Below are 144,179 nucleotides of genomic sequence, written 5' to 3' on the forward strand. Positions count from 1 at the left end.
TTTAAAAAGAAAGTGGGAAAAAAAGTACGAAAAAAATGAGGCATAATCTATGGGCAAGTCGTTCGAAGGTGCTTGGTAATCTTGTTGCTGGAAGGGGGTGGGGTTGGGGACATGGTTGGAGGTCAATGGGTCTGATTGCTGTGTATGCTCGGGGTGGAGAGGCTTTGATGGCAGTGGTGCAAAAAAATCGGGGAGACTGGTCCCGGAGGAACTGAGGCTTGTACAATCAATGACATCTGAGTCTTGTACGATGCGAACTCACTCCTCAGGCCAGCGACTTCATGCGTCAAAGCCGTAACCTCACTCTTCGACTGTGAGGATGAAGAGGCTCCACTCTCCCACCGCCTGGCATTTCCCATCCCCCGACAATATGTCATTGGCCTTCAACCGAAAGTCTGGTTCAACGTCTCTATAAGGATGTGAAACCCCACATCCTCAAGGGGATCCACATACTCTATTGGCATGTCCAGGGGAAGCTGGGAGGCGAACTCTTGAACGACCAATTGACCCTTCTCCACCATAGTCGCCTGTTAAATAAAACATGGAATATTAATAGCAAACAATTTGAAATAATTAGTATAAATCTTTAATGCATAAGAAATTAATTACATGAAAGGACTCAATCAACTCATCCCTGGGCCGAACATAAACGTCAGCAAAGATGTCGATCTCCCGGAATTTTAAACACCCCTGAAATAGAAAAAGAAAAGGAATATGTTAGTACGGAAACAAACAAAAAATAATTATTAGTGACATTTTTAAATTGGAAATGAAAGATTTAATATATACCTTCCGCAGCGCCTCCATCCTATATGGGAAAGGCCTCAAACCCGAATGGTGGAGAAGAGTTTTCTTCTCCTGATTGATATTGTTTGCCTTCACCTTCTTCTGTTATACACAAAATAAACGTATTAGTTGTAATATTTAAAGAAAATTAAAAAAAAAAAGTAATAACATTAGTAAAAATTTTAAAAAGTAAAATGAAAGAAGTCCTATTTAAAAACGCACCACATAGCCCGACTCGTGAAAACAACTGCAGAGCCAAACCCAACTATCTTCTCGGTCCTCGAACTCCTTCAGGCAACCCTCATTGAGAGCGACCTGCGGATCATCAAACATCAGGAAATATTGGTGCAGATCACTCTTCCACTGCTTGTAACGTTCAGAGAAGAGCTGATTGAGGTATGCCAACATGTCCTCGTTGATGTTATCGAAATTTTAGTTTGTCTGCAATGTAACAAATATTACGAAAGTATTAGTAATAAAAGACATTAATAAATATAAATATATAAATTTTACATGAAAAGCATTAAAAATGCAACGATACTTACCGACAAATGATTACGCATCGTGTTCTTCACCTCCTCCAGCATCGCCTTCCAAGACTTCCACCCAATGTCGTGGACCAATGCACTATGCTGCTCCAACATTGGTGCTGCCCGATGTCACTCATCGTATCCGATTGTGATACGATCGTCGGTCACCCGGGTGACCAACGCCGTCTTCAATTGCCGACAAGGTCTCTGGGTGTTTTTCTTGGCTGCAAAGAAATGAAAAATTAACGTTAACCTAAAACTAATAACAAATCCTACCAAAATTTCGGCAAAACCTCCCTATAATTAAAACATTTCCCAAAACCCTGAAAATAACATAAACAATATATGTATCACAATGATCACAACTGTTTAATAATGGGTTCGGAACGATGACAACAATAAACAATCCATACATACATACATATATATATATATATATATATATAATAACTTTTTAATCCTTAAATAACATAACTTAATAAACTGAACCTAAATAACAAAGCTAAGTTAACATGGGAATGAGGGAGTAAATTAGGATAGTATACCTGGTTGTGGACCCGAGGCATCGGTTGTGGATCCTGATGGCGACATTTGCTCTGGAGTGCGGGGGCACCGGTGAGCATGTCAGGCACTAACAGGTAGCGCCACCGAAGAAGTCAAATACGTCTGCGCCTGTGGGATTGGAGGACCAACTGGATCAATCGGATTCATCGGCCTATGATCCATCTCTGCCGGAGCAGTTGCGGCAATAGTAGGTGCAGTCGTTGGATGAGGTGTAGTTGTCGAACGAGGTGAAGTCGTCATCGCCTTTCGGCTTCTAATGAGCTGTGACATCTACAAAATTGGAAATAAATTTGTTAGATTACAAAGATAAAAATTATCGAACATATGCATAATAATTTCTACTTAAATTTAAAACGAATAAACCATTACAACCCTAAATCCAACTCATTGTCCTAATTCTAAACCCAAATTTTAAAACCATAATTCTAACTCCTAATTCAAAATCAACTAACCCCTAACTTAAGAACCTTAAATCTAACCCTGTAAATTAAGCACCCTAAATCTAACCCCCTGGCCCTAATTCTAACCCTTTACTTGAAATGAAAAAACCCCAAATTTAAGAACCCTTATTCTAACCCCTAATTGAAGAATCCTAACTCTAACCCAGTACCCTAATTCTAACCCCAAATTTAAGAACCCTAATTGTAACCCCTAATTTAAAATAAACTAACCCCTAACTTAAGCACCCTAAACTTAACCCCACTACCCTAATTCTAACCCCCTAACTTAAAATTAAAAAACCTCCAAATTTAAGAACCCTAATGCTAACCCCTAATTTAAGATCCCTAATCCAATCGGACATTTTTTCAGTGTTAAGAAAGAAAGGTCGACCACATGTTGAACATGACTACATAGCATTATAACAACAATTAAACATGCACAAACACTGACCCACGCTTTCAATTCAAATACCAGTAATTTAAGAACCCTAATTCTAACCCCAAATTTAAGAACCCTAATTGTAAGCCCTAATTTAAATTCAACTAACCCCACTACTCTAATTCTAACCCCTAACTTAAAATTAAAAAAACCCCAAATTTAAGAAACCTAATTCTAACCATTCATTTAAGGACCCTAATTGCAATCCACTGTCCCAATTCTAACCCCTAATTTAAAATCAATAACCCTAATTTAAGAACCCTAATCTAACCCCCAGTGAAGCACCCTAAATCTAACCCCCAATTTAAGAAAAACTAATCTAACCTCACTGCCAAAAATTGTTCCCCTAATTTAAGACCTAAATCTAACCCCAATTAAGAATCCTAAAAACTCTCATTTAAGAACCTAAATGTAACCCCCAATTTACGAACCCTAAATCTAACCACATTGCCCTAATTCTAACTCCCAATTTGAAAAATAAAAAATACAAAATAAAAACCCTTAATCTATAAACCCTAATTAACATGGTAAATAAAGAAAATTGAAAAAAAAAATTAAGAGGAAATTACCGCTTGGAGATGAAGACGTGAAGGCCGAAGAGAGGGACGGAGATACGAGGTGAGCGACGGAGAGTGGTAGTGAGAGGGTATGAGGGTGAAAGAGGGTGTCGAGGAAGAACAACTAATGGTGAGAGAGAGGCTGCAATGACATTGGGAGAGAAGAGGAAGGAGAGAGAGGGTATCGGGAAAAGAAAAAGGAATAAGAGAGAAGTGAGGGGAGGAAGACGATACACGGGAATAAATACATAGAAGCTTACACGACAGAGGCTTTGTCATGCAAGGTTAAAAACTTCGTTGCGATGTTTTTTAAAGGTTCTGTGAAAAAAAAGGCCTTAATTTTTAGACACTTGCACGATGAATACCTAGATTTCATCGAGCAAGTGTCTAAAAATAAAATCTACCCGCATAAAATTAAAACACTTGCGCGACGAAAAAGTGTTGTGCGTTGCACAATTATGTTTAGAAATGGTTTTTTTTTTTGTAGAATTTTGATTAAAATTTATTATAAAATACTAATTAAAAAATTTATTTACAAAGTAATTCACATATAAAATAAAATGCATTAACCCTTTAATGTGTTTTACAACAAAAATTACAAATAAATTGCATTAATCTTCATCCAAACTATAATAACTTTCGCTTTCGTTGCTATCATCATTTTTAGTGTCCCATTCCTCATCATCGATGGGTACGTCACCATCGTCGTTTGTATGCACTGGACCATCGTATCACAGAAGATTACCATGGTCAATTGTGATTGATTGAATCGGTATTTCGATCGAAGATACTCCTTCTATCTGAAATGGCTCTTAGATAAGATTAGTATCTCGGAGTGTTTCAGCACCAATTTTCATCTAAGATTCTAGACGTTGGTCAGCGAAATTATCAATGTTGTCGTCAATAGGGTCTTGTTTCGATATAGCATACACGTTCCTATGATCCATCTTCTGAACAACTTTCCAACCCCTCCCAGCTTTAGGGTTATCTAGATACAAAATTTGTTTTGCCATGTTTGATAAGATGTAAGGGTCGTCATCGTACCAAGTTTTGGTAGTGTTCACTGATAGTAAACCATGATCTCTTTTAACACTTCTCTTCCTGTTTGGGTTTATATCAAACCATCGACACTTAAATAGGATCACTTGGCATCGGTCTTTGTAAAACAATTGCACAACACTTGTTAGTTTGCCAAAGAATTCAATGTTTGTACTTTCGCCTCCACCTAGGACATGAACACCGTTGTTTTGCGTACACAACTTGTCATCTCGTGCAACCCTTAAGAACTTGACACCGTTAACATGGCAACTCGAGAACAATTCAACGCGAATCGGTCTAAACGCCAAGTTATATAACTCTTCATTGTATGCTGAGGAATTCGATGCTTTCAATTGATTCACCTAATATTACACAAACACTTAAATTTGTTAGTTTCACCATAATAATTGGTACAATTTATATGTTCAATACAAAACACTTCAAACTTACATATTTGAGAAACCACCACAGAAACAATTTACGGTGTTTCTTGGCATTCAAATGTGAAGGATGTGCCTGCTTCATCATATCTTCATGCTCGTCTAGGTATGATAGTGTCTCATCACAATTGTTGAGTACGAACCAATGTGCTACCTCCATGTCCTTTTTGGAAAATGACTCGCATTGTATCGGATCTCCGAAGGGTCGAGCGATTTGGGCAAAAATTGAAAGTTTCTCCTTTCTCACACCCCCGTCATTATTGCGAGGGGGACGATTGAAAGTTGTCTCCACGTCCTTTAAATACATTCCACAAAATGTAAACACCTCATATGCCACCCAAGCTTGTATAATTAATCCTTCGGGCTTTGCTTTGTTTCGTACACTTTTCTTCAAGTCTCCAAGAAGCCTGCCAAAATAAAACGATACGATACAAATTTTACTAATCGTAAGATATTGATTAATAAAAATGACGAGGATTATATACCTTTCTATTAGATACATCCATCGAAAGTTGACTGGTCCAGCAAGCAATGCCTCATCCGATAAGTGAACCATCACGTGGATCATACTTATGAAAAAAGCTGGAGGAAATATCATCTCAAACTTGCATAGAACTTGCACAATGTCATGGCGCAACTGATTAACGTCCGTATTTCCCAACGATCTTGACGTTAATTGTGAAAAAATACTGGACAACATGATTGGTTTCACTACATTGGCTGGCAAGAGATGTCGAATACCAACAGGAAGTAGGCGTTGCAGAACCACATGGCAATGATGACTCTTTAGTCTAGCTAATTTACCCCCGTCAATGTTCACGCAACGTGCGATATTTGAAGCATACCCATCGGAAAACTTTACAGATGATAAAAACTTTAAAATTTCTTTTTTGTCATTCGGTTTCATGGAAAAAAACTCAATATCCCTTCTGGCTTTATCACTGTTGATGCGATTTATATAAGCACACAAATTAAACCCTCTTTTGACAATTGTAGCAAAGTATGTAAGTAGGGATCGTTCTAAACCGGGGATTAGGAGGGCTTGCTAAAACCTCTAAACTGACTCAAAAACAAAAAGAAACAAAGTTAAAAATGTAAACAAAAGATTTTAAAACAAGAAAGTAAAAGGGGGATTTGAGTTTGGTGAAGTTGAAAGTAAAAACGAATAAACTAAAAACTTAAATAGATTTTAAACAAATTTGGGTTGAATGGATAATGGAAGGCTAGCTAAGGGGTTCTTCTCCACACATGTCTTGCTTGCATACAAAATGATTTCCAATTGCATTTCAATAACTTATTAATTCTCAACGCCCCAAATTAACCATGAATTGCATAAATTAATTCTCAGATTTCCCTAGGCTCATTGAATTGAATGGAATACGCATTACAACCAAATTATTCTTATCAAGGACCCTAACTATGGAATACGCATGATAGAGACACATATCAAAGATCATTAAGTTCAATGGAAATCATAAGCATTGACGAGACATTCATAACTATGGAATACGCATGTTACTCTTGCCAAGGATTTACGTAACACAATCGTGACTAGCGACTTTTACTACTTATGAATATAAGTTCATAACGATTAGGTGAAATTCCCTTATACTCTAGCATCATATTTATGCATGCAAACTAAGTATGCATCCCTAATCAACATACATAAACATGTTATCAATCAAATAGATAAGTAAATCGAATTCATAACTTATGAAACGCAATTAAAAGTAATCAAATCATATTGCAAGCATTAACATGGTTTCGAATCCCCCCTAGCCAAGGGGGGGGGGTTTAGTTCCTCATTATTACAAAACAAAGATAAACAATTTTAACCATTGAAAAACAAAGGGAAGAAAGCACCTAAACGTTCCAACGATCCATGTTGGATAGCAAGCGCGTCCAAGGACTTTTCTCCTTCTCCTTGCCGCAACAACAAGGTTGGAATGATGTTGAAAGGTTGGTTATTTGGAGGAATGGATGGGAAGGAGTTTAGATATGTAGGAGAGGCAAGGAAAGGCTTGGAGAATGGATAATTTATGGATGAATTGAATGAGGTTGCTGCATGGTATTTATAGGGAGAGGATGGACTTGTTTAAGCACAAATTTCTGGTGGAATGGGTAGGTAAACTCACGGCAATGGTGGAGAACTGTTGTTGGGGTAGGTTTTGAGTCATCCATTCACATGTCATGGTGAGCTAAGCATTGCATCATCCACTCACATGTCATGGTGAGTTAAGCATTGCATCATCCACTCACATGTCATGGTGAGTTAAGCATTGCATCATCCACTCAAATTTCTGGTTGCTTTGAAGTAAAAGCCACGGCATTGAGGTTTTTGAGTGAAGTTTTGGCCAATCCTTCTAGAAACCTATCCCTTCTTGCACTTTGTATTTGTTTCACCACATTTTTAGCATGTTCCTAGCCTCATTTGACTTCAAATTCGTCCATCCTCATGTCTCCATGTTTGCACCATCCAATCTTGGCCCAAAAATGCTCCAAAATGCATCATCTTGCATCCTTGGCCCATAGAACCTACAAACACCCAAAAATGGCTTAAACTACTAACATAACTAAGAACTAAGAACATAAATGCACGAAAACAAACATACTAAGTCGCATAAATATGCTCCTATCAACTGTCCCTAGTCATCCATAAACCATGTCGTATTCCCATTCGTTCCAATCAAGACGAGCTTTGATCGTGTCCTTTGTCTTGCCTCGATATCTAAAATTGTGTCGACTAATGTGTCAAATACATTTTTCTCAACATGCATAACATCGAGGTTGTGTCTCAATTTTAGTTTCGACCAATACGATAGCTCAAAAAACATAGACTTGTGCGTCCAGTTCATATGTGTAGAAGGTCTAGTCCTACTGACATTTTTCTCAAACTGAGTATAATCCAAACGGTTAAGCTGTTCCAAAATCTAATGACCGGACCATTCTCTGGGTCTGAGGTGAGGCTTTTTTTCCCCATCGAACTTTTTATCCTTCTCTCGCCACTTGTGGTCCCATGGCAACCATCTCCGATGACCAAGATAACAAACTTTTTCAGCGTGCCAACTAGATGTTACGTCTTCCTTGCATACAGGGCATGCCATATAACCCTTAGTGCTCCACCCGGAAACCATTGCATATGTGGGGAAATTTTTCACAGTCCACATCACTGCTGCCGCAAAGTGAACATCTTACTAGTACACTTATCATATGTGCGCACACCGTGTGTCCATAAATCTTTTAGCTCATCCATCAACGACCATAAGTATACATCGATTGACCTACTAGGATCCTCAGTTATCAATAGAGTCATCATCATGTATTCTTTTTTCATACATTTCCATGGCGGCAAATTATACAGAAATACGAAAATTAGCCAAGTACTGTGGTGTTGGTTTAAAATCCTGAACAGATTGAATCCGTCAGTGGCAAGTCCCAATCTAATGTTCTGAGGATTAGCAGAAAAATCAAGGAACATTTGATCGAACTCTTTCCATGCCTCCCCATCTGTATGATGCCTCAGGACATCATCATCTACCCGCTTTTCCATATGCCATCTCATGTCGGTTGTAGTATGCATTGACATATACAATCGTTGCAACCTAGACTTCAAAGGCAAATAATGCATGAATTTTTGTGGGATCTTCGTCGATCTATTCTGAGATGTCATTTTGAACCTCAACTCATTGCATACAGGGCATTTATCCAACGCTTTATTCTCCTTATAGAACATTACACTATTGTTTTTGCAAGCGTGAATTTTTTCATAACCCAATCCTAGACCATTCAACACCTTTTGAGCGTTTCTATGGTCTTTCGACAAACAACTGTCCTTTGGTAGTATTCTCTTGAAAACCTCCAAAACATAATCAAAACACTGGTTCGACATACGATACTTTATTTTCTTGTGCATTAGTTCCACAACAACTATGAGAATCGAAAATCCCTCACATCACGGGTATAACTCTTGGTTGGCATTTTTTAATAGTTTTTCATATTGTGTGTACGTGCAAAGTCAATAAAATCCTCGATTCCATTCAAGTATTCGTTGGCGCATCTGTTCGGGTTCTGCATCCACGCTCTGTCCATCATTCCTGCAACCACAATAACAGTACAACAATCACAACAACTTCAACATGATCTTGTCACCTTATGCCTTCGGTAAGGGCCCTATCCCATTCGGGAATGCAAAATTATGTCACGTAATTTACGGCTAGTTCAAATTAGATTTCGATGTGGAGAAATTTCAGCAACATCTTTGTACAGTTCTTTAAGTGCATGACATAGATATGAAATACTTATGTGCCACCCAAATAATGTACAAAGATGACACCGAAATCCCCATGACTGAAACCTAATCCTTTAATCGTAAACTACACGTCATAACTTTGCATTCTCAAACTGTCCAAATAATGGGAAAATTCAAGAATTAATTGGACCGCAGTCATGCTTTCGCATCCATTTGCAACATCCAACTAATCTTCAAACGGGAAACTAAGTTTTACTAAAAAAAACAAATACGAAGTTAATTACAATTAACTTCTTACATCACAACACAAATTTTTACGTTACGTACAAATTTGTACATAAACAATTCAACGTTGTACACAATTACAACATAAAAAAATGTGTAATAAATATAATTTAACAACTTAATATAAACATAACAACATAATTTCAATATAATTTAACTAATTTATATTTTTGAAAAATAAAACGAAGAAAATACCTTCCAAATCGTTATCCACCGAGGGCTAGTCACACACAATATCCCTACACACAACGAATCTTACAGTGTTAGTATGAATTGACATTGATACTTTTAAATGAAAATAACAAAAACCTTACCAAACACACCGAAATAGCTCAATCAACCTATAGAAGATAGAGATTTAGATGGACGAAGTATTAGAGGAAGAAATTGAGAGAAAATGGGAACGACAGATCCCGAATTGAAGAAAAACGAAGGGAAAGAAGGTGCAGAGGCGAAATCTACAGTTTTCTACCTCTGTAGCTAAAGTCATGTTATAAAGATTACTTTTGGAAGAATCACTTTGTGCGACGAAGTTAGAATTCGTCGCGCAAGTTACTTTTGCGCGACGAAATATAACTTCGTAGCGCAAGTGTCAATTTTTTTTTTGCAAAATTCTCTTTTTTGTTTTCTTTATAATTTAATAATGTAAACTATTTGCACAACGAACATTACATTCGTCGCGCAAGTTGCATTATTTTTTTTCTTTTTTTTTTCCGTTATCTTTCTAACTAATGTAAATTTTTTTTTATCCAATTAAAATTATCAAACCAAATTATATATTACTAAAATTTTTATTAAAATTAATTTATTATCAAAAATATATATTATAACTAATGTAAACTTTTAGCAGTCCATGTAACATAAATTTTTTTTACAAAAAGTCCAACATAACGTTCAAATAAATCTTATTTCATAAACAAAAAAAAAGAAAAAAAAAACAAATTAAGTTCACTCTTCCTCTTGGTCATCAGCAGGGGCATCGGCAACAGCAGCAGTAACCCGCAGTACATCAAACTTCCACTGCCAGAACTACATCTTGAAAAGGTCATCCACATACTTCCGCTACTTCTCATAGGTTTTATCAATATCCCAAACAACCTATAATGGCAATAAAATTAAATTAGTTATTGCAAAAATATTATTTTTAAACAAAAACAATTACACATTTTTAATAAAACTTATCGATAACTCCTACATCATGGAGTTCTTCAAGTACACAGGCACCATTTTCCAAGACTCGGTAGAACACTGCTTCCGCACCAATCCCCCTATATCAAACCTAAGTTCGACGAACGCTTTAGCCGAACTTTTGTCATCAAACGAGGGCAAACGCTTACGTCGGTACCTTTCTATTGTCAACACAGCTTTCCTAATTTTTTTTCCTACCACAAAAATTTAAAACGTAATAGCCTATTAAAACAATAATTTCAACCATATCAAATGTAAAACAATTAATTCAACAATATTTTTTTTTTTACCTTTCCCTTCACGAGAGCCTTCTCCCTCCTAACTTTTCGTTGAATCTAAAACATCAGCCATCGTTTGAAACAAAACCTTTGCAAAATAGGGTTCTGAAACAATGTTTATGTAAAACCCGACACACTTTGTGTGATGAATGCGCACTATAAATAGGAGCGTTTAATGTGCGGCTGACTGTTTTTAGCAACACTTTGCGAATGAATATGTAGAAAAAACTCGTCACGTAAACTTTTGGCGCCAAATTTTATTTACCTGCCTTTTCTTGCGCGACGAACACTAGTAGTTGCCGCGTGAAGTCCTGCGTGAAGTCCTCTTGTGCGATGAAATTGTTCGTCAGCAACCCTTAGTGTAAAAATATCGATGTACAAAAAAAAAATTGCTGCATTTTGAATCGAGGGAAATAAATCCCTTATGAGGTACCTAAATCCAACTAGGGGTTAGATCACTAAATGAATGACCATCACGTAAGTACATACGATCTGGACCGGCCATAACATCCAAGGCCAATTCTGAGGGTAGTCCATGTAGGTGCCTGTCTAGGGCTCCCACTTCGGGAGGGGGGCCCAAAAAATTTATATATCTTGTAAATAACATGAAAATACAGAAAAAGTAGGAAATATCATAATTCCTTTGATATTAACTTTTAATGATATTAGATGTAGAAATAGAATATTTTATCTATTTAGCGAAAAAAATTTATACATATCAATGTACAAAGAACCGGAGGTCAAAAAACTTTAGGGCCCTACTTCAAAAGCTCGCCTAAGGCCCCAAAATTCTCAGGACCGGCCCTAATAACATTCCTAACGGTTGCTGATCAAACATGACATCCATGGTAAGTAATTATGGAATATTCTCTACTAATTATATGCATTGAAGTTGGCCATTTTGCACAGTGGAGGGACAGTGAGGAATCTCTTGTATAAACATGAGGACGACAGAGGGCCGGCATTTTTAGACTTTTTATCCTTTTCCTTCTTTTATTTATTTATTTATTTTATTTTTATTTTGATTTTTTTAGCATACAAGATACTTATTCCTTAAAAAGAGAGAAAAATAAAATTTGCACCTTCATCCTTTTTTAAGCTATAAAAAGTCCCTCTCTTCTACAAAAAAAAAACCCAAGAGAGAGTGAAAAATGGAAGAAGGAGAAGAGATTAATGCAGCAGAAGAAGAAAGAGAGAATATCAGTCTCAAGGACCTCTCTAAGAAGCTTGAGGAATTTGCCAAGGCTAGAGATTGGGAGAAATACCACAGTCCCAGAAACCTACTCCTGGCTATGGTAATTAAATCTTTTCCCATTACAATTCTACGATCATCATTTGTTTTGGTAACCATGACACTGTATATGTTTCTATGTATGATGCATGTCTAACAAGTTCATTGGTCTCTCTCTGCCTAACCACGCATTTCTGTGTTACTTTTCTCTGTCATTAGTTTTTACGCTTGGGTCATGCAATCTTCTTTGCTTTTGGAAAATGGTTTGAGGACATAAGATGCTTATATTTTCGTATTGTGAGGTTCGATTATATTAATTATGATGGTTATTTTTTTATTGTGTGGTTCAAGTTCACAGATTGAAGAATATAAGTATATATACATATACGTACATACATGTTGGAAGATGTTGTTCCTTTGCCACATACATACATACATCTCTTTGTAGATGCAAACATATATTTCCTAAACACGTGCATGACCTGTCCATTTCATTGATTTGTTGGTATTTCTTTATTTGATAATTACAAACTATTAATTTACGGGAATGAGAATTCAAACTAGGGTTTAAATGGACGTGCTCTGGTCAACTGCCCCAATTTATATCTGCTATTTTTTTTTTTTTAACATAAGCTATCTTTCATGAATGGCCAACGCCAGTAAACCTTATTCATTCAAATATGAGTGGGGTTAGCAGTTTCTGAAATATGAAATCCCTACTCCAATTTTGCATTCATAATGCATGCAATACTCTTTTGCAAACATTTGGGGTGGGATACCATAGACAGATCGTACTTTTTGAAGTTTATCTTTCAACTTTGCCCACTTGAACACTTCCTTCAGAAAGATTGGGATGAATTCTGATTAGGGAAGCTGGCACGCACTGGGGACAACTAACAACGTGTAGTGCCTGTAACACTCTCTTTGACTCACATCAGGACCCCTTCCTGCATATCCATACAAGACCCAAGTAGGCGGGTCGATGGGGTGTAGGCTAAGGCGGCATATTGGGTGTTGCAAATTTCATACCCTAATATGTGGAAAGCTTTCATTTAGCTTCTTTTTTTTTACCAAGTGTACATTTTTAGAAAACTTTGATTGCAAAAAGATAAGTTAAGCCATTCATGCATGAGTGGTTGAAAATATATAGAAATGGAATTTGAAAACAAATAAATAATTTTCATGGTTGCTATAACATACACGATGGATGCTGCATGTGTAGGTGGGAGAGGTAGGAGAACTATCAGAAATCTTCCAGTGGAGGGGAGAGGTGGACAGAGGGTTGCCAAATTGGAAGGAATCAGATAAAGAGCATCTGGGAGAAGAGCTTTCTGATGTGCTTCTTTACCTCATCAGGTTGGCGGATATATGCGGCATTGATCTTGCTGATGCTGCCTCAAAAAAGATTGTCAAGAATGCCATCAAATACCCTCCCAAATTCTTCTAAATTAATTACCTTAATTATTAGAACACATGATAATTTCTGTATTTCTCAAATTTGTTTTTTTATTAAGATGATCACTATGCCACAACACTGCATCTACCACGGCTAATTGACCATGGATGTATAAAGTCCGTTATAAAAGGTCAAATTTAACCACGGACATGTGAAGTTCGTGGTAAATAATTATTATAACAACGGGTATAAACAAACCCGTGGTTGAAATGGTTAAAGTATCAACGCGCGTTTAAAGCCTGTTATAATTTAGCTAAATATTACCATGAGGAAAGCCCGTGGTTGCAAAAAGTTTTAACAAAATCACCTTTTTAATTTATGACAGACTGTAATTGTTATCTTTGTAATTTAAATTTTTTATTTTTTAATCAACTAGTATCTCTAATCTCTAATATTAGAAAGCCAGAAGTCAAGTTTGATGTCTCAAGGCTTTACCAAAAATTATTGGACCAAAATAACCCTGAAACAAAAAAACGCATTAACTGAAAAGAAATTATTACTAAGGGTAGTTTTGTAAGAAAAAAATTACAATTAAAAGAGATAAACAAAAGAAGAAGAAAAGGAAGAAAAAAAACCTAATCGTGGAGGACTCGAACTAAACTGCCACAAACTGAGATAAAATAGAAACAAAAGAGAAAAGAAATTGAATGTGCAAAAAGGAAACCTAATCGTGGAGGACTCGAGAGTAAACTACCGCAAACTGACTAAGAAGATGAATAAACTCCCAAGAACTCACAAATCCACATTAAGTAATTTACAAATCCAACATTAGAGAAGGAGGGAAGAAGCTTCATTGTTCCTGCTACTTCGAATGGTTTGAGGAAATTTTGTTTTCAATTTCATTCTATGATGCTACCAACAGTTACTAGACTCCAGCAAAAACACAAATAGTGCATTGTGAAGCTCGTTGTTCCTCTTCTATTTTTGAGTCGGTCATGATTTAAGACCGATGGATTGTTTTTATTCTACTTTGTTTAGTTTTTGTATTTCTATGTTTTGCATCTATATACATATTGATTGGATTCTATCAAGCACTTTTGTTACATTTGTGCTTCGCCTACTTTTTCATGATGTTCATGGTTACATTCTGCAATCTACATGGAGCACATCCTGGTATTGCAACTCTCATTTCTGCTTAATTATACATACACAGAGAGGCTCTTTTGTAGAAGTTTTAATCTACAAACATGATAAACCTCGATATGTAGACGTGTAAACGAAGGAGGGAAAATGTGAACGTGTGAGAAAGCTGTTTCGTGGAAGCGGAGAAATAAAATCGATTGCTCCATTGTGAAATTCGAAATCAAGCTCTTCTCCACTGATACCCAAAGGTTTTTATGTCAGTTTTAGTTTTGCTTAAGTTTGGTTTACTTAACCATTCTCCTTTGCTTATATTACTTGCTTATCCCTTCAGGCATTTCTCACATAGGAGTGGTCTTCTATCCTTTTGACTATTATTTTTCATGTCACAATCCTCTTCTAGTAAGAAACTCAATCTATGGCCTGGTGGTTCAAAATAAAAAAGGAGAGCCTTGAATTATAGCGATCAATTTTTTTTACAGGCATCATGTATTCACTTGCATCAAGATTGCTTGCTTTTTGTGTAATTGACTTTGAGGATTTGAATTTTTCAATATATGGGCCCTAAGTGATGAGTTTTGATTTCTAAGCTTTATATTTTTCCTTGTTTGTCTCATAGGTGGTTGGTGGTTCTAATTCATGAGGGTTTATAATTCAAATATCAACTACATTTATAGCCATCTGCAAATTTAAAGTGCGATTGGCTTTAGGAGATGTGTGTCTTCTTGAAAAAAACGATTGCAGAGAAGACGAATATCATTGGAGGACCAAGGTTGGAACTAGGACTTGAGTTTTGTTTTAGAGTGTGAAGCAAAGTCTCTACATATTTTGGTGATTTGGTATATTTCTTAATATAACTACTCATTTTGTTGTTAATTTTAGTGTAATATTTGAATATATGAATTTTAATAAAGTTAAATTTTCAATTTTGTATATAAATATCTTATATATATATATTATTAAATCATTTTTAATTTTTTTTACTTTTGGAAATTTTTTTACAACGAGCATTAGTCGTGATCAATTTGTAATCCACAATAGCCATAACATGTGGTGTTAGATCTCAATCTACTACGGGCACAATTCGTGATTACATTGCATTTGACAACGTGCATAGTCCGTGGTAAAAACAAAGACTTTCTATCACATCCAGAATACTAACGGACACAATGCCCGTGGTAGATTGCAATTTATCACGGGCATCCATCGTGGTAGATGAGCTTTTTTCTTCTAGTGGATGAGCTTTGAAACTTAAGAGTTTTCAATAAAATGTTTAAATGAATTTAGAGTGGAATGTCTAATTAATTTAATTTCTCCTTATTTTCTTATTGGCTGATGGAGATCATGTATAATTCAACAAGTTTGTCAATACAGACACTTAATACCACAGTTCAGTGATATTCATTTTACTTGTATGTTAAAGGTCAAAAATTCAAATTTTATGCATAACGAGTTTGATACCATTTTTTTCTCTCATTGTTGAAGAAAAACAGGTATGTCAATAATTTTTTGGAAATACCACAAAATGCGACATTTTCTTAATCTTGAGACAAAAATATGATTTTTTTTTAATATGTATAGAACATGCACACATGCACATTCGCTGGACAAAAATAAGATTCTCCTACACCTTGAAATGACCTAATTGCCCTTGTATATAAATGGGTTATTTCCTCCCATTTTCTTATTTCTCTCTCTACTCTCTCTACTCTTTCTCTCTCTCTCTCTGGCGAAGAACCCTAACAATGCAATCACCCTTTAATAACCCACCTCAGCGGCAGCAACCCTTTCTCTCTCATCGATGATCTTTTCATCAGTCCCCTCTGTCCTCTGTTTTTTAATTGGTGACCCAAGATTCAGATCGCATCTAACTTTTAGGTGGCAATACAATTCCCAACTCACAATCCCAAAAGCTTGGTGTGTAATGGAAAGTAATTCATCCACCAAAGCTCTCATGAAGGTCATAGGTGGGATTGGATGAATCACCATGAGTCAAAGCCCAGTACGAGTGATGTTGGTTTCTTTACGATATTTGGGTAATAAAGTTTTTAATTTTTTAAAGGTTTGTTTATGGGTTTTGATTTCAAAGTGCAATATTTATGAGTTTTAATTTCTGGGTTCGTATGTTTTATGGCTACTGGGTTTCTTGGCTTTACCTGTATTTTGTGAGTTCGTGGGTTCTATGGCTGGGGTCAAATATTTCTTAGGGCTTCAATTTTTCCATAAAACTATACACTGTATGCACACGAGAGGCATAAAGGAGGTCAAATTTGGGTTTGTGCTCAATTATTGTAGTCTAATTTTGACGTAATGTAGTGAACAAGGACACAGAATCATATCCTATAAGATTTGAACCTATGACATCGGGCTTTGGAGACTTAAGCATGCTTTGTTCATGCTTTGTGATGTGCATCTTTTCATTTAAGAAAGCAAACATTGTTAATGATACCAAAATAACTTCTCCCTTTTCCATTTACTAACAAAAATTACATGACAACTAAATCTGAAGAAAAGTAAAGGAAAAGAAACAAATTTAGTCCCTATTAAAGCCATTTAACATATCACAAAAATAATGTTCATTTCCTGATGCCATCTACAAGAATTGCAGCTACAAATTTTTCCTGATGAGTGCATACGACGTGCATAAGGTGTGCATGTCTTGTGTGCATGGCATATTATGTGCATTTAATGTGCATTCTGTGTGCATGGTATGTGTGCATGTTATGTACATATAACAATGATACATTGTACGCATGTTTATTATCATAAAATACTTAGCTAATACATTGAACAACAATAAAATGTCATATAATTCCATTATGGTTGACGCGGTTCATTTCCCTTCACTAGTCGACGAGAATCCTCAAAGCCCTTGTTGCGTTCCTCCTCTATTTCAACATTTCCATCCTGAGAACGCTCGTACGAATCTATATGGCCCCGATGCTTTTGGAACAATTCAAAATTTAGGAATGTGATCATTTCTCCAGACATGTCAGCCTTTGTTTTCTGCTTGTTTACACAGTAGAGCACTTCGTTGGCTTCACCGTTGAGGTCCACAAGCTTTTTTTTTGCCTTCATTAGCTTGTGGTTCTAATACTCGGCGATGCCCATCTCATAGTTGAGTCTTTTGCGACCTGATCTATACTTTTCAGCAGCATCACCGAGTCCACAGAGCTAAACGATGACGTAGGATTTGCCTTCAACAACCCCGGAAGTGGAGGAGGTTTCATGTTGTACCAGCCATGGAACTCCGCGTTATATCCCTTAGTTTCATGTGGGAACTTGGACATGTTTGTGTTCTCAATTGTTTTGGCTATACACAAGTCTATGTGTGAGAAACATATTTATACACAAGTCTACCATAATGAGGATGAAATCAGTGGTGTAAAAGAGGGAATGTGTTGAAGGTGTTTATGTGGTGAGGATATGATGCATGTGACCTTCAAAAGTTGTAAGAACCCCACCATTATCTTTTTGTCCCCCAACTTGAAAAATGCTTCCAAATGTTGTTACTTCATTTCCAACATAAAGGCTAGTGTGTTATCAAATCTCACACCTCCTACATCATGTTGTGCATGGGTTGGTCCAGGCATTTCTAACTATTTTGTAATGGTGGGGACTATATATTCATAGTTTCAACAAGACATGGGTTCGAAACGTGGAGGTTTTTACATTTTTTTTGTTTTTGTTTTTAAACCCATTGTTATTGTTTTAACTCATCATCTGAATGACCTTTTGAAACTCACAATCCAACATCTTGTATATACTAATACCAATATACAAGCATAGGGCAAATCATATGGAGATGACAAATGTGCATATTGTGTACAATTTCTTTCATATTGAACTAAGACTTGTAATTCACAAACATTTTTAGACAAAAAACCATTCCATATCGAATTCACAAAAATTTGCAAGTTCATAACAAAATTAACAAATATTGAGCCTTCTGTAACAAGCACACAAAGTCAAATCCACAAACACAACTCCATGAATCTTCAATACCCTAAACAAAAATTAAATGCAAAACTCTTATGATTGAAACCCATAAATCTAAAGTAACAAAACCCATAAACACATAAAGATTTCCAGAACACATTTAAGGCCCTCTTTTCCCCATCCCTCTTTTGTTTGACTTCCCATCTCTGCAAATCCAAAATACTTAATTGAACAAACAAGTAATTAGTTGCAAAAATGGAGACAATGACTGAGTTAGAGAGAGAAAGAGATGAGAGAGAGAGAGAGACAAACCTGATGGCAGTGGAAATATGGTTGCCGAAGCTTCACTGGCTAGAAAGAATGGAACTTTCCAGCCAAAACGCAAAATTTGGTACAAAAATCATGTCTTTAAGGATGGAACATTGATGCAAATGAGAAACCCTCACTTTGAAGCTTCACTCTCGACTTCTCTCTCTTGGAAATCGGAGCTCAAAAATTTGAGCTCAACCTAGAAACCCAGAGCTCACATAGCTCTCTCTGCATCCTCTCTTCCAAATGACAAAAATGATGAAATGAGCTAAGGGTTTTTGTATTTATATGTGGGCTTTTAGTAATTTCTGTTTTGTGCATGATATGCATGGCCCGTTTGTCCTATTCATGTCCCAAGATTAAGAAAATGTCCCATTTTGGGGTATTTCCCATAATTTTTTAACTTTTGGAAAGAAAAAATTATCTTATTTTTGGGTGTGCCTTTCAAAATGAAATAAATAAATAAACAAGCTCGTTTCCATAAAAATAAATAAAAATAAACAAAAGCCTATTAAAGATGGCACAAACCTGGGCTTGCCACTCACCATTGCCAGCCTTCTCATGCTTATGAATAGAGTGCCCTACACTAGTAATGGCATCAACAAGAAAATTCGCCTCCCAAAAGACATAAGTCCAAGAAATAGAAGAAAATGATCCTGCAAGTAATATGATGACCTCTATAATAGTTTTCAATCACCAAGGTGTTCTGCACTTGTTTACAAGAAACTTTACTAAAAATTAAACAATCATTTGCAAAAACCAAGTTAGAAATTTTGAACCCTAAAGGAGAAAAAAGAATACCAACTTTATTTTAATAATTACAAGCTAACAAATTTAGTTGTCTAATCAATGGCTCCATTCATAAAATCAAGGTGTAAGGGGATAAAGGATCGCCCTGCCAGATTCCCGGTGAAGGATAAAAAGAACCCTTTGCTTCTCCATTAATCAAGATAGAGAAGGAGGTTGAAGTGACGCACTCCATGACTTTAATCCAATTATAGTGGAAACCAAAATTACTAAGCACCATACGAATATAGTCCCAACTTAGCATATTGTAGGCTTTCTCAAGGTCCAACTTAATGGCCCACATGACACGATCAATTCGACTCAAGGACCGATGCTAATAGAAGTTTGCTAACTCTCCTAGCAACGAAGGGCAGTACTTTTTTCGTAGTAATAGTGGGCGGGTCTCATGAGATCTTTTAAAGGATTCCTTATCACACCGGAACCCAACCTGCCTTTTTTATTCTTAAATCCAAAAAGAATTTCATGAGCAATAAGAATGTTAGTGATAGTTTTGTTAGTAATGATTTTCCTGGGGCAAAAGCCCCTTGATTTTCAGAAGTACACTATGCAAGCAGAGGCTTGAGCCTAGAAATGATGATTTTAGTGATAATTTTGTAAATAACACTGCATAAGCTAATAGGCCTATAATGATTAATAGTCTCAAGGCTCTCAACTTTTGGAATTAGGACGATATTAGTAGGATTAATCAGTTTAAGACATGAGCAATTATCAAAGAAATCTCTAACCAATTTAATAACATAATGCTTAACAGTGGACCGACAATGTTGAAAAAATGGGACTTGGATTGTCTGCCCTCCCATTTCGGTGCCCTCCCCGTGCCCTCTTGTTTTGTATGGTCACGGTTAAGCCACGTCAACATTTTATATTGTTTTTTTTTTATAAAAATAATAAAACAAAAAGAAATAGTAATATAAAATGTTGACGTGGCTTAACCGTGACCATACAAACAGGAGGGCACGAGGAGGGCACCGAAATGGGAGGGCAGACAATCCAAGTCTGAAAAAATGTAGCATGCAACCCATATGGTCTCGGAGCGTCAAGTTTCCAATGTTGCTTCAGCCATCCAAATTTCATTTTCAGAGACTTCCTTTAGTAAATCGATATTTTGTGAATCAGTTATACACAAATTGATAATTGATGCGAAATAGATAAGCACACAAATTAAACCCTCTTTTGACAATCGTAGTAAAGTATGTAAGTAGGGATCGTTCTGGACCGGGGATTAGGAGGGATTGCTAAACACTTGGAAACTGACTTAAAAACTCAAAAACAAAGTTTAAAACACTAAACTAGACTCAAAGAATGCAAAACTAAAGTTTAAAACACTTAAACAAACATAAAACTCAAAACAGCAACCTAATGACTCCAAACTGCCTAAAAACCACTTTCTGGGCAGTTTGAGAACCTAACAAGAACTTGGACGAATTTGGGTGAAAACTTGAATCAAAACACTTAGAAACACAAATCAAACACCTACTAACTAATCTAAGACTTCAAAATAAAGGGAGATTTGTTTTGGACGAAAATTGAAAACAAAACAGAAACTTTAAAACAAACAGATTGTAAAAACGTTTTTTGATGAAAATGATGGATAAAAGGCTAGTTAGGAGGTTCTTCTCCACACATGACACACTTGCAAACAAAACGATTTTCAGTTGTTCTTCCAATAAATTATGAATACTCAACGCCCCAAATTAACCGTGAATTGCACTAATTAACCCTCAGTTTTTCCACAAGTTATTGAGTTGGATGATTGCATACGACAACCCAAAACATTCCCTACAAGTTCCCTACATGAATTGCATAATAGAGATACAAGCACGAATCATTACGTTCTATGAAAAACATAAGCATTGAGGAAGCATTTGTTACTATGAATTGCATGAAACTTATGCTAAGAATTCATTCAACGCGATCGTTTTCAAGCGACCTTCACTACTTGTGATTATAAGATTGTAACTATTAGGTGAAACTCCCTCATAATCTAGCATCATATTCATGCATGAAAACTAAGCGTGCACTCTCAATCAACATACACAAATAAATTATCAATCAAATAGATGAACGAATTGAATCCACAACTTATGAAATAACAACTGAATGTAATCAAATCATATTGCAAGCATGTACATGGTTTCGAATTACCCCCCAACTAAGGGGGTTTAGTTTCTCATACTCACAACACAAAATTTATTGAATTGAAACATCGAAGACATAAGAAAGATTACACCTAAAACGCCCAACAATTCCACTTTGAATTTCTGACTTCAAGCTCCTCTTTCTTCTTCTCCTTGCTGCGGCAGAGAGGGTTTAGGGTATTTTTGGATGTGATTTTGGTTTTAGAAGGGAGTTAGGATGGTATGGTGGTGCGGCAAGGGGTATGGATGGTGTATGGAGGTGTAGAATGGTGGCTGGAGGTGTAGACTGGTTGCGGCAAGGAGTAGGGAGTGGCTGGTTTGGATGGAGGAGTGGCGGCTAGGGGTTCTAAGGATGATGGTGGCTGCGGCAAGGTGGGGAAATAAGGTTGGAATAATTTCTGAATTGTGTGTAGAGATGCTATGTGCGGCTAGGTGTAGAAATATATATATAGGCACTTAAAAACCCTAACAAATCAGATTAGGGTTTCTAGAAACCCAAATCCACCAGAAAAATAGGTTAAACAATCAGAAATTTGATGAGAAAAGGGCCTAGGGTGCGGCAATTAAGTGGGCTAGGGTTAGGGCTTCTAGAAAGCCTTGCAAGGCAAGGAAATAGGTGTTCTAGAAGGGGGAAGGTGCGGCCCAAACCCTAGGGGAGATAGATTAAGGTTTAACTTGGCAGAAATTAAATGATTAGGCCCTAGGGTGCGGCATAGGCTTAGGATCCACAAGGAATTAGGGTTTAGGTCATCTCAAAGCCCAAAGCCAAGAATAGAAACTCACGAAAATGGAAACCTCCAAGAATAGGAACTTCCAACTTTAGAAACTTTGGTTGCCAATTCCGACTTCTTTGTTCTTCACTTTTATTTATTCATTTCTTAAGCTCCTTTGACCTTCAAACTCGTCCATTCCTCGTGCTCCATTAGCATACACAACATTCCGGCTCAATTTTGCTCCAAAAAGCTCCAAATTGCATCATTTCATGTAATATGTCCTTTAAACCTGAAAACACATGAAAGTAGCTTAAAAGACTACTTTAACGAAGAGAACATAACGAAAATGCATAAAAACTAGCTAACTAAGGCGCATAAATATGCTCCTATCAAATTCCCCCACACTTAGCTTTTGCTAGTCCTCGAGCAAAACAAAGAAACAAAAGAAAAACAAAATGAAACAAAACAAACAAAACACAACCTAAACCTTCCAACGTTTGCCTCAGAGATTTCCAATGCACATGACGTATTAAAGATTGTTATCCCCACAGATTTGAGTCATCTTTACACAAGCACATACTTAATTAAAGCCACTACTCACTAGTTCACAAGTAATCAATTAAAACAATGCTTTGAATGTAGTAACATGCCTTAGAGAATTCCCTCAATTCCTTACAAGATATACACTCTATTTTCACTCAGATTTTCTAACTCCACACCCTACACTAGTCATATGTGAGAAGATTGATGCAGATATGAAAACGAATGCTCACATATATGTTTCACAAAGAATGCAATTTCTAGAGTTAAGAAGCATGTTTAGATATGATCTCATGAATGGAATGCTACTACTTAGATGCGAGAACCAGTGACACCATATGCTCATACCAACTTCAAACTCCACAAATTGAAACACATAACACTCAAGATAGAATTTAAAGGTTGTAACGGGGCTTGGGGTGTTGGTTAACAAGGAAAGGATAGGGAAAACAAACGTTCTTCAAGCAATAGTAAGCAAAGCACTGAAATTGAGACTTAGAATTCACTTAGATTGCAGAAATTAACTTTAAAACACAAGGGGAAGACTTAAACAACTCCTTAGGGCCGAATTCATTGTTTTGGACCCTTACTTCAACAAACAATACTTTGGAACTCTTTTTCTCAACTTTTCAACTCTTTTTTTCAAACTTTTCATATTTTTTTCTTCAATTTTTCTTTTTCCACGAATTTTTTTTTTCTTTTCTTTGCCGTGCCTATGGCACACAATTCCTCATGAAAAACACTTCCCCCACACTTATTTTCTGCTAACATGGATCAAAAGGAATTCAATTCGAATCATGCTTTACTATGCTTTAAGAACAAGGGTATGGATAGTCCTAATCTAGGCTAGGTGAGGGTAATGTGGGTTAACAAAGAAAAGGCTAAACAAGGCTCAACGGGGTTAAACTTAAACATATAATGGAGTAGGGCACACGGCTTTTTGGCTAAGGTGGTGGTCACTACACAACTTCATCTTGAATATGTGTTATGCAATTCAATGACATGCTTTGAATGAAATGGGCATGAGTTCTAGCATTTGGAACTAAATGATGAAACGCCTTTTAAGTAGTAACCAAGCAAAGAATAATGAGATCATGCAACGACTTAGAAAACAAAGAATGCACAGATTTTAACTCTCCAAATAAACATTTAGGCTCAAGTCTCACAAGGTTGTAGCGTTAGTTTGAGTTCCTTCCTTCAAGCATGTTACAAAAACTGATTTTTTTCTTTTATGATTGCATGTGAATTCATAAGTTATACCCACAACCAAGCATAAACAAAGAGTAAATCAAACTTTCATCCATGTTAATCACTCTTCTTTAACAGCCATGTAATTACAAACCGAATCCTCATCATTGTGTTGGAAGGTACCCTAAGACACAAGCAAACACACAAAAACAACTCCTTTTGGGTTTTTAAAACAAATTTTTCAAATTTTTATGTGATTTTCGGATTTTTGCATCAAAACACACTAAAACACACCAAAACTGCTCAAAAACACTTGGAAACTGACTTAAAAACTCAAAAACAAAGTTTAAAACACTAAACTAGACTCAAAGAATGCAAAACTAAAGTTTAAAACACTTAAACAAACATAAAACTCAAAACAGCAACCTAATGACTCCAAACTGCCTAAAAACCACTTTCTGGGCAGTTTGAGAACCTAACAAGAACTTGGACGAATTTGGGTGAAAACTTGCATCAAAACACACTAAAACACACCAAAACTGCTCAAAAACACTTAAAAACAGCAAGGAACAAGTCTCCAAGTAAAGGGTGATAAAATCCCACGAATTTGCATCTAAAACACTTAGTTACCACAAGTCTCCAAGTAAAGGGTGATAAAATCCCACGAATTTGCATCTAAAACACTTAGTTACCCCCCCCCCACACTTAAATCAAACATTGTCCTCAATGTTTCAAGCATAAAACCACACTAACAAAAAGAAACACACAAACAGCAACTAAAACAACTAAATAGGCAGATTCGAAATAAATAACAAAGTGAAGAGTTTAGGAACGCAAATCTGGAATTGGAGTAATTCCTTGGTCTTCCTTTGTTGTATTGCATGGGTTGCCTCCCAAGTAGCGCTTTCTTTAACGTCGTACAGTCGGACGAAAAGCCCATTCACTCCTCAATGGAGCCCACGGCACCCAAAGAAATATCATCCACGGTTTGTTTAACAAAGTTCTCATAATATGGCTTCAAACGGTGTCCGTTCACTTGGAATTCATGACCTGTTTTGAGACTTTGAATCTGGATGGCACCATAAGAAGATATGTTTGTAATAACAAACGGTCCAATCCACTTAGAACGTAACTTACCGGGAAACAAACGTAAACGGGAATTGAACAATAGCACTTTCTGCCCAATTGAGAATGATTTCCCACGGATCATGTTGTCATGGAAAGCTTTGGTCTTTTGCTTGTAAATGCTTGCATTATCGTACGCCTCGCGCCGTACCTCATCAAGCTCATTCAATTGCAATCTCCTTTGACTTCCTGCTTCCTCGAGGTTCATGTTAAACTTCTTGATGGCCCAAAGTGCTTTGTGCTCCAATTCAACAGGAAGATGGCACGCCTTGCCATAGACAAGTCGGAAGGGGGACATCCCAATGGGTGTTTTGTACGCCGTACAATACGCCCAAAGTGCGTCATCAAGTCGTAGACTCCAATCCTTCCTCGTTGGCCCAACGGTCTTCTCTAGGATTTGCTTGATCTCACGGTTGGAAACCTCGGCTTGCCCATTAGTTTGAGGATGGTAAGGTGTAGAAACCTTATGGGTGACACTGTATTTCCTCAATAACGCTTCAATGGTCCGATTGCAAAAGTGTGACCCTCCGTCACTAATGATCACTCGTGGCATTCCGAACCTTGCAAAAATGTTAGTTCTAATAAAATCTGCAACCACTTTAGAATCATTAGTTCGGGTGGCCTTTGCTTTCACCCACTTCGACACATAATCAACCGCAAGCAAAATATATGTAAAACCATACGAAGAAGGAAAAGGACCCATAAAATCAATACCCCAAACATCAAAAATTTCAACATTTAGGATAGAAACCTGCGGCATTTGATCCCTAGCACTAATACCACCCATTCGTTGGCATTTATCACATGTTAAGCAAAAAGTTTTAGCATCTTTGAAAATACTAGGCCAATAAAATCCACATTGTAACACCTTAAGGGCTGTGCGTTGTGTGCCAAAGTGCCCTCCACATGCATATGTGTGACAAAAACTCAAAATTGAATAACATTCAGAATCGTGCACACAACGACGTATAATCTGATCGGGGCAAAATTTCCATAAGTACGGATCATCCCACACATAAAACCGTGCATCATGCCTAAGTTTATCACGTTGGTGCCTAGTGAACTCACTTGGAATACGTTTTGACACCAAATAATTAACAATATCGGCATACCAAGGTGCACTAACCTTAATGGACAGCAATTGTTCATCGGGGAATGTCTCCAAAATCGGCAAAGACTCCTCATTATGCACCATTCGGCTTAGGTGGTCAGCCACCACGTTTTCACTTCCCTTCTTGTCCCGAATCTCTATGTCGAACTCTTGAAGTAGCAATATCCATCGAATTAGCCGTGGCTTGGCCTCCTTTTTGGTGAGCAAGTACTTCAGAGCTGCATGATCAGTGAAAACAATTACTTTAGTTCCAATTAAATATGATCGAAATTTATCTAAAGCAAAGACAACGGCAAGGAGTTCTTTTTCCGTAGTGGAGTAGTTCAATTGTGCATCGTTCAACGTCCGTGAGGCGTAGTAAACGACATGCGGCCTCTTGTCCTTTCTTTGTCCTAAAACAGCTCCTAAAGCATAGTCGGACGCATCACACATGAGCTCGAAAGGTAGACTCCAATCCGGTGGAACAATGATGGGTGCCGTGGTCAACAACTCCTTGAGTTGGTTGAATGATGCCGTGCACTCCTTGGTGAATTCAAACGCCACTTCTTTTTGTAGGAGTCGGCAAAGAGGTTGTGCTATCTTCGAGAAATCTTTGATAAACCTACGATAAAATCCTGCATGGCCAAGAAACGAACGAACCTCTCTAACCGAAGTCGGAGAGGGTAAGTGACGTACAAGATCTATTTTCGACTTATCAACCTCAATACCCTTTTCAGAGATTATATGACCTAAAACGATACCTTGTTTAACCATAAAATGACACTTTTCCCAATTAAGTACAAGGTTAGTTTCAACACAACGTTTTAGGATCAAACTTAGATTATGCAAGCAACTATCAAACGAATCACCAAATACACTAAAATCATCCATAAACACTTCAATTATCTTTTCTACGTAATCAGAAAATATGCTCATCATGCATCTTTGAAATGTAGCAGGTGCATTACATAAACCAAAGGCATGCGACGATATGCAAATGTACCAAACGGGCATGTAAAAGTGGTTTTTTCTTGGTCCTCGGGTGAAATGACAATTTGATTATAACCAGAATAACCATCAAGAAAACAATAGAAAGCATAACCCGCTAACCTCTCAAGCATTTGGTCAATGAACGGCAATGGGAAGTGGTCCTTCCTCGTGGTGGTGTTTAGCTTCCTATAGTCAATGCACACCCTCCAACCGGTTTGAATACGTTGAGGGACAAGCTCATTCTCGGCATTAGCTACCACCGTCACTCCGGATTTCTTTGGCACGCATTGAACGGGCGAAACCCACTTACTATCCGAGATTGGATAGATAACCCCACAATCTAGAAGCTTTATGATCTCCTTTTTCACTACTTCCATCATCGGAGGGTTAAGACGGCGTTGAGCCTCTCTAGTTGGTTTGGCCCCCTCCTCAAGAAATATGTGATGCATACAAGTTGTAGGGCTTATACCTTTAATATCGGCCAATGTCCAACCTAGGGCAGATTTGAACTCCTTCAAAACTCGAAGCAATTTCTCCTCCTCTTGTGCCGTGAGGGAGGAGGAAATAATGGCAGGTAGTGTTTCATTTTCTCCCAAGAAAATGTACTTCAAATGGCTTGGCAAAGGCTTGAGTTCAAGGATAGGTGCCTGAATTATGGATGGAAACAATTTGTTAGTCGAAATGGGAATGGACTCACGGGTAGTATACTTACCATCAAGCTTAGGTGAGGACTCAAGGGCAGCCACAACTTCAATTATTTCCTCATTAGGGTGCACGGCATGGCCTAGTCCATGTATGCCGTGGGTTACACTAGAATCTGCCCCCTTGGTTGTAATTTCCATGCCTCGTGTAATGACTTTTTCAAGCGCATCGTCATTCAAATCGTCGAGATATCCCTGCGCCAAAGAGTCAATTATATCAATAGAGAAACATGAATGGTCCTCACTAGGGTATTTAATGGAATCAGAAAGATTAAAATTAACAACTTCGCCATCGAATTCCATGGACAAAGTTCCACTATACACGTCAATATTTGTCCAGGCCGTCTTCATGAATGGCCTTCCAAGTAGAATGGGCAGCGAAGGAGCATGGTCCGATTCATCCATTTCGAGGACATAGAAATCCGCCGGGAAAACTAAATGATTAACCTGCACAAGAACATCTTCCAAAACTCCCTTTGGATAGGCGTTAGATCTATCGGCCAATTGTATTATTACCCCATCATTTTTCAACGCTCCTAAGTTCATAGATGCATAAATGGAATATGGCATAACATTTATAGAAGCACCTAAATCAAGCATGGCATATTCAAATCTAGTGTTCCCAATGACACAAGGAATGCTAAAGCTACCTGGATCTTTGCATTTGGGAGGTAGTTTGCGTTGCAAGATGGCGGACACATTCTCACCTACCTTTACCACTTCCTTAGTCGACATCCTCTTCCTAGTGGTACACAACTCTTTCAAGAACTTAGCATACCTTGGAACTTGCTTGATTGCATCTAACAAAGGTATGTTAACTTGAACTTTCCGAAAGGTTTCAAAGATATCCTTTTCTGCCTCTTCTTTCTTCGTTTGCATGAACCTACTAGGAAAAGGCACAATTGAAGGGAAAACATTAGTATGAACCGAATTTGACACATTCTTACCTTTGTGGGACAAATTGGGCAGATTTGGGGCCTTAGGGACTTGCGGCAAAGGTGGAACCACCTTTGCCGTGGGCAACCTTGATTCCTCCTCTTCCATTTGCAAAATGTCATCCTCGTTATGACCTGTTTTTGATGTAGGACCTGCCCCAACTTCCTTACCACTTCTTAGGGTGATTGCTTTGGCTGATTCAAACCCTCCTTTTGGATTTGGAATGGTGGAACTAGGGAGTTGTCCGGGATCTCGAAACTTACCTACAAACTCGACAATCTGCCCAATTTGTTTCTCAAGTTGATCCACCCTTTTATCTTGGTTTTGCGTAGCCTTAGCTTGATCTTCCTGCCCATTAGATAACTTAGTTAGTATCTTAAGAAGTGCATCATTGTCAAGAGACGTACCTGAGGCACTTGGGCCGGATTGGGCTTGATTTTGGGGTGGGCCGTAGGTTTTGGGAAAGAATCCCGGGGGTTGTTGCCTAAAGCCTCCTTGGTTTTGAGGTTGTTGGGGATCCCTCCACTTGAAATTTGGGTGGTCTCGCCACCCCGGATTATATGTGTTGGAGTATGGATCGTGTCTTGACTGATTTTGGCTTTGAAACCCAATGGCATTCGCACTCTCCCATCCGCCATTCTCAATGAGTTGAGGACATTTTTCGGAGACATGTCCTTGGATAGAACATACACCACATATCACAGGTCCTTGCATCTTCATTCCCTCGGCCATCTGTGAAACAATAGAAGTAAGATTAGCCAATTGTGAATGAAGATCGGAAGTTGAACTTACCTCATGTACTTGGTGCCGTGGGGGTCCTCTTTGGCCTACACCCTCGTACTGTTGAGCGTTCAACGCTCTATTAGCAATCAAGACCTTGGCAGCCATGGGTGTTTTGTCCACCAATGCTCCCCCCACCGAAGCATCAAGCATTTGACGTTCTAGAGGTAGGAGACCCTCGTAGAAGTATTGTAAAAGCAACTCCTCCTTCATCTGATGCTGTGGACAAGAAGCAACAAGTGATTTAAATCGTTCATAATATGTAGGAAAAGACTCACCTTCTTCTTGCTGAATTCCGCTTAACTTTTTGCGTAGGAGGATGATGCGAGAAGTTGGAAAGAACTTCTCCAAGAACGCTCTCTTCATACTCTCCCAAGAAGTGACAGTGCCGGGAGCTAACTCGTATAACCAATCCTTGGCTTTATCCATCAAAGAGAATGGAAAAGCCTTCATCTTCAAGATACTTCCGTCAACATTGATGGGAGTCATACTAGAGCAAACTACTTCAAATTCTTTCAAATGTTTGTTAGGATCTTCCATGGACAAGCCATGGTATTTAGGAATATGATGAAGCAAACTTGACTTTAATTCAAACTCGTCTGTCTTACCTTGGGCAGCCACGGGGTATTAGATGCACAATGGTGCGGCATTATCCAAACCCGAGGCGGAAAGCTCCTTGAGTGTACGATTGTCCATGGCCATGCCTTGGACTTCTTCAAATATCCCTGCCGTGGCTTCCTCCTCCTCTTCTTGTACGTTTTCTTCAAGGTCAGATTCGGAATTGGGTGGATGGTGTTCTTGCTGGTTTCTAGCTCTTCTCAACTTCCTCTCAAAATCGTCGTCAAAATCCAAGATGTTCGCACTAATCGGTTGAGAGCTTCTAGTCATACATTAGTACCTAAGAACAAGAAACAAAATTAGGTCAGAAACTTAAACAAAGTCAGAAACAAAGTGAAATAAAAGAAACAAAAACAATCCAAGGGATTAGCAAAATTGCTAATCCCCGGCAACGGCGCCAAAAATTTGATGCAAAATAGATAAGCACACAAATTAAACCCTCTTTTGACAATCGTAGTAAAGTATGTAAGTAGGGATCGTTCTGGACCGGGGATTAGGAGGGATTGCTAAACACTTGGAAACTGACTTAAAAACTCAAAAACAAAGTTTAAAACACTAAACTAGACTCAAAGAATGCAAAACTAAAGTTTAAAACACTTAAACAAACATAAAACTCAAAACAGCAACCTAATGACTCCAAACTGCCTAAAAACCACTTTCTGGGCAGTTTGAGAACCTAACAAGAACTTGGACGAATTTGGGTGAAAACTTGAATCAAAACACTTAGAAACACAAATCAAACACCTACTAACTAATCTAAGACTTCAAAATAAAGGGAGATTTGTTTTGGACGAAAATTGAAAACAAAACAGAAACTTTAAAACAAACAGATTGTAAAAACGTTTTTTGATGAAAATGATGGATAAAAGGCTAGTTAGGAGGTTCTTCTCCACACATGACACACTTGCAAACAAAACGATTTTCAGTTGTTCTTCCAATAAATTATGAATACTCAACGCCCCAAATTAACCGTGAATTGCACTAATTAACCCTCAGTTTTTCCACAAGTTATTGAGTTGGATGATTGCATACGACAACCCAAAACATTCCCTACAAGTTCCCTACATGAATTGCATAATAGAGATACAAGCACGAATCATTACGTTCTATGAAAAACATAAGCATTGAGGAAGCATTTGTTACTATGAATTGCATGAAACTTATGCTAAGAATTCATTCAACGCGATAGTTTTCAAGCGACCTTCACTACTTGTGATTATAAGATTGTAACTATTAGGTGAAACTCCCTCATAATCTAGCATCATATTCATGCATGAAAACTAAGCGTGCACTCTCAATCAACATACACAAATAAATTATCAATCAAATAGATGAACGAATTGAATCCACAACTTATGAAATAACAACTGAATGTAATCAAATCATATTGCAAGCATGTACATGGTTTCGAATTACCCCCCAACTAAGGGGGTTTAGTTTCTCATACTCACAACACAAAATTTATTGAATTGAAACATCGAAGACATAAGAAAGATTACACCTAAAACGCCCAACATTTCCACTTTGAATTTCTGACTTCAAGCTCCTCTTTCTTCTTCTCCTTGCTGCGGCAGAGAGGGTTTAGGGTATTTTTGGATGTGATTTTGGTTTTAGAAGGGAGTTAGGATGGTATGGTGGTGCGGCAAGGGGTATGGATGGTGTATGGAGGTGTAGAATGGTGGCTGGAGGTGTAGACTGGTTGCGGCAAGGAGTGGGGAGTGGCTGGTTTGGATGGAGGAGTGGCGGCTAGGGGTTCTAAGGATGATGGTGGCTGCGGCAAGGTGGGGAAATAAGGTTGGAATAATTTCTGAATTGTGTGTAGAGATGCTATGTGCGGCTAGGTGTAGAAATATATATATAGGCACTTAAAAACCCTAACAAATCAGATTAGGGTTTCTAGAAACCCAAATCCACCAGAAAAATAGGTTAAACAATCAGAAATTTGATGAGAAAAGGGCCTAGGGTGCGGCAATTAAGTGGGCTAGGGTTAGGGCTTCTAGAAAGCCTTGCAAGGCAAGGAAATAGGTGTTCTAGAAGGGGAAAGGTGCGGCCCAAACCCTAGGGGAGATAGATTAAGGTTTAACTTGGCAGAAATTAAATGATTAGGCCCTAGGGTGCGGCATAGGCTTAGGATCCACAAGGAATTAGGGTTTAGGTCATCTCAAAGCCCAAAGCCAAGAATAGAAACTCACGAAAATGGAAACCTCCAAGAATAGGAACTTCCAACTTTAGAAACTTTGGTTGCCAATTCCGACTTTTTTGTTCTTCACTTTTATTTCTTCATTTCTTAAGCTCCTTTGACCTTCAAACTCGTCCATTCCTCGTGCTCCATTAGCATACACAACATTCCGGCTCAATTTTGCTCCAAAAAGCTCCAAATTGCATCATTTCATGTAATATGTCCTTTAAACCTGAAAACACATGAAAGTAGCTTAAAAGACTACTTTAACGAAGAGAACATAACGAAAATGCATAAAAACTAGCTAACTAAGGCGCATAAATATGCTCCTATCAATAATGTCAATAAAGCTACTCACATCACTGGGATTGGGAGTATGGGAGCAGGAAAAACGCAGTTTAAAATCCTGGACAAGAACCTCCTCCATACCCTTACCCTTATTCCACAAAATATCAATAGCATCTCTGACTCTTTGTATTTCATTTCTCCTTTTTCTAATAGTAGCATGAGTTTTAAAATACTTATCCCCTAACTGTAACCAATTAGCTCTAGCCTATTGAGCCCACATGATTTCCTCATCCCTCCTTAGAGATTGAATGAGTTGTTCAGAAATATTCTTTTCCTCCTCGAGAAGTTGAGGGATAGGATTATCAACCATTGTTTTGGATTGAATATCACCCAAACTATAAAAAATATTTTAAAAGAAAAATATAAAAAAAATTATTTAAAAAAAAGAAATAAAATTACAAGTAAAGAATAAAACATGAAAGAGCAAATTGCCACGCATATGAGCATATGACACAAGACTAGTGTATCAAGTAAATGCATATGCTGCATTTAGTCCCTCCTGTGTGACAAGAGACTAGTGTATTAAGTAAATGCATATGATGTAATTAGTCCCTCACACATGTGCCCAGAGACTACTATATTAAATAAATGCATATATTGGTCACTCAATACTACGGTCTGTAGGTATACCTCTTCACTTGGAAGTGAGAAGTCTTAGGTTTGAATCACGTGGATGGTGAATTCCATACCAAATTAGACTGCTCATTATGTGGTTTAGCCAAATTTCATCTTCCCATAATATAAAAATATCAATGTATTAAAAAAAAGTAAATGCATATATTGTAGTTAGTCCCCTATTTTTCACCTTCTGCACCATTCTCGCCCTTGATTTTTGTAATTTTTTAATCCAACGACAAGAAAAAAGAGGGGGGTGCTGAAACTGAAAGAAAATAAGTGACGGCCACGAACCCGCTTGAGCCGGCTGGCGGTTACCCCTTTCGCCAATCCAACGTCTTCGAATCCCGGACGCTACGGATTCGTATTTGATCCACGGATAGTCCCCCAAACACTCAATTTGTCAAATCCCTTTCACTTCTTTTAAACATTCACTTTCCAAAGCAATTCAAATCTCAGAACAAGAATCCGATTCTCGCATTGCAATTTCTCCACCCATAGTTTTCCCATTTCAGGAATAATCGAATCCAACGCAACCCACATTTTGATTTTCGATTTTGATCCTCACCATTTCTGCAGCCTCACTCAGATCGAACCGCACCAGCAACTTTCATGTAAGCTCCGATCTTCCTCTCACTCTATCTCAGTTACCCATTTATTGTTCATCTGGATCTTGCTTCGATTAAGCTATTGTGACTGAAAGATTTGAGCTTTGCTTATAAATTTTACCTCTTGTTGTGTTGTGAATTTGAATGGTGATATTAATTGCCCAGTGAAGTGGGAAGAAGATGGAGGGCACTGTGTTTGCTCCCGCTTTGGAAGGATTCAAGGCTGTCAAGTCCGAACAAGGAGAGATTCTGACCAAGCCTTTCTTGGATGTCTGCAAGCAGATTTTACCTGTTATAGGTTCATTTCTCCCCCTCTTTTGCTCTGATCCCAGAAATTGAACTGGGTTTTCGCTTTCTTTAAGGCACGATTGTTGTTTGTACATGGTTTTTAAGCATAATGCTAGCTACCCATTTGTTAAAATTTTATAATTTGAGATTGGTTATTTTGTTCTGGGCTTGATCTTATCTGCTAATGAATTGCAATTCGAAATTCTGATGCTAGATAAGTTTGGAGCTGCTATGACCCTTGTTAAATCAGACATCGGAGGTAACATAACGGTAAGAATGTTCTTTTACTTGTATTTTCACCATTGGCGCTATGTGAGTTTAGTAGAATTATGCTTTATGTTGGCTAACTTGAATGATCTATTTTTCATGCATCATTCCGATAGAAACGTCCTTTGGGTTTTATGTATGTTAACAAGTAGATCATCTTTTAGTTGATCGATTTTGAGTGCCCATTTGTAATTTCGCTCTCAACAATTTTTTGTTTGTATAGAGATTGGAATCTAAATATGAATCCAATCCTGCCGCATTCAACCTCTTGTACAGTTTGGTACAAGTTGAGATAGAAGCGAAAACAGCAAAAGCGTCATCCAGCTGCACCAATGGTCTTCTTTGGTTGACAAGGTAATCGATATGATCATTACGTTTGCTTTTTTGCTTTTATGATTTTGCACTTTGTTGAAATGTGATACCTCATATGTATGATACTATTCTTGTTCATTTTCAGAGCAATGGATTTCTTGGTAGAGCTGTTCCGGAACTTACTGGAGCATCAAGATTGGGCAATGTCAGAGGCTTGTACAGATTCCTATGGCAAGACCCTGAAAAAATGGCATGGATGGATTGCTAGTTCAACTTTCAGTGTAATGTCTCCAATGTCCCTTCGATTATTTGATGCACTACCAGTTTTCCCACTGTTTTTAGTCCTTTGATGTTTTTAGTAGTATTAAGACGATTATGTTCTGCAAGTTGAGTGCTTCCTTTTTAAGTGTTTTACTGCCTAAATTTTTTAATTTGTTTGGGCCCTGTGAACGAGAACATTTTCCTCTTCAAATTTGGACTTATTAGTCACTATAATGATAGATTGCCATGAAGCTTGCTCCTGACAGAAAGAAGTTCATGGAGGTGATAGGAGGCAACGGCGATGTCATGGGTGATATAGAGAAATTCTGTGATGCCTTTACACCTCTTCTTCAAGAGAATCACAAGTTTTTGGTAAGATGTTTTATTCTGTTGCCGAATTGAGTGAGAGCCTTTTTCTATAACATTGTCATTTAGTTATGAGAAGGTTGCCATAGATTGACCAAATAATTGGTTAGAATGACAAATAGATGTGTATGGAGAAGTTGAAGGAAAAAAGAAACTCTATTCCATCAATTAGCCACATAAGATTGAGTTAGGAAAATGCTCATTTTTGAAAATTTCCCAAACTGTTGCCCTTGAAACTCATCATACTAAAAAGTCACTCAGGTTTTGTAAGATTAGCAAAACTCAACGTTCTGAGATGTTATCCTTCGGTTGGAAGGGAAGTTTCATAATTTCCTTGAGTTGCAATTCCGTTGATTTTCTATTTAGAAACAACGAGAAAGGAAGACAATTATCAACAGATTTGCCATCGCAAAATGTTAATATACGCTGACGAACTTTACTCTGTTTAAACAGACTAGTGTTGGCATGGATGATTTGAAGGCTTCGTAATTGAGAAGGTTTTCTGATGAGAGGAAGCTTGTATCCATGGATCATGTCCGTATTATGTCCTAATCCTTCAACTTAAAACATGAAAAATAATGCAACTTTTTCCTACACTGCACTTGGATATTTGATTTTATGTTTAATGTTAAATCTTACTTATAGATGTTTATTACACAGTATCTGATTGTTATGTGGTTTTATATGCTTGTTGCCCGCTCGTGCCTTGAGTTATTATCCTGCTTTCTTCTTGTATGCTTAGGTTGACATGAGAGATCGGATGAAACTAAAGAATAATCCTCTGATGGATGATGCAGGTAGTGGTGTTCCCTTTCCCGAAATCCTTTCCTAGCGTATGGATTTCTTTTCTATAAAGAATTGAACACTTGACTTATCTTCGCCTTCCTACGTTCTCTCACCATTTGGGCTAGCCCGTAAATGAGACATGAGCTAGTTCGTAAAAGGGCATTGACAACGCCTTTCCGTACTCTTATAGGTTGTATAGACATGTTACACTTAGATTTGTACGAACTTTACTAACCACGTTGTGCGCTAGACCTAATAGAGTAGAATCCACTTATACTAGATGAAATTTCTCCTTCACAGGTATTACAACCCTATTTTATTTTCTTTCATCCATCTTTTAATCTTATCTTTTAATCTTATGTCGTTAACCTAAATTGTACAGCTACTCTCTAATTAAATTTTGCGACTAGTGAGTGAGGATCCTCGCTGGAACCTCATTTGTGAGGATCACATCAGTTCATCGTACATCGTGCAATTAGAAATTATTGTATATAAGCAGTACTTGACGAAAACTAGATGCACGATATATAATGAACGGATGTGATTGGAGGATCCGGCAAGAATCCTCACTCACGACTAGTGTAGGAAACTAGTTAAGTATGCCAATGTGGCAATTGATCGTGTCCTAATTTGGGGAAAGAGATCATCTCTAGATCTCTTCCTTTAAAGCCTACGGATCAAGTGATATGGGCCCTTGAAATTGATCAAACGGTCAAAAACAGAGAAGTTAGTAAAAACTTTAAAAAGTTATAATAATTTTTTGTTGTTGTATCAAATTTCAAGGACCCAGATCATTTGATCCGTGGGCTTTGGAGGAAAAGATCCGAAGAGGATCTCTTTCCCTAATTTGGAGCTGCCAAATAGAGTTCATAAAGGCACGAACAAAAATTTTTGAGTACAATGGGTCGGAATGGGTCTCAAGTCAAATTTTGGCCTCCGTTGATTAAAGAAAAAGAGCACAATGTATTAAAATTCCTGACATCTTTCGGTCATGATTAAATAAGGTAGATATTTAATTCAAAAGTAATGCTAGGGAGATTAAATTTACAAATTAAATGAAATGCAAGTTGATGATTGGATTATTCCTGAAGCGTTGATAAACGTGCTCATTTCTATTGGTGATACATAATTTAGTTTGCAAATTTTGTCTACAAATTTAGTCTCCCTAGCATTATTCTTAATTCAATCGTAATTCATTATCTCCTATATTCTTAGCTTTCCCAATTCATGACTTTACAAGTAAACATGTCATAAAAAAATTTCAATTGTACCCAAAAAAAACAAAACTAGGAAGACATGGTAATTTGCAAATTTCATTCTTTTATTATACAAATGATTTATTGTAGTGAGTTGTTGTGGATGAATTAAAAGATACTCCAAAAATTAGGAAGAGGAGGATAAATGAGATGTGAGCAACTAGTAGAATTCCACAACTGCCACACAATTGTTTTTCCCAACCGCTTTTGCCGCGCATTCACTGAAAAACCGTTAACAAGCCCCCTCTCGCCCAAATTTAGCCTATGGTTCTGGCCATTTCTACTTCTATCTCTCACTTTCGCAGCCTAAAATCCGGTGAGCTATAGGTTTTGATAACTTGCCACCGGAAACGAGCGCTGCATCGCCACCGGATCATCCAACAAAACCTGTGCTCTCATTTCAATTCTGATTCTTTTCGGATTTTCCGACTCACGGAAAAAATTAGTTCAGGCCCCATGGCACCACATTCCACATTTGCAAATCTGAATTTGTAAATGGAGAAGAGATGAGACCTCTCTTTGCCCAGTTGGTTTATTTGCGTAGGCTTGGCAACATTTATAATTATGTCTGCTTCACATTGCTAAACCTTGTTGTACCATGCTGAATGCCTTTCTTCTCAAGGTACCAAACCCTACATATTTTCTGTGTTTCGGATTTTTCGTGTTACATATCTTTGGATCAACGAGGAGGTGGGATCCGACGTTGTTGTGTCACGTTAATTGGGATCAATTTGGAAATTTTCGCAAACGGTGTAGGAACTACCAACTAATGAATGTTCTTTGGGAAGTGGAGTTTCCAATTTGCTGTGGTAGTATTGATTCTTTTCTCCTTTTTGTGGTTTTCATGATCAGGGAGCTTGTCATACACATTGTTGCTTTCTTTGCATTTGAAGTTCAGAATAAGCGCTGCTGTCCGTGCGCACTACACTCGCAACTTAGGTTCCGCCTGAAGGTTTCCTCGGAAGTGCATGTCCTGAAGCACTTGAACCAACAAAATGGGAACCAAGGTGAAGGGCCTCTTGAAGGGCCTCAGATACATTTCGCAAATGTTTGGTACGTGCAATCTCCGTTGATTTTTCGAACATTAATTAAATTCATTTGGTTTCTTGTCATATTATGTCCTTTTCATGAGTTTTGGTTATATAGTTGTGCATTGTCTCATTTCAACAGATGTTCTTGGTGAAATTAGCTTGCAGTTCCTGTCGTCAGAAAGAATTAACAGTGCAAAATAAAATATTGGAGGATTTTTTTTGTTTTTGCTTAATTTCTTAGGGGTGATATAAATAATCTTTTACCAGAAATTGAAAGGAAAGGGCAAAGGGATTGACCAAGTTGTACAAATTTTGCAGATGATAAAGATGATGACATACAAATTGGATTTCCCACAGATGTTAAGCATGTTGCGCACATTGGATGGGATGGTCCGTCTACAAAAAGTACTCCGAGCTGGGTAAGTTGCTCTCTCTCTCCCTGTCTCTTGATCTTAAACATCCAAGCACACCAGTTGATCATTCTTAATTTGATGCACATTTTTTCCATTTTACATAAAATTGTGACTATATGACATTCATCTTGCAGATGAATGATTTCAAAGGTGCTTCTCCGGAAGTCCCATCCACTGGGAAATTGACTGTTGAAGAATTGGCTTCCCAAGGTTTGCCAGTTTTTCTAACACTACATATCTTTTCCACCTCATAGTATTAGCCTTGCCTATTCAGATTGACAATCTGACAACATAGCATGTCAAAATTTTGACATGACATTAAAATTGATCACTGTCTTTTGCAGATATGCATAAAACAAGCCTTGCTGCCCAAGAATTGGTGCAGCAAAATGACATTCCAAGGTCTAGGCACCATTCCACAGGTGAATCTGAAGGTTCCCCAACCAAGAAGAGCTCTGATGGGTCAAAGAAGCATTCTAGGCGCCATCGCTCCAAGGAAGGAGCAATGGATACTCCATCTCATGAATCTAAAGAAGGTAGTAGCCGTCATTCAAGAAAAAGCCGGAATTCTAACAATCTTGGATCGGAATCACCCGGACAAGACCGTCCTGGAATACCAAAGCAAAGGAGGAAAAAGGGGTCATCTGAAGGTGGGTCATCGAGGTCATCAAGAAGGGCAAACAGATCAAAAGGCCAGAATTCTATGACTGATATTTCATTGGAAGGTTCAGAGCATGGATCATGCAAGAGTACCGAGAGTCCAATCCACCCCGTTTTCGCAGAAGCGAAAAGTTCTGAGGGGTTTTCTGGCGGGAATAACGTGAACTAAATGCACAAACTGAGGTCTTAACATAAACCCTCGAAACCAAAAGTATGAGACTTCTGCTTGCTTACTTAATTGATCATTTTTTATTTTTCATTTGTCATGTTGATAGCTGTGACTTGCAAAGCTGCAAGTGAGATTTGAGAAGTTTGGTTTCCAATTTATGCACTCTTACTGCCTCTAGAATACGTCAAAACAAATTTGAGGAGTCAAATGAGTCTACGACAGCCCGCCCGGTGTTCGATTCTCTCACTCTATCAGAGGATTTTTTCTTGGTTCTTCATGTTGTTTCCAAACTCGCGTATGAGGTTCTTCTCCAGCCTAAAGATTTTATTCTGCTGCCATCTCAATATTCAGTTTGACAAGAGGAAGCAATTGAGGTCAAAAACACCACAATAAAAGAGGGGATCCATGCCCCCAATTTATGTCAAAGACAGATCCAGTCTCCGGCGGACATTCATCTCATTCACCGAAGGACTTTGAGTGCTGCTATGCATAATTTTTATGCAACTCTTCTTGTAAAAACTCCTCTTGTAAAAAAAGATTTCATGAAAGAATCAAGAATAAATTATTTCAAATATCTGAATGTTAATCATTCTAACGAAAATTCGTTCTAGAGAACTCAGATTGTTTCCAAAATTTTGTTCCTTGTGAATCAAGGCATACTCACGCTGCCGGTTGTAGATCAACTTGACAAGCTCCTTTTCTCCAGAGCCAAATGTAAGTGCTTAAACCTTGTAAGCAACAACAGAAGGCTTTTATAATTAATGATAAAAGTACAGCACACAGCCTGTGTGTTGCGGAAAGTGAGAGCATTCAAATTAGATCGTTTTTCTTACATGCGACCGTATGAATTACTATTTGAACACTACATTTCTAGACTGATAACTGACTGGATGGATTTTATCTAATCTAATTTTGTAATCTGAAAATATGAGAAAAGATAAACAGTAAAATCTGTTGCAAAACATATAGGATGAGTTGGAGATTATTTTATTTACAACTTTCAAGTTTCAATGGTAAACACTATACATCTTCATCGAAACCAAAAGAAAAGATTCGAATAGCGCCTGACAGAAGTTCAACTCTATCTTGAATTTCTTGTGAATGATGAATGATAAGGGAATTTGGTTCGCCAACCCAAAACCATGTGGAGAGTGGAGCCTTTCTGAATGTTGTAACTTGAAAGACAGCATTCATCATCAAGGCGTTTACCGGCAACTACAATACTCTGAACACGAACTGGCACTCTAACCTTGCAAAATATCTTGTCCTTCACCTCTTTGACAGTGCTCTTTCCTGTCACGTCAAGTGTAATGGTTTTCCCACTCCACATCTTAATGAATATCTGAAACCAGAAGAGCAAAACTTCTAAAGTGGAGCTTTCTTCGATGTCGTAGAAATCCAAGGTCTTGCAATCCTACAGCTCATTGCCTGCATAAATCATACTGCAATCAGCAACAGGCATTCTATAAAGCTCTCAACAATTGCCTTGACATCCCGGACAGTTTACAAGACCTTAACCTCAAATTTAACCATCTTTCCACTTGGTGTTTCCACAAAAATCGACATCACATCTCTTCAATTGAAAATCACATAGGGTTGATTCTGTCCGAATATCAAGTGATGCCAATGTCTGGTAATAATCTTTCTAGTATTAGAGCAAGTCCACCCATGGACATTGCTTGGGGGACAGGGGAGAGGAAAGGGTCCGAGGCCCTGTGAACTTGCTCCAGCGTTGAAGGAAGCCCGAGCGGAGGTGAGGCCCGAGCTCCGGGCCTGTGAAGAGTTGACAGCCCGAGAGCCCGAGTGGGTGTGACGCCAGCCCTGGCGTCTAACCCTTTTTTTATTTTTTTCTATCAGGTGCATGCACCCCACTCGCCCGACCATTTTTCAAAAAAGTCAGCCGACTTTTCAAACAGAAAAGTTACCGTTGGGAAGCCATGTGGCTTCTCACGGTCCGTTCGATCTCAACGGCTCTTTAATTTGGACCGTTGGATCTCAAAGGTAAAAAAAATTAAAAAAAAATCTTATTTAATATCAACCGTTCGATCTGAGATCAACGGTTGATATTAATATACTTTATAAATAAAAAAATAGTTTTAAAATTAAGAAAAGTTACTGTTATGACACGTGGCACAATCTGTAGTGTTGGAATTCAAATTTTTTTTTTTTTAAATCCAACGGCAGAGATTAATTATTTGAATAAAAAAATTTAAAAATTGTAAAAATATCTGAAAAAATATCTGAAAATTTTTAAAATAAATGTTTCTACTTTTCTATAAATACCTTCTCATTATCATCTACTTTACACCACAATTTCATATTTTCTCAACTACTTTCAATCATATTCCTATCTTTCTCTCAAAGTTTCAATCCAATTTTTTTCAACAAAATGACTACTGATGCAGGTACGAATTGGACGCTTCTTGAAGATGTTGCATTGTGTACTAGCTGGGTTGAAGTTACTCATAGTTCGCGTACGGGTAATGAGATGCAGTTGTGAGAAATGTGGAGTCTTATTGATACCAATTATCTCGAAAAAATGGATGGGAGTAGAACCAAAGAATCGATATCTAGTCGTTGGAAATTACTTAGCCAATCGTTTAGTATTTGGAGAGACGCCTTGGCACAAGCTAGTAGTAATTTTCGAAGTGGGGAAAATTACACGGATCAGGTAACAATATATTATTTATTTGTTTGTACTATACCCAAATTTACATTGTAATGATTTGTTTGTATTATTTATTTGTTACATACTTTAATTATAATTATTTGTTTGTATTATTTATTTGTTACCTACTTTAATTATAATTATTTGTTAGTATTATTTATTTGTTACATACTTTGATTATAATTTTTTGTTTGTATTATTTATTTGTTACCTACTTTAATTATATTTATTTGTTTGTATTATTTATTTGTTACCTACTTTGATTATAATTATTTCTTCTCCCCCATTGTGTAGCTAATTCAAGCACAAGCTTGGTATGTTGCCAAAACCAAAAGCAAAAATAAATCATTCAACCGGTGGGAATGTTGGAATATTGTCAAAGATTGTCCTAAATTCAGAGTTGTGTCTGTCAGTCCAGAAGTTGTCATGAACAGCTTGTTTCAATGCCCACTGGTGCTCTATCAAGTCATTTTGCCTGGCATTGTGCATGTCTGACCTTTGAAATGCAGTATATCGTTGAATTACCCTTTCATTGTAACGTCCATCCCCTTCTAATGGCTCATGTTGCACGGGCTCATCGGTGGCGTCATGAGCACAATATTTACGTGTTCTTGAATTGTTCATCATGTCTGGCTCATATTCATCAACGGCTTCATAATCGTACTCATCTTCCACCATCATGTTATGAAGAATGATGCACGTCATCATGATGGATCGAAGCGACTCTACATCAAACAATCTGGCAGCACCCCTGACGATAGCCCAGTGAGCTTGGAGGATACCGAAACAACGCTCCACATCCTTCTTACACCCCTCTTGACATCTTCCAAAGTGTTTTTCCTTTGCACTTCGTGGACGTGGCACTGTTTTGACAAATGTTGACCACCTTAGGTAAATGTCGTCAGCTAGATAGTATGGCCCATCGTACATACGTCCGCTGACCTCATACGTGACTTTTGGTGCCCTTCCTTGCAGGATATCATTGAACACTGGGGATTGGGTAAGGACGTTGGGGTCATTTTGAGCTCCCGGAACCCCGAAAAATGTGTGCCAAATCCATGTATCAAAAGATGCCATCGCTTCCAAAATGATACTTTTTGCTCATTTTCTGTCTCCATAAGCGCCTTGCCATTCACTTGGACAGTTTTCCACGTCCAATGCATACAATCAATGCTCCCAATCATCCCAGGAAAACCTCGTATCTCGACCTTCTTCAGAAGCCTTTCCAAGTCCATGTGAGTAGGTTTCCGGAGGTACTCTGCGGTGTAGATAGATTCGATTGCTCTGCAAAACCTCATCAGGGACTTAAGAATGGTTGATTTCTCCATCCTCGCTATCTCATCCACTTGGTCTGCAACTGCTCCATATGCAAGCATCCGCAGCGCAGTAGTAATTTTTTGCTCAGGAATGAGACCCATAGCACCACAAGCATCCTTCTTTTACACAAAGTAAGAATTATGGTTGCAAACAGCAATCATGATTTTGTTGAACAAATGTCATTCCATTCTAAAACGACGTCTGAAGTACGTATCAGGAAATGCACTATTATGGATAAAATAATCGTCCAACAGCTCATCACCTCGTTGTTGCCTATTTCTATCAAGGTTTCCGAAACGGGTGGGCATGCATATTTGAGCCACAACTTGGATGACTTGACGAGAATGTGAGTCTCTGGCCATTCTTGCTTCGTCATCTCTCCTTCTCCTCTCCTCGTCCTCTTCCTTCTCATTTTAGGCTATATGGAGATTGAACATTCCTTCAGAAACAATTCTTCCTCTTCTTGATCGATTTCCCACATCATGCTTGAAGAAAAAGACATTGTAAGTAGAAACTATGAATAATGATACAGATTTTGATTTTGTGAAGAATGAAGCAGAAACTATGAATAATGATAGAGATATTGAGAAAATTGGTGTGAGATTTAAAAGGATGGATGATGGATTATATAGAGGATTCTAAAATGATTAGGTTGTAGATAGTGCCACATGGCATGTCGTTATTCGTTAAAAATCTGATCGAAATCTATCCTAAAAGATTCTGAAAAGATAACGACACGTGGCATGATGGCATTGGATAAAAATCTTATCGAAATCCATCACCAATAATTATCTTTTCGGATAATGACACGTGGCGCAACGAGAACGATTTAAAATCTAATCGAAATCTATCCTCAAAGATTCTGAAAAGATAACGACATGTGGCACGATGACATTGGATAAAAATCTTATCGAAATCTATGACCAATAATAGTCGTTTTGGGTAAATGAAACGTGGCACAACGAGAATGATTTAAAATATCTTATCCGAAATTACAAAAAAAAAATTATTTAGTATTATTTTGTAAAAAAAAAATATTTAATAAATATTTTATTGCCTATTGCCAGGGCTATTCAAGTGCAAGGGTAGAGATGCAAAAGACAGTTATTGTTCATTATGGCAGTTACTATTTATAGGGTAATTGAATAGTGGATTGCCTTGGGGGATGGCTCAAAGGGTGGAGTTGCTCTTAGTGTAAAACCCCACCGCCAATTATAAAGGTAATTTTGAGTTTTTATTTTTTAAAAAAAAAATTGTTTTAAGGCCTTAATAGGTGTGCCTAGGGGCCCACCTTGTTTTTGTGTCCCTGGTTTTTCCCTCTTTTTCTGATTTCTAACACACACACACACACATAATTCCCTCTCTCCTCTCCCTCACCTCTCCCGTAACTTTCCCTCTCTATCTCTCTCACTCATTTTCTCCTTCACCTCTATTCTCTGCACCGAAGGCCACATACCACCACCATCCTAAACCTCCATTTAAATCGTACCTCTAAACCCTCAAATTAAGCATATATGTGGCTTAGGAAATCGAATGGTGGTGCTGCATGTCCAGTTTGAGGACGAAATGGAGCTGAACAAAGAGCTTCATAGTTCTCGCTGAATCCAGGGAGGAGCTCAACCTTCTAGTCCCTGCTTTGGCTCAAGATTTCCCCTATAATGTTTAAGGTATCATCCTCAAAACCTGAATGTTCGATTCGACTTGAAATCTAAGGTCTAAAACCCTTGTAATTTTCTGTTTTTCAACCTTAGCATCTGGCAGTCCCCTCCAGCGGAACTCCAACGAGTTCTGAAGCAAACCCGTCCCAAACTAGGGAATTTATCATCTAAGGTAATGTCCTGAAACCCTTATATGTCGAATTTGAGTGAGAAACTTCTGGGTTTTAACTATAGGGAACCTCTGCATAATTTTTCAATTTTTCTGGTGAAGTTGTCCGACAAAGCTTCGTCAAATCCAAGGGGATTTGATTCGAATTCATCTATTTCCATATTCTGGTAAGTCATCTGAACCTTTGAGTGTGATTCTAGTGAAAAGTTAAGGTGAAATTCAAGGATTTAACCCCCTGAATTTTACTGTGCACAAACTCACGAAATCGGCGACATTCCTTGGTCTTTCCCCGCAAATTTGTGACAGACTCGACCACCTGGTGCCCAAATATGTGTTTAGGTAAATCTTCTAATCCTTTCGTGTGATACTGGATTAAAATCTAGGTGAGATTCCAGGTTTTCAACCTCTGCATGTTCTGTCTTGTTTTCCAGAAAATGGGTACGCACCACCAGTGCCATCTTGGTGGAATCTCGATGAATCCGAGATTAATGGGTCCAAAATCCTCCTAAATTGAAATCTAGGTAATTTTCCTAATCACATCTATGAGATTTTAGTTTAATTTAGTGATGATTGGAAATGGTTTGATCGTTGCTTCGAATTTGGGATAATTTCTGGGGAATGCTTAAATTAATATTTTTATAGGTGCAAATATTATGAGGCACAACACAAAGAATTAGGCACCTATTAAGGATCGTGCTCGCAATTCGTTGAGTGGACCCCTTCTAAAATTACATGATTTCATAGTTTAATCACATAAATGAATAGCATGCCTTACGAGTTTATGAACTGATTTTATGTTAAGCATGTTTATTGAAATGTTGAATATCGTCTCGTTATTTTGTAAGGAATTAATTGTTGGCTTATATTGAGCTATATTTTAATATATCGTTGTGAACACAGAAAATTCCTGAAACGAAAGAGACAAGAACAACGTGCACAAAATAATATTTGTATTTAATGATTTTGGGTTACAATCTCTCTCTATTTTGATCCTCTGATTCGATCTCCATAAGGTATTGATTTGTGGATGTTTCGTTGATCCAAGGGCCGTCGAGGCTTGATCTTGGATGAACTGTTGGAAGTTTATTCAAGGGGCCGTGGGCTTGATCTTTGAATGACGGTTGGATGTGTGGATTTGTTGATGTTGTTGATCCAAGGGCCGTCGGGGCTTGATCTTGGAAGAACGATGAACGAAGAACGAAGAACACTTTCTTCAAGAGCCGTCAGGGCTTGATCTTGAGTTGGTGATTGTTGATCCAAGGGCCGTCGGGGCTTGATCTTGAATTGGTGATTGTTAATCCAAGGGTCGTCGGGGCTTGATCTTGGAAGAACGATGAACGAAGAATGAAGAACACTTTCTTCAAGGGCCGTCGGGGCTTGATCTTGAATTAGTGATTGTTAATACAAGGGCCGTCGGGGCTTGATCTTGGAAGAACGATGAACGAAGAACACTTTCTTCAAGGGCCGTCGGGGCTTGATCTTGAATTAGTGATTGTTAATACAAGGGCCGTCGGGGTTTGATCTTGGAAGAACGATGAACGAAGAACGAAGAACACTTTCTTCAAGGGCCGTCGGGGCTTGATCTTGAAGGTGGATGATTGTTGATCCAAGGGCCGTCGGGGCTTGATCTTGGATGAATGATGAACGAAGAAGGCTTTCTTGATTCTTCGGGAACCTGGATGCTTGAGAGCTTCGGAGTTTCAGAGCTTCAGAGCTTCAGAATTTTGCCTAATGATTTTGGTTCCTTGAAATGAATGAATTAGCCTTCTATTTATAGAAATTTCCAAGGCCTAATTTTGAATATAATATTCCAGATGAAATAAGTCGTTTCTGCCAGGTGTTGACACGTGTCATGTTTGATGACTTTTCCAACTTATTTCGATTTTTTGTTTAGACATACGCTACGTGTAAAATTTATGTAATACATGAGCGTTTGAAACTTTGATTTATCGGTCAATATTTATTTACCGAAATTTCGATGTCTACAATCGTATTTGCTATAAAAAAACCATAAACTGGTAGACTATCTGATAGATGATGATAGGATGCTAGAATATGGTTTAGAAATCCCTTTTTATAGTATAGACGATGGATAACTTTATACTAAGAAGTGGTTATTTATGAGAGGCGTAATTATTTGTGCGTACCTAGTGGACATTATGCCGTCTGGGGTGAGGATCTGGTGTTGGTAGATAGGCCGGGAGAAATAATCCCTAGCTACGGGCTGAGGGACACGGAGCAGGCATTGGGTCGAGAGTTGGTAATCTCTGGCTACGAGCGCAGAGACCACGGTGCTGGCATAGGGTCGAGAGATATATATTTATTCAGTGATCTTATTGGCAGCACACCGCGCTTACGAGACGATCTGTGAGACGTTTGATGTTTTGATTTCCACGATGTTTTTCCGCGATATGTCTTTAGAGATGTTTTTGGCATGCTAGGGTTTTCAGTAAATTTATCACTTATTATGCTAGTAGTTTTCTTTATATAAACCTAGGGGTTAGTACGTTAATAACTGTTTTATTATTATTGTATATATGAACTTGGTCCACTCACCTTTGTTTTCCGCCCCCATTCTAGACTTAGAATCGAGGCAAATAATCCCGGCATCAAGGCACTTCCGCAGCGGCATCTTCGAGTCCTCTTGGTGTAGGACCTACTCCTTTGTTCATTCAATTTTATATTATTTCTTATAGTATTCTGGTTAGTTGTATGCTCTGAACACATTCCTTAAATACATATTCTTTATTTTTTTATATTTTTAAGTCTTAATTATTCCTTATTTTCAGCCTTTGCACTCAATAAATGGCTTTCGTCACCCTCGGGTGTCGGCCAGCTCGTGCCTATCCTGGTATTCGGGGAAATATCCGGATCGGGGCGTGTCAAGTAGGTCAACTTTTATGTTTAATCTTCTGTTTCTTGATTTCTCCTTTAGAAATATGACTTGTCGAAGCTACAAATCTATTGCTTGCTTGCAATTAAATGCCTTTTGGTTGACTGCAAAATTGTTTGTTGCTTTTGATCCTCTATCCCACCATTCAAACAGTCTTTAATTCCGTCAAGATTCAAGGAGTTCATTTCTCTCTGTCACTCGTCAGAAAACATGTACTCACACCAACTAGATTAGACTATAAAAGCGGAATAATACAGCAATACGTTGATGCCATCTCGAGACTTGAGAGGGATCCACCGTCCACGACAACAATGAACAAGAATGGCAACTAACCTGCGTCTATTCTTGGTCTTCGGAGAACCTTGGCTGGAGTCCATGACACAATAGGATAGATCAGCAGGTGGCAGAGAAGTTGAGATGTGCCAACTCCTTAATTGTTGCATCTAATTGTCCGTTGTACATTCTTATGATGTTTTCATGAATTTAATTCATTGAAAAATAGGTTTTATGGTTTTAGCGAGTTACGGTGTATAGGTCAATTTTGGTCAGAGAGAGGCGCCTTCGTGGTCGCATAATCTTAGGCACGACAGTTTTGGTCAAATGATGTAATCAGAACAGTAATATGTACCAAAAGAAACACACTCATATAATATTGTGCATTTTCATTACAAAAGTTGCACTGTCTGAGTACTATCTGACAGTAACATATGGAGTAGAACCTAAGTTTGGTGCTACTTCGGGTGTCGTTCAATCACTACCATGGACTGAGAAGCAGGAAGTCGGAGTGTAGCCTGTTTTCCAGCGATTTCAATGGGAGGGGACTTAATGGGAGAAGCCTACTTGGGCTTTGCATTCCTTTCAGTGGTCTCAAGCAGGCCAGGTACCTATTTGATTGATTGTTGTGTAGGGGAAGCTTTGTTGTCTGAGTTGCTGCTTCCTTCTCCTTCTCTACCGATGCTCCACTAGGGTCCTGCGCATCAAGTATCCACAGAGTAGTTAGATGGAGTTTTTCGTGTTCCTCAATGGGCTAAAGAATTCTATGTTTGAGAGCATTCTATCGAAAACAGAAAATATACTAATGAACCGCATAAGTTGCAACCTATCATGCTGCATTCTATGGATGATAGGAAATTTATCAGGATACAATTGTAAGAGAAAATAGACTGTGTAGCCTAGCATGTTAAGAGGTTTGAGACTCTTACCCCAACTCCAAGCATGACAAAAGTGAATGCTTGATTTTCTGCACCGACATAGATTTCAATCAACTTTCGCAGGTCAGCAAGGGTTGCGTCTTTTACAACCTTAAGTGTTGTAATGAACTTCCCTGGATTTTCTTTTGAAGCTTCCCATTTCACATACACTTCAGTAGTATCCGAGTCAGTGCCCTCATTTGAAGGGTCGTAGTTTTCCCTGGAGGCCAATGCTGTCTCATCACACACTCGGCTTTTGTTTGTCTCTGATTCTGCCAGTTTCTGCTCATTTTCTGATTTAACTGATGCAACAGTAGGTGCTGGACGTGCGATATGCTGAGAGATCTCTCTGTAATCTCCACAGAGTGTAAATATGTTGCAGATTCTGACAAGCCTATCATCTGGTTTTCCATTGTTATCTTCTTCCTCTGGATTTCTGCTTTGCTTTACAGTTGGTGTATCTTGATAATCCTGAGGTAACGATGTCAGGGAGTCCACATTATAATTACTCCTGAAGCTAGATCCATCAACCATACACACTCTCTCTTCCTCTATAACTTCTTTCTCAACCTCTTCAGCCTCCACATTTTTGTTAGCTCCTTCCTCTTCTTCCATTTCTTCTTCCTCAAAAACAGTGCTCAGGCATACCCTGTCAGCATATTTTGGCTCAAAAGAATCAATGTGTGCAGTGTTTACATTATTGCTGTCAGATGGATAAGCAACCCCAGGTACCACTCCTACATATTTGATCTCCCGAGTATACGTTTCTTGATCATCCATGTCTAAATCCATTGACTTTACCATTCCTCCTGCATCATCACTGGCATAGATTCCTAACAACCTTTTGGCAAACTGCGTTCCATCAGGCTCCTTCGACCACCCGCTTTCCTTACCATTTCCATCGCTTGAGCAGCACAGTTCAAGCTCAATTTCCTCCAACCGCCGCCTCAGCATTTCAACTTCCTGCTGCTGTTGCAATATCCTTTCTTCCATTCTCCTTCTCTCGAGTTCAACAAACTCATTCGCCATTCTCTGGCATTCTGCCAACTTCTTTTCCAACTCATTTTTCAGAGTCTGGGCCACTTCATTCACCTTCAAGTTGATTTCTTCCTCCTTTGCCCCTGATCCCTTCCCTTCCACAAGCTCAAGTTTAGATCTCAATGCAGCAACCTCTTCTTCTTTATTCATTAGCTCCTTGTGTGCTTCATTCCGCTCTTTCTCTTTGAGCTTATTCTCCCCTTGCAGTTTAAGGATAAATTCATCCATGGCAGCAATCCTTGATCCTAAAATAGCTGCAGATGAATCTTCGGTCCCAGTTTTGTCCTTGATTGGCGTATGAGGTCCGCGGACAATACATTTTGCTTTTGCACCATATTCAAGGGTGGAGATTGTCTTGTGTATCTCCTTTGGGTCTGGACTTGCACACAGGACCATTAAGATTTTTGTCTTGTCGTCCTCAAAAGAATCCTGTACAGAAAGAACGTAAGAACCATCATCCACATATTCTTACAAGGTTAAAAGGCACCATATAAACCTTAGTAACTGGCATCAGTGTGAATAGTGTTGTGCGGAAGCGTCAAATATGAAACCAATAAGTTACAACGGCAAAATATGACAAGACAAATAATCCAAAAGACACAAGGATTTATACTGGTTCGGCGTAAGCCTACATCCAGTTCCGAGACGGCGAGGAAATTCTACTAATATCAAAAGGAGATTACAAATAGAGTTTTAACTCTCAAACCCAAATCCCACATACAACCAATAGCTCTCACTCAAACTAAGAAACAAATGGAGAAGAAGAAACACATATCAAAATCCTTCTCTCCCAAAAGCTACACAAGTAGCACCAACATCTTTGATTGAGTGATTACTAACAAAATGAGATTATTACAAATGGTGGGAAGGAGCAGCTCATATTCAAATGGGAGAGCCGAATGCTCTCCCTGGTTTCTCTCATCTGCCGCTCCCCCACTTCCCTCCCACATTCGGCTGCAACCTTTATCCATACAAAAGCAACCAATAAAAAATCCAAAGTAAAGGAATAATCATTCCTTTACAAACATCATCATGACCTTCCTTTTTCTTTTCAACAAACATAATCATTGTGTCTTTACGCATGATGATGTCCACCAAACTTTTCTTTGTTTAATTTACTAGCCGAAAGTGAATGCCAAGTTGGCCACTAATTTGGCCACTATCCAACAAATAGAAGTTACCTGTAGAAGCATGGTCAGTTTGCTGTCCCTGAAGGGCACATGAGAATCACCATTGGCAATGGATTCAACCACCCTTTTCAGAGCTATGTTTCCCTGGTTGATCTTTGCAGTCTGTGGATTCAATGTAAGCAAAAATAAGCAATCGTTACAATGCCAAAGAAATTGTTGCAACAATACAAGCATGGATTAACCACCACCACCGAGAAATTACCTGCATTTTTGCATCAAACCCAATTTGGCCAGCTTGCTCAATATTTTCAGATCCAGCCATGTCCACGAGCACCAAGCGTCCTCCCACTGTTGGGACATCAAGGATTATCTATGCAGAAATAGAAAGCAAGTCACATCCAACTAGTGACATAACAATACTCGGAAAGAATTACCATATAGTTGAAAGTTCAAGGGAATCTACCATGCAATGGCTTCGAGAACTTCTATCGTTGCAAAGGGTGCTCTTGACAATCCTTCTTTTCTCCACTTTCTGAATCTCTTTTGAAATTTTCCCAGCTTCATTTCCAGAAATGTAGGTTGCATTCTTTGCCTTCTTCCCCATAACTTCAAGCCTAACCTGCAGACACAAGTATTAGTACAGAAAATTGCAGCAAAACTATGTACCTTCAAACAAGGACAGCCTGTAAGATTTGTAGATGAGTTCTCAATAATTTAAGCCAACATAACCAACTTAGCCAAACTTACAGTGAGCCAACACAATCAAAGCTAAAAATCCAAAGTTCGACGGAAAATTCATTTCGAAATCCAAATCAAATCACCTTAGAACTGGAGCAATTTCCTTTGATTTTAGCCAACAAGCAGCTTAACCAAATTTGCACGGAGTTCACAATAATTTATCCTTAAAAATTGACAGTCTTAAGAGTGATATAACAAGTTCTCTCTAATTTAAGCCAACACAACCAATTTAATGAAATTTACAGTGAGCCAACACAAACAAATCTTAAAATTCAAACTTGCAGAAAACCCATTTCCAAATCCAAACTTACAGATCTACAGAGAGAGAAAATTTGATGGAAGACTCATAAATCATCAAGAACTCGATAAAAAAAAGGGAGACTCAGCTAAAATTATCACCTTAGAATTGGAGCCATTGCCCTTTGGCCATCCATACCCGAATCCCCCGCCACTGTTGCTCGGCAACAAATCATAAATCTCCTCATTGTAAATCTCCAAAACAGTGACCTGCACAAACGACCCAACCGCAGCGCCACCGTCATCTTCCCCATTCCCGAGAACATCTTTCAACGACCTGTAAACGATCCCAGGCTGCTTGCAACACCCGAACATGGTGTGACTCTTGCCCGACCCAGTTGGGCCGTACATCATGATCGTACATTTTTCTCCCAATTTCACACTGTCAATCCTGGACTGGACAAATTTGCTGTAAAACGTCCCCAAATCGTCTTCTTCCGATAACGAAACCCCATCGAGCGTGAAATCCCGGTACCCAAAATCGGCCCGGACACGAATACTCTGCCTCTGAGGATTGATCTGGAGAACCGATGCGGGTTGTTCTTTTCGATCTGGGTGGTCACGGATTCGGGCTAGAACTTCGACCGGGTGCTCCGCTGGTGGATCTTTTACGGCGGAGTTTGGGTTCGGAGATGGGTGCACTTTGGGGAGGCGGTGCTTGGATAGCGGAGTCTTGAACTGGGTTGTGTGGGAGTGGTTTGATTTGGAAGAAGACGGCGTCGGAGCCATTTGTAAGGTTCAAGAATTCAAGATTTGATCTGGATTTACAGAGACGATGAGAGTGGGAGAGAGAAAGGAAGGTAGAGAAAGAGAGATGAAAAAGGAAGAGTCTTGGAAGGGCATGTAATTTGAAAATGAGGGGCTTTCGGAATTCTACTCAAAACTTTGAAACAAAAATATAGCCGTTGTCATTTGTAACGTCTAGTTTTCTTCTTTTATTTTTTATTTTAATTTATTTTATTTTTCAAAATGGACTTGTGAGTGGTGGGTCAAATCGTTTCACATTGGGAAAAAGTATTAATTAACTCTAAATGCACTTGTTGTCCATTGCACACACAAATTCAACTACCTTTGTAAGTATATATTGTTTTCCCACTTAATAAGGATACAAAAAACAGGATAACGATTTTCACACTTTAATTTTGGCATTTCTAGCTCAACATCTTGTTTTTATACTTTGATTACCCTCAATCGCAAATGCAGAAAATTCAATAAAATAGCAATGCGAAAATCGTCACCAAAAATATTTGGTCCACTACATCATAGACTAGATTTAAATTTTAACAATGCACTTTAAAATGTTGCCTAATTTAACAACCACATCTACAGAACACAATTCAATACTCCCCTCAAATGTTGATAAAAGTAATGTCTTTATTTGTTGTGTTAAACACGTCAAGATTCAGCTAAAACTCATATCTAACACCCCACAAGGGCCACAACCATTAAAATTTGGATAAACCAGCAGCAAAACTGCTGAATGCCAGTGTGCCTAAAACTCCTATAGATATCACTTGAAAAGGCAATGCAGATACAATCCAAGTGACAAAGACGATTCACCTTATCGATTACAAAATTTACATGTATACAGTGTTGTTCCTCGTTAAACATTTCCTGGAACTTCCATCCACCGGTTCATGCATACAACAATTGGAAGTAACAACATATGATCAAACGACACCAAGAAGACGCGAGGCAAAACAGATGGAGATACATTGGAAGTAGGAAAAGAAACTAACAAGAAACTATGAAACAACAAAAACCCTTAGCTCGTCTCTATCTCCTCTTGTGATGCGGATATCAGCATCAAGGTAGGTAACGTCAAATTCACCACTTCCTGGGTTAGACGGAGGTCGTAGTCCTTCCGGTAACTTAGGTAACTCTAATGGAGGAAGCTGCGATAAGTTTCCAGTAGTCTTCACAGTAGTTTTCTCAAAAATGATCTTAACCCTGGAAGATCCTGTAATTATTAAAAGGTCATTCATTGGTTTATGTCACATTCATAAGTTGCTACGTAAACCAAAACACACCAAATAAGAGAGTTCATAAGTACCTATGAGTTCAAATTTGTGGGCCAAAGTGGCAGTTGCTTCAACGGGTGGCAGGGGCCATGGAGCACCTAGTTCAAGCTCCACTATGTTATCAAAGTCTTTGCTGAAGATGTCAATCCGTTGAAATACCTATTTGCATAACATATGTTACTTTCGGAACAGCAAAATCATCAACGAATAACGAATATTCAATACATGGTAAATTTTGGTATGATGTAAAACAATGACAAGGACTAAACAACACAGGGTCGGACAGAAGATCTTAACCAGTTAAAATCTAACAACGTAGGTTGTTAATCTGAGTTTACTTAATTCATAAAACTGTTAATTTAAGTTCCAGATGATCTACTACACCTTCACATAGCAGACCTTAGACGTTCCCCCTTCCAACTGTTCGTATGTTGTGCGTGCGGGCACGCGTATTATCAAGGGATACATAGACATATGCTGCTGCTATTTGAAATCCTAGGCCCAAGTTGAGGTCGAACAAATTTAATATATTTCAAACGAACTATTCCAAAATTTTACTTCAGAACTTCGTTAGCTACAATGGACAATTTAACTACAAAAGAAAGACAGGTTCAAACGGATTCCTCAGGTAATCCTCCGCACATTTATACAATATGGTTTACTGAGAGTAGAGCCTCTGTATTTTTCCGCGTGAAGTTTCTGTATTAGTCTATGGCTTTCTATCCTGCATGGTTTCTTCCTTACCAAAGAAAAAGTTTTCATGCTTGCTGGGCACTGCAAACAGGATACGGGAAGGAGGTAAGTGGAAAAAGATCCACGCTAATAAAGAGTACAAATGATCAACTTCCTAAAGCTATGGTGAAGGAAATTCGAATTAATGATGGAATCTGGAATGGTTTTGCAGACTCAATGGTTAAAAACTTAAAAGACTTTGTGGGCTTTGGGGCGTATGAGTTTCTAAAAAGGATCAGGTAAAGTCACTTGGTGTTCATATATTGGTGTAATATTTCAATTGGTGTTCATAGTTAGCAAACATGCAAATGGGTGAAAGCATATCAATGGCGTCCAGGAATATAGTAGATGAGTACCTGGCCTAAGGTAATTGGGAGTAGCCTTCCGGTGGGAGGTCCAGGACGGCTCCCACCTAGAGTACGAGAAGAAAATGCACTGCTATATATCAATTTCCATCTCCCTTGCAGTTTATCAAGATCAGTTGAGAGATCCACTGGACCTCCAGCAGCTTCAATCTCCTTGGCAGCAGCTTCTGCCTTTTGTAGATCCTCTCCCGATGCTGCAAGACCTCTATTTAGCCCAGAAACAGCACTCTGCATCGGGTTAGACACAAATTGAAAAAATGATGGTAGAAAGCACAAACAGTTAAATTCACATAAATAAGGACCATGACTACCACAAGAGCGCATGTGCACATTGCCATTTTATGTGACAACAGTTAAAGCCATACTTTAAAGATGAAGCTGTGATATAAAAGAGATGTAAATTGGAGGACATGATTTGATTTTGCTCCACAGATAGGAAATTACAGATGAATCCGTATATCAAGAACCTTGTTGCAAAATCAACTTTCTAAGAAGAGTTAATAAACTGAATTACAAACATAAGTGACCAAAAAATTTAAAAAGGCTTTTCAAGAGCCTCTATTGAAATCCTATACTAGTAATATCAGCCTTCATATACTCATTCCAAAATATTTAACTCACAATTGTTAAGCACAAACATGATTACTGTTGTCCTCTGATCATAAAACCAATACTCGACACAAAGCGAAAAACTCATATAATCATAGGGAAGTACAAAGGAACCCAACAATACCAAATAGAGTTATCCTTGTGTTGAAGGACATCACTCCCAACAACACCAATATTGTCCCCTTGGTAATTACCACCTGGCACCTGCACAATCCGTCAGGTGTGGGGTTTTATCACAAAAGGCCTTGGTATTAGTTGGAGTGGAGTTAGGATATTTAAACACTTCTTTTCACATAGATACGATCGATGTGGATGTTTCAACATAACAGCATGCTGCAGAGAATTTGTAATGAGATACCAATAACATTTACACAAAAGTACAATGATTTCACCACCAAGTTACCAACTACTTGATTTGCATCCAAATTCCAAAATAGTATAAAATTACTGTACCAAATGCAATCAAATCCATAACTGGAAAAAAAAATTGAGCAAGCTAAAGAAAAATGCCCAATAGCTTGAGAACGTACCAATAGGTTGAGCTTTAAAGACGCTACAAGTTCAGGGTTGGGCGTGGTTTTGCTTCCGGAAGACGGCGGCTGTGGTGGCGGCGGTTCGAGAACAGAAACCTCGTCCACAGCTGCTCTCGGAGCAAAGCTTTTGGTGTGACGGCGATTTGACGAACCAAAACGGAGGCGTTTTGGGCAGGGTGGTTTGCTTGGAATAACATAGTTTGCAGAAGAAGTAGAAGGCGAGGAATGTAGAGAGTGAGGGAGAGAGCTCAAAGAAGCCATGGCCATGGCTAGAAAGTAGAAAGGAAAGGTCTTGGCTCTTTGAGGGTTTATATTGTTTGTTTTGAGACGACGCCATTGGATTCGTGGTTAGTATGAGTGCGCGCGTTTGTACGGTCTTCCAGTAAATTATTCAACGCAAAATGGATGGAACTGGAAGCTTCATGAAATTTGACCCTACGATTGCAAATCTCAACGGTCCAAATTGATTTTACATTTTTTGGTTGGATTTATTTGAAAATCAATTGCCTATGAATTAAGAGTGTTAATTTCTTTTGTGACCAAATAACAATATCATGCCCTGGTTTCAAATCGTCATTTGGTATTGCGATCTAATGATTTTTTTTCTTCACTCATAAGTGAGTGGTTTTAGGTTCGATTCTCATCATGGGAATTTGAACTTCATTATTGTTACCAATTATAAAGTTTATCATGCTCTCTCACCCTCTTGATGTTAGATAATATCGTTTTTTTTTTCACAAAACAAAAAATCCTGGTCAAATCGAATATACGATGGGAAATTCTATGCGCAATCCAACCAATTGCTCATTGCGTCCAACATTCATGGAAAGAATGCAAACTTCCAAATTCGTACCTCCACCTTAGGATTGTGAATAAATATTACTTTAATTAAGATTGGTTTGTATAATTTTTTTGAAAATGTTAAAGAGACTCTCCCATTCCACAAACCTAAAATTAGGGTAAAAGATTGTTTACTACCCTCATGTTTCATGGTTTTCAACATTTAGTACATCAAGTTTTTTTCGTCTCAGATTCATGCCTAAAATGTAAATTTTGGGACAGTCTCATACATCCGTTAGTCAAACTATTAAATCTGCCGTTAATTGTGACGTGACGCCTATGTGGACAATGACTGGTTGCCACGTGTCATCCACGTTTTTTTTTCTTTCTTTTTTTCTTTCTTTCTTTCTTTCTTTCTTTCTTCTTCTTTCTTCCTTTTTCCTTCTTCTTCTTCTTCTTCCTACAAATTTTTTTTTCTTCCTCCTTCTCCTTCTTCCTTCCTTCTTCCTTATCCTTATCCTTCTTCTTCTTCTTCTTCCTCCGAATTTGGGGAAGTTTTTTTTTTCTTTTCCTCCTTCTTCTTCTTCTTCTTCTTCTTCTTCTTCTTCTTCTTCTTCTTCTTCTTCTTCTTCTTCTTCTTCTTCTTCTTCTTCTTCTTCTTCTTCTTCTTCTTCTTCTTCTTCTTCTTCTTCTTCTTCTTCTTCTTCTTCTTCTTCTTCTTCTTCTTCTTCTTCTTCTTCTTCTTCTTCTTCTTCCTCCGAATCTGCCTTATTCTTCTTCTTTTTCTTCTTTTTCTTTTTCTTCTTCTTCTTCTTCTTCCTCTTTTTCTTCTTCCTCCGAATCTGCCTTCTTCTTCCTCCGAATCTGCCTTCTTCTTCTTCTTCTTCTTCCGAATCTGCCCAGACTTAGTTTTTTTTTTCTTTTTTCTTTTTTCTTCTTCTTCCTCTTCCTTCTTTTTCTTCCTTCTTTTTCTTCTTCTTCTTCCAACTGCAACTTTTTTTTTCTTCCTCCTTCTTCTCCTTCTTCCTTCTCCTTCTTCCTTCTTCCTTCCCCTTCTTCTCATTCTTCCTTCTTCCTTCTTCTTCTTCTTCATCTTCCTCAAAAAAAAAATAAAAAAAATAAAAAAACCTTCATCTTCCCGAAATTCGGAGGAAGAAGAAGAAGAAAAAGGAAGAAGGGGAAGGAAGAAGGAGAAGAAGGAGGAAGAAAAAAAAAGTTGCAGCTGGAGGAAGAAGAAGGAGGAAGAAGGAAGAAGAAGGAGGAAAAAGGAGGAAGAAGAAAAAAGAAAGAAGAAAAAAGAAAAAAAAAAACTGAATCTGGGCAGATTCGGAGGAAGAAGAAGGAGAAGGAGAAGGAAGAAGAAGGAAGAAGGGGAAGGAAGAAGGGGAAGGAAGAAGTAGGAAGAAAATAAAAAGTTGCAGGAAGAAGAAGAAGAAGAAGAAGAAGAAGAAGAAGAAGAAGAAGAAGAAGAAGAAGAAGAAGAAGAAGAAGAAGAAGAAGAAGAAGAAGAAGAAGAAGAAGAAAGAAAGAAAAAAAAACGTGGATGACACGTGGCGCCCAGTCATGAAAGAAATAAAAAAAACGTGGATGACACGTGGCGCCCAATCATTGTCCACATGGGCGCCACGTCACAATTAACGACAGATTCAACAATTTGACTAACGGATGTATGAGACTGTCCCAAAATTTACACTTTAGGTATGAATCTGAGACGAAAAAAACTTGATGTACTAAATGTTGAAAACCACGAAACATGAGGGTAGTAAACAGTCTTTTACCCCTAAAACTAAGTAGATGCAGCTCTAGTAGGGTTTCATTATGTCCTTCATGTAATGCTTCTGAGATCATCTCCAACCGAATGAGGGTCAGATGGCTCGTTTTAGCCATCTAGCCCTCCAAGAAATTAATATTTTAATAAATAGTGCAGGGCCATATTTCTTACCGTCTCCAACCGAAGGTCAAGCCAAGCATAGCCCTGTCACAAAAAATCATCTCCAACTGAGATCCAAACATAATTTATTATTTTAATTGAATTACTATGGTTACTTAAATTAAATTACCTCAATAATTTTATGTTATGGATTGTCAATAATTTTCATGTTGTTAATTTTTTTTATGTTGTTTAATGTTACTTAATTTTATTTAATGTTGTTTAATATTGTTTCATGTTACTTAATGTTAAAAAAAAAAATCAAATATGACATCAGCATGTGGGCAGCCCGGTTAGCCCTTTGGCCCTTTGGCCCTTTTTTGTCCAGTGGGGCCCATGAGCCATTTGGCCTGACCCTCAGTTTGAGACGGTTTTCAGGCTATTTTCGGCCCTCTGGACCATTCGATTGGAGATGGTCCGATGAAGATCAGCTGCATCGTTTTGCTTACCATCCTTAAGCTCAGGAGGTTTGGAAAGTTTGTAGTAACATTTCTTCTCCTTTTTTTATTGCTAATTTAAATTATTGGCTTTATAATGTTTCCCATGTTGATAAGGAGGAGCTCTTTAAGCTTAGTAAAATTCTTGTGCTCTGTTGGTAAATGTCGAATGACAGAAATAATGTTGTTTTCATCAGTAAATCTACATCCAACCCGTTGTATCATGATGGATTCCACTGTTGCAAACAATTTCCACAAAGCAAATTCGATGCCTACAAAGTGCAAGTGCCCAAATCAGAAGAGCATTATCAAATGGACTGCTCCTACAGATGGTTTCTATAAACTCAACTTTGATGGTTCTTTTCACACCACCAAGTAACCATATACTCAACAGATCTCGCCTCCGGGATATGTACGAAGCATAACTCAAGAATCAAATCGCATAGTAATTTTTCGTATACTTTATGGCTGCATCTAATCTCCTCGTTAGACTGCCTACGTACCCTCAACAAGGATCAAGTCATTCGTAGTTCGTCATTCGCTACAACTTGACATATATCATAGTCCGTTCAAGCCAAAAGGCATAACATTCCTCAATCGAATATTTGGACTTGACAAGCATGAATTATTCGATTCAAGCTACATAACAACTCATATGACAATCAAGGTTTCTATTTCATCCATCATATAAATCATTATGTTTCAACATAAAATCACAATTCATATCATGTAATACCTCAAAGAATCAACAAAGCACAATAGTATCCTCTAGTCGCATTGATCATTGATCTAATCGTATTAATAACAATCACATTTAACATCATTCCACAATCACCTTAAGTAACCCATTCCATGAATCAATGAGGCACGATATTAACATTTAATTAAGTTAATCAGTCAACCAGATCACACATCAGTGCACAAAATTTAATAAAGGAATTCTACATAATTCTCTACCAAGATTCCAAGTAATAACTTGATAATTCTAATTTATATTCACAAGGTTTATTGTGGGTAATTCCCATTCACTCAAATCCAAGGTTCTAGTCTAACTTATGGAAATGAGCAAGAGTAGGGATTCCGGACCACTTAATGGAATCCAATCCAGGATACGATTCCGGACCACTTAACGGAATCTAAACTAAATTATGATCGCCTATCGAAATGTACCAAGTAAAACTAATCATCTTCATCTCTAAAATGCGTATGGTCCCCCATCGCGGATATACCAAGTAAAACCATAGGCATAATCTCTTCATGCAGGCAGTGATCACCTATCGCAGATATACCAAGCATGATCACCCCTGAATACATATGGTCCTCTATTGCGGATATACCATGCAGAACCATATGCATAATCTAATAATATAGGCAGTGATCATCCATCGCAAATATACCAAGCATGATCACCCCTGAATACATATGGTCTCGTATTGCGGATATACCAGAACCATATGCATAATCTAATAATATAGGCAGTGATCACCCATCATAGATATACAAAGTGTTTGTACCATACTTGACCAATTCCGAAACTACTGAGCACCGGTCAACGTTATACCGTCAATGATCTAGAAGAGTTTCCCTCCAACCAGAATGCTAATCACAGTGCGACACGTGTCGACATCAGAAGCCAATCATAGCGCGACACGTGTCAACATCAGAAGCCAATCACAACACAACACGTGTCAATGTCAGAATGAAACTAGAAACTCTCTTCTATAAAGAGAGATCATTCTCTCACAATATTTTCTAATGTCATTTGTACTAAATCATTCATTAGTACTAACAAAAGGAGAGTTGGAACCTATGTACTTGTGTAAACCCTTCACAATTAATGAGAACTCCTCTACTCCGTGGACGTAGCCAATCTGGGTGAACCACTTACATATTGTGTTTGCTTCCCTGTCTCTATCCATTTACATACTTATCCACACTAATGATCGGAGCAATCTAGCGAAGGTCACAAAATGAACACTTTCTGTTGTACCAAAGTCCTCACTGATTTTGTGCATCAACATTTGGCACCATCTGTGGGAACGACACTTATTCCCACTATCTTCAGCTTTGTCAAGCTGGTTTCCATCATTCGTACACTCTCTTTTGACCAGGCATCCCTCTCCAACATGGGGAGCGAAGGAAGGCACAGCACGCAGAATGACACCCCTCTTGCACTTGGTGCGAGGCAATAAAAGAAGGAAGGAAAGAGGGTTGCTCTTTAAGCTAAAGTCGATGAGCTAGAAGCTTAGAACAACAAGATAGCAATGAAGAATGAGGTCCTCCAGGAGCAGTATGAGAAGCTCTTTGAGATGCTCCACGAAAATAGGCGTACTCAAACACGCAAGCTCGTTGCCCCTGTGGACATCAACCATCATCTGGGTGCTCCCCAACATGGAAGTGACCCCTTCGACATGGGTATCCCTGTTGAGGAGTGAGCTAATCATCAAAACATTGATCAACATGAGACTTCTCTCAACCCAGATGCTTCGACCTGAAGTAGGAGAAGTGAAGGAAGACGCATCCTTGCAGAAGGGTTGAAAAGATCGAAAGCCGTTTATCGCGACTGCCGAGGCTTCCTAAAGCAACGTCGAGAGAATCCACTCCACATATGCTCGAATATCAATGACCCAAGGGTTTCTGAAAGACTCAGTCCCATCCCATGACCCAGGCCAGCTGCCAATCTAGAGAATGAACGACAGGTCCTAGAGGAACATGAAGGTACAAGGGACTCTGAGGTATTTCGACAGACTCACCCTATAAGTCAGTACGGCGAGTCCAAGGAAAAACCACACGCTCTTGCTCACACTTTCCTACTTCCAAGAGGCGATAGAGACTTACGAAAAAAAATTCCAGTGGTACATGACTCCACTCAGGACTCCCTTGTCCTACAGCTCATTGAGGAAGTAAACAAGTTGAAGGCCGAATGTCAGGCCGAGATACCTAATTGGAACCAACCCAGGCCTGGCCCTCTCACAAGGAGGATCCTCGACACCCCCTTCAAGCGAAGACAAAACAAAAGCTTGGTTTACAACTCTATACTGGAAGGGAGGACCCAATTGAACACCCTAACCTCTTTGAGTCCACCATGGCATATTGGATGCACACTGATGAAGAACGATGTCTTCTCTTCCCCTCCACCCTCTCTGGCGCAGCTCTAAACAGGTATTGCCATATTCCACCTGAGACAGTAGACTCATTTGAGGAACTAAGGAAACTGTTTTTCTCTCAACACATCTTCCAAACCGATCACTTGCATTCTGCAGATGACTTGTACACTATTCGCCAGAAGCCGGACGAGTCACTACAAGAGTATGCCGGTCGCTTTAGCCATGAGTATTCTCGCTGCACTGAGGCAGATGACAAGACCGCCCTCAAGGCCTTCACGGCAGGCCTACGTGATTGTTTCTTCAAGTACATGATCAATGCCAACACTTGGAAGACTTACTCTGAGATGATGGCACAAGCTTACAACCACGCCTCCGCCGAAGCAAGGACATACCAAGGGAACCCCCATATGGTTAACCCCTATCAACAAGTGGGAAGTGGAAGTCAAGTTCTACCAAGTAAAGAGATCTTGGCCTTTCAGACACCCATTGCATCATCTCCTGCCTCATTTAGCTACTCGCTAAGTCACCAAACGTATCTGTCTCTTGGTAAGAGGAATGATTTTTACTCTCAGCAAGCCTATTACAACAAGAGGGATAAAAGTTTGTATCAAGACAACCAAAGGTGAACGTACCGTCGACTATTATGACTATGGGGCCAAGCCTCACTCTTTCAAAGTGGAGGACTAGGTACTGAAGAAAATGCTATTATAAGAAGGCATACACATTACAAATGTTTTGACTCTCAACCATTGAGATCTTTTATCACACCAGCCATTCGGAAAATATTTAAAGAAAAGGGAATTTTGACAACTTCTTCTGAGTCTTTTGCGTTCCTAGCACTGGAACATTTGGTCTACGCTGACCTACCCTTATACTCCAACTCAGAGCTTCAACATGCGTACTTTGACACAAAGTATGTGATACTAAGTGTTACAACCAACATAGTTCACATATCAAAAGCATGGATCCCTTCATTCATAGCAAAACATTCATAAGCATCACTCATATCAATCAACATAAACATCATACATTCCAACACATTCATACATAAACATCATACATTCCAACACATTCATACATAAAAATCATACATTTCAACACATCCATACATAAGCTAACTGTGATTCGAAAGGGTTTAACATACTTTGTGTCATTCGACACTTGCTACAATGTGCCTAAATACCTTGCCCTTATTCTTACCAACCAGGTGATGAAATGTAAATAAGGAACTCATCTTCATGTCATTAACTAGGTGATGAAATGTACAAGAAGGAACTCATCTTCATGCCACCAACCAGGTGATGAAATGTACAACCCGTACTCTCTTTCATGCCACCAACCTGGTGATGAAATGTACAACCCGTACTCTAATATCATTTGGCAACTTGCCATTCATGCCACCAACCAAGTGATGAAATGTACAACCCATACTCTCCTTCATGCCACCAACCAGGTGATGAAGTGTACAACCCGTACTCTAATATCATTTGGCAACTTGCCACTAATGCCACCAACCAGGTGATGAAATGTACAACCCGTACTCTCATTCATGCCACAAACTAGGTGATGAAATGTACAACTCGTACTTTAATATCATTTGGCAACTTGCCATGCATGCCACCAACCAGGTGAAGAAGGAACTCATCTTCTTACCACCAACCAGGTCATGAAATGTGATGAAAGGTGATGAAGGAACTCACCTTCGTACCACCAACCAAGTGATGAAAGCAACTCACCATTCATTCCACCTACTAGAAGACGAGTGTTACAACTTGTACATGTGAACTCCTAGCATTCACAAATAATCAAAAACCCTTAAGCTTGACAACTCAACTAGGGGAGCACTTGTACCCAATAAGAGTTATAGTCACTAACAAAGTCTTATTGCAAGCCAACGGTAACTTCAGTGCATGGCATACGAAGATCAAGCTATTCAGCCCTCTTGCATCTGCTTCAGACATTTCCCCTCTGTAACAATGCAAACACTACAATTTGTAGAAAGCTTCACACACTCTTGATCAAGACAGTGTGAAACAAAACCAATTTATGGTGCCAACAAGAGCTTCATCAATGGAGGGCAACCACAATTCTCAAAAGCTTCACACACTCTTGATCAAGACAGTGTGAAACAAAACCAATTTATGGTGCTAACAAGAGCTTCATCAATGGAGGGTAATCACAATTCTTAAAAGCTTCACACACTCTTGATCAAGACGGTGTGAAGCAAAACCAATTTATGGTGCTAACAAGAGCTTCATCAATAGAGGGCAACCACAATTCTCAAAAGCTTCACACACTCTTGATCAAGATAGTGTAAAGCAAAACCAATTTATGGTGCCAACAAAAGCTTTATCAATGGGGGGCAACCACAATTCTCAAAAGCTTCACACACTCTTGATCAAGACAGTGTGAAGCAAAACCAATTTATGGTGCTAACAAGAGCTTCATCAAAGGAGGGCAACCACACTTCTCAAAAGCTTCACACACTCTTGATCAAGACAGTGTGAAGCAAAACCAATTTATGGTGCCAACAAAACCTTCATCAATGAAGGGCAATTACAACTCGTAGAAAGCTTCACACACTCTTGATCAAGACTGTTCGAATCAAATTCAATTTATATGGTTAATCCAAACCTTCGACTACTACAAGGTGTGGCTTGCATCACAATCTCTTTCTTAATAGTGTGGAAGCAAAATTTGTATATGTTGACTCTCTCATATTTTCAAATTTCTAATTTTCCCAAAAAAAAAAACAAAAAGGAAATTGGGAAATTCAACAAAGCTTCACCACAAAAGCTTCATCAATGGAGGACAATTACAAATTCTCAAAAGCTTCACACTATCTTGATCAAGATAGTGTGAAGCAAAATCAATTCATGGTACCCAACAAAGCTTCACCACAAAAGCTTCACCAACAAAAGCTTCATCAATGGAGGACAACTACAAATTCTCAAAAGCTTCACACTATCTTGATCAAGATAGTGTGAAGCAAAATCAATTCATGGTACCCAACAAAAGCTTCAACTCCAAAGCTTCACCCATAAAAGCTTCACCCACAATAGCTTCACCCATAAAAGCTTCACCAACAAAAGCTTCACCCACAAAAGCTTCATCCACCACAAAAGCTTCACCCACAAAAGTTTCACCCACCACAAAAGCTTCACCTGCAAAAGCTTTACCCACAATGCTTCACCTACAAAAGCGTCACCCATAAAAGCTTAACCCACAAAAGCTTCACCCACCACAAAAGCTTCACCCATAAAAGCTTCACCAACAAAAGCTTCACCAACAAAAGCTTCACCCACAAAAGCTTCCCCCATCACAAAAGTTTCACCTACAAAGCTTCAACACAAAAGCTTCACCTACAAAAGCTTCACACTATCTTGATCAAGATAGTGTGAAGCAAAATCAATTTATGGTACCCAACAAAGCTTCAACCTCAAAGCTTCACCTATAAAGCTTAAAATATATATATATATATATATTTTCGGAAATTTAAAAATTCAAAAATTCGGAAATTCGAAAATTCAAAAATTCAAAAATTTGAAAATTTGAAAATTAAAAAAAAAAAATTGCCTAGGCCTCCTCTTCTTTGGGCCTAACAACTTTCATAACAAATATATATGAAGGAGGAGTTTTGGGCTACCACTTAGAAAGGAAAATGGTGAAGTTTTGTTACTTTGGAAACTTGGCTACTAGCAAGACACCTCCTTCATCAACTCCCTCGACAGGAGACTTGGGAGACTCCTACCATATGCTGCTGTACCTTGATACTCAGAAGTCTCATGACCACTTAATGACTTGGATTTTTTCAAGTCTCCAACCGAGAAGTTTTCCTCACTCAGGAAATTAGGTGAGCACTACCTCAACCTACATGCTTCACTCATAAAGCTTCAACATACAAGCTTCAACAAAAGGAAAAATTCAAAGAACTTAGTGAAGAAGGCATTGGTGTATTTAACACAATACGTTGAAATGAAGCAAAGCTTGTTTATTGATATCTCCGATAAGTTACAAATATGTACATATATATGAATCAAAATAAACAAACAAGAATGAGCGTTCACAAATGTTGCTCAGGAGAAGTCTCAGCAGTCGGCAGAGCCCCAGAAAGATGAGGCACCAGATGGTGATTATTCGGAGCCTCAGTACTAGGCAGAACCCCAGAAGGAGGAGGCACCAGAGGTTGATCATTTGGAGCTTCATTACGCGGTACAGCCCCAGAAGACGAAGGCAATAAATGCCTTTGGAACAAAACCTCTGATGATCAAGTAAAATCTGACCATCAGATTCCTGCAGCTGGTCGAGCTTCCTCTTCATGTTTGTAACATAGTCATGTGCGAGCTTGTGCAATTGTTTATTCTCATGCTTGAGTCGTCTGATCTCCTGTTGGAGACTTATCACTTCAGTCGCCAATAATTCAACTTGGTGGGTTCGAGCAAATAGGCGTTGGGCCATATTAGACACAGAACCTGCACACTGAACATTGAGAGCCAGAGAATCATTAACAGCCAACTTATCAAACCGTTTGGAAAGTAGTCTGTTATCTTTGAGAGTGAGAAGGTTCCTGGCCACCACCGTAGCGGTCATATCATCATTCATCACAGAGTCCCCAACGGTAAGAGGACTAGTAAGGGATAAGAAGGATGGGCGCCATATGTTGTCTTGAGAAGGCATGGCTGCCTCTTCACCAAAGTTCAAGTCAAAACGACGGTCGGATGGGCCAGACATTCTCAGAAATGATGAAGGAGAAATGAGGTGCAATAAATCTCTGAAGTAAGGGGAAAATTCCTACAAGCAATAACTCTCTGAATGTACTTTTTGCACACAATTGGTGCCTTATAAAAGAAAGGGCAACAGGGCCGTTGGTTCAAAAATCGAAAAGGCACCACTTTCCGGATTCCGAAGAGGCACCACTTTCCACATGCAACATCAGCTCATCGGGTACCACAGATAACTTTGCCAAAGATCTCTGACAAAGTTTAGACACATAAATTTTGAAGGTCCAGCTACCCTACTATTACCTACAAGGGTAAAGGAACAACACCACTGCTTGATAACTGGAAAGTCGCTATGTGTGTCAACCTCCGTGCTTCGTGGCAAGGCAAACTGGCAAAAATGCCCAACCTTTACTTACATTCGAGAAAACACTCCTAACAAGATTGCTTTCTCAAAAATCGAAGAGGCACAGCTCTCCGAATCTCGAGAGCCAGACTCCCAAAAGGATTACTTGCTCAAAAATCGAAGAGGCACATCTATCCGAATCGAAAAGGCACATCTATCCGAATCTCGAGAACCAGACTCATCTTCAACATCTTATGCTTCCAGAGAAGATACCACATCTGCCTGAGGAACAGATAGGGCAAGTGAGAATGATACAAGGAAGCATGTGGAGACAAGCGTAATAAAACATGTGCCGATACATCCACTACTTTGTCAACAGCAAAAGTATCCCATATCATTAGGGTCGAACATACTCTAGCTTTTATGGACTTGTTTTGACCCTCAAATTCTTGAGTTGGCTTTATACTCTGGAGGAAACCAAAAAACCCTCCAGCCCAATTCAAGAATAAGCCTATGGAAAGTTACTTCTTCAAAAACAAAAGTATCTCATATCATTTCTTCCCTATTTGCTTCTCCTTATCCTTGTTGTTGTTTACGACACAAGGAGAAGGAGAACAATCAACCGGAAGTAGAAGTCGAACCTCCGATCCAGGTTGCTTGCTTGGAAGCCTAATTGCTTACCTTGTCTGTTACCTTATTCGGTAAATCTCCTAGCTCGGCGACTTGGGGGACTCCTACCACATGATTTGTATCGCGCTTGACCAAGCATGAAACTACAAGTAAGCTTCAAGTGAAATTGATACATTACCCTGTGCATCTCCACCGGTTAAAGATACCACCCTTGGATGGAGGAAAATTACTTCTAAAGAATATGCCACATCTACCTATGAGACAGATAAGCCAAGTGAAGACGATACCACACTTCGGTACTTAGAAGTTTCGTGATTACTCAATGACTTGGATCTTGCAAGTCCCCAATCGATGAGCTTCCCTCACTCGGGAACTTAGAAGAGCACTGTTTGTACCATACTTGACCAATCCTGAAACTACTGAGCACCGGTCAACGTTATACCGTCAATGACCCAGAAGAGTTTCCCTCCAACCAGGAGGCCAATCACAGCGTGACACGTGTCGACATCAGAAGCCAATCATAGCGCGACATGTGTCAACATCAGGAGCCAATCATAACCCGACACATGTCAATGTCAGAATGAAACTAGAAACTCTCTTCTATAAATAGAGATCATTCTCTCACAATATTTCCTAATGTCATTTGTACTAAATCAGTCACTAGTACTCACAAAAAGAGAGCTTGAACCTATGTACTTATGTAAACCTTTCACAATTAATGAGAACTCCTCTACTCCGTGGACGTAGCCAATCTGGGTGAACCACGTACATTTTGTGTTTGCTTCCTTGTCTCTATCCATATACATACGTATCCACACTAGTGACTGGAGCAATCTAGCGAAGGTCACAAACTAGACACTTTCTGTTGTACCAAAGTCCTCACTAATTTTGTGCATCAAGACCAAGCATGATCACCCCTGAATACATATGGTCCCCTATCACGGATATACCATGCAGAACCATATGCATAATCTAATAATATAGGCAGTGATCACCCATCGTAGATATACCAAGCATGATCACCCATAACAGTCCACCATTGCAGATATACCAAACAGGATTGTATTCTGTAGCTCTAGGTAGTGATCACCCATTGCGGATATACCAAGCATGATCACTCCTAGAATGCGTATACCACTATTACTTGGTGCAATCAGCTTAGCAAACTATCTACCCATACCTTAACCCCTATGAGTTACAACGTAGTTACCTACACCATCAACTTCGCATGGCCACCAACAAATATGTCACACTAGCCTAAGTTCTACATCATACTTCTAATAAGATTCTAGGCTCACATTGTCATAAAAATAGTCATACACATCATTCACATTATTAAAAAGTTAATTAAATCCACATATATCACAACCATCATCAGTACACAAGCCAAATCATGTTTAATAAACATAGGTCTATGGCTAAATATATAAAAATAACATTTCAATAGAAATCATATTTATAAAACCAATTCATATTCACAAAGGATACTAATATAAGAAATTAAGGTAATAACCATATCCCATATATTCAAGTCACTCTCTAACCAATGTGGGTCCACTAGACTTCACTTAGTCTCTGGTAGTACCAATTATAGTATCTAGAACGTTTCAAGACATGTTGACCAAAAGTCAACTCTCGGTCAACGGTAGAGTCAACAATTCTACTTAATTTAATCCAAAAGATCCGCCCATCGGATTTCGAATTCGTAACTTCCTAAGATCCTCATTATGCTAATAGAACATCATACTAAAGTCTCACTACGATCCGACGGTCGGATCTTTGCCAATCACAATTTCCGGTGGCGGTTAATGTTTTATTTTACGAATTTACAAATCCAATTCGAGAAGATCCGTACGTTGGATTCCCGATCCGTAAGTTCCTATGATCCTCAAATATTATGTACTATAATGTAGTAAAGTTTGGTGATGATCCAACGATCGGATCATCGATTCATTTAATGTCCAAGTGGCGGTCTCTATCAAAACTATAGCTTAGGATGATTCTTGGAAGAATGCTATGCAGGCTGAGCTAAATAGGATTGAAAAGAATCATACATGGATGCTGGTATATAGGCCCTCTAGCAAACTTGTCATAGGTGTGAAATGGGTGTACAAGACTAAGTTGAACCTAGATGAGACAATACAAAAGAACAAAGCTAGATTGGTTGCAAAAGGTTATTCACAGAAGCCAGGTATTAACTTTAATGAAATCTTTGCACCAGTTACCAGGATAAACACCATAACAACATTGATAACTCTTGCAGCTCAAAAGGAATGACAACTATTTCAATTGGATGTAAAGTCTATTTTTCTTAATGGTGTACTCAAGAAAAAGGTTTATGTTGATCAACTTCAGTGATTTGTCATTTAAGGCAAGAAGGATAAAGTGTACAAGTTGAATAAGGCATTATATGGCCTTAAGCAAACTCTAAGGGCTTGGTACGATGAAATTGATTCCTATTTTACTAAGGCTAGTTTTCAAAAGAGTCCAAGTGAAGCCAACCTTATACACCATGGTTGAAAACTCAAGAGTTCTCATTATCTTTCTATATGTTGATGACATTGTGTACATTGGAAGTAGTGTTACAATGCTTGAGGAGTTAAAAATGACATGATGCAACATTATAAGATGACAAATTTGGGCTAGTTGCACCATTTCCTTGGTATGAGAGTTATACAAACAAAGAAGAGCATTTTTATTCATCAGAAAAAGTATGCAATGAAACTGTTAGAGAGATTTGGCCTAAAAGGCTGCAAATCTGTTGGAATCACTTGCAGCAAATGACAGGTTATTCAAGAATGATGGAAGTGAGGCTACAAATGAGTTTGAGTATAGAAAATTGGTAGGAAGTTTGTTATACCTTACTGTCATTGACCAGACATTATGTTTGGTGCTAATCTCTTGGCAACATCCATGCATGATCCAACCAAGAAATACATGAGAACAACAAAAAAAGAACTAAGATACATTCAAGGTATTTTGGATTTTGGCATTGAATATGTGAAGGGAAAATCAGCTTTTCTTATTGGATATTGTAATAGTAATTGGGTTGGCAGTGATGATGACATCAGGGTATGCCTTTAATATGAGTTCAGGTGTGTTTTCTTAGGCTTCAATTAAGTAAAGGACAGTTGCACTATCCACTGTAGAGGCTGAATATGTGAGTGCAACATAAGCAACTTCACCAGCTAAGTGGTTGAGGTTTGTTTTAGAAGACTTTGAGGATGAAGTTGAACCTACATTGATAATGTGGAATAATACTTCAGCAATAGCAATGGCCAAGAATCCAGTATTTCACTAACAAGGGACACCAGTAGGAAATTTCACTTCATTAGGGAAGAAATTCAAGAGAAGGAAATTGAGCTTGTTTACTGGAAATCCGGAGAACAAATGGTTGATATCTTGACCAAGGCACTACCAAAGGAAAAGTTCAACTACTTCAGAGGAATGTTAGGAGTCAAATTAGCTGCCAGCTTAGAAGGGAGTGTTGGTGCTTAAGCTTCTGCAACTGCATTTAATCCAAGTTTCTTGTTTTTTCTTTCAATTTTGAAGTGTTTGTTCTTAGTTTGTAATGTAGGGTTGAGATTAAAACAAAGCTAATAGGCTAGATGTGTGCCACATGTAACAACAACTTAATTATAGGTGAGCATGTGGTGTGCACGTGAGTGTGTAAGTTGGATGAGTGTGTGCACCTCTAATGGCTATACCACCCAAACACTCATTTTAACGAGTGAATTGAATCGGGTTAACAAACATTCACCTCTTTCCCTACACAAATCATGAGGCATTGAGAAGTTAATTGATGTTCAAACCATGAACATTCACTTTATATTGTTTCCTTATGTTTTAACATGTTAAAGGATGTGCATAACATACATTGCTGGTTTAAACCAACCGTATTTTTCATATAATATAATCAATACATTGTGTGACACTACTTATAGATATCTGCACTCAAATAATATAAATTTGAAGAAACATTTGAACATAGGTGCATGTATATGATCTTTCTCATGATGATACAACAATGTCCACATTTTACCAATACTCGTTAGCACCTACTAAAACATTATTATAACAAGGATAAAAATTTAGAATTTTCTGCCAATTTGAAAAGAAATTGGTTGGTGGTGTTCTGTCTTATCTGGCATGTGTATGTGTTTGTGTGTGTGGGCACGGAGAAAAATAAATCTAATGATTCAGTCAAACTTTGGAAAACTCCTCATTTGTTAGAGAATCGGCTATTTTCTTAGAGAGACAGTAAGCAATTGATTGGATGGTAATGATGGGATTGACACCAACAGCAATGGGAATAACACTACCATTTCAAATGAATAGGCCTTCTGCTTCCTAGCTCTCCCCGTTCTCATCAACAACACCTTCTTTTGCTTTGATTCCCATTCTACAGCTCCTCATCTGATGTGCTGAGGAATAGGTTGTCCAATTCTCTACTAATGATTGCGGCCTTTCATCTGCAGTAACCATGTCAAAAAAATCCTCCAGTTTCTCAGTATCAATCCATTTACATTTGAGTCTCAGCCCATCAATACGATGTGTGCCAACTTCAATTGCTCCTACTGCTATCAAAATCCTAAGTGACTACCTTAGGCCTTCCTTCATGTTCTCTCTGTTTAAGGTAGAAAACTCATAGCTTACTCTTCCCCCCTTCGTAACAACCCTAGAACCCCAATCTCTAATAATTGAAATCAAGTGGACAGTTCTTGAAAACTTCAGCATTCTATTCTTTATGTCTTCCCCAAACTCCCAAGGGCACAAAGCAGAAAATGTTCCCAGCCCTAATGTCGGTGTTTCTATGATTGCTTTTGCCTTAGAGTCTGCTGATACCACCTTATGCACTGATGTAATTATTCCATCCTCATAGTTTTTACCTTTGAACTCTAAATTTAAGTCGGGGAAGTACCCCCAGGCCATTAAAACAGGGTGGAGATGAAGATTTCGACCAATATTCTTGTTTTTCAATCCACTAGAGAGCATTAAATGGGGTGTCAAAAGAGCTCCACAAGCTGAGACTGTAACTTTAGCCTCAATTTGCAGCCTCTTTGTAATGATATTGCTCAAAGCTTTTGCCATTACCTCTAAGCATTTCTTTTTCCTTTTACTTTCACTTTTGCCGGTTTCCAATACAAATTTCTCGGCTTTACATCCAGTTAAGATCACTGCACCATGATCCACTGCATCCACTAGCCATGTAGAATCAGTCCCCTTTTTCTCTCCTTTCTTGCAGCCATAACCACAAGATCCACAATAATGCTTCTCTGAAGAATTTCGAGGCACAATATCAACTTCAAAGCCTAAATTCTCACACCCTTTTCTTAGTACTTGATTTTGAAACCCTTCTTCTATACAATTCTCAGTAACACCAATTCTCTCACACACGGTATCCATTGCAGAAAGATACTCCCGTCCCCAGCAAAACTTGATCTTATTATCCTAATTCCATTCCTGAAACACATAATCTGGTGTTTTAATACAAGCTGACCAATTAATAGCAGAGCCATCACCAACCGTTGATCTGACTTGAAGTATAATTTTTCCATCAGCAGTTACAATAATGCCTCCTGCTTCATACAGCTGATCATGGGAAGGAGCTTCCAAAGAAGAGTAATCTAAATGAGTGAAGTAGTTTCCTTTTTCGAGAACGATGACTTTGTGGCCTGAGCTTGCAAGAACAACAGCTACAACACATCCTCCACAGCCAGAGCCAACAACTACAACATCACGTTTGATGTTGTAAATGTTTTTTGTGGAGTTATATATGACTTGGAGGCCTTTCTGTTCAAGGGAATTCAAAAGAGTGGTATCAGTTTCAAGCATTGTTTCTATTATTCCATTCTGAAGAGGCCTCTCTTGTTCTTGCACTTTTGAAGGGTTCTTAAGATCCCCCTGATCATCAGATTCTACATGGTATCCAATGGCTTGCCATATTGAGTTTTCTGCATTTTCATTGACCTGTGAGAAGAGATTAAAGATTGAAAAGTTTAGGGATTGTTTGGTATTCAGTTTGAAACTAAATTATAGTTTTCAAGAATAATGAATGTTACTAAACTACATAATATTCATTCCAAAAGAATACCAAACATGGTTTTAAGCTATCTCAAATGCTTTGAAACTACTCTAAAATTAAATATGGGGATTTTGCCTAGCACAACTCATGGGATTTAAATCCATAATTACTGGAAAGTTTTGTTATTTTCTGACATCAGTAGGTCAACATTCATATAACTCACCTATAGGAAAAAACTATATACACAAGAACAATTAATGGTCATATGCTTTTTCTCAAGTGGCATGGCATGAGTAGGGATAGGAGGATAAGGATTCAAATACAAACTTACACATGACCTCCATGAAATAAAAAGAACAATAAATAACCATCCAAGAATTCTACAAGCTCACACATGATCAGTTAGTCTAGTTCTTTTTATAATACAAGTCTTCATTTAGTTGGAGGAGGTCTTATGTATGACACATGAAAATATGAAGGTAATATATATACAAATATATATATATATATATATATATGGGTGGATCCATGGCACCACTTTTTTCACAAACTTTTGACACAAGTTTATGTGGGGTCCACTCTGGAATGTATTTTAACGATCTGAACCATCTATCTTTTAGAAAATCATTCATCGATCATTAAAAATTAGACAAATAAAAAACCATTAAGATATTCATTTGTAGTAAAGAAAATGGACAAATACGATTCTAAAAAGAAATCCTAAACCCTTAATCCAAAAGTCATATGATTTCAGATTTGGTAATTTTTTGTATAGATGATCTTTGAAGGAGGACCTAAAAGATAGACGATTAGGATCGTTGAAATAAATTACAGAGTGGGCCACCTAAAAACTTGTGTCAAAAGTTGTGTGAAAAAAATTTGGTGTCACGGATCCGCCCTATATATATAGGGTTAGGATTGGGAGACCCATTTTTATGCACACTTTGTAGGGTCTATTCTGTAACTTTTTTCAATGATCTGAATTGTCTGTATTTCAATTCTTCATTCATAGATCATTCCTACAAAAATTAGACAAATGAAAACATTTAGACGTCCAATTGCAATAAAGAAAATGGATGAATACGGTTATGCAAAGAAATACTAAAAGACTATCATCTAATTCACCGGTCGTATTGTTTCGGATTTGAATGACTTTTGTAGACATGATTTGAGGAAAACCCTAAAAAAAGTATGATGATGCACAAAATTAGTGAGGACTTTGATACAACTGTCAAGTTTGTGACCTTCGCTAGATTGCTCCGGTCACTAGTGTGGATAAGTATGTAAATGGATAAAGACAGGGAAGCAAACACAAGATGTACGTGGTTCACCCAGATTGGCTACATCCACGAAGTAGAAGAGTTCTCATTAATTGTGAAGGGTTTACACAAGTACATAGGTTCAAGCTCTCCTTTAGTGAGTTCTAGTGAATGATTTAGTACAAATGGCATTAGGGATTATTGTGGGAGAATGATCTCCTTTTATAGAAGAGAGTTTCTAGCTTTGTTCTGACATTGACACGTGTCGTGTTGTGATTGGCCTCTGATGTTGACACGTGTCGCGCTGTGATTGGCTTTTGATGTCGACACGTGTCGCGCTATGATTGGCCTCCTGGTTGGAGGGAAACTCTTCTGGGTCCTTGATAGCATAACGTTGACCGGTGCTCAGTAGTTTCAGGATTGGTCAAGTATGGTACAAACAAAGTAGACAGTTTGGATCGTTGAAATACTCTATATATTCATGTTAGTCCTCCTCCTACAGATTAGAGAAAATTACCAATAGACCGAAGACTAATTGGTATACTTGATTCCGGGATTAGGTATCGTTCCCGCATGAAACTCCCTTTCTCACGAGATAATATGTTTTAGGGAGACAATTAATATCAAACTAAGTTTAAGGGCTTAATACTAGCTTGTAAGGATATAAATACAGGTCTTACTTAAAAAATTATATATGTATTGTAAGGGCATATAACGAGTTGAGCCACTTCCTTTATAGAGAGATTTTTAAATGTCTGCAACATGGAGCACATATGCATATGTCAATAAATAGGTGGAGGGACACTTGAACTATAAGATCCCTCCATTTGTAATTTTTTGAAATTCTTAAAGGACAATTTATGGTATTTTAAATGTTTCATCATTTTAAGATGCTCACTATATATATATAATATTCCGCCCCATGTTCAATCACGTTGAAAATCTCTCCCCCTAATGGCTACTTGGTTTTGACTATTGCGGGGAAAACAGTGACAAAAAATTATAAGGTATTATTTTGGAAAAACTTAATATAAGTCCAATTTTTTTTAGCAAATATTCGAAATTGTTCAATTTGTTAAAATAAGTCCAATCCAAGTTTAGGATTATTTTATTATCAATAATTATTTATTTATTGATAAGATTTCCCATAAAAATTAATTTCTTCCTAATTATTTCTTTAATTTTTATAATCAACCTATATCACAGGTTAATTGTATTTACCCATCTATACGAAAGATTCATTTTTGTAATCAACATGTGTCACTGATTAATGTGTCTTGTTTGTAGGTATATTATGTTTTTGTATCTTTTAGTTAGGTTTCATATCTTGCTTATAGCAAGGTTCTAAAATATGTAGGTGCTAGTTTGACGGCGGGCTGTGGCCTAATGCCTAGGCGGCTAGGTGGACAAAATGGATTTGAATAAATTTATTATATATCATAAATATTAATTAAAATTACTATATAGAGTATATAAATATTATGTTTTTACTTTTAAAACAATATATATACTGGAAGAAAGGATTTAAGTGCATAATAATATAATATGATCTTAAAAAGAAAAAGAATAATAAAACATTAAATGAAAAGATAGAAAAATAAAAGTAATGATGGATTTAAGAGAGAAAAGAAATAGAGAAATATAAAAATTAGTAAAAAAGTTAGTAGGAATCAGGAACCGTGTAATTAGAATAAAGATGGGGTTGGACATGTCTATATTTGAAGGGAGTTTTAACGAAAAGTTCGCGGTACTGTTCACTTTAACGAAAACCCATATTTTTACACTAAAAAGTTAAACCTTGTATTATTCACTTTACCCTTTATTTTGTCCTTATCGTTGAAACTAAAAGTTTTCAAGCCCTTTTCATTAGTTTTCCTATATTTGAATTGACTACGACACGAATTTTTTAAGATTCATAAGCTTCTAGATTCCGGTGGCTTCACAGATATCCGCCTAACCTCCGCCCAGCCCCGCCTAGACCTCCATAACTCCACCTAATCCTACCCAGCGACCGCTTAATATGTTGACCGATTTTGTGATCGATTAAGGGTTAATTGACCGATTAACCCTTAGACGCCACCTAGGCCGATTTTTAGAATACTGGGTCATAGGTGTAATATATATTTAGCTGTTTATCTATATATACCTTAGGTTTTTGTTCATAGTTTACCTATAACAAAGATTAATTGTTTTACATATTTTTTTTTCTTTTTATAATCTACCTTTATGACAAAGTTAATGAATATAAAAAAATTTATTTAAAAAGACAAACTAGTTAAAAACATGTAATTAGATATCTGAATTCTAAAAATAACCTATATTTTTTTACCTGAATCTAAAAGCCCCTTTTTTACTTTTTCTAAGTGTTCATGTTATTCAAGTTAAGTAACATCTGAAGCCTCAACGATTACATCTGTTCCACCTCACCCTCTTAACTTATTGCCGTGTTCAACTTAAAAATTTTCTGCACATCAAAAAGTATGTAGGGACGTGATAACAAAATGTGCTCAATTTTCATATTGGGGGAGAGCTACAACTTCCTTTGTAGCTCTCTAATTATGATCGGAGTGGTTGGTCACCTCATGGTGTGGCCCGATAAGAAAGATTAGGCTTTTGTTGATGCCTAATTGAATAATTGGCTAAGTAGTAACTGGATTTATGCCTAAGATACAGTATGTTAAGGCATAATCATCTTATTATTATTAGTGTATAATATTTCTTTGATACGTTCGATATCTCCGTAGAAATATTTAAAAAATCAGAGAAATATATGGAAACATTGATTATTAGCAATTAAACTGCACCGGCGCATGATGGTGATGATATTTCAACCACTGGTTATTTTTAAACTTCTTAAGGTTTGATGTCTCATGACTATCATGCAGTGATCTAATACACAGCCTTTCGCTATCTGTATGCACGAACCGCTTAGCAATTCAATTTCTTAATTTGTTTGATCATGTCATATATAATACTAGTATTTGCCTACACACTTTGTGTGTATGAACACATTTTTTTAGAAAATGAGAAGGAGAGAGGGAGAGAGAGAGAACGTGGGGGAGTGGGAGGTTTTTGTTTTTGGTTTTTTTTTTTTTAATATTGGACCTGTAGGCGAGGCTTCAATAAAAAAAGTAAAATTTGGACCTGTGAAATTGCATTATTGCCCATCATTTTTTGTGTGTGATAGAAGACTAAAACAATAAAATTTGGACCTGTGAAATTACATTATTGCCCATCATTTTTTGTGTGTAATAGAAGACTAAGTAGTCTTTCAACCCTCTTTTGGTTGACAAAGAGGGTTTCATTAATAAATAGAGATATAACATGAGTACTCTATTTGTCAACCCAAAAATTATTATCTCTATCTTTTTTTTTTTATAATACAAGATTTAGACTAAACTACCGAAAGGGTTTGTTATAATAATTTCCATCAAACTCTCCATCTATAGAAGCCGAAAATAAAAATTACAACTTACAATATCATTAGACTACTGTATTAAGTGATGTCATCCAAGTCATGTAATTGTAATATTTTAAATATGTATCATTTTCCTATTTTCTCTCAACTTTTTCCCCAAAAACTGCCTTACATTTTTTATTAAAAAAACTGAAAATATGACTTTAGCCCTTGAAACTTAATTTTTTCCACATAAAATCCGACATAAGTTTTTTATTCAAATAAAACCCATTGACTAGATTCCACATCAGCAAATTCATTAATTATATTTGACTTTACACATTTAAAATTTTTCAATGCCCAAAACACCCCTATTTGAATGTTTGATTTACACAATTAATTCCATACAAATTGTAAGGGAGAATTAATGCTTTCACAAAAATTAAAAATTAATAAATTCATTGCCTAATATATAATAACAATAAAACATGCCTAATAAATGTAGTAATACATGCTTAGTTAAGTCAATAAAATTATATTTTACATATAAATGTAGGTAAATTATTTCACGCATATATATATATATATATATACCAAAAAAAAGCTTGATATACAAAAAACAATTCATGCAAAATAATATACCTACATAAAAATGTTATTATTTTATTCAATACTAGTTTACCTATTGTTTGTACATATAATAATAAAATGTGCCCAATATATATGATGATACATACAAAATAAAATACCTACATAATGAAGAAATGTTATTTGATTCAAAATTAATTTACTTACAAAATAAAGCAATTTTATTTTAGTCAAGATTAATTTACCTATTATTTTTACGTATATCTTATAATAATAAAATGTGCCAAATATATGTAATAATACATGAAAATAAATTACCTACAAAATAAAAGAATGTTATTTGATTCAATATTAATTTACCTACAAAATATATGTTATTTGCTCATCATAAATTTAAATATAGGTAGATTAATTAGTATAATATGTTTGATCATATATGTAGTACTGTGCATGTATATATATAAATATGTGAACGTATAGTAGTACTATATATATATATATATATAGTATGTGTGTGTATGTATGTATGTATATATATATATATATAGGTAAACTATATATGTATATATATACACATATATATTGAGCTTATGGTAGTAATATATACATTTGAACGTATATATGTGTGTGTTAGGGGTAATAATATGTGAGTAATAACATTTATCGATTTTATTTTGAATATTGTGGCACAAATTGTAAATATTTTGTAATAATAGGTCAATTACTTATATACTTGGCAATCATTTTTAAATTTGGGTTTTATTTGGATGTTTATAACTAGGTGGGTTTTTGTCTAGGAAATAAGAGTTGCAATGGTCTATATCTAAAAAACCTTAAAAAAAAAATTGTCTCACATGCAAAACATGTGTGGTACTGCTAGTATATAAGAAATAGAAAGAAAAAACTTGAAGAGAAAAAATCATTAATTGTGAATGTTGTTGTAAATGGGTATGTTTGTCCACATGTGTATAGTATAAACTCACAAGCTAAATAGTAATCCTTTTGTAATTTTCCATTGAAGTGACTCTATAAATAGAGCACTTTGATTGTTCAAAGTGAGTGAATATAAAGAAGAGAAAAGAAAGAAATATAATACTCTCAGCATCCCTCATTTTCTAATATCTGCAATACTTTTGTCAGTGTGATATTTTGCACCACATCGTCCTCGCTCTTAGCAAAGGTTATTTCTCTACTTTTGCCTATTTATAACACGTTATCAACATGACTCTCTAATCATTTCTCATTTCCCTTCACCGAAAGAAGAAAAAAAAAATGTTTCCTCTAAGGTTTTTACTGTTCTTCTTCTTCATCTGCCTCAATTGCTAGATATACCCTCCCGAAGAACTGTTTGGACCATTTTTACTTCTAGTTCTCAACCTAACAGTTACTTATATCTTTTTTGTTTGGTGTAACTCTTGACTACTAACCCAGTGTTTATTTATGCAATCCAAGATGGTGCGATATCATCGCCTATTTTGGACTGTAGATCTAATTTTACTGCAAATTTTAAGTGGAGCGGTATAATCGCCCACCCTATCTTGCATATTTAAATTTACCTGATATTTAATTTTATCGCAATTTTAGGTGGTGTGGAATAATCACCCACTCTGCTCTGCATATTTAAATTTTATCGCAATTTCAGGTGGTGCGGTATAATCGTCTACCCTACCTTGCATATTTAAATTTTATCACAATTTTAGGTGGTGCGGTATAATCATCCACCCTGCTTTGCATATTTAAATTTTATTGCAATTTTAGGTGGTGCGGTATAATCGTCCATCCTGTTTTGCATATTTAAATTTTATCACAATTTTAGGTGGTGCGGTGGTGCGGTATAATCGTCCACCCTGCTTTGCATATTTAAATTTTATCGCAATTTTAGGTGGTGCGGTATAATCGTCCACCTTGCTCTACATATTTAAATTTTCCTGCTGTTTAAAGTAGTGCGGAATAATCGCCCATCCTATACTTGTTTCGATGAGAATGGTGCGGTACAATTGCCCTTCTCATTAATCATGTAAATCTTGAGCCTGAAGTTTCAAGTACTTATCATTTTGGCCTCAAGATCAAAAATTTGTAAGAACCAGAAGTTCTAACGTTCTTCCAGAACACATATTTTTGCAAGTTCTTACACACCTCATTTTTCTTTCAGAAAAGAAAATGGCAAACTTGGCAAAACTTGATTTTGCTGCCCTGGACATTACTGGGAAGAATTACCTTACCTAGGTAGTGGATACCAAGATCCATCTCAAAGCAGCAAATCTTGGAGATACCATCAGGGAAGATAGTAGCTCATCCTCTCAAGATCGGGCGAATGCCATGATTTTTATTCGTCGCCATCTTGATGAGGCACTAAAGAGCGAGTACTTAACGGTTGAAGATCCATTAGCCCTCTGGAAGGCTTTGAGAAACAGATACAATCACCAGACAACGGTGATTCTTCTAAGAGCTCGCTATGACTAAACTCACCTAAGGATCCAGGATTTCAAGTCAGTGGCTGAGTACAATTCGGTGTTGTTCAGAACTACCTCTCAGATGAAGCTTTGTAGGGATACTATTACTGAGGAGATGTTATTAGAAAAGACTTTCAGCACATTCCATGCCTCTAACATGCTCCTGCAGCAATAGTATAGAGCGCGAGGCTTCACTGAATACAACCAGCTGATATCTATGCTCCTGGTAGCTGAACAGAAAAATGAGCTCCTGATGAAAAACCATAATTCCCGACCTACTGGATCAGCACCGTTCCTAGAAGTGAATGCTGCTTCCCTTGAAAGGAATACCATATCCTCCCATGGCAATGATTACAAACGAGGACGTGGCCACAAGCAAGGCCGGTGGAAAGGGAAAAGCAAGAACCATGGTGTCCAGTTTCACAACCAGGTTCCAAGGCAGAATCCAGGTCTGAGCTTTAAAAATGCAAATCGCCATAAAGGAAAAGCTCATATGAACACTCTTAGAAATCTTGAAGGAGTTTTCCATAGGTGTGGTGGCAACGGACATGGGGCGCGTACTTGTCGCACCCCAAAGTATCTGGTGGAGCTATATCAAGCCTCATTTAAGGAGAAAGGTGTCGAGATCAATTTCTTCGACCAGGCTCAACCAATGGAAACCCCTAATCCAGTGACCAATTTATCAGGACAGTTAAACACAACCCACCTAGATGCTACAGACTTTATTAATGAAAGAGGGAATGAAGTTTATAGGTCCGATTGAATTATTTATGTTTAATGTACTCTTGTTATTTGTACTTGTGGTTTAATGCTCGCATTTTCAATTCAATAAAAGCAGTATTCCACTATGAATAAACTGCTTTTTCTTTGCTCAGAGAACATGGATAAAAATTATGGTTATTCTCAAAACAAGAGCAATGGCGGAGACTTTTGTCTTGCAGACAGCGCAACCACACATTCAATACTTCGAGATCGAAAGTATTTCTCGAATTTGGTACTTGCAAAAGTAAAGGTAACAACAATATCAGGGCAATCAGATGTAATTGAAGGCTCAGGAAAAGCCCAGATTATGTTACCAAATGGAACAATATTATCCATAAAGAATGCATTATATGTTACTCGATCCATTCGAAATTTGTTGAGTTTTAAAAACATACGTCTAAATGGATACCACATTAAATGAAAAGTGTAGAAAATGTGGAATATTTATGCATTACCTCCAATGATACCCAGAAGCGTATATTGGAGAAGTTGCATGGTTTATCGAGTGGATTGTATTATACATACATAAAGACAGTTGAGGCATATATTGTCATGAACCAGAAGTTCATTGATTCAAAAGTTTACATGTTTTGGCATGATCGTCTAGGTCATCTAGGATCTACCATGATGCGTAGAATCATTACCAACTCTAATGGACATTCATTATTGAGCACACACATTGATGTCTCAAATGATAACCCTTGCAAGGCTTATTCCCAAGGGAAATTGGTAATTAGACCATCACAACTAAAGGTTGATGATGAATCCCCATCATTTTTGCAAAGAATTCAAGGGATATTTATGGACCTATTCAACCACCTTATGGACCATTTCGATATTTTATGGTTTTGGTTTATGCATCTACCCGATGGTCACATGTTTGCCTATTGTCTACTCGAAATGTAGCTTTTGCGAGACTTCTTGCTCAGATAATTAAGTTGCGAGCACAGTTCCCAGATCATCCCATTAAGTCCATTCGACATGATAACGCTGGTGAATTTACATCTCAAACCTTTGATGATTACTGCATGGCACTGAGCATTGATGTTGAACATCCTATTCCTCATGTCCATAACCAAAATGGTTTAGCAGAGGCATTTATCAAGCGGCTTCTATTAATAGCCCGCACTCTACTCATGAAAATGAAATTGCCAGTCTCTACATGGGGACATGCCATCTTACACGCAGCATCATTGGTTTAACTGAGACCCATAGCCAACCACCAATACTCATCAATACAACTCTTGTTTGGACATTAGCCAAATATTTCACATTTACAAGTTTTTGGTTGTGCTGTTTATGTGCCTATTGCACCGCCATAATGAACTAAAATGGGACCTCAGTGCAGACTCGAAATTTATGTGGGTTTTGATTCACCATCTATCATTAGATATTTGGAACCTTTGACTGGTGATATGTGTACAGCTCGTTTTGCTGATTGTCATTTTGATGAGATAGTTTTCCTGTCGTTAGGGGGAGAAAAGACCGTTCCAGGCAAGAACTGACATGGGTTGTTCCCACCTTATCTCATTTTGATCCTCGAAGCACTCAATGTGAAAATGAAGTGAAAATGATCGTTCATCTTCAAGGTATTGCTAATCAAATGCCAGATGCATTTAATGATGCTTCGAAAGTGACAAAGTCACATATACCAGCTGCAAACGCACGTGTAAGAATTGATGTCCCTATTGGACAAAATAAAGTGGCAATGAATGATTCATCCAGTACACGACTGAAGCGTGGTAGACCCCTAGGTTCAAAAATGAGGCCCCTCGAAAGAGAAAGATAAGGGCACAGTTGAACCCAAATGATAGCATTCAAGAAAAGAAATTGAATGATAAATCCACAATTCATGATTCTGTACTTCCAGAAAAAGAAAATGTCATTGATGAGAAACATGTCCCCGAAGAGACAGAAGTACGTGAAAGCAAAGAAATATCCATAAATTATGCATGTACTAATGAATTGTGGGATCGAAATGAAATAATCATCGACAACATGTTTGCATTTGCAATAGCCACTGAAATTATAATAAGTGATGATATTGAGCCCGGCTTTGTTGATGAATGCATACAGAGACAAGATTGGCTTAAGTGGAAAGATGCAATCTAGGCAGAATTAAATTCCTTGGAAAGATAAAGTGTTTTTGGACCAGTAGTCCAAACCCCGCCTGGTGTGAACCCCGTAGGTTACAAATGGGTATTCACAAGGAAACGCAACGAGAAAAACGAGATTGCAAGATATAAAGCATGACTCCTTGCACAAGGATTTTCACACAGACCTAGAATTGATTATGAAGAGACATATTCTCCTATAATAGACGCAATTACGTTCCGTTACTTAATAAGTTTTGTGATTTCAGAAAAACTTGACATGCGACTTATGGATGTCATCACCCCGTATCTATATGGAGAATTAGATACAGACATATATATGAAAGTCCCAGAAAGACTTAAGTTGCCTGAAGCAACTAACAAACCATGAGGTATGTTCTCAATCAAATTAAGGCGATCACTATATGGGCTAAAACAATCTGGACGAATGTGGTATAATCGTCTCAGTGAGTATTTGATTAAAGAAGGATATGCCAACAATGCCATCTGCCCTTGTGTGTTCATTAAGAAATCAAATACTAGATTTGCTATAGTGGCAGTATACGTCGATGATATGAACCTAGTTGGAACCCCTGAAGAGCTCAACAAAACTGCTGACTATCTGAAAAGCGAATTTGAAATGAAAGACCTTGGAAAAACCAAATATTGTCTCAACCTGCAGATCGCATTGTGTTAATGGAATTTTGGCCCATCAATTAGTTTACATTGAAAAAATACTGAAGCAATTTGGCATGGACAAGGCTTATCCACTTAGCACCCCAATGGTCGTTCGTTCTTTAGACATTAAGAAAGATCCATTCCGTTCAAAAGAAGATGATGAACTGGTCCTTGGTCCAAAAGTACCATATTTGAGCGCAATAGGTGCTTTATTGTATTTAGCACAATGTACTAGACCAAATATAGCTTTTTCAGTTAACTTGTTAGCCAGGTATAGCTCTGCTCCAACAATTCGTCATTGGAAGGGAGTCAAAGATATTCTACGATACCTTCGTAGGACAATAGATATGGGTCTCTTCTACTTAGACAAGCCCACAAATGAACAAATCCTTGTTAGATATGCAGATGTTGGTTTTCTCTCCGATCCGCATAAAGCCCGCTCACAAAATGGATATGTGTTCACTTATGGAGATACTGCAATTTCATGGCGATCAACGAAGCAAACGCTAGTTGCTACATCTTCCAATCACTCGGAAATAATTGCTTTACATGAAGCAAGTCATGAATGTTCTTGGTTAAGATCAATGATCCATCACATCCGGAATTCATGTGGTCTACCTTCAAAGACAAACACTCCAACTGTCATCCATGAAGATAATGCAGCCTGTGTTACCCAGATGAAGGAAGGATTCATCAAAGGTGATAAGACTAAACACATATCTCCAAGATTTTTCAGTGCACATGAGTTTCAGAAGGGTAAAGTTATTAAAGTCAGACAAATCCGTTCCAATGAAAATTTAGCAGACTTGTTCACCAAATCTCTACCAAAGTGCACATTTCAAAAGTTAGTGCAGGAAATTAGATTACATCGGCTTACAAATTTGAAGAATGCGGAATCAGGGGAAGATACAATTCAGGGGGAGCATCCATGATATATGCATGTTGTACTCTTTTTCCTTTGATTAGGATTTTTCCCACTGGGTTTTTCCTATCAAGGTTTTAACGAGGCAACATAAGCATGCTCAACACCACCCGGGTAAAGTTGTACTTTTTTTCCTTCGCTATGGTTTTTTTTCCCACTGGGTTTTTCCAAGCAAGGTTTTAATGAGGCAACTGATACTGATATGTGGGCATCCAAGAGGGAGTGTTGTAAATGGGTATGTTTGCCCACATGTGTATAGTATAAACTCACAAGCCGAATAGTAATCCTTTTGTAATTTTCCATTGAAGTGGCTCTATAAATAGAGCACTTTGATTGTTCAAAGTGAGTGAATATAAAGAAGAGAAAAGGAAGAAATATAATACTCTCAGTATCCTTCATTTTCTAATATCTGCAATACTTTTGTCAATGTGATATTTTGCACCACTTTGTCCTCGCTCTTAGCAAAGGTTATTTCTCTACTTTTGCCTATTTATAACAAATGTGCAGTTTAGAGAGAGAGAGAAAATGAAATATTACCCGAGAGAAGAAAATGTAGAGGCAAAGGAACTTGATGTAGGTAAAGGCAAGCCTTATTGGTGTGAGAAACCTGTGCCTGAACCACTTCTGCAGTACCTTTTCTCTTTTCTCCAACGACAAACTTGAAAATTTGTGAACGAAGGGCCATGTATTACCAAAACAAAGAGAGCCAAGCAGTAGGGTTCCCAACTTAGTTCCCAGTACCCACAAAACCACTCTAACCAATACCACAGCCTCTATCAAGGCCCTTCTCATCAATAGCTGTGCAACTTGCAACCCACGAATATATCGAAGTGATGTAATAAATCCAAGAAACATGAAGACCTAATTTGAAGAATACAAGCTTACAGTAATACTTGTTTGCATTTGTCACTTTAGCACCACCTTTTACACATAAATTCTTACATAACAGGACTTCAGAGTCATAAGTTTGACAAATGAAATAGTTTATATTAGTGCGGTCAGTCCAGAACTACCCTATAAAATTTTATATTTTTATCAAGCACACCTAACTTGCGATTTTTTTTTTTTTTTTGTTGAATGATAGATTTTTGTTAAATTAGATGTTAGATTAGTCATCGACGGTGTTTGAACCCATGCCGTCATGCAAGGGTTCAACACTTTTCCACCACTTGCATACCTAACTTGTGATTGAATATTATTCATTTTCATTTAACTTTGTTAAAAAAAAAATTATCAACTTATAAAAATAATAGCTCCGAATCTTTCTTTAGGTCATAAGACTCATAACTATGATCATTCATGTAGTCTAAATATTTTTTTTTCTACGTTAAATTTGATAACTCCGCCTGTGTAAGTTTATCTTACATTGCCGGTCCCAAGCCCAGATAAAGGAGGAGGGGAGGGCGTCACCTGTAAGTGGCGCGCTGTGTTGCCCGAGCACAGTGATAAGTGAGCAAGGGTCGCTGTATCTCCATCGGCACCCGGATGCAGTGTTAAATGAGCAAGGGGGCCATAGAAACTTCTTTTCGAACGACTCCACTCAAAGTTGTTTGGGAGCATATGCTCCTATCAACTTTACACAGGACACACAAAAGAAGTACTTTGATCCTATTAGACGGAGGAGGTTGAAGAAGCTAGGACAGAAGGGTAGAGTTCAAGAGAGTAGAATGCATTTAGGAACGTGGAATATAGGAACCCTAACGGGAAAATCTATGGAAGTAGTGGAAGTTATGGTGAGGAGAAGGATAAATATTATGTGCCTACAAGAAACTAAGTGGGTTGGTCTTAAGGCAAAGGATTTAGAAAACTTAGGGTTTAAACTCTGGTATTCGGGCACAAATAGAATGAGAAATGGTGTTGGCATCATCGTGGACAAGACCTTGACACAAGATGTTGTAGATGTCAAGAGAGTAGGAGATAGAATCATGGCAATCAAGATTGTAATAGGACAAGAACTCATCAATGTGATTAGTGCGTACACACCTCAAGTAGGGTTGGATACGAGTTCGAAGGAGAAATTTTGGGAAGACCTTGGAGACTTGGTGCAAGGAATTGCTCAGACGAAGAAGTTATTTATAGGAGGAAATTTAAATGGACATGTAGGCAAGGAGACAGGCAACTGTGGAGGTTTTCATGGTGGCCATGGTTTTGAGGAGAGAAACGAGGATGGGGAAGCTATCTTGGATTTTGCAATGGCATATGATCTCTTCTTAGCCAACACCTTCTTTAAGAAGAGAGAAGAACATGTGATCACCTATAAGAGTGGGTCGTCAAAAACACAAATAGATTTTCTTCTAATGAGGAAAGGGGATCGTATAACTTGTAAGGATTGCAAAGTTATACCGGGAGAGAGCTTGGCTAATCAACATCGTTTGTTGGTGATGGATGTACATATCAAAAGAGTGAGAAAAAAGAACAAGACTTGGAAGTGCCCAAGGACTAGATGGTGGAATCTAAAAGGAGAAAAACAAGCCATTTTCAAAGAGAAAGTAATCACCCAGTATGTGTGGGATAGAGAGGGGGAAGTTAGCCAAAGGTGGGATTCCATGGCTAGTTGTATCTGAAAAGTAGCAAAAGAGGTATTAGGAGAGACCAAGGGATTTGCTCCACACCAAAAGGAATCTTGGTGGTGGAATGAGGAGGTACAAACAAAGGTGAAGGCTAAGAAGGAATGTTGTAAAGCCTTATACAAAGATAGGACCGATGAAAATGGTGAAAGGTATAGAAGAGCAAAGCAAGAGGTGAAGAAAGCTGTGAAAGAAGCTAAGTTAGTGGCTTATGACGATATGTATAAGTGACTAGATACCAAAGAAGGAGAGTTGGATATCTATAAACTAGCTAGAGCAAGGGAAAAGAAGACAAGGGACCTAAACCAAGTGAGGTGCATCAAGGATAAGGATGGAAAGGTTCTTGCTACAGAGAACGCGGTAAAAAACAGATTGAGAGGTTATTTTAATAATCTTTTCAATGAAGGACATGAAATGAGTACCTCTTTAGGGGAGTTGAGTAACTCAGAAGAGTGTAGAAACTACTCCTTTTATCGTCGAATCAGGAAGGAAGAAGTGGTTGTAGCTTTGAAGAAGATGAAGCATAGAAAAGCAGTGGGCCCAGATGATATACCGATCGAAGTGTGGAAAGTCTTGGGAGAGACAGGTATAGCATGGCTCACTGACCTTTTCAATAGGATTTTGAAAATGAAGAAGATGCCAAATGAGTGGCGAAAAAGCACTTTGGTGCCTATCTACAAGAATAAGGGCGACGTACAAAATTGCATGAACTATAGGGGTATTAAGCTAATGAGTCATACAATGAAGCTCTGGGAGAGAGTCATTGAGCATAGATTGAGGCACGAGACACGGGTTTCGGACAACCAATTCGGGTTCATGCCAGGGCGCTCAACCATGGAGGCAATCTATCTCTTACGAAGATTGATGGAAAGACATAGAGAGGGGAAAAAGGATTTACACGTGGTTTTTATAGATTTGGAAAAAGCGTATGATAGGGTCCCAAGAGACATTCTGTGAAGGATTTTGGAGAAAAAAAGAGTACGAGTAGCATATATCCAAGCTATAAAGGATATGTATGAAGGAGCAAAGACTGCCATAAGAACTCATGAAGGACAAACCGAAAGCTTCCCCATAACTGTAGGATTACATCAAGGCTCACCCTTAAGTCCTTACCTTTTTGCGTTGGTAATGGATGAGTTAACAGGACATATTCAAGATGATATTCCTTGGTGTATGCTTTTCGCAGACGATATAGTGTTGATAGATGAAACTCAGGAAGGGGTAAATGTGAAGCTTAACCTTTGGAGAGAAGTGTTGGAATCTAAAGGTCTTCGCCTAAGCCGATCAAAGACAGAATATATGGAGTGCAAGTTCAGTGCAAATGAAGGCCAAAATGAGTTAGGGGTGAGGATCGGAGATCAGGAAATACCAAAGAGCGACTGCTTTCACTACCTAGGATCTATCTTGCAAAAGAACGGAGAATTAGATGGATACCTCAACCATAGAATACAAGCTGGATAGATGAAGTCGAAGAGTGCATCCGGCGTGTAATGTGACCGCCGTATGCCACTGAAGCTCAAGAGAAAATTTTATAGGCCAGCGATGCTATATGGCATAGAATGTTGGGCGGTGAAACATCAACACTTACATAAAATGGGTGTAGTGGAGATGAGGATGCTTTGTTGGATGTGTGGGCACACGAGAAAGGATAAGATTAGGAATGAGGATATCCGAGGTAAGGTAGGAGTAGCTGAAATTGTAGGAAAGCTAAGAGAAAATCGGTTATGGTGGTTTGGACATGTGCAAAGAATGCCTACTGACACTCAGGTTAGAAGATGCGACTACGGGATAGAGGTTCAGGGCCGAAAGGGTAAAGGAAGACCAAGGAAAACTTTGTAAGAGACTCTAAGAAAAGACTTAGAGTACTTGGATCTAACGGAGGACATGACACAGGACCGAGCACAATGGCGTTCTAAGATTCATATAGCCGACCCCACTCAGTGACTTGGATTTTTCAAGTCTCCAACCGAGAAGTTTTCCTCAATCGAGAAATTAAGGGAACACTACCTCAACCTACATGCTTCACTCACAAAGCTTCAACATACAAGCTTCAACAAAAGAAAAATTCAAAGAACTTAGTGAAGAAGGCTTTGGTGTATTTAACACAATACATTGAAATGAAGCAAAGCTTATTTATTGATATCTCTGATAAGTTACAAATATGTACATATACATGAGTCAAAATAAACAAACAAGAGGGGGCATTCACAAAGGTTGCTTAGGAGAAGTCTCAGCAGTCAATAGAGCCCCAGAAAGAGAAGGCACCAGAAGGTGATCACTCGGAGCCTCAGTACTGGACATAACCCTAGAAGGAAGAGGCATCGGAGGCTGATCATTTGGAGCTTCATTACGCGGTATAGCCCTAGAAGACGAAGGTAAAAAATGCCTTTGGAACAAACCCACAAACCTCTAATGATCAAGTAAAATCTGACCATCAGATTCCTTCACCTGGTTAAGCTTCCTCTTTATGTTTGTAGCATAGTCATGTGCGAGCCTGTGCAACTGTTTATTCCCATGCTTAAGCCTTCTAATCTCCTGCTTGAGACTCATCACTTCAGCCGCCAATGATTCAACTTGGCGGGTTCGAGCAAATAGGCGTTAGGCCATATTCGACACAGAACCTGCACACTGAACACTGAGAGCCAGAGAATCCTTAATAGCCAACTCATCAGACCGTTTAGAAAGAAGTCTGTTATCTTTGGGAGTGAGAATGTTCCTGGCCACCACCGCAGCGATCATATCATTCTTCATCACGGAATCTCCAACGGTAAGAGGACCATTAGGGGATAGGAAGGATGGGCGCCATATGTTGTCTGGAGAAGGCGCGGCTGCCTCTTCACCAAGGTTCAAGTCAAAACGACGGTCGAAAGGGCCATACAATTTCAAAGGTGTTGAAGAGATAAGAGGTCGGATAAATCAAGATCATAGAAGTGCAAGAAGGGAGCTTCTATAAAAATCTGCACTCAACGGAGCTTCAGAAATCGAAGAGGCGTTTGCTTTCTCAAAAGCTGGGCTGCTCAGAGACCACGAGGGCCGATCTCAGAGATCAAAGAGGTCTTTGCTTTCTCAAAAGCTAGGCTGCTCAAATACCACGAGGGCCGATCTCAAAAATCGAAGAGGCGCTTACTTTCTCAAAAGCTGGGCTGCTCAGAGACCACGAGGGCCGATCTCATAAATCGAAGAGGCACCTGCTTTCTCAGCCTTGTCAGCACCTGTCACTTGCACACTCAGCTTTGCGGAAATTACGGGCAATCTGTCGAAGATTTCTGGTGAAGTAGAAAGCACGTGAATCTTACTGTTCAGCCATCCACTTATCCAATTATTTTTTCTTACTGTTCAAATGCACGTGAATTTTGTTTGAGAAAACACTCCCAACAAGATTGCTTGCTCCAAAATCGAAGAGGCACTGCCCTCCGAATCTCGAGAGCCAAACTCCCCACAGGATTACTTTCTCAAAAATTGAAGAGACACCGCTCTCCGAATTTCAAGAGCCAGACTCCCAGCAGGATTGCTTTCTCAAAAATCGAAGAGGCACCGTTCTCCGAATCTCGAGAGCCAGATCCCCAACAAGATTGCTTGTTCGAAAACCGAAGAGGCATCGTTTTCTCAACTTCAAGAGCCATATCTCCTTGGATAAAGCTTGTCTGTAATCTTCACACGCAACATCAGCTTTCCAGGTACCATAGACCACTTTTTCAAAGTGCTCTGACTGAGTTAAAACATGTGAAGTTGGTAGCTCCCACTACAGTGCTATGACCAAGAAGGGTAAAGGAATAGCATTACTACTTGTTGTTAGGGAGACTCCTATATATGTCGACCTTCATCCTCAACGGATAGGCAGACCTGCAAAAATGCTCAACCCTTCCTCATTTCTGAAAGGGCACTCCCAACGAAGCCTCTCGAAATACTCAGCTTTCTTTCCCCCTGATAATACCTCTGCAAACAAGCTACACCAGAGCAAGAATATCTCATATCATCAGGGTTAAAAGCAAGAGTATCCCATATCATGCTTTTTCCCTGTCTTTTCCTTTGGCCTTGTTCTTACCTACAAGACAAGGAGAAAGAGAGCAATCAGTTAGCACTTGGAATCAAGCTTCTAGTCAGGAACTGACTGCCTGGAACCCCTTACCTGATTACTTACCTGGCATTGCTCTCGAGTACTCATCTTCAACATCTTATGCTCCCAGAGAAGATACCACATCTGCCTGAGGAACAGATAGGGCAAGTGAGAATGATACAAGGAAGCATGTGGAGACAAGCATAACAGAACACATGCCGATACTTCCACTACTTTGTCAACACAAAAGTATCCCATATCAGCAGGGTCGAACGTACTCTAGATTTGATGAACTTGTTTTGACCCTCAAATTCTTCAGTCGGCCTTATACTCTGGAGGTAACCAGAAAACCCTCCAGCCCAGTTTAAGAATAAGCTTGTGGAAAGTTACTTCTTCAAAAGCAAAAGTATCTCATATCATCTCTTCTCATTTTCTTCTCTTTATCCTTCATGCTGCCTGCAAGATAAAGAGAATGAGAACAATCAGCCGGAACTCGGAATTAAACTTCTGATCTATGACTGATTGCTTGGAGCTCTGATTGCTTACCTTATCTGTCACCTCTTTCAGCAGATCCCCTAGCTCGACGACTTGGGGGACTCCTACTACATGGTTTGTATCGCGCTTGACCAAGCTTGAAACTACAAGTAAGCTTCAAGTGAAATTGATACATTACCTTGTGCATCTCCACCAGTTAAAGATACCACCCCTGGACTGAGGAAGAGTACTTCCAGAGAAGATGCCACATCTACCTATGAGACAGATAAGGCAAGTGAAGATGATACCACACTTCAGTACTTAGAAGTTTCGTGATTACTCAGCGGCTTGGATCTTGTAAGTCCCAAACCGAGGAGCTTCCCCTCAAACCAGAAGGCCAATCACAGAGCGACACGTGTTGACATCAGAAGCCAATCATAGCGCGACACGTGTCTACATCGGAAGCCAATCACAGCACGACACGTGTCAATGTCAGAACAAGGCTAGAAACTCTCTTCTATAAAAGGAGATCATTCTCCCAAAATATTTCCTAATGCCATTTGTACTAAATCATTCACTTGTACCCACTAAATGAGAGCTTGAATCTATGTACTTGTGTAAACCCTTCACAATTAGTGAGAACTCCTCAACTCCGTGGATGTAGCCAATCTGGGTGAACCACGTACATCTTGTGTTTGCTCTCCTGTCTCTATCCTTTTACATACTTATCCACACTAATGACCGGAGCAATCTAGCGAAGGTCACAAACTTAATACTTTCTGTTGTACCAAAGTCCTCACTGATTTTGTGCATCAACAATCCTTAAGTCCTTACCTTTTTGCATTGGTAATGGATGAGTTAACAGGACATATTCAAGATGTTATTCCTTGGTGTATGCTTTTCGCAGACGATATAGGGTTGATAGATGAAACTCAGGAAAGGGTAAATGCGAAGCTTAACTTTTGGAGAGAAGTGTTGGAATCTAAACGTCTTCGCCTAAGCCGATCAAAGACAGAATATATGGAATACAAGCGGGATGGATGAAGTGGAAGAGTGCATCCGGCGTGTTGTGTGACCGTCGTATGCCACTGAAACTCAAGGGAAAATTTTATAGGACGGCAATAAGGTCAGTGATGCTGTATGGCATAGAATGTTGGGCAGTGAAGCATCAAAACATACACAAAATGGGTGTAGCGGAGATGAGGATGCTTCATTGGAGGTGTGGGCTCACGAGAAAGGATAAGATTAGGAATGAGTGGGTTGGACATGTACAAAGAAGGCCTACTGACGCTCCAGTTCGAAGGTGTGACTACGGGATAGAGGTTCAGGGCCGAAGGGGTAGAGGAAGACCTAGGAAAACTTTGGAAGATACCCTAAGAAAAGACTTAGAGTACTTGGATCTAACAGAGGACATGACACAAAACCGAGCTCAATGGCGTTCTAGGATTCACATAGTTGACCCCACTTAGTGGGAAAAGGCTTTGTTGTTGTTGTTGTTGTTGTTGTTGTTGTTGTTGTTGTTGTACGTTAAATTTGATATGTATAGTTTTAGAATTAAACTTGATTTGTATAGTTTTAGAATCCGTCGAGAATTACTTTTTAACGATTTTCAGTTGAAAATAAAAACTCCGTATAGAGAGATATACCTCATCGGGGATGGGAGTTTGAGCCGCAGAAGCCTTGTAGAAGGACTGAATAGTCTTGTTGGTTGTAGGTTGTTCCACCTTATCAGTTTCATACAAATGAGGTAATAAAGCCTCACAGATACTTGCCAAAGACTGCATCTCAGCTGAAGAGAATCCATAACTGTATTTTCCATCATCTCATGCGTATCCTCTTCCCCCATTCAACAAAGGATGACACTCATTTCTCATCTCTCTCTCTCTCTCTCTCTCTCTCTCTCTCTGTAAATTGAAGTGTTGTTTATCAATACACAGCTTGGCTTGCTATTTTTTGTGTTTTAATAATTGCATATCTAATGAGAGCAGAAGAGAAATAGAAAAAATAGAAGACGCCCTACCAAAGTTTATATGATTAGAAAGTAGAAACCATATCATGTCTCTCTTTCTCTCTCTGTACTTCTATATATAGGCGCTTTTTCTATTGTCCACTTACGAGATCAAATAAAGTCTTGTGGCAAGTGAATATTAATGTCTGAAGAAACAGAATACTAGCAACAATGGAAGATTTATGAAACTGAGAGATGATATCGAATGACGGAAAAGAAAGAGAGAAAGACTTATTATATTTATTTATTAACAACACACTGAAGCTTAGAGCAATACATTTCAGGTTATATAGTATTCTCATCTTCTATACTATTACAAAAATACCTTTCAACTATCTCTACTTATCACAACAATACTAACTAACTCGTTAGCTCTAAGCTTGACACTTGTTAGCTATTACTCCCCCCCTCAAACTCAGCAAGGAACTAGTAAGCTGAGATTGTTCTCGTGGTTCACAGAGTGGATAGGATCAGTGAGTGTTGCTGTTGAGATTGTTGAAGCAAAACTTGCCAAACTTGCTGAACTTGCAGGTGATACATCAGTACGCGACGCACCCAATGCCAAAGTGTGACAATGTTTGATGAACACAGGACTGTGTAAACCCTTTGTTTATTCATCGGCAACCTGATCCTCAGTGGGAATATATTGAACCGTAATGTCTTTCTTCTGAACTTTCTCTCAAACAAAATGATAATTCGTGTCTAATTATTTTATCTTTGAATGAAACACTGCATTTGAACAGATTGCCAATACAGACAAGTTATCACAGTGTAGGCAAGGAAGAAATGATAACACCTGATGAATGTCTTTGAGAAGTGACCTGATCCAAAACACATCTGCAGCACAGTGAGCTAGTGCTTTATATTCTGCTTCTATTGAACTTCGAGAAACTGTTGATTGTTTCTTAGATTGCCATGATATTGGATTGTTTCCTAGGAAAACAATATAGCCTGTGATAGATCGCCTTGTGTTGATGTCTGCAGCCCAGTCAGAATCCGAGTATGCATTTATAGAGAAGTCTGTGCAGTTTGTGTATCTCAAACCACATGTAATTATGCCTTGTAAATACCTCAAAATTCGTTTAACTAAATGAAAATGCATCTCAGTGGGATTAGTCATGTATTGGCACACCATATTAACTGAATGAGCTATGTCAGGTCTAGTAAAGGTCAAGTATTGCAGTGCTCCTACTGTGCTTCTATTGAGTAGGATCAGTCATTGGCACCCCTTCTATGATAAGTAGTTGTTTATATGGTTTAGAAGGTGTGGATGTAGGTCTGCAATTCTCCATACCAGCTTTATGCAGCAAATCCCTTGCATACTTAGATTGGTTGACAAACAAAGACCCATCTTCCTGATACTGAATTTGCAAGCCTAAGAAGTAGGTAAATCTGCCCATATCTTTTAAATCAAATACCTCTGTAAGATCTTGAACCACTCGCTGAATTTGTGCCTCACTTGAACCAGTTAGGATTATATCATCCACATATAACAGAAGTATAACCACGTCTTTGTTATCAAATCTCACAAACAAACTTGTATCAGAGAGAGAGGTTTTGAAACCCAAAGATGGCAAATAACTATTCCAAGCTCTTGGAGCTTGTTTGAGACCATATAAAGACTTGAATAATTTGCAAACGTAGTTTGGATACTTTGAATCAACAAACCCTTGAGGTTGTTTCATATAAACCTCTTCTTCCAAATCACCATGCAAAAAAAGCGTTTTTAACATCCAATTGTCTTAGTGACCATCCAAATTAAGCAACTAGTGTTAGAATTAATCTGACAGTTGTATGTCGAACCACAGGACTAAAGGTCTCTGAGTAATCCAAACCTAGTTCTTGAGTAAAGCCTTGTGCTACTAACTGAGCTTTATATCGTGAAACAGTCCCATCAGAATTCTTCTTAACCTTATACACCCATTTTCTACCAATAACACCTCTATCATTTGGTGGGGGCACCAGATTCCAAGTGCCTTGTGCTATCAAAGCATCGAACTCCTCTTGCATGGCTATCTGCCACCATTGATGAGCAGATGCTTGCTTAAAAGTTTTAGATTCCTCATAATCTATTATATCAGCTAGGAATGAAAAACCTCCAGAAAAATCATTGTCAATATTCAGAGACTGTAATTTAGGCAAATCAGCATAATATGCAACATAATTCTTCCTAGAAATTGCTCCAGTTTGAAGCCTAGTTTGTATACCAGTGTTTGTAGGTAATACATGTACACCAGAGTGATGTGATGTTGGAGAAATAGGTAAAATTACCTGAAGTTGTGCAGGATCTAGGACAGGGAGCAAAGGAGTTGTTTCAGTTAAAGAAGAAAGAGTAGGACTTGAAGATGTTGAATGAACTGACAAGCCTTCACTATCCATTCCTTGTATGTTTCCATCACTGTGATGCAATATGTCATTACTGTAGTCTCTCACAGGAGATGGCTGTGTAAATTCCAATGGAGATACCTCAGATGAACTCACAAATTGTTGATCAGATGATTGAGACATAGGTGCAGAAATAGGTACTGGTATAAGCACAGAAGAAGTTTGCACTTGATTTAATTTATCTTGAAGTATAGGTATATTTTGAAGAACTAGTTTATATGGAAAAGTGCTCTCATCATGAAACACACGCCTGGTGATAATGCACTTCCGTATATTTAAATGAAAACATATAGCGCTCTTATATCCCCCCTGAGTATCCCAAGAAAACACACATCACAGACCGTGGTTGAAGTTTATTTGCAATGTAGGGTCTAATCCATGGATAATCTGCACTGCCAAAGATTTTTAAACTCTGTAAGTCTGGAAGTTTCTTGTATAATAGGTAAAATGGAGATACCATATTCAAAGTCTTGCATGGCATCCTATTTATGAGAAACACTGAGTGAGCACATGCAAAATACCAAAACTCATATGGTAATCTAGCTTGTGTAAGCAATAATTCCAATCTCTACAATATGTCTATGTTTCCTCTCAGCAATCCCATTTTGCTGAGGTGTATAAGGACAAGACACCATATGCATTATACCTTTTTTAGCAAGAAAATTATTGAACCGTGTACTTTTATATTCTCCTCCTCCATCAGTTTGCAAACATTTAACAGATATTCCAAACTGATTTAGTACAAATGCATAAAATTTGATAAAGACAGAGAACACATCTGACTTATTCACCAAAGGAAATATCCAAACATATCTTGTATATTCATCAACAAACAGTACATAATACTTGTAACCATCTAGAGACTTTACAGGTGAAGGACCCCATAATCACTATGTATCTTTTCAAATGGTGAGGTACATTTATTAGGCCTAGATGGAAATGGTAATTTGGACATATTTCCTTGAGTACAAGATACACATATACTTTGACTATGGTCTATACTAACTCAAACCTGAGATTGTTTCAGCATAGAAAACAATATGTCATTGGCAGGATGACCTAGTCTTTGGTGCCAAATCTGACACTTCACTACTTAACCCACTAAAGCTGCTAGTAATGAAACTGCAGATTGTAAACCCTTGCTCTTTTGAAAAACTAGAATCTAAAACAATTCTCTTAGCCTACTTTTTCCTTGATACAGTATCTCCTTTGTCCACTTGTCCTGCACAAAGAAATTAGTTTCATCACAAATAAACCAAGATTTATTATCTACACATAGTTGTTTGACAGACAATAAATTTCGAGCAATCTGAGGAATGTGTAAAACATGTTTGAGGACAAGAGAACGATTATTAGTCTCTATAGTAGTATGACCAACACTCTGAATTGATAAATCAATACCATTTCCTATTGTAATCTTTTCAGATCCCTCAAATGGCATGACTTGTGACAATCCAATCATATCTGCCGTCATATGATGAGATGCTCAAGAGTCTGCAGGTCCATATTGAGTTGTTTGTTGTGCACTCATGGCATTGAAAGATGGTGGTGGAAGATGACCCTGAAATGAATAGTTTCCTCTATGAAAACACTCAAAAGCTGAATGACCCTGCTTACAACAAATTTGACATTCAACCTGAAACCTAGTTGCAAAAACATTGTTGTTCTTTCTGTGATAGCAGTTTGTAGCTGTATGCCCTCTTTTATTGCAAATTTGACACTCAATGACCACATTAGTTCTTGTATCTGTGCTCCCAGACCATGTAGAGTTGCCATTATATCTAAAATTCTTTCCCTTGAACCCACCATTATTTCTTTATTGTACTGTCCTTTTGAACCCTGAAAGTTTTTAGAACCATACTGACCTCCATTGATGCTAGACTGCTAAGAGTTAAATCCAGAAGGTGGAAAACCTCCCATATTACCAGCAAAACCATAACCAAATTGTGGTGGATAAAACGGAACATGTTGTTGAGGCAAAGGATAAAACGGAGGTGGGACAGGATATTCTAGTTGTTGTGGAGCTAGGTATGGACCTTGAGTAATGACACATGTTGTAGTTGCTGGAATATGACTATGATTCTGAGGATTTGAAGTAAAACCAGATATAGTAGACCCAAAAGTCCCAGAATTAGAACTAGAACCAGAACTATTCATATACAAGGCAGACAAATTTTGAGACAAGATAGTAGTGTCCCCTTCAATCTCTTTTTCAGCACCAAGCAATTGAGCACGAAACTCTTTTAGTGTAATGGAAGATTCCCTAGCCAAGATGGCTGTTCGAATAATAGCATACTCTTTAGGCAAACCAACTAATCCAACGATTATAACATCATTATCTGAAATGAATTCCCCTGCTACATTAAGCTGATCTTTAATATTCTTTAACCTCAATAGAAACTTATCAATCGTATCTGTCCCTTTTTGGATTGTATGCAACTCAGTTTTTAGGTGATTCACCTTTGACTTAGACACCGAAGCAAATTTATCTACCATATTGGTCCAAGCATCAGCAGCAATCTTACAACCAAGAACATATTCCACGGCTTCATCTATAAGGTAGCCAAAAGAAGACTAAGTAAAGTCATATCCGTAGATTCCCAATCTATAAATGCCTGTGTAACCTCCTTAGTTATGCCTAAATCTGTAGGAATGACAAATTTAGGAGGACTGATGCGATGAGAGTTAAGCACTCAAATTAAACCCTCTTTTGACAATTGTAGTATATGTATAAGTAGGGATCGTTCTAAACCGGGGATTAGGAGGGCTTGCTAAAACCTCTAAACTTACTCAAAAACATAAAAACAAAGTTAAAAACGTTTGAATAGACTCAAGGGACTCAAAACAGATTCTAAAGACGCAAAACAACTTAAATACACTCAAAATTGCCAAAAAACACTTACTGGGCAGATTTGACTCTAACACAACTTTGGATGAATTTAGTGTTTTGGTTTGAATCAAAACACTCAAAAACACTAACGAAATAGAAATTTAACACTTTGAAACAACAAGGTAAAAGGGGGATTTTGGTTTTGACGAATTCGAAATAAACAAGCAAGTTATAAAACTAGGTAGATTATAAAATGAATTTGAGAAATAAAATGATGGATGGATTAGTTAGAGGTCCGTTCTTCACACATGACACACTTGTACATGAATCGATTTCCAATTGCTTTTCAATAAACTATGATACTCAACACCCCAGATTAACCGTGATGCACAAATTAACCCTCAGATTTTCCTTTACTCATTGAATTGGATGAATGCATGCGACAACCCAAATCATTCTCTAAAAGTCCCCTATATGAATGCATAATAGAGATACAATCAGAGATCATTACGTTCAATGAAAATCATAAGTGTTGACGAGGCAATTATAACTATGAATGCATGATACAATTGCCAAGAATTCAATTAACGCGATTATGATAGACAACCTTCACTACTCATGAATATAAACTTGTAACGATTAGGTGAAACTCATTTATATTCTAGCATCTAATTCATGCATGAAAACTAAGTATGCATCCTTAATAAACATACAAGAATCAGTTATGAATAAAATAGATAATTGAATTGTACAATTGGAAGAGATCAATTCAAATCTCAAGCATGTTCATGGCTTCAAACTTCCCCCTAACTAAATAGGGGTTTAGCCACTCATAATTGCAACAAAATTAGAAAATAACAAAGTAAACATTGAAAGAAAGAACGGAGTACACCTAAAACGCTCCAAAGTTCCAAGCTTGAAACGTCAAGAACCTTTGTTTTCACCACCTTGTTGTAGCACAAGTGTCTAGGATGTGTATGGATATATGGATGGAATGGATTTGCACGGCTAAGAGATGAAAGTGTATGGATTGGTGAGATGTAGTATGGCTAGATGAATGGATGGAGGTCACGGCAAGGAAATTGTGTTTGTGAATGAAGTTGTGAGATGTGAAATGTAGTGTCTTTGGATGATGGCCCCCCCCAAATTATGGTGAAGGGTGGATGTTTTTATAGGCTACAGAGAGGAGTGTATGGAGTTGTAATGAGTGAATGTAATGGGTGTAGTGGGTGAGTGTTGTGGTAATGAGTTGATGTAATGGGTGTAGTGGGTGGATGTTTGGTAATGAGTGGATGTAATGGGTGTAGTGGGTTGTGGTAATGAGTGGATGTAATGGGTGTAGTGGGTGGATGTAATGGGTGTAGTGGGTGGATGTTTGGTAATGAGTGGATGTAATGGGTGTAGTGGGTTGATGTTTGGTAATGAGTGGATGTAATGGGTGTAGTGGATGAATGTTTGGTAATGAGTAGTGTTTGGTAATGAGTGGATGTAATGGGTGTAGTGGGTGGATGTTTGGAGAATGGATGTGTTGGGTGAAATGAGTGGATGTAGTGGTAGGTGAATGTGTTGGGTGAAATGAGTGGATGTAGTGGTAGGTGAATGGATGTGTTGGGTGAAATGAGTGTGCTAAAATGGTTATTTATAGGGAGAGGATGATGCACAAACTTCAAATTTCGTCCATTCCTTTTGCTCCAAGCATATGTCATCCATTCCATGCCCAAAAATGCTCCAAAATGCTCTAAAATGCACTTCTTTGCCACATTAACCCTTTGGACCTACAAACATACGAAAATAGCTTAAAATACTAAAATAACTACGAACTAACAACATAAATGCCAAGAAACAAGCTAACTAAGTCGCATAAATATGCTCCTATCAAGGACATACATCTGTGCCATCGAAATGACCAAAGAGCTTGTAACCTTTAAGCACTGACACAAACTAAAAATACCATTTTGCAAAATTGTCATCTTTCAACTTAGTAAGCATACCAAGAAGACTATCCACTTTCGGTGAAGCCATGATTAACTACAAACCAGCGAAGTAACACTGTTTTCTATACAAAAATAATTCTGCCTTTCACCAAGAGATTGACACTCTTCGATTTCTTCCGTTTACCAAGAAATTTACACTCTTCGAATTTTATCAACAAGAAAGAAAGACTGATACTTTCTGTTTGAACAAGAAAGACTGATACTTTCTTGAATTCACCCAACACCAAAGAAAGATTGATACTTTCTTGAAATCACACAAACTCTACCAAGAAAGACTGATACTTTCTGGAACACACAAGATTCAACAAAATTATTGAACACAAGTACAATCTAGAACATAGAACTCATTCATCAGAAGACAAATCCTCAAACTTCATCACGAATACAATCATCATCAAACACATCATATTTCTTCAACAAACCAATTACTCACAAATCAATCACAGAAATCGCAATAGAAATTTATCTCAAGAACCAATTAGATATCACCTGAGAATAGCAAATTCACCAAGACGCTTCGCAAAACCGAGACCAGAAATAAATCGTCGAACAACCCTCTGAGGCATCGATGAACCAGATCTTTCAATGATTGCAGCGGAAGAACCTTCAGGACCGACTACGGCAGAAAGCCAAATACAGCGATGATACCATATTAATCTCTGAGGAAACAGAATACTAGCAACAATGGAAGATCTATGAAACTGAGAGATGATATCAAAGGACGAAAGAGAGAGAGAGAGAGAGAGAGAGAGATAGAGAAAGACTTATTATATTTCTTTATTAACAACACACTGAAGCTTAGAGCAATACATTTCAGGTTATATAGTATTCTCATCTTATGTACTATTACAAAAATACCCTTCAACTATCTCTACTTATCACAACAATACTAACTAACTCGTTAGCTCTAAGCTTGACACTTGTCAGCTATTAGTGCATATGTGCCATATATCTCCTAGCCATTATTAGACTATCCCGCCAAGCAAGGGGAAGGCTTTAAATTTCTTAACCAATACTAGAACTACTAGACTAAAACAAAAATTTCTCCAAGGTTTTTTTAGTTTATGGAAAAATTGTGGGGTTTAAAATATGGTAATGTTGAAGGAAAACTTGCATGGTAAGGTAGAGAGGGATGGCAAGAGAGAGAAAGAGAAAGCGTTCAGTGATCGTAAATTGTACACGCTCATTTATGGTCTTATGCTTTTATTTATATTAATCAGGTGGGTTTTTATTGCCTCACAAATAATACAAGTGATAAAAGGATTTGATATCCCAACTCCTATTAAAATCTACTTCTAGATTTATACAATCACTTTCTTAAACAGTATTAGCTACAACAAGTAATACATTATATACTAAGAGCTAGAATATCACTTACAAGTGAATAAAAATATCACTAAACTATAATACTAAATGACAAGAGAGTTACTTAATATTTAAACATTAAAAGCATGTGCAGAATGACAAATCTTGACTGCACCAAACTTCGTGATTTGTTTTGTCTTTGATAAAAAAATGGCATTTAATCTTCTGATTAAAGGACGGTGTTCTATATGTTGGTAAGTTGTTTTCATCTTCATTTTAATCACTTGACATAACTCTCAAAAGTCAAGTAAAAACAAGCAAATAATTGGGATTCAGATTGTTAACTTTATAATATTTATGAGCCAATGTGAATTTCCAAACTTTGCAACAATTTGATTTCGAAAAGTTTCCTACATATAAGAGACATTTTCTTGATTTTTTTGAGAAAATCAAGAAAATGTCTCTTATATGTAGGAAACTTAGAATAATGATATGGCACTACACAAAACTATTATGCACGATACGAATCATAAATGAATTTCTAGATAGAACAAGACATGATGATGACACACATATATATAATATTGTAATTGCTCATAGATCAGTACGTGGACAAAGCTCGCCCAAAATATTATTGTACACATGTAAATTTCGGTGAAAATAAGTAGTCACGAACTCATTAAATTTTGACATGTGAGAGTTTAAGTAGCGTGTACCATATGTCTCACAAATCGTACACATGGCTTGTGATTCATCAAAATTGAATGAGTCATCAAGAGAACACGTGTCAACACTTGCCGAAAATGAATTATTTAATTTTAATTTAAATTAAACAAATTAATTAATTTAAATGTAAATCAAATGAAAATGCCAAACTTAGAATATTGATTTATTTCATTTTTATTTGATTAAATCAAATGTTAATTGATGGAGTCACATCATAAATCACGAACCAAGACATAAATCAAGTCTTGGTTCTTATGCAGGCAAAGCTTGGAGAGTCTATAAATACAGGCTCCAAAACAAAGAAGGGTTCCAGAAAATCATTCCCACACCCAGACGTTGAAGCTCTAAACCTCCCAAACTCCCAAATTCTCAAACAATTAGAAGATTCAAAACGCTCTCTGCATTCTTTGCCACACTCCCAAATTTTCAAACGCTTGTCCTCCATTGCCAAGAGCCAAAACCTCATGGCTTCTGTAAATTCATTAATACAAATATTATTTTGTACACGTATTCTTGTTTCATGTGCTACAAAAAATTCGTGTTTACAAATACATGGACAAAGCATGTAAGAATCATAAACCCCAAATCCCCAGCTCACCCGTACAGGTCGCCATTGTCTGTCTTACTCCAACACAAAAGATCTAATGTTGCAATCTATTTTGAACTTCATTGATCGGTAGCAGTGAAAATGGCACCGGTGTGTTCGTTGGTGTTTTCGACAGTTGCAGAGAGTATTATACGATAGTGCATGCATGTGTCATTGAAATTAATAAACCCAAGTTTAAAATAAGTAAATAAATATAGATAAATGTTGTGGGCATAATTTATTGAACAATTATGGAGGCCGTAAAGAGAAGGTGCGGCACATAAAGAGAGAAGAGACAGATGTGTAATTGTGAGGTGTGTTCTATTCCACCCCATTGTGCCTTTATTTATAGTAGTAGGGAAGGTTAATTCCTTATCCTTTGAGGATTACAACTCTAATAGGATATTAACTACTAAAGGAAATATTCAAAGATATTCCTAAATACAATAGGATTTAAACAATCACATTCCTAATCTAATAGGACTGCAACACTCCCCTTTGAGTGTGTAAATACTCAACAAAATGGTGCATCAGGTCTTCAGCGATGAATTAAGTACACTTGATAAAGTCGGCACAATTAGCGAATGCGAGTCTCAGATCAATGGAAGAATGCATAAAAAGGCAAAACTCACAAAACCTCGCTATAATAAAACCCAAGGTGAGAGAAAACTCATAGATTAAGGAGAAAAGTGAGAAGTTGCATTAAGTCAAAACTATACGTCTTATGGACGCAAGTAGAAAAGCTCACAAGGGTATGATCAGCCCAGGATGGGTACCTCGTCAAAACCTAGTTAGGTAGCAAAAACCCAGTGGGAAAAAAGAGTACATTAAGATTAAGTGAGTATACTTCTAGATACTCCCCTTGAGTTTGACAAAACTTCCAAATGAGAACTACAAGAATTTCATATGAATAGTTAGGCATACCAATTCCTTGAACAAGCTTCTGGAAGGTTGACTTCGACAGTGACGTCATATAGAGGTCGGCAAGGTTGTCTAGGATCAGCTTGCATGACTTTAATCTCCTAACGCTTTGCTGATGTAGATGTAGACACAATATGTCTTGCCATTGACTTTGTTGATGTATCATGTCTTGGTCAAGTTGATACATGCGGCATAATTTTCATGGATCGTCGTTAGGACTCAACGATGATGAAAACAGCAAGTACTTCGAATATGCTCAGCAAGAACTCCTAACCATGTCTCACATGTGGCGTAGTGAAGTGAGGTGAGTCTTGGAACGATTTGAAGATTTTGCAACTAAGGTCATATTGTGGACCTCTAAGATATTGTGATATCCCTTAACGGTAAAGACATAAACATTCAGGGATTTTGCCTTGTGTGGGTTTGATAAGTAACCAGTGTCAGCATAACAACAAGGCAAACATCACTCCGAGGATCAGGGGGTCGGATCCACTCAGGATGCATTGGGATTTGCCCAAAATTGTAGTACCTTCAAGGTATATCTTGAATACTAATTAAGTGGTTGCGTGTAAATGCAGTGCTGTATCTTTACCAATAGATCAACAGCGAAGAAGATGTCTTGTCTAACCAATGAGCTAAGTAAAATGAATCACAAAGTTGAACTTAGATATGGAATTTTGGATTCCATAACCTCTTCAAGGGTTTCATTTGCATATAACGTATGGACGAACACAGATATACTCAAAAGTAACACCTTCGAGGTGTAGTTCGACTGATAGACCAAAGTACCGTTAGAACAATGCTTCAGCTTCAGGTCAAGGCATAAAAGAGTTTCCCAATATCATTCATCTCAAATTTCATCCTCAGGTGCGAGGTAGTTTTCTCAAGCTCTTCTAGAGTTTTAGTGAGATTCGTGTCAACGACATAAACTGTAACTCTAGCAATTCAAAATAAAACTTCATAGTTTAACACGCAAGGGCATTCATTCATATCCCTGACTGATCAAATAATCACTTAGGATGGGCATACCACATCAGTCGGATTGTTTCAATCCGTAAGTGAACGCCTCAAACAAGTTAAAAGGGTGTTCCGTGGTTTGGAACTATTTGAACCAATCCATGTAATTCTTTGAGAACTTACATGTAAATCTCTGTATCTATATCCCTATGGAGAAAACACTAACCACATTTCATAACGTTGTTATCAATCACATGACGTTTGAGAGAAACCTTCCACCGTAAGGTGTGCATCATATCGTATTATTTCACTCATCTCATTACACTTCCTTTCCCACTTGAAACACAACAGGGTTTCCTTGGGTAGTGTATGAACAATATGTCCAAAATACACTTTGGTAAGGAATTTTAACCTGGATTGTAATTTTGGTTGTCTAATCAATTCTACATTGTCACTTAATTAACGGAACACGGTTCGATATCATCACTTTTCATTTATGTCAGTAACTACCATATAAGTGAAAACATCATCGATGGTAATCTCATTTCAATTCTATTAACTCATCCAAACTAGTATATTGGACCAAGAACTTCAAGTCTCTAGAGTAATCCGGATTAATCTCATGAGATGGAAATGATTTGAGACAACGATTAGTATGGATTCATTATTGTGTCATGTCTTCCTCTTTTAGGGAAGTGAATCCTAATAACCGAGTGATTTATTGGCTATCCGCTTGTGTATCGAACCGTCTAACAGAGGCATCTAAACCGTCTAACAGAGGTGGCACACCTTTCGGGGATGTTGACTCGACATCCATTAAGTACATCTATCCTTGCAGGCATGTTTATAGCTGGTATATGATCTCGTCACTTTAGCTAGATTAGAGGAATACGTATGGAGCAACATTTTGAAAGCTAGAATACATCGCACTTGCTTATCACACTTGTACGGTACAGGGAACGAGATGAGACATAGTGGGAAACATCCACGCAAATTCATGTCGTTCTCCAAGAACGTTGAGGTTCTTATCTCCCCCTAACGGTGGGAAGACTGTCTCATTTAAGTGACAACCCATAAATGAACGGTAAAGAGATCACATGCAAGGGCTCGAAGAGAGTTAGTGTGAAGGAGAATCATAATCGACAAAGATTCACATCCTTCTTTTGATGACCTATATTGGTACGTTGCGGCAGCACAACTTGGCACTTGGAATGCACATCCAAATGCGTAAATACGAAGCGTCATGTTCGTACCCAGTAACCAACTGTAACATCAAATAGGTCAGGTGGCAATGGTCCTCAAGACAGACCAACATAGATGCGTACAAGATTGCATAACCCTTGGTAGAGACCAACATAGATGCGTACATTCACCAAGGTACGGGCGATCATTTAAATTGCACTTTATGATCACAATGCGAGGCTATTTAGGGTAAACATGGAAATTTGATGTTCAATTATAAACCCAAAAGACATGCAATACTTTATCGAAAACCATCAATATAAATTCTCCAGCATTATCCAGTCTCCCAAACTTTAAGGGATAAGTAGGGTGATGAACCCTTAAAATCGGCCAGGAGTTTAGTAGCAATGTGTGTGGACAAACATGTGACCAGTTTATTAATTCATCAACCAAAACCATAAGTATTTATATGGTCCGCATTTTGGTTGGATTAGTCCACATATATTCCCTTGAATCCACTGTGAAAAGAGAGTTGTTTCATATCTTTGCGAGGGATGATTTAGAAAATCAATTTTCCTAATGAGCAGGCTTGGTAAAGTGTGCTTGTAGGCACAAGATCCTCACTTCAGGTAAGGAGATACGTTGTAGCATCATTGGTCGACCTAAGTGTCCCAAATGGTTGTGGCAAAGCAAGTAAACTACTCAATCACCAAGCTCCAAGCCGGCCACAAGTGGCGTGTTCCCAATGGGAGGTTGCCCATTGGCCCCAAATGAAAGCTTCAGGCTCATTTTTTAAGGTGGTGCAAAGATATTTCACTCTATTTTCTTCAGTGGTTTCATTAATGATCATTGTTCTCTCGAATATCCTCAAAAAAAACTCAACAATGTTCTTCCAGAACGGATAGAGTATAAGGTCTCTTAAATGGTAATGTAGTACCATTTATACAACGAGGAGCATGCCAATACTCTTAATCAGGTTAGATAGACCTGAAGTCATTGCTAGAGATGTGATTTAGGTGTAAAGTTAGTGTGCGTAGTATTGCATTCATCTAGACAACTAACTTTCCCACATTCCTATCTAATCACATGTTTAATTGAATTCGGTCACATGTTTTAAGAAACATGATTCAATTAACTCGTATTCGAGGACAATATCAATAAGATTATCCATAACGAAAACAAACAACAAACTTGAATCCAAGAACATGGAAAAATGTTCACAAAGTAAATGGTTTACTGAGGGACTTCGGGCAACAAGGCCATCCATGTCAAAATTTTGCTCTTCCAACGATGTCCGATTAAGCAAAATTAGTTTCACATATTAACTACGAGAATGGTACTCCTCAACGACATTGGTAGAGACACGAACAGGTGCATATAACCAATGATCTATTCCATCAAGACGGAAGTAGATTCTGCAAGGTTAAGGTTTGGGAATATTTTCCCTATTCTTGAAGTCTTAGGTGCCAAAAAGCATGCTTCGGGGATGATGCCACATCTTGGCAGGCCCTGATTCTACCATATGTAGTAAAAAAAACTCGAAATTGGATTGTGAGAGAGACAAACCCAAAATTAGATTCGGTAGGCTACAGCCGAAGCTAGAGGAGTATGTTTGATAAGCCTCTACCGAAGCAAAGCAGTACCGTTCGGTACACCTCTACCGAAGCAGAGCATGCCCTTCGGTGCATCCCTGCCGAAGCAGGGCACCACCATTCAGTAGGCTTTGACCGAACTAAGTTAAGCCATTCGGTAAACTCCAGCTAAACTGAGTTTATACCGTTCGGTAGACTCCAGCCAAACTGAATCTATACCGTTCAATAGACTCCAACCGAGGCTGGGTCTATACCTTTCTCTCACTTTTATGGTAGTAATTAGATTTGAGAATTTGGTAAACTTACGCTTTCTACACTACTACTTCAGGAGCGGGTTAGAAACATGGAAGGACGAGAAAAGTATTCTCTAGTCAAAATTCGATCGGCGTTATAAATTTCAAAATTGTACTCATTCATGGATGTAATCATGGTGTGCTTTAGGCAATGTCTTTCATGATTAGATAGTCTGTAGGAGCGAGCCAAAGAGCCAAGGAATCCTCATTCATGAGGTACTTCTGTGGTTAATGTTTCGGGCATAAGTCTTCGAATGAAGATCATGGTGAAGGTTTATTCAGCTCTTCCATACCATTGTTGGCTTCAATGGTTTCTCAGCTTCTTGATAGTCAAATGGAGGTTCACATCTTGTACCCCACATAAAGTGGTTTCTATTAGAAACGTCCAAATAAAGGAAATCGAACTTGTCATGTTTCGACAATCCACAGAATTGGAGGGAACAAGATTGTGATTGGTGCTATGGGAATGAATCATCTATAAGCATTAAGGTTAGAACATTCGAGTTCTAAGACATGGCTTTCATGAAAAACGTCTGGTTTTCATGGGTGTATTGTTTTAAGAAAACTTCGGGTTTCAAAGGCACCAAATTTGAAACTACAGGTTCAATTTTGGTTTATGAACATTTAGTTCATAAAAGAGAGATTCCTGCAAGAACACATAATACAATATGTTGATTTAAGTGTAGTGGATTTGAGTTGCTTCAAGAACTCAAGTATGAGCGCTTCAGAACTACGAAAGGATGTCAACGGTTCAAAGTATAAAAATAAATTAGTGAATCAATAATGTCCAAAAGTGATCTTCAAGTCAATAATTTTGGATTAATTATCAGATTAATAAACTGCATGTCATTTTTAATTAATTCAATAGATCGGGACCAAGCGAGATCGATCGTGGAAGCAAGAATAATAATAACATTCGGTTAAACTTATTTAAAATGCCAAAAATGAGAATTGGATTCGAAAAACCATAGCCCAATAGCATTTGGGCTTGGGTGCCATGAGTAGGGCAAAGCCCTAGAGGCTTTTGGGCCTCGGGATTGGCTGCAAGCCACGGTCTAAGAGACTAGGCAGCCCAGCAGCAAGGCTACTGGTGTTTAGGCCAAAAACTGTTGTGGGGGACATGGGCCCAACTTGGGAGCTAGACCAGGGATGTGCGTGTGAAGCCCAGCCGCAGACTGGCTTTGGTTTTTGGGCCATGAGACAAGCCCAGCCTACAGGGCTAGCTGTGATACATGCAGGCTGGAGCGATAACAAGCCCAACAAGCCAAAGGTTTGTGGGTTATGGGCTTGGGGTTGAACCGGGGCTTAAGGCTCATAGGTTATACAACCCAGGCTAAAGCCTAGTTGGTTTCCAATAGGGCAGCAAGCCCAAAGAGTTGGGTGCCTTGTCCAGGTATTAATATGACACCGTTTCCCCATGCGTCTGGGCTTCAAGCCAGCGCGGTGGTCCGGCATGGTGTCATGGTAGTGCGGCGGTGCATAAAAAAAATCCCAGTTTTGTTTTTTTATTTTTCTTGAATTTTCTAGGGTTTGAAAAACCCAAATTGTTTCTAATTTATTTATGTGTTTTGACTCACAAATTCCACATAGCAATATAATTGTGTAATGCATGAAACGAATAGATATATCGACAAATATATGAAACATATATAATATATACATCGGAAGGTACATATAAACGTAGGGGGTTCATGCATTATGGAGAATGTTTTTATGTTTCATGGTCGTTTCAAATATCTTCCTTTATTTTAAGCGTATCTGATTGGCAGAAAACAACAAAAGCCTTTGAATTTGTAGAAGATCCTTCTTGGAAAGCCGGAATTGCATCTTTAATGCGTTGTATCACATTCAACACAGAAAAAATAAATTGAATCAATAGCATGTAGATCAATAAAATAATAATTTAATCATTAAAAGAATGATTAAAACGTAATACTCCCTTGATTGAAGATCAAAACTCTCTTTAGCACAGCGTCAAAAACGTGCTGATAACGTGTTGTAGGCATAATTTACTGAACAATTATGGAGGCCATAGTGAGAAAGGGTGCAGCACATTGAGAGAGAAGAGAGACATGTGTAATTGTGAGGTGTGTTTTATTTCACCCCATTGTACCTTTATTTATAGTAGTATGGAAGGTTAATTCCTTACCTTTTTAGGATTACAACTCTAATAAGATATTAACTACTAAAAGAAATATTCAAATATATTCCTTGATACACTATGATTTACACAATCATATTCCTAATCTAATAGGAATGCAACAATAAATAATTTTTGTGCTTTATAAAGAAGTAGTTGAGATTTTTATGAGATTTTGTTATGTAAAGCATACAATCTAATAAGTAATAAACACCTTTATCTACCTACACAAATCTTCATCGGGAATAACATATGATCAAATTCTGCATGTACAAAGTTCAAATGTCATTTGAGTAAGATCTCAAGTACGAGTTTAAAGATTTTTGTTTTTGGCATTTGGACAAGTTTAAAGTTTGGATTAATTTAAGAGTTTTTATTTTAAGAATAAAACTTGGCAAGGCCTATTTAGATGTTAGGAATGCTGGTAATCTTTTTATTTAACCTTTTTTTTCTTTATTCTCTTTCATTTTTTGTTCTAATTACACGTTGACCGGAATTTTTTATTTTGTAGTCACTCTTGAAAAATTAACTAAGTTACCGTTTGATAATTACTGCACTTTCAATCATAAGCTGGTGGTCCAGTGGTAAATGATGGATTGCGAAGCTTCCTTCAAATTAAAAACTTGAGATCTTGGATTCGAAACCCGCTATTGGTGTGAAAGCCAGACTTGTGGCCAAGGAGAGGCTGAAATACCTCTGTGAGTCTTCCTGGCCCTCGGAATGGGTGGATAACCGTGGCTTGCTACCAGTTGTTCCCCTTTTAAGAAAAATAAATAAATTATTGCGCTTTCATTTTTCATTTTTCATAAAGGGCAATGCTATGAAGACTAAATGTGTAGACTATATTTTGTAAACTAAATGACATGAAGTTGATGATTAGATTATTACTTAAGTGATGATTCACGTGCTTATTTCTTATTTGTGACATATCATTCAGTTTATAAATTTAGTGTACAATTTTAGTCTACCTAGCATTACTCTTGCATAAAACTCCTTGGGTGATCAAACTATACGCTTATAGGTTAACTATTATGCAGGGACGACGATGAGGAGTGTCTTCTTGCCGGTTGCCACTCGCCTCAACTGGAGTCATGGTTTCATGATCTCGAAGGGGCACATCCTTCTAGAGAAACATGACTTCCCTTAACCCAACCAATATGAAGCTTTAATCAAATCCTTGTGCCAACGCCCCCATGAAGCATCTCCTAAATGAACTACTTAAATTTGAAGCTTTTTATACTATTGAAATGGACTATTAGACGATCTTTTGTACGTTTATATAACAGATCAAATACTTTTTTCTCATTAAAAACAAAAGATTAGACGATTTTAATTCTTTAGAGTAGAACGATGTAGGACATTCTCAAATCTAAAGAAGTGAAAAGTCATACGAATTAGGACGATGAGATCAAAAGCAAATCGAGTAGAACAAAAAGGTCACTGAAAGTCTCAAAATATCGAAAGCATCCCCTTGGGCGTACAATCTTTTCAGGTCATCTGATCACTTAACCTATTCATGTGGTGGCCAGTGCAATTATGCAAGCATTATTCTTGAAACGTTTATCTAATCCTAACTAATATTTAGGTTTAGCCGAGTACCAATGTACCATATCCTTAATAAGAGCTAGGCTTGCGCAAGCTTTTTTATTGAATTCATAATTAACTATTATTCAGGGATGACGATGAGGAGTGTGTTTATGTCAGTTGCCACTCGCCACAGTTGTTGTGGTTTCATGATTTCGAAATGGAAAATCCTCTAGAGAAATATGACTTCCATTTACCAAACCAATATTAAGCTTTAATTAAATCCTCATGCCATGCCCCATGAAACATATCCTAAAGTAATGATTTTAAATTGAAAATTAAGGTCACTCAGTACTACGGTCTAGTGGTATTCCTTTTCACTTAAAAGTGAGAGATCTTAAGTTTAAATCTCGTGAATGGCGAATTCGATACCAAATTAGGTTGCTCATTGTGTGGCTTAACCGAACTCTCTCTCCTTAATATAAAAATATATCGATGTACTAAAAAAATTAAAAATTAAGCTATGTTAATTAGCTCTTCAAGTAATATGATGTAGGACATGCTCAAGTTGTCATTTGAACTAAAATATTAAGAAATTACACATTCTTTAAGTTATTTATTGTGTGGCTTAGCTCTTCATAAACATTAGTTCTTGGATAAGTAAATAAATTTTACAAAAAAATTGAGAAACAGAAATTACAACTTCCTTTATGTAAGCATTGACCTTATAAAATAGGGAATTTTAACGAAAAGCACCCGGTACTGTTCACTTTAACGAAAAACCACATTTTTACACTAAAAAGTCAATTCTGGTACTATTCACTTTACCCTTTATTTTGTCCTTATCATTAAAACTCAAAGTTTTCAAGCCCTTTTCATTAATTTTCCTTATAAAATAATCAAAGATCGAAAATAAGAATCTCATGTTTCTCAGAATGACCTTATCCTTACCCTCACAACATATTGGGCAATCTTGAGAGAAGTTTGCACGTTTTTCTTTCTATTTTCGTACATATCAATCAAAGAAACAACCTTCATATGGCATTGAGGAACATAATTGCCCTTCTCCTCCTCTTTCCTCCGCTCACATTTATTTGTGAAAAAAAGTTAGGTGTCACATGAGTCATATAATATTATTAGCCGACATCCAAGTTATATGACATTTCCCTCACCTCCGCTCACATTTATTTGTGAAAGAAGGTTAGGTGCCACATAAGTCATATAATATTATTGGCCGACACCCAAGTTATTATATCAGAAATTAGAAATATGAAATCTCCTTAATTTAGATTGACCCCTCGATGATGAAATCCATCAACCAACCAACCTCTTATAATTGCATGGCTCAGCCAAGTCAGCCACTGAATGGTCCAATGTGGCCCAAAAGCTGTCATGTCATGTCAAATGCGCACAGACAGAGGTTCCTTTAAAAAAGAGATCCTCATAATTTTTCTAAGTGGTGTCTACCACTCTGTATCAAGGGTTTGTTTAAATGTACTTTTAAAATGGTTGAAAGTGATTCCAAAAACACTTTAAGTATTTTTTACATGAAGCACTAGTTATATGATTTTGCCAGGAAGTACTTGAAATGCTTTTTCAGGATTTACTTGTATTTTTACTGAGAATTGGTTCCAAAAACATTTTCACTAAAAACACTTTCAGTCATTTTAAAATCACATCCAAACGAGTTCTAAATTTCATTGAGTTGAATTGTTTATTTTTTCGAGTTTGATTTGATAGATTATAATTGCAAAGAAGTTGGTGAATACTGTCCTAACTGACAATAAAATTCATTCTGATTATGAAATAAGTAAATAATATCTGATTGAATTAATTTTTTGTAAAAATAATTCATGGATAGATATTTAAAAAATAGACAATTTATATCATTATAAAAGAATGTAATGTAAACCTCACAAGTACCTTCTTGCATCGTAAAAATAGGGATCCTTTTTTCAAGGGACCTAATATAGCTATCGTAATGTTGATTAAGACACATATTAAGTGATGTTGTAATTATTTAGGTAATAACAATGATATGATAAAGTCATTTACTACTACAATTTAGTGTTTCACTTGTAAGTGAGTAGTTTTAGGATGCATTTGTTGCACCGAACTATTTCGGATTGGACTAACTTCGAGGACTAAGCTAGATTGCCTTAGACTAAACTAAGCTAAACTAACTTAGTGAAGCGTTTAGTACAATTTCGGATTAAGAAGCAGGATAATAAAAAATAAAAATAAAAAACCCATGATATATTACAAAATATTTTATTTGCTTCAACTTCAATTTCAACCAAATATTGTTATTCCTGTTAAACATTTCATCTTCTCCATGTTCAAAGTATATTGGTGTCACTCAAATACCATCTTTAATCCAACCTCCTTTCTTCTACTGGCAATTGCCACTAGTGCCATTTACCATATTAGAAATTGCAAAATTCTTGAGATTTCAGAACCAAGTTCCAACAATTGATAATTTGTTTCACATTTAAACAAAAACCCATCCACAACAAAGCAACCCATCACAACTTTTCCCCAAAAAAATCAAATTTACACAAAAGAATCAATGTGGGTTATGCGAATAAGGAAATATACCAACAAGAACAAATAATACAAAAGCCATACATCAGATCTAGCAAAAACATATATACATACATATATGTGTGCGTGTATGTATATGTGTGTGTACACACACACACACACACATATATATATACAAACCCAGAAAATGGTGCTTTCTATAATTTCAGCTTAAATTAGAAAGAACCACCATTGCAAACACCATTAAACCAAATGAAACATATTCAAAAATCTGAAATTCATATTATATTACCAAAAAATAAGCAAATCTGAGGAAGATTGAGGATATATGGCATTACATCGTTCCATTTGAAAATATCAGTTTGTCGTGCCCAGATGGACTTCGCAGCCAACATCATTTAAATTCAGCCTCATTTTGAGCAAGTTGAAGCGGTGCTACGACGGTGGTAGCCATCGTCGAGACTTAGACAAAGAGAGCGGGAGATGACCTTGGGAAAAGGAGTGGGGTGGCCCCGGCATCGATCTGGGCCTCGGATCAAATCAACACATCGGTGGGTGCTAATCCGATTTTGGGATTTAGGGGTGGGTCTTAATGAGATAGAGCAGGGAGAGAGACGAAGATCCATGCAGGGAAGGAGTGAACGATTTGACATCGAGGTCGTTGATTACGATGAGGCAGCGAACAAACGAAGCAAACGAAGGAAAGGCATAGCAGTCCGCTGCATTTTGGGGGGCTTCGCTAAGAACCTCTAACGAGGTCTCTAGTCGAGACGAATCTCGTTTAGTCCCACTAAAATTAGTCCCTGTCATTAACAAACACGGGACTACACTAATTTTTAGTGTAGTCCAATCAAATAAAGGCTAGTGAACTCAAACAAACACACTTTTAGCATCTTAGGTTGGAATCTCGTGAATAACGAGTTCGTAATCAATTTATTTTTGGGAACTTTAACGAAAAGCTCCCGATACTGTTCAATTTAACGAAAAACCATATTTTTACACTAAAAAGTCAATCATGATACTATTCACTTTACCCTTTATTTGTCCTTATCGTTAAAACTCAAAGTTTCACTACTACGATATTAGCTTTAGGTGTTGGACGATGGTGGCGGTTATTAAGCCATTCTGACGGATAAAAGATATCCGACACATAATTTATTTAGTGTCGAATAAAAGTTAATTTATGTCGGATATATCCGATATAAATTCCTGGCAGATTTAACCGCTATAAAATTATTATAACCCTCACTATTTTTTAATTCTTTTTTTTTAATATTTTTAACATATTCTGACGGTTTCTAAGTTAATGGTGGTGGTTATAACCGACATAAATTGACTAGTTTATTATTTTAGTTTCTGGCGGTTATTATTTTAGTATTCTGATGGTTATAACCGACAGAAATTGACTATTTTATTATTTTAAAGTCTCATATTGATTATAAATAAATAAACAAATGGTTTAAATATTTTTTTTTCACTCACGGTTCCGTTACCTAATCTCTGAATGTTTTTTTTTTTTTCCGATTTTTACACATGCTATATTTGACGGTTGGATTGTTGAAACTAGTTTCATAGAATGCATATCCTATCAAATTGATAGATTTAACAAACACTTAAGAGTTAATGTTATACTTTCATTAAGTATAAAAAATTATCCACTAGTGTAAATATATTAAATTGAAGATCGAATTCATTCAATGCATTCTTATAGGATCAAAGAGTGTAGTTGTAAAAAATTATCAAAATCGGAGCTAAAATAACCGTTAAATTGTGATTTTTCATTTATAACCGTCGAAAACTTTTGTTCTGTTATCTAATATCTGAATGTTTGTTTTTTGTGATTTTTTAGGTATGCGATCTCGGAGTGTGTACAAACAAGTTTGACGGTTAGATCATTGAAAAAAGTTTCATAGAATGTGTATCGCATCAAAACGGTAGATTAAATAAACACTTAAGAGTTAATGTTATACTTCCATTAAGTATAAAATAAGATTTTGTGGTATCCACTAGTGTAAATATTTTAAATTGAAGATCAAATTTATTCATTGCATTCTTATAGGGTCGAGGAGTGTAGCTATAAAAAATCATTAAAATCGAAGCTAAAATAAACCGTTAAATTGTGATTTTTCGTTTATAACCGTCGAAAACTTTTGTTCCGTTACGTAATCTCTAAATGTTTGTTTTTTACGATTTTTTACGTATGCAATCTCAGAGTGTGTACAAATAAGTTTGACGGTTGGATCGTTCAAAAAAGTTTCATAGAATGCATATCGCGTCAAAATGGTAGATTAAACAAACACTTAGAGTTAATAATATACTTCCATTAAGTATAAAATAAGATTTTGTGGTATCCACTAGTGTAAATATTTTAAATTGAAGATCGATTTAGTTCAATGCATTCTTATAGGGTCGAGGAGTGTAGCTGTAAAAAATCATCAAAATCAGAGCTAAAATAACCGTTAAATTGTGATTTTTCGTTTATAACCGTCGAAAACTTTTGGTATGTTACCTAATCTCTGAATGTTTGTTTTTTGTGATTTTTTAGGTATGCGATCTCGGAGTGTGTACAAACAAATTTGACGGTTGGATCATTGAAAAACGTTTCATATAATGCGTATCACATCAAAACGGTAGATTAAACCAACACTTAGAGTTAATATTATACTTCCATTAAGTATAAAATAAGATTTTGTGGTATCCACTAGTGTAAATATTTTAAATTGAAGATCAAATTCATTTATTGCATTCTAATAGGGTCGAGGAGTGTAGCTGTAAAAAATCATCAAAATCGAAGCTCAAATAATCGTTAAATTATGAAAACTTTTGTTCTGTTACCTAATCTCAATGATAGTTTAAAAATTATGAAAACTTTTGTTCTGTTAAATTATGAAAACTTTTGTAAAAAATCATCAAAATCGAAGCTCAAATAATAGTTTATAACCGTCGAAAACTTTTGTTCTGTTACCTAATCTCCGAATGTTTGTTTTTTGTGATTTTTTAGGTATGCGATCTCAGAGTGTGTACAAACAAGTTTGACGGTTAGATCCTTGAAAAAAGTTTCATAGAATGTGTATCGCGTCAAAACGGTAGATTAAATAAACACTTAAGAGTTAATGTTATACTTCTATTATACTAGTGTAAATATTTTAAATTGAAGATCAAATTTATTCATTGCATTCTTATAGGGTCGAGGAGTGTAGCTGTAAAAATCATTAAAATCGGAACTAAAATAAACCGTTAAATTGTGATTTTTCGTTTATAACTGTCGAAAACTTTTGTTCCGTTACGTAATCTCTGAATGTTTGTTTTTTACGATTTTTTACGTATGCAATCTTAGAGTGTGTACAAATAAGTTTGATGGTTGAATCGTTGAAAAAAGTTTCGTAGAATGCATATCACGTTAAAACGGTATATTAAACAAACACATAGAGTTAATATTATACTTCCATTAAGCTAGTGTAAATATTTTAAATTGAAGATCGATTTAGTTCAATGCATTCTTATAGGGTCAAGGAGTGTAGCTGTAAAAAATCATCAAAATCAGAGCTAAAATAACCGTTAAATTGTGATTTTTTGTTTATAACCGTTGAAAACTTTTGTTATGTTACCTAATCTCTGAATGTTTGTTTTTTGTGATTTTTTAGGTATGCGATCTCGGAGTGTGTACAAACAAGTTTGACGGTTGGATCGTTGAAAAACGTTTCATATAATGCATATCACATCAAAACGGTAGATTAAACCAATACTTAGAGTTAATATTATACTTCCATTAAGTATAAAATAAGATTTTGTGGTATCCACTAGTGTAAATATTTTAAATTGAAGATCAAATTCGTTCATTGCATTCTTATTTATGTTTTTCAAGTATTGATTAGACAATATTTAGTTTGTGTTATGACATTTTCATTGTACAATTATCTTTTTGTTTCTTTATTGCATATTTTACATAGGTTATTATCTATTAAACCAAACAATTATTTATTTTCGACCCAAAAAAAATTTATTTATTTAATTTTTAAAAATGTATTCTACTTAAATACATATTATTTATTTATTTATTAAGCCAAACAATTATTATTTTATTTTTGAAAATCATAACAAAATTTTGGGGGGAATTTAAAATTTTGGGAGGGAATTTTGGGGGTGAATATTTTCGCCATTTTTGTTATGTCGGTTATAACCGACAGGAATGAAAAATTTTTGTCGGTTTATATTTTAAAAAATGTTTCTGTCAGTTTTAACCGACAGTAATGAGTAATGAACATTTTCTTATACCCACATCCGGCCCTCACTCATTTCCTTCATTTTTCTGAAACCTAACTTTAACTCTCGACACTCTGTCTCTCTCTAAGCTCCGAGAAGGAACCCCTACCATTCCTCTCAATTCTGACCAAATCAACCTTCAAAAATCTGAACCTCGAACCCTTGGGACATGGGGAATCAACTTGCAGCGTTGCATGTATCATCGATGCATCACCGTGTGCTCTGCCATTAATGCTGAGAGATTCAGCTCTCTCGAACTCCATCTCAGGTATGAATTATTTTCCCCTCTTGGTTGTGTGGGTTCTAATCTATCTATGATAAGTATTATGGCGAAAATCTTTGGGGTTTAATCTCTGTTTTGAATCTGTGCATGCATGTCATCACAGCGACGAATGCCGAGATGCCTAGGCCGGGCCCGAGGCCGTATGAGTGTGTCCGGCAAGCTTGGCATAGCAATAGGCACCAACCCATGAGAGGTTACATCATTCAGCAGATTTTCCGGCATTGGGTCCTCTTTGTTTCCATGGATTTCTTGGTAAATGTGTCTACTTTTTCACATTTTGCTGACCGCCCACCACCTGTTTGATTAGGGTCGTCAATGAGGTTCACAACTCCGTAACGAAGAAGAACAAGGAGTGGCAAAAGAAGCTGCCTTTGGTGGTTTTAAGAGCAGAGGAAATTATGTATTCCAAAGCCAATTCTGAGGTTTTTCTCGTTTCCTTTTCGGTTTTGCATTCGCTCTTTTTGGTTTTTCGTCGGTCATTTTTTGCTTTGTTTTGTTGAAGGCTGAGTACATGAATCTCTCCACGCTATGGGACAGAGCACATGACACGGTTAACACGATTATCCAACGAGATGAGGGCACTGAAACCGGGGAGCTTCTGCCTCCGTGTGTCGAAGGTAACATTCTACTGATTTCTTTGCAGTCTGTTGAATTGAAACGTGAAATTATGCTACTGGTTGTTCTCATTTTCAATGTATATTAGCTCATTGCTCAAGCTTAGTTTTATTCGTAAGAAAAGATTATTATGTAGAATGAATACACAAGAGATGTGATTTGTATGTGTGTTTTGGTTCCTCCTCTTTAGTTCGTAAGAAGAGATTATTTATATTTTTTTAATTATTAATTTATTTTCGGTCTATTTCATCCGACAAGAATGATTTTATTTATTCTTATTGATAAATTTTCTGTCGGTTATAGCCGACAGAACTCCTGGCGGTTTTAGATTTTTTGTTGGTTTTATCCGACAGAAATTCTCTTATTTATTTATTATAAATATAAATTATGTCGGTTATATCCGACAGGATTTCTGTCGGTTTTAGAGTATTTTCTGTCCGAAAATTCATTTCCTGACGCAGGCAATTCTGTCGCTTATATATCCGCAACTGCATCCATTTTCTGTCGGATTTTGCTTAAAATCCGACAGTAATATACTTTTTTTGTCGGTTTTTGAACCGCCAGTTATAAATAATTTTGTAGTAGTGTTTTCAAGCCCTTTTCATTAGTTTTCCTGTTATTTTTTCACCCCATGTGTGGCAGTGAGCCAGTGGCCCAATAAAACAAAAGCCACAATCAAGTTTGGACAGGTTACCCTAGCCCACTCATCTTACAATACACAATGAACGTAGGGGTGTCTTACAGCTTATAAACACCAAAGTTGAGGCTAAGTTTAGCTTGGCCATCAGCTGAGTGCGCTTCTACTGAACTGGGGGAAAATAGCACAATACAGTCAGTCGCTCGCGCATGTGTGTGCAGTTTCTAACCATTGATTCTTGTGAGCAACTGATGCTGAGCGAAATTGCATGTGGGAAATGAGGCTTATGCATTAAGAAACCAACTTGCCATTTAGTAATACGGTCTGGTGGTATTCCTCTTCGCTTAAAAATGAAAGGTCTTATGTTCGAATCTCGTGGACGGCGAATTTGATACCAAACTAGGCTGCCTATTATGTGGTTTAGCCAAATTCCTTTTTCCCTAGTATAAAAAAATATCGATATACTAAAAAAAACATTAAGAAACCAACCCTAAAACGGTCCTGTCTGTCTGGGCCTTTGACAAGGGTAACAAGAAGAGAAGAATTCACTTCAACTAAAGCCATTTGAAACCTCCAATGGCTTTTCCCTCATTCCCTTGCCTGCTTGAGCCATCAACCTTCAACACTAAGACCATCTCCAAACCTGGGCTAAAAGCTAAATTACCCCCCCCCCCAAACACTCTCCAACCCATGTTAAAATTTTAGGCTAAATGCCAAATGTTATTTCTGGGCCAAATACCCTCCAGCTTTCCCCCCGGGCTAAATCCCAAATGTTTATCGGAATTTAAAATTTTTTTGATTAAAATGTTTATAAAATTAATTTACAATAATCTACATATTTGGAAAGTTTGGAAAGTTTACTTGTTTCTGATCATGTTTAATAGAAAAAGTTATAAAGTGGTTCTGGGTTCAAAAAAACACTTGAAAGGCTTTATTAAAGAAGCACTTCATGTGTGCTCTTTTCAAGGAGCACTTGGATTTTATTAAAAACTCTGTTGTGCTTCTAATGAAAGCGCTTTTACTAAAAAGGCTTATGAGCATAAGTGTTTTTTTTTAAAGTAGTTCAAAACGCGCCAATATAACAGATTTCCTTTAAACCACTCGGGAGCAATTCTGGGTGTCAGCGTACATGCCTCACCAGGATACTGAAAGTATGTTCTAACGCCCTACTGTCCCAGATTCTTCAATAATCCAAGCATAAAAACCAAGATAAACAAAGATGCCGAAAGAAGACCTAAATATGGAGGGCAGGTTTAAGACACTACCAAAAAGGCTTTACTCACAAAGAAAGACAAAAAACATACAAGTATAACAGAAAATAAAAGTTTAATTCCATCTAATAAATAAGCCTTCAACAGCAAGCCTTCATTATACATAACATTACACACCACAGCAGCAGCATCGTAGCAAAATAACAAAACTCATTGCAGCATCACATTCCTATGCTGCTGACTACCCTCTTTCCTAGATAATCATAAATGTAAGAAGAATTTTCAAGCGTTCTGCAGACCTATAATAGGTTCCTCCACAGTGCCGGGCGATCCCTTGAGATAAGAAGTGCCCGAGAATCCAAGTAATCAAAAGAAGGTGCATACAAGTCATCTGGACCAACAGTTTCTCTGGCTTTTTGACTCCCGTCATCACTGGTCAACAATGGAACTCCGTCATCCTTCAACGCATCAAATACAAACAGCCCCAATCCGCAAACACCCATGATAAAGTTTGAATTCCCCCAAACTTGTGTAATTGCTGTGTAATGACTGTGAGCATTTGATTCTGGCAAAGCGTAGGTGCTGTATAGACTTTGTTTTCGGATTGAAAATTGTTGCACCTGTGAAGAAGACTGCTTTTTCCATCCCCATCTTGCACTAGTGCAGCCAAGGAAGACAGAATCTCCACGAGAGAAAACTGATTGCACATTTACACCGAGTTTTGGTATCTTAAGACCAACGCCAGTTGGATGCCGAAAGTCTATAATGTTAATAGAATCTTGAGTACAGAACACTCCGTCATTTCCTTCTGCTTCCACAGAACTTACTCTGCAAACCAAACAACCACATAAGTGTTATTAGAATCTTGCATACTCAGCAGATTTCTACTTCAATTGGTATATTCTCATGCTAGAACTAATTTCCTACCTGATATATCCAGAAAGTAAGCAAGAAAACCAGATGAAAAAAATAAATTAATCGCACATAAAAAACTAGTAGCATAGTGACATATTCAAGGACATGATAGAGGACATGTCCATCAAGAAACGCATGCATAACAGGTAAAATGCATGAACCAGAAATAGAATAGAAAACAAGTAAAAGCTAAATGAAAGGTTGACATCCACCTTTGTCGAACACCACCACCTAGCTCAGCATCAGTGTTATTCACATGAAGAGCGGAAATTTTCCGACCAGAAGAAGAAACAGATAGTAAAGCTTGAGGGTTAAGAGAGTTCACATCCCAAAGGGAAATTGTTTCAGCTTCAGCTACAACAACTTTTCCTCTATTTCTCCACTGCAAGGGGCTTGAATTATCCATTGCTATAACAGGCTTTGATACATCCCATTTCATAACTTGCTCACCATCACGGATGTCATAGATTCTCACAACTCTCTGACAGCTAGCAGTTGAGACAATGAGAGGTCCACAAGGTCTATACCACCATTGTCTAGGTTCTGGATCCAGAAGATCAGACAAAGCATTTCTTCCATGTGAGATGCTGTTGGGCAAGCGGCCAAGCACTGTTCTTGAAGGGGCTGAACCATCCTCAATCCGGAAAGCACGCACATCTTCGGCATAGAAATCCCATGAACAAAATCCTGCATCCATTGTATTGCCAGCTGATGCAGCCACAACATACCTTCCTGAGCAACCATCAGCACTGGGAGCACGGATAATCCAACAGTCTCTCCACATATTAGGTGAAACTACAGCAGGAGGCTTGTACACAACTTTCTCCTGAAGAGACCATAAACCATCAATCAATAACGCAAATTTCACATTCAGCAATTACGATTTTATGTTCCCCAATTGTTCGTTTGTTCATACTACAGTATAAACAAGCATGTCTTTTACCTTGGTTTTTTCAATGTTAATATTTGACATAGGATAATTGAAAGAAAATCAAAATATTTTGCAATAAAAGTAAATCACACCAAAAATTCAAACTTAATTTGAGTAAGCCTAATTTATACTGAAGGTGCACATGATCTGAAATTGCTTTGATAATTCAATTACTATAAACATAACTACGCAATGAAGCTCAGGCAATAGAAGAGAAAAGTTAAATACCTCACAGTTTACAATATCATAGAAGGTGCACGAACTATCATCGTGAGCAAGAAGAACCGACTCTCCCTCAGACATGAACCACCCTCCGGTTGAGGTTTTTTGGCCTATTTGGTTCAGCTGGTAACTGCAAGTATCCTCATTTTCCTCGTCAAAGAACATTTCCTGTCTATTCTCCTGATCATCAAACTCATCAAGTTTTTCATCGGTTGTGAGAATGAGCTCCAAATTTTGTTTTCCAGAGACAAATTTTGAAGATTTTTCAACTTCTGCAGCAGTGACACCATCCACTTCTTGAACCTCAAAACATTCCAAACCTTCACGTCCGTCATCCCTTGTTGAAACTTTAGTTTGGTCCAAGGAAGCCAAGAACTCTACCGCAATTGGGTTATCATCTGTAAGGCTCAATGACTTCTCTTCAACCTTTGCTTCACAACTAGTTTCAACAGCTTGGAACCCATGACTTTGAGAGCTTTCGAATGATTCTTTCAACGCCACACAGTTTTTAAGCAACTTGTGATGAGGAAAGAGCCTAGCTTCCAAGTCCTCACTGTTCAACCCTTTTACCAAACTCTTAGCATTACACACCAGCTCAATATGGCCCTTCTCAACTACTTTTGCATCCCTGTCACTATGCTCAGTACTTTTCGGCAACCCCATCTTACCACCTGAATCATTGACATGTCTCATGGCCTTCTCAATTCCAGAAATCTTTTCCTGAATATCAGAGAGTATCACCTTCGACGTATCTGGATTATTCATATCCAAAATCTCCTTGGTCTTCTTAATATCCGAGGCAATCCTCTTAACCTTCCCTTCCAAGAAAGCAAGCTTCTCGTGAAGCTTACTCGGATATTTGATACCCGAACGACCGCCACTACTACCTTCTTCATTCAACCTCTTTTCTTTCAAACCCTCCAAAACCTTTGCATCACTTACAGATTTTTCACCAGACTCCTTCAGTCCCAAAGCATCACCACTCCCAATTTTCACAGCTTTATCATCCACCCTCGCCAAATTTTGATCCTTTTTATCAACCGCACTAGGGTTTTTCAGATCGGAGCTCAAATTAGCCTCTCCATCTCCACTTCCCGGATCCCTAACCCTAACCCCATCCGAATTCTTCTCAATTTCCACCGCTCTCACTTCTAATTCTCCAGAAGTTGCATTCTTTTTCTCTAAATTCACACCAATTTTACCACTTTTACCACTTTCTTTGATATCCCTCAAAACCCTAATCCCATTCGCTCCCACATCACTCCTCTTCACATCCAAATCCCTAAACCCTGTTCTCTGCTTCCCACTAGCTGATCCTCTAACCTTCCCTGCACTCGAAACTACGCGATCCCTCTCCCCAACCGAACTCAGACCCGAACCCGGTCTGACCCGATCCACCGAGACCCTCCGCTCCTTACCCGTATGAGAAATTACCCTCGTAAACTCAGAAGGGCTAGAGCTCCTACCTCTCGGCGCCGATGACATGGACCACCGCGAACGCGTTTCGCTACCTGCGCCACTGGTTGCCGCAGACACAGCCGCCTTGTCGACGCGAGAAACGGGCCGGATTGTGGGCTTCTGGGCCGAAGCCCGGAAAGCAGCGGTCCCAGGAAGAGGGTTCTCCTTTCCGGCGCTGGCGTACCTCTTGTCGGAAAAGGGTATCGGCGTTAGAGGCTTGGATGGTTTGAGAGTGGCGGCGGGTTTGGATGCTGCCACGCCGGCGCCGCCACGGTCTTTGAAGCGGCGAGCAGATGTGGCCGACATGGTATTTTGTCAGTAAATAAATTAATCGATTAAATGGATAATCGAAGGTGTTAAGGTTGGAAGATGAGTGTTTTTTAGAGACTGGGAAGATGGAATGAATGGGGATCTTTCGACTGGATTTGATTTCTCTCTGGTTCGCATTTGAGCGGGAAAATGAAATTAATTTTGAGTTTTTGAAATTTTTGGGGTTTTCGGAAGTCTCAAGTTTCTCTTTTACGGTTTGGGCCTCGAACTGGACTAACTTCAGGGATTAAGTTGGACTGGATTGACTTAGACTAAGCAGGACTAAAAATAGTGAAGTGTTTGGTATGGCGCCAGACTAATAAGGCAGACATGAAAAAATATTAAATTTTATATTATAAAATGTTATTTTGTAGTTATTTTAAATTTAAAAAACCTAATTAAATTGCTTCTCTATTCCCTATCCAAGAAGGACCCAGATGCTTCGTCTACCAATTCAATTACCAGCAATTTTTTTTAATTTCCTATCGCAGCAACTCTCCAACACCAACAATAAAGAAATACCCAGATGTTCTATCCCAATTCAATTGTTTATCTATTAAAGCGATTCAATTGCTTCCCTACCGCAGCAACTCACTAGTCTGCGACAACAGATTTTCGAAGACCCAATCGACCTAGAAATAACCAGGCCCGAAAGAGAGAGACCCAGAAATACCCAGTTTTGTAAGCTGCCACACACCCAGCACCATCAACAACGCTTCCCAGAAGAAAAAAAATGGCATTGTAACCGCCGTTTCCCACCGGCGGAGGAAAGGCTGCACCGCAAGAGTGGTGGGAATCAATTTTGGGGGCTGTAGAGGAATGGCTGCATCACATGGATTTGTGACGAGAGAGAGAGACACATGCGGAGAAAGGGTGGGCTGAGGTCGTCGGTTCGTTTCTTTGTTAGCCCTGCTTAATACCAAGTGAAACGGTGGGACTAGATATTAAGGTTTAGTGAAGTGCGGGGCGCCTCGTAGTTGAGGCGAGTCCCATTAACTCTAATCCAAGACCATGTCAAACATGGGACTGTAGTCCAGTCCAGTCCAGTCCCTCCTAAGGAGGTGAAACAAACGCCCCCTTATAGTACTGAGCTTTAAATTTAGGGCTTGAGGTAAGTTTAATCTAACTAAAAATCATCCTATACTATTATTCAGCTAACAGGATTTCATATTTAATTATACGAACAAAACTAATCTATATCAGACCCACAAACATTTAACAGACATGGGCTGAACTAAAAACCCAAAACGAAATGATTTGTTTTTCCACATTTGCCCCTAACAGCAATGCTATTCTATCAGCCAATTCTGTTAGAAATAAACTTCCCTTTATTTACAAGTATGTCATTATGTCAACCAGTTCTTTCTCTCCTTCTTTTTTCTTTTGGCCGTTCCTTCTCTATTCAGGTTTTGCTTTTTTTACTTATTTGTAATTAGGTGGTTCAGATTCTTTTGTTGATCAATTTCCACCCTTAATTTTGCTTACCACTTAGAACCCACTTTCCTAGAATGCAGGAGCCACTTCCATTGGAAATTATTCCAGTTTCATTTTCTGTTTGTGAGTCGTTGTAGATTTGCCAGTGGGGTCTCGACTCTTGATGGATAAAACAATGGTCTTGTAGATTTGCCCGTAAAGCTACGATATTTTCATCAGCTCGGGTGTTTTCAACATCACCACATTCTCCTTGTTATTTGCCTTTACCGGTAGTGTTGTTCGTAGCTTTGTTCTGTCCCAGCAACAATCTGAAAACAAATCAACAAAAAATGCATTGATATCGTACTAACAATTTCATACTTTACGTCTTCAAGTAAAAAATAAAAAATAAATAAATCAAATAGCTACAATATTTCCCCAAGTAAAAAAAATTATCAATTATAAACATTTAACACTAACTATTTCTCGAATTGGATAGGAGCACTGATACTATTTCTTAAATAGAACACTAGTACTATTATTATTTCTTAAACCGAACATTAGCACTATCACTATTTCTTAAACTGAACATTCACTATTTCTTAAACTGAGCACTGGTATTATCACTATTTCTTAAACTGAACATTCACTATTCGTAAACTGAACACGAGTATTATCACTATTTCTTAAACTGAATACTCACTATTTTGTATACTAAACACGGGTATTATCACTATTTCTTGAATTTAACACTAATATTATTATTATTTCTTAAACTGAATATTGATTATTTCTTAAGTTGAACAATAATTATTTTTAGAATTGAACACAGGTATTGTCACTATTCTTAAACTAAACATTGACTCTTTTTAGAACTGAAAACTGACTATTTATTAAATTGAAAACTTGTATTATCATTATTTCTTAAGCTAAATACTAACTATTTTTCGAATTGAACAATGATATTATCATTATTTCTTAAATTGAGTATTGATATTATCACTAATTTTTAAACTAAACACTATTTCTAGAATTGAACATGTGTATTGTCATTATTTCTTAAACTGAACACTGCTATTATCACTATTACTTAAACTTAACACGAAGCATTTCTTAAACTGAAAACGGGTATTATCACTATTTCTGAAACTGAATACTAATACTATCACTGTTTTTGAAAATGAATACTAATACTATCACTATTTTTTAAACTGAACACTGACTATTTCTAGAACTCATCACTGATACTACACTATTTATGTAACTGAACATTGACATTACCACTATTTTTACAATTGAATATTGCCACTATTTCTAAAACTAAGTACTAACACCATTTGTAGAACCAAATTTGAAAGTATCAATTTTGAAGAAGCACGGAAAGAAAGCGCATGAGGAGAGGATTAATCTTTTCTTTTGATAAAAGTGAAATTATTCAAATCCAATTAATTCATAATTCAATTGTAAATTACAAAAAAGTGACGCTTTGATAAAAGAAGGGCATGATCCTGCAAATATATATTCTGTTTTGTGCAACCAAACATAAAGGGTTGTGCGATTGTTAACTACACCAAATTTTATTTCAGAAAAGAAAAATGCAATACAATTGTAAATCTCATCTTATGCAATATAGTTCTACATAGTATGCATGGATCTTATCCATTTATATGTAGTACAAGGCCAGTAATTAATTAAACTCCTTTGCTTTTGGGTAGTCTGCATATATTAATTAATCCCTTGAGCACTCATCATCTTATGTGCAAATCCACAGATATATCTTCATCAACGAGTTCAAAAACACAAATTGCTTTGCTTTCAAACAATTAGGCGTGCGCCTAATCAACAAGGGATGAGATGATGTCTGCCATTCTGCACACTTGTGGTTTAATCAAGACTTAGATCCACAAAAAATAAGCAATAACAAAGTCATCAACAACGTGATTTGAACAGAAAACAGTTTCATTTCGGAAAACTCACCTCCAACAGCAGTAAATGGTGGATGAGACGCCAGAAGGCTACTTTTTGGCAGCCCGAGAAGAAAACAGAGGTTTTACTCGAGGAGGCTACGCCTTGGCAGCCATAGAAATGATCTGAGAGCGGTAGAAATTCTACGATTCCCAAAAGCCCTTCTCTCTCTTCATCTAGAGCGAAACAGAGTAGACTTGGCATTCGTGTCGTGTTTTCCGTGTTCGTGTCGTTTTCGTGTCATACCTGATATCTTAACGGGTCGTGTCGTGTAACACCCGTTAAAATAAATGGGTAAAATGATCCGACCCGAAATCGACCCGATAATATTAACAGGTAATATGACCCGACCCGTTACCCGTTAAGGAAAATATATTTTAAACTAATAAATAATCAAATGAAAAACATAATACTAAATAAGTATATACATTCCATATTATCACATCCAAAACATAAAAACACAATTTTGTTTTAAGTATATTTTCGCTTACCTAAAGTCTTTAATAGTTTTTTAATTAATGTAGAAGTGTAAAAAAAATATAGAAAAAAATATATAAACACTCGTAATGACAAGCTTTATAACTTTCATGAAGAGCTTAACTTCGAAATTCGCCACTATAATCATATAATTCATAGATCAAAATTTAACCGTTGATTGTTGTTTACATTTATGCTTCGTTGTTCTCATCAAATTTCGTTTTTTTAGATTTTCTTTTTGAAAACATGATCTATTATAAACGAAAAATCACAATTTAACGGTTATTTTATCTCCGATTTTGATGATTTTTTACAGATACACTCCTCGACCCTATAAGAATGTAATGAATAAATTTGATCTTTAATTTAAAGTATTTACACTAGTGGATACCACAAAAACTTATTTTATACTTAATAAAAGTATAATATTAACTCCAAGTGTTTGTTTAATCTATCATTTTGACGCAATATGGATTCTACAAAAAAAATTTCAACAATCCAACCGTCAAACTTATTTGTACACATTCCAAGATCGCATATGTAAAAAATCGTAAAAAACAAACATTCAGAGATTACGTAATGGAACAAAAGTTTTCGACGATTATAAACGAAAAATCATAATTTAACGATTATTTTAGCTCTGATTTTGATGATTTTTTACAGATACACTCCTCGACCCTATAAGAATGTAATGAATAAATTCGATCTTTAATTTAAAGTATTTACACTAGTGGATACCACAAAAACTTATTTTATACTTAATAGAAGTATAATATTAACTCTAAGTGTTTGTTTAATATACCGTTTTGACGTAATATGCATTCTACGAAACTTTTTTCAATGATCTAACCGTCAAACTTATTTGTACACATTCCAAGATTGCAAACTTAAAAAATCGTAAAAAACAAACATTCAGAGATTACGTAACGGAACAAAAGTTTTCGACGGTTATAAACGAAAAATTACAATTTAATGGTTATTTTAGCTTCGATTTTGATGATTTTGTACATATACACTCTTCGACCCTATAAGAATGTAATGAATAAATTTGATCTTTAATTTAAAGCATTTACATTTTTTTATATATGAGTGATTGTATATATATATTTTTACATTTTTTACACTTCTACAATAATTATTATTAATTTTATTAATTTTGCCCTCAAATAAAAAACATTATTCATGAGGGTTTGAAGGATTTTAAAAATCTAAACGATAATATAAGTGTAACAATTATCTATTCGTAGAGGAATAATGATAAATCACAAGTGTTTATATATTCTTTCACATTTTTCATACTTGTATGTATGTCTTCTTAGTTCTTGCATATACAAATACTATACTAGTATATTTTAATTTTGGACAAGAATATGTTATGTAAAATTTATCCTAGTAATGATAATAAGAAACTCTCATAATAAAAATAAATAATGACTAAAACTTTTTTTTTTTTTTTATAATTTATATAGAACGATAATACAAAACTATATATTTAATATAGAATATATTGCATATATTAATATGACTATTGTATTTTATAATAAATCTTTTAGTAATTAAACTTTAAAATTATTAAAATAATTTTTTTCTTAACGGGTCGAAACGGGTTACCCACGTGTTACCCGCGTGTATACCTGTTAAGAACCCGTTATTAACGGGTTCTTAACGGGTCACCCGATAGTGACCCGATAAGTTATCGTGTTGACCCGAAACCCGTTATTTTCGTGTCGTTTTCGTGTCGTGTCACCGTGTCGTGTCAAAAACTGCCAAGTCTAAAACAGAGTAAATAAACGAGCTAAAGCTCCAATTAGGGGGTAAAATTGGAAAATCGTCCAGTTATTTTGCTTGGACCAATCTTATTGGGCTAGTTGGATATTGGATTTTCTCCTAACTATTAAATAAAGTTATTAGGTGGTCTTTTGTCAAAATTCAAAATTTTGAAATCCTTTTCATTATTTTTTTTCTTTAATTTTATAGGTTAAACGTAGGTTTGAATTCTATTGGTGGTTAATCTAATATCTAATTTAACAAATAAAAAAATTATAGATGGCTCCATATGCACCCAGGTCCCAGCCACCTGATTAGTGTTGTGCACCCAAATACTTAACACAAAGGAAGCAACAACCAAACTATGGTTCTCTGAGATGGGTCCCCACCTCCCTCTTAGATGGGATTACCTTGAAGCTTTTTGTCACAGAGTAGGATTCTCTCCCTTTTTTTTCCTCTCATTCCTTCCCTTTTTATTTGAACGGTCATGGTTAAATCACGTCAACATCTTATATTAATTTTTTATAGCAAGAGAAAGACAAAATAAGATAATATGATAGGAGGGGATAGAAAGGGATAGAAAGAGGAGGAGAGAGAATCCTAGTCATTCTGTCACATATTCTAATATGTAATATACTCCATATTTCAACGGTTTAATGGCATGTTTACATAATGGTAATCGGAATCAAAATGTGAAATTGAATTATGATTACAAGATTATCTAATGTTTACTAAATATTGGGAAATCAAAAAGTTGGTGGGATCCACGCGAATTTTGGAATCCCACTCCAAATTTTGGAGGAATTGAATTGTTAATATCCCGTCCTGAAATTTTGTTTATTTATTTAATTTACATTTTGGGAAAAAAAAAAATTTCAATGGCTTTTTGGTCATATTTTAAATTTTGCTTTGGTGTTTGGAGGTAGGTTTAGAATAGATGGATAGAATTCGAACCTATGAACATTTAGGCAAAACCTGTTCGCGAATTGGAATTGAAACGAAAAAGTTAGTAGCGTTATAAGTGAGAGGCATTTTGGACTTTTAGACTTACTGTAAATAACAAGTTTCCAAAACATAATTTGCCAAAATTAGACATATTCCATTTCTGGAAACTGAACCCATACAGCCTAAAACCCCACTAACCCAAAACCCACCCCATCGATCCACCAAGCTGCGCGATCTTCATGTTTTCCGATGTAAATTCTAGCCAACTTAGAATGAACTAGACCATGCCGCCACCACCATCTTGAAACTCGTACTTCCCTCTACAAAATCCACCAAAGAACCATCCCATTGACCATTGTACATGGCGGTTCGATGCCACGAAACCAACACATTTTAGCGACTCTTTTCCATTTTTTGGCTAATCCGCAAAGCAGCGATCAACGTCATCCCATGAGTAAAACCAAACCAACTCCGACGTCATTGGACCACCGTAGGCAAAGAATTGACATTGTAAAGTTTCGAATACTTATCACCTTTATCAACAAAATTGACCGTCTTTATAAAAGTTGTTCCACTTGTTGAGCTCTACATGCGTATTAAATTGGTGTCCTTTGGAGGTAGATGAAAAAATTGGTGTCATTCTTATTAAGTTTTCTATCGGAGCATTGTTGGCTCATCGGGACATATGATGTCTTAGTGACGTGCACATCATTTTGCATGACGATTCAATTGTGTTGGATCTAGGTGAGTTGATTTTAAGATTATGTGACAAGTATTTGCATATGAAATTCTCTTGTTATATACTTTGTGTGCATAGCATGGAATTACAAATGGTTATTACCCGGTCATCGATATGCTTTATAAAATGTATATGTATATATATTTGAAATGTTTGTGAACTTAGAGGGCTAGTAGAGGACTAATACCTTGTATACTTCATTTCTCGTTTCATATATGGATATTAAATCCCTAGTATGTTACCTTTCTTTATGATTCCATGAGTGGTTTTGAAATCGTGCTTTCTTTTTCAATAGGTTCCATGAGTGGTTCTGGAATGCTACATCTGTCTTGTTCCATGAGTGATTATGGGACCTACATCTTGTCGGATTTCATGAGAGGTTTAGGAATCATGTGCATAGTTTATATTCGGTTCCAAGAGAGGTTCTGGAACCCTACTTTGTGTATCCTTGTTGTTCGATTCCATAAGAGGTTCAGGAACACGAAACTTGATGATGTTGTTCTAGCCCTATGATTTTAGTAAATGTATGAAATTGATGATTGGATGCATGTGTGGAGTCAAATGAGATTTATGAGTGAGGATTATTATATATATATATATATATATATAAAGGATTGCAAACTATTGATTTTAAGTCACATAAATGGTTTGTCACTCACACGACCTTTGCAGCTTATCTGGATTTTACTTTGCTTGATGCTCCCTTCCCACGACTTATGATCGTATTGGAAAGTAATAGGTAAAGGTTAGAGAAGAGGTTTCAAGGGGTATAGATGATGTGTGTAGTGCATTTGAGAGTAGGTTTGTTCCCTTTATTGTAATTTCGTTTTCACTGAATATCTTATGTATATTATGTATGAGTCCCATCCAACTCTATGTATTATAGTACCACTAGTTTCAACTGCCACATGTCGATCCTAGACATATCTTAGGATCGAGGCGTGACATGAGTTCCCTACATCTAGGTTGGAATTAAATTATGGGTTGTTGGGGAAATCCAGAATGGATTCTTCCTCCCCATTATACCCTCACTTATTTCTAAAATTTCAAAATTACCATTTGCATTAACCCAACAACTGGCTAGTTTAATATGAAATTTAACAATAATTAAAATAAATTAATAAATTAATTTTTGTGTGTTTAGTATTTGGTGAATATAGACATTTAACATTTTTTTTTCTATTAATTAGTATATAAAATTTAACCAAAAAAATAGTATATAAAATAATTTATTTAAACCAAGGGTATTTAGTAATTATATTGATTTCCATTCTGATTCAGGTGAATTAGTAAACAGTTTATATAAAATCTATACCAATTTGAAAAGGTTTTACTAAACAACTACAACAAAATCCAATTCTGACTCATCTCTATTCCAACTCCATATCAATTACATTTCTCCTTAATTCAATTCCTTCTATTTGATTACAAATTAGTAAACGAGCCATGAAAGTAATTATAAGTGTACAGTACAGGAATGTGAGAATCAACACACTACAATTTATTGTCAGTATGTCGAGTATCTTCAAGTATTATGTTTGAAGATTTTGCGTTATATTATCTATATTCAGTGCATAACTTGAAACAATTTAAGCTCAATATCAAGCCATAATTTTTTGGAACTCGCATGGCACGCCAACAGCTTGAGCTTGAAAAAAAATGTTGAGAAATGTTAAGGAGACTCTCTAAAAGTGAGACTTTTCATATAATTTCTGTCATCTTGCGGTTTAACATCAATTCCCCTGCCAACATGATAAAATATTATGTAAAAAAAATGTGGTGGTAGAGAATCGAGGAGAGTCCCACTTTTTTTTATAGGCAAAATAAAACTTTAAATTAAGATAAAGAGAAACCCGAGGACACCCAAGGCCTCTACAGTCAAACAACAAAGCATTTGAAGCTTGTTTAGGAATACAACCATCCCAAATGAAAGGGTTTTTGCAGTGATGTCCAACAGCGGTGATGGCATCTGCAGTAAAATTTGCTTCTCTAAAAATGTGATTCCACGGAATTAGATCAAATGAGGTGGAGAGCCATCTCATATCTTCCAGAATTGCACAAATTCTCCAAGGAACATCACATTTCCCTGCAACAATCCCCTTCAACGATGATCTTCCTGAGCCCATAAATTTTTGCAAGATGCAAGGTATCCCTCAAAGCCAATGCCTCAACAGTGGTAATTGTGCTTTGACCAAGGTGTCTGGATCCATCAATAGCCGGAAAACCCCTATGATTTCATATAATAATTCCCGCAGCAGCAGAATCTCCCTCCACAGAACTGTGAAATCTCGTGCTTGGATTTTCACTATTAATTATGCATCTCATTATTTAAATTCGTATTTCACGTTTACAAAATTTTCCTTAGTTAATTTTAATTCCGTTAATTTTAGGAATTAAATCGATTAGTTATCGGGTTTGAATTTTCATAGCTAATCTTTAAAAATTCGTTGACCTTTTGAGGTCACGATTAATGTTTTCGAATAGATCTCGAACCCATGAGTACATAAACGAAAACCGTTTGTGAGTCCGGGTTATAACGGTATAATTATAGACGTTTGAAGTTGTGATACTATAGATTTTAGGAATTATTAAACTCCCACTCTATGGGAAAGAGGCCTAATCAGATATTTGGATTGAGGGACTAATCAGTTAGAAGAGGGAAGGGACCAATCAGATTTTAAAATAGTTTAGGCAGCAACCAATAAAAAAAAAAAAGGGGAGGGGGGAGGAGGACCAATCGAAAAGAAAGGAGGCAAAAAGACCCCTTTCCGGTCAACCCACCCAACCAATTTTGACCCGGTTCTAATTCCGGCTGTTTCCACCATTTTTCTCGTCAAACCACCACCAACCAACACCTGCAACCTCTTTTACAACATCCCCTCTACCATTCCCACCCAAAATCATATGAAATTTAGTTGTAGTTTGGTGAAAAACCCACCATGGGTGCCGCGGAAAATAAACGATGTCCTTCAATTACCACCCCTAATCTAGAGGCTAGGAACAAAGCCCAAACATTTTTAGGGGCGGTGGTGTTGCGGATTGGTCAAATTGAAGAACACCCACAATCTAGGGTTCCGGCGGTTCGTGGGCAAATTCAGGTGTTTCCCGTCCAAATTGGACTTGGCCACATGTATGAAAATTGCTCCCCTCATTGATATCTACTTGCCTGTAAAATTTGGTAATTTTTGGAAATAGTTGAATTTTCCAGCAAGTCGAGGCGGCCGACTGCAACGTGCGGCGGCACGTGGGCTGAGACCCCACCTGCCCTTTCTAGACTAATTTAGATACCCTAATTCCTTATGTGACGTTCAATTGACGAAAACCCGTCGTATGACTAGTGCAATCATATGTGAATAAAATGAAGTATCTATTTCCAACATTTGAAGCAATTTGCACAGGACCACAAATGTTTGGGTGAACCAATTCTAGTGGGAATTTAGCTCTCCAGGTTGGTTCTCTGGAAAATTCATCTTTATGTTGCTTGCCAAGTATACATTTGTTTGGGCCCAAAAATATTGTTTTGGGTCGAGTTAGATCTTTTCGGCCCAGTGTTGGATAGGCCGAGTTTAGATTCATCATCGGCCTAGAAGTTATAAATAGGTGTTGTTAGAAGATATTCAGCCCATGGGCCGTGCGGTTGAAGTTGGCCATATCCTATCGGAAAGTGGAATGTGGACGAATCCTATTATGAGAGGGAGTCTTGACGGGATCAGGATGTTGAAATTGAATACTGTCTGATAATGAGTTATGTTCAAAGTCCTAGTAGGAATAAGATTGGTCGAGATAAAGTTGGATCATGAGAATGAGTTCTAATCCGGGAGTGATTGGGATTCAATACATGTTGGTTGCTATAAATAAGAAGGGAAGGCATCGAAACAAAGCCCCTTCCAATTCAACACACAACTGCCCTGCGTAAATTCTCTCAGCAACCTTGAGATTTTTTCTTTTTTCTTTTTTCTTTTCGCCGACACACCTTCAGTTTAGATAAACAGCACTGTGAAGGCAACCGGTGATATCTTCAGTTGGCATAAACAACACTGTCATCGTAGAATTAACCGGTCTCGCAGCATCTTCAGTTGGCATAGACAGCACTGCGTTGAGGGCGACTGGTTATCTATCCAAGTCTCGGTCGAGAAGGATTTCCGAATCCTTATTGGTCGAGGTCATTTCATCAGCCTTCTCGACGAAGTGAGGTGTTACAGTTTATTGGGCTCGGTACATTGCACACCGAGTTATTTTATGATTGGATACTCTCAAGTGGGATTTAGAGTTTGGCATTTCGACGGCCGAACCACGTTTATTGTTAAGACTTATATCCGCTTTGAGTATTTGTGCCCTTACACTTTGGTGTTAATTCGGCGTGAGTTTACTCTAACGAATACCAGCACTGTGACCGAATCCAACGATGACGATTTGTGAACTTCGTAAGAATAGTAGCCTTGTCTTTAGGTTTAAGAACCCAAGAGGCCGAGACGTGTTCCTTCCTCGGTCGCAATCGTAAGACACAAAAGTCAGCAACGCACCCAACGCAACATCAACACATTTTACTCCTCGGCCGAACTCGGGACCCAGTGCTAAAACTACGAAGTTCATGCCAATTGAGACATGATCAGTTAAAAAGAAAACAACTATGGGAAAATCAACAACCGATATGCCAATTCAGAACATAAGACAAAATGTATCATAGACACAGAATCCCCTTAGCGCCGTGAAATAATCTGTTACCAGTACAGGCCGAGCCAATCTCGCTTGGCTCAAGCCAATTGACATAGAAAAAAGAGGAGGATCGAATAGCAGGTCAGATGGATCCGACCAGAGAGTGGAAGCAACATTCGTCGATATGACCGAGGTCCAGCGGATGATTGATTTGGCCATGAAAAAGGAGCCGAAGTTCCCTAAATTCATCCATCCATATCCAGCTTACGTGGAAAGGTTCGAATATCTTAAAGGTTTCCAAATTCCAGATTTTAGCCTTTTCGCTGGAGAATCATCTTTATCCTCGTTAGAACATATGGCTTGTTTCACAGCGCAATGCAGAGATGTTAACAGTGATTTTCACAAGTTGCGGTTGTTCAATTTTTCATTGACAGGCTCAGCATTTGCCTGGTATATCAACCTCCCACCTAATTCCATCCAAAGCTGGGAGGAATTGGTCAAGAAATTTCACGAGCAATTTTATCGGCCAGGGATGGAAATGTCAGTTTCCTCATTGGCCAGGATGGCTCAAGCATCTGATGAGTCACCAATCGATTATCTTACCAGATTTAAATCAGCTAGGAATTGGTGCCGAGTACCTCTCCCTGAAGTTGAGTTTGTTAGACTGGCTTTGAATGGACTCAATGTAGAATACAAAAAGAAATTCTTGCGGGCAAACTTTCGGGATATGTATGAATTAACCTAGAATGTCGAGGAGTATGATTATTTGCTCCGGGAAGAGAAGATATCGAAATCCCCATCCCGAGGGACAATTTACAAAAATCCCACGGTTAGTTACGCATCGACCGAAGGTGAGGAATCTCAATACGTCAGCGTGGACGCGGCCGAGATAGTAATAGATAAACCATACGTTTGTAAGGCATTGACTCAAATTAATTCCAAGGAGGTCAAAACTCACTTGGCCACTGAAGAAACAACGAAGATATCAAAAGTTTATACCTTTGATATCACAAAGGCCGAAACAATTTTTGATCAATTGCTATCAGCAAAGATCATCAAACTTCGGCCAGGGCATAACATTCCCAAGGCCGAGGAACTTAAAGGAAAGACATATTGCAAATATCATAACTCGACCAAGCATGCCACAAATAATTGTGTCATATTTCGTGATGATATCCAGAGCTGGATCGACAAAGGCAAGTTAAAGTTTCCTGACAAACGCATGATGGTTGATACGGATCCATTCTCTTCGACAACAGTTGGCATGATAGACACCCGTTTGTCCAAGAACAAAGGGAAAGAAAAGGTCGAGTTTGCCCCAGTACAACACATCCTAAACCAAAGCTCCCAGCCTCGACTCAAGATCGACCTATTTTCCAACGCGCCACCTACCAAGCCTTCAGGACTGGCCATAGTTGAATCCATGTCAGACTCCAGCGAAGAAGAAAATGGCGGGCCGATAGTTTTGTGTAGCAATTGTAAGGCACGCGTTGTATTAACCGAGCCCAAGAAGAAACTACCTCAGATGCAGATACCGACGTCACGCCAACAATCGACGATTACGTCGAAACCTTCAAAGGAACCTGGTGAAGGCTAACGCTAGAAAGTATTCGACAGGCTTGGCCCAAGGAAACAGACAGATGGTCCTACATCGGTCAGACGGTGCCTTGATTTCGACGCACCGTTTTATAACGAAGATTATTATTCACGTAATTCCAGTAGCTCGAGCTCATCAACAAATAAAAAAACCTTCCGGCCACCTAAACCACGTGACCAACGTTGGTACATCTACAATTCTCCCATTGGCATGTATTACCGCACTTTCCAAATCTCAGAAACGTCGACGTTAGCGTATAGATTGCTTGGCTCGACGGCAAGCAGCCTAGCCTATTTTGGCCACTAAATGGCTGCTAAAAGAGACGGTAGGAAGCGGAGATGATCGGCCAACCCCAATAATCATGGCTGAATTACAAGGGCAAAAGGAAACCAATCGTGACTTCAAAACTACCATTGAAGAGTCCGAGAAGCACATCAAATTCCTTCTTCGGTCTGGGGAGATGAAAGCTCGTTTCGAGCAATTTAAGAAAGAGGCAGAAAGCCAACTACCCCCATTACCTTTGAAAGAACCGCTAATCAGAGTTCGGCAGAATCTGCATCCTCTATTCCTTGGTGAATCGTTGGAATATATGAAAGAATTTCACAAGAAATATTCCGCCAACGATTTGTATGGTTTGGCCAAGGCATGCCAAGAAGCTCTTGACCTGGCATTAACTTGCCCCGACGCTAAGCAAGTCATCCAAAAAACCACTGATCCAGTAATAAAAGCCAGATTCCAGCACATTTGAGAGGCTAGGGTTCTCGGCTTCGAGGTCGACCCATACACAGACATTAACACAGTCGTACTCTTTTTTTTTCTCTTGAAGACCTTCAACACCTTAGATATCACTTCGAAGTTTTTTCGACCGTATCCTTATTCGGTTTAACGGTCGATGAGAAAGATCAGGTGGCACGTCTGGACGCCTACTTGGATACAAGGAATGCCCGGATCGCCTATGAGGAACAAGCTCAAAAAATGAGGTAGGAGCAGAATTCGACACCAGATGCATGCAAACCCGACGATAACAGTCAAAAGGACACAGAGTCGGATTGTGTGGCATAAACACACGAATATGGTGAGACACACAGCGATCAGGCCGAGAATGCTCCAACACACAATGCTGTAGTCCTTACCAACCCGAAAGATGACGACCAGGATCCAATGGGCTCTTCAGTCCTTGAAAATATGGAAATCAGCATGGTCCATGTTTTACCTGCCAAATTTCAGCTGACTACACACCAACCAAGTTCCTTGGATGGTGATGTGGTCGCCGAGGAAGCAACACAAGTTGATTTCATCACTACTACTGAAGACGAGTCAACAATCGGTGACGATAAACTTAAAACAGCTTTAGACATCTTGTTTCCCCATTCTTCCTCGACTAATCTTCAACATTTAAAATCGTTGTATGTCACGACCCATATTGAAGGCTACCCAATCTCTAAAATTTTCATCGATTGCGGAGTAACGGTCAATATCATTCTTGTATCCGTCATGAAAGCATTACAACGGTCCAACGACGAACTCATTCCTTCAGGAATAACCATGAGTAGCTTTGTTGGTGACAAGTCTCACACAAAAGGAGTATTCCCTCTAGAGGTCAACATTGCAGGTCGACTCCAAGACCGAATATAATGCTCTGCTTGGTAGGGATTGGATTCATCAAATGAATTGCATTCCTTCTTCTTTATATCAAGTTCTCATTTTTTGGGATGGTGAATCAATCGTGGTCCACCCAGCTGATACTCAGCCGTTTGAAACCAACATGATTCAGGCCCGTTATTATGATGATCACGTCAGCTATATTACCCTATAGGGTTTCAATGGAGATGGGCGGTCGACTCGGATCTCAGTCCAGAAAGCCATCGAGGTAGGCGCCAAGACTGTCCATCAGGATTCGGTGAGACTTGGTTTGGCCCATTTACTACCTACCATTAATGATTGACATCAAAAGTGAGAGGCGTCAGGCCACGATTTCATCCACGATGGAACGATTGCTGGCCCATTAGTATGCTATTTCCAAGCACCCACATTCGGGCATCAACTTAATCAAATTTTTGGCCGAAGAGGATAACGGCCTGGTACTATTGTTGGATAAAGTTCAGGCCGCACCGGCCGAGCTCGGTAACAGCGAACCCCAAGTTAAGGATCCTCTAGAGGAAATAAATGTTGGAACGGCCGACGATCCTTGGTCATTATTTATTAGTGCATTAT

The 144,179-nt window shown here is 37.7% G+C and overlaps 10 protein-coding genes and 2 long non-coding RNA genes across 23 annotated transcripts in view; 3 read left to right on the top strand and 9 right to left on the bottom strand.

Moving 5' to 3' along the window:
* The window catches only part of LOC139192807 (uncharacterized), a 3,661-nt gene extending 59 nt beyond the window's left edge, over window positions 1–3,602 (bottom strand). The window contains exons 1-7 of the mRNA XM_070815577.1: window positions 3,329–3,602; window positions 1,862–2,150; window positions 1,332–1,540; window positions 1,009–1,227; window positions 790–888; window positions 610–690; window positions 1–527 (exon numbers count right to left, since the gene is read on the bottom strand). The exon at window positions 1–527 is cut by the window's left edge and continues 59 nt beyond it. Of these exons, the coding sequence (XP_070671678.1) occupies window positions 384–527; window positions 610–690; window positions 790–888; window positions 1,009–1,194 (510 nt within the window). The 5' untranslated portion in view covers window positions 1,195–1,227; window positions 1,332–1,540; window positions 1,862–2,150; window positions 3,329–3,602 and the 3' untranslated portion in view covers window positions 1–383. The remainder of the gene's footprint in view (window positions 528–609; window positions 691–789; window positions 889–1,008; window positions 1,228–1,331; window positions 1,541–1,861; window positions 2,151–3,328) is intronic.
* An 8,272-nt stretch (window positions 3,603–11,874) lies between these two features.
* Window positions 11,875–13,664, top strand: LOC103408302 (uncharacterized). The gene is made up of 2 exons (XM_008347161.4): window positions 11,875–12,089; window positions 13,248–13,664. Exons 1-2 carry the CDS (start codon window positions 11,946–11,948, stop codon window positions 13,470–13,472), a joined length of 369 nt encoding a protein of 122 aa, XP_008345383.3. The 5' UTR covers window positions 11,875–11,945; the 3' UTR covers window positions 13,473–13,664.
* A 20,103-nt stretch (window positions 13,665–33,767) lies between these two features.
* On the top strand, window positions 33,768–38,694 carry LOC103414742 (glycolipid transfer protein 1). 9 transcript variants are annotated; one of them, XR_011576971.1, is made up of 9 exons: window positions 33,768–34,191; window positions 34,351–34,483; window positions 34,688–34,743; window positions 34,964–35,094; window positions 35,198–35,333; window positions 35,554–35,685; window positions 36,133–36,213; window positions 36,422–36,476; window positions 38,574–38,694. XR_011576971.1 is itself a non-coding variant. In XM_029095715.2 (8 exons), exons 2-7 carry the CDS (start codon window positions 34,366–34,368, stop codon window positions 36,166–36,168), a joined length of 609 nt encoding a protein of 202 aa, XP_028951548.2. In that variant the 5' UTR covers window positions 33,768–34,191; window positions 34,351–34,365; the 3' UTR covers window positions 36,169–36,213; window positions 36,422–36,762. The 9 variants fall into 9 exon arrangements, 8 of the variants coding, with proteins under 8 accessions (XP_028951548.2, XP_028951549.2, XP_028951545.2 ...); XM_029095715.2 differs by lacking the exon at window positions 38,574–38,694 and having other exon boundaries at window positions 36,422–36,762; XM_029095716.2 differs by lacking the exons at window positions 36,422–36,476; window positions 38,574–38,694 and adding an exon at window positions 36,477–36,762.
* LOC103414741 (CRIB domain-containing protein RIC7-like) lies at window positions 38,634–40,566 on the top strand. 3 transcript variants are annotated; one of them, XM_070815089.1, is made up of 5 exons: window positions 38,634–38,774; window positions 39,071–39,171; window positions 39,300–39,375; window positions 39,510–40,036; window positions 40,173–40,566. In XM_070815089.1, the coding sequence occupies exons 1-4, from the start codon at window positions 38,717–38,719 to the stop codon at window positions 39,992–39,994; spliced, it is 720 nt and encodes a 239-aa protein (XP_070671190.1). In that variant the 5' UTR covers window positions 38,634–38,716; the 3' UTR covers window positions 39,995–40,036; window positions 40,173–40,566. The 3 variants fall into 3 exon arrangements, with proteins under 3 accessions (XP_070671190.1, XP_070671189.1, XP_070671188.1); XM_070815088.1 differs by having other exon boundaries at window positions 39,510–40,008; window positions 40,101–40,566; XM_070815087.1 differs by having other exon boundaries at window positions 39,510–40,566.
* Window positions 40,567–41,075: 509 nt separating this feature from the next.
* On the bottom strand, window positions 41,076–41,560 carry LOC139193051 (uncharacterized). Its single transcript, XM_070816008.1, has 2 exons — window positions 41,507–41,560; window positions 41,076–41,408 (listed from the first exon to the last, which is right to left on the bottom strand). Exons 1-2 carry the CDS (start codon window positions 41,558–41,560, stop codon window positions 41,076–41,078), a joined length of 387 nt encoding a protein of 128 aa, XP_070672109.1.
* A 1,447-nt stretch (window positions 41,561–43,007) lies between these two features.
* LOC139193052 (protein ALP1-like) lies at window positions 43,008–44,080 on the bottom strand. Its single transcript, XM_070816009.1, has 3 exons — window positions 43,828–44,080; window positions 43,268–43,741; window positions 43,008–43,153 (listed from the first exon to the last, which is right to left on the bottom strand). The coding sequence occupies exons 1-3, from the start codon at window positions 44,078–44,080 to the stop codon at window positions 43,008–43,010; spliced, it is 873 nt and encodes a 290-aa protein (XP_070672110.1).
* Window positions 44,081–49,322: 5,242 nt separating this feature from the next.
* On the bottom strand, window positions 49,323–53,956 carry LOC103446623 (kinesin-like protein KIN-10A). Its single transcript, XM_017334755.3, has 6 exons — window positions 53,195–53,956; window positions 52,521–52,676; window positions 52,320–52,427; window positions 52,109–52,219; window positions 49,902–51,356; window positions 49,323–49,669 (listed from the first exon to the last, which is right to left on the bottom strand). Exons 1-6 carry the CDS (start codon window positions 53,819–53,821, stop codon window positions 49,454–49,456), a joined length of 2,673 nt encoding a protein of 890 aa, XP_017190244.3. The 5' UTR covers window positions 53,822–53,956; the 3' UTR covers window positions 49,323–49,453.
* Window positions 53,957–54,582: 626 nt separating this feature from the next.
* Window positions 54,583–57,640, bottom strand: LOC103429709 (probable plastid-lipid-associated protein 6, chloroplastic; the record flags this gene model as incomplete). The annotated part of the gene is given in 4 exon segments (NM_001328904.1): window positions 54,583–55,052; window positions 55,146–55,272; window positions 56,202–56,438; window positions 57,350–57,640. Coding segments are annotated over 4 exon segments (870 nt in total), but the record flags the coding sequence as incomplete, so codon positions are not given.
* A 16,259-nt stretch (window positions 57,641–73,899) lies between these two features.
* On the bottom strand, window positions 73,900–74,706 carry LOC139193053 (long-chain-alcohol oxidase FAO1-like). The gene has a single exon (XM_070816010.1). The coding sequence runs from the start codon at window positions 74,704–74,706 to the stop codon at window positions 73,900–73,902; it is 807 nt and encodes a 268-aa protein (XP_070672111.1).
* A 27,802-nt stretch (window positions 74,707–102,508) lies between these two features.
* Window positions 102,509–104,564, bottom strand: LOC139192650 (uncharacterized). The gene is made up of 2 exons (XR_011576883.1): window positions 104,282–104,564; window positions 102,509–103,573 (listed from the first exon to the last, which is right to left on the bottom strand). It is a non-coding gene; the product is annotated as an uncharacterized lncRNA (long non-coding RNA).
* A 20,105-nt stretch (window positions 104,565–124,669) lies between these two features.
* On the bottom strand, window positions 124,670–128,693 carry LOC103412511 (KIN14B-interacting protein At4g14310-like). The gene is made up of 3 exons (XM_029096203.2): window positions 126,646–128,693; window positions 125,699–126,312; window positions 124,670–125,399 (listed from the first exon to the last, which is right to left on the bottom strand). Exons 1-3 carry the CDS (start codon window positions 128,401–128,403, stop codon window positions 124,871–124,873), a joined length of 2,901 nt encoding a protein of 966 aa, XP_028952036.2. The 5' UTR covers window positions 128,404–128,693; the 3' UTR covers window positions 124,670–124,870.
* A 2,676-nt stretch (window positions 128,694–131,369) lies between these two features.
* LOC108171927 (uncharacterized) lies at window positions 131,370–131,962 on the bottom strand. 2 transcript variants are annotated; one of them, XR_001788448.3, is made up of 2 exons: window positions 131,797–131,962; window positions 131,370–131,688 (listed from the first exon to the last, which is right to left on the bottom strand). It is a non-coding gene; the product is annotated as an uncharacterized lncRNA (long non-coding RNA). The 2 variants fall into 2 exon arrangements; XR_001788449.3 differs by having other exon boundaries at window positions 131,370–131,695.
* Window positions 131,963–144,179: the final 12,217 nt, after the last annotated feature.

Source organism: Malus domestica, chromosome 16 (assembly GCF_042453785.1).
Source record: "Malus domestica chromosome 16, GDT2T_hap1".
NCBI lineage: Eukaryota > Viridiplantae > Streptophyta > Magnoliopsida > Rosales > Rosaceae > Malus > Malus domestica.

Coding starts and splice junctions, on each gene's coding strand:
- LOC103408302 (XM_008347161.4), top strand. CDS start 11,946: ATGGAAGAAGGAGAAGAGATTAATGCAGCAGAAGAAGAAAGAGAGAAT. Junction 12,090..13,247: donor GAAACCTACTCCTGGCTATG/GTAATTAAATCT, acceptor CTGCATGTGTAG/GTGGGAGAGGTAGGAGAACT.
- LOC103414742 (XM_029095712.2), top strand. CDS start 34,366: ATGGAGGGCACTGTGTTTGCTCCCGCTTTGGAAGGATTCAAGGCTGTC. Junction 34,484..34,687: donor GCAGATTTTACCTGTTATAG/GTTCATTTCTCC, acceptor TTCTGATGCTAG/ATAAGTTTGGAGCTGCTATG. Junction 35,095..35,197: donor GGTCTTCTTTGGTTGACAAG/GTAATCGATATG, acceptor GTTCATTTTCAG/AGCAATGGATTTCTTGGTAG.
- LOC103414741 (XM_070815087.1), top strand. CDS start 38,717: ATGGGAACCAAGGTGAAGGGCCTCTTGAAGGGCCTCAGATACATTTCG. Junction 39,172..39,299: donor CAAAAAGTACTCCGAGCTGG/GTAAGTTGCTCT, acceptor TTCATCTTGCAG/ATGAATGATTTCAAAGGTGC. Junction 39,376..39,509: donor TGAAGAATTGGCTTCCCAAG/GTTTGCCAGTTT, acceptor TGTCTTTTGCAG/ATATGCATAAAACAAGCCTT.
- LOC139193051 (XM_070816008.1), bottom strand. CDS start 41,560: ATGTCGATTTTTGTGGAAACACCAAGTGGAAAGATGGTTAAATTTGAG. Junction 41,409..41,506: donor TGGTTAAATTTGAGGTTAAG/GTCTTGTAAACT, acceptor AATGAGCTGTAG/GATTGCAAGACCTTGGATTT.
- LOC139193052 (XM_070816009.1), bottom strand. CDS start 44,080: ATGGGTCTCATTCCTGAGCAAAAAATTACTACTGCGCTGCGGATGCTT. Junction 43,742..43,827: donor GATGATTGGGAGCATTGATT/GTATGCATTGGA, acceptor TCATTTTGGAAG/CGATGGCATCTTTTGATACA. Junction 43,154..43,267: donor GATGAACAATTCAAGAACAC/GTAAATATTGTG, acceptor TTCAAAGGTCAG/ACATGCACAATGCCAGGCAA.
- LOC103446623 (XM_017334755.3), bottom strand. CDS start 53,821: ATGGCTCCGACGCCGTCTTCTTCCAAATCAAACCACTCCCACACAACC. Junction 52,677..53,194: donor GCAATGGCTCCAATTCTAAG/GTGATAATTTTA, acceptor TTGTGTCTGCAG/GTTAGGCTTGAAGTTATGGG. Junction 51,357..52,108: donor AACTGACCATGCTTCTACAG/GTAACTTCTATT, acceptor CTTTCTGTACAG/GATTCTTTTGAGGACGACAA.
- LOC139193053 (XM_070816010.1), bottom strand. CDS start 74,706: ATGGATACCGTGTGTGAGAGAATTGGTGTTACTGAGAATTGTATAGAA.
- LOC103412511 (XM_029096203.2), bottom strand. CDS start 128,403: ATGTCGGCCACATCTGCTCGCCGCTTCAAAGACCGTGGCGGCGCCGGC. Junction 126,313..126,645: donor ATGATATTGTAAACTGTGAG/GTATTTAACTTT, acceptor TGGTCTCTTCAG/GAGAAAGTTGTGTACAAGCC. Junction 125,400..125,698: donor GGTGGTGGTGTTCGACAAAG/GTGGATGTCAAC, acceptor TTTGGTTTGCAG/AGTAAGTTCTGTGGAAGCAG.